Below are 144,179 nucleotides of genomic sequence, written 5' to 3' on the forward strand. Positions count from 1 at the left end.
TGTTTTGTATATTCAAAGGTTTCCAAGAGAATAGATCTTAAAAGTTCTCTTTAAGAGATGAAAACTAAAATTCAAAAAATGCACACATTCCAATGTTTATTTTGGTTCTATTTACATTAGCCAAAACATGGAAGCAACCTAAGTGTCCATCAGCAGATGAATAAAGAAGATGTCATATACAATGGAATATTACTCAGCCATAAAAGAAAGTGAAATAATGCCACTTGCAGCACCATGGATGTGCCTAGAGATTATCACACAAAGTGAAGTAAGTCAGACAGAGAAAGACAAATATATCACATGATATCACTTACATGTGGAATCAAAAAAGTGATACAGAGGGACTTAGTTACAATGCAGAAAGAGACTCACAGACATGGAAAACAAATTTATGGTTACCAAAGGGGAAAAGTATGAGAGGAATAAATTAGGAGTCTGAAACTTAACAGATACACACTACTATATATAAAATAAATAAACAACAAATATCCACTGCATAGCATAGGGAACTACATCTGATATCTTGTAATAATCTGTGATGGAAAGGAATCTGAAAAATAATATAAACAGTATGTATATACAAATATATATATATATATATATATATATATATATATATATATATATATAAAGAATCACTTTGCTATACACCTAAAACTAACACAATATTACAAATCAACCATCCTTCAATTAAAAAAAAAGTTCTCACCACAAGAAAACAATTTGAAACTACATGTGGTGATAAGCATTAGCTAAATTTATTGTGATAATTACTTTACAAATCAGTATACAACCTAAAACTAATATACTATCATATGTCAATTATATCTCAATTAAAAATAAATAAAACTGGAGAAAATCAACCTATCAAATTTCAGATAGCCTTTCTTATCTTAAAATGGGGGAATTTGTTTTCAAAGATTTGTAGATTACATATTATTTTAAAGCTTTGGAACATGAAAATACATCATAAAGTCAAAAGGTAATTAATAACCTGGAAAATTATTTCAGCACACATGACATAAAAAAGTCGATGTCTATGTTAATGTATAACATATAAAGATGTCTTATAAATCAATGTGAATAGACTAAATAGGCAATGGACATGGAGGGGAATTTTACCAAAGAAGAACTAAATAAATACTAGGTTATGATGTGGTACTTTATTAAGCCCCAAATCTCTGGCACTTAGCACAAGAAAATTGATTTCTCATTCTTCAGACAAGTTTATCACAGATTGGAGGGGAACTCTGTTTCACACCATCATTTAGGAATCTAGCCTGAGGAAGGTCCACCAATTTACAGCTGCTTCATTTGAAACCATGTCCTTCTTAGCTAATGAAGAAGTGTGAGAAAAGGGAAAAGAATCACATGGAACCTCTTCTCTGCCTTGAACACAGGTCACTTCTGCTCCCAACTTCCTTACCTGGTACAACTCATATAACTTTCCAATTCCTCTCAATTTGGCAGAAATTTTTAAAAGAAACAGAAGGAAGGAAGGAAGGAAGAAGGTAGGGAGGGAGGAAAGCAGGGAGGGAACAAAAAAGAAAGAAACAATCTGTGTTGATCAAGATATTTCTTGTCAAAAGAGCAGTGTGAGAAAACGGAGCCAGATATGGAAGTGTATGACATATATGGAATTCTGTAAGGTCTTTAGCTGAGAGAGAAAAGACACTAAGGGACAGATTGGGAGGTAAAGAGAGGCTGCCTAATAAAGGACCTTACCAAATTTAACTTCACTCTGAAGATAATTAGGATTACTGAAGATTTTTAAGCAGAAAGTGCTATGATCAAATACACATTTTGAAAAATTTCTCTGGTTGCTGCAAAAAAAAAAAAAATGAATGTGGAAAAACTGGAGACTGGGAGCAAGGAAGACATGCTAGCAGGACTAATAAAAGTATAAATTAAAAGTTAAGAACAGCCAGTATCTAACACATTTGAGGATGTCTATCAGCTTAACTCATGTTCCCACATCAATTTCATACAGAACCTAAGCATTATAAACCAACTTAAATAACCAAACTGCAGGATTTAAAGTTCATACTGCAGCTGGTACAAGAAGCTGCAAAGCCCTTTCCCCAACTATTCATACCACTGAGATCTTATCCTTGTGACATTTGTGGATCCTGGGCTCTCTTTCCAGTTGTGGAAATGAGATGGGTTCTAACAAGCTGCAGGCTCCAGTAAGCCAGCTACCTTCGACAGTATGCTTTTTCTCTTTCCAAAACCCAGAGGCTACATGCAAATCTTTTTTTTTTCTCTTCTAATTTCACAAAGGGAGGAAGATTTTCAGTGTCATCTTCTTGCAGTAAACTTTTTTGTCTCTTCTGTGTGACTTGTTCATTCTTTCTCTTTATTGAATTACTTCAAAGCCCCTTTGATATCTTTTGCCTTTCTTTCTCTATCATCTCTTCAGCTGATTCAATATTGTCACTCGGGAGAGTAAATCATAGGAGTGAAGGACACAGACTGAAGCCAGACAGCTGGAATTCAAATGCTAGTGCCACCATCTAATTAATCCATGACCTTGAGCTGGTTACTTAGTAGCTCAGTTTCTTTTAAAATGAAGATAATAATAATAATGCCTATTTGTGGGGGAAAGTTGCATGAATGGCTTGAGTTCTTTACTGGATTCATACACTTAGCACTTTTGTAGTTCTCATGAAGAGGCAGAGCTTGTCCCAACCTTTTGAGCCTGGACCAGTGTTTGATTTCCTTTATCAATAGAATGATAGAAAGCAACTGCATGAAGTGTAAGCTTAGGTTTCAGGAAAGACTAGGTGCTTTCACTCTTTCCCTTGAAATCTTGGTGTGACCATGGGATACTCCCAGGATAGCCTTTTGGTTCCTATAGTCAAAGTTATGGTTTCTCCAGTAGTCATGTACAGATGTGAGAGTTGGACCATAAAGCACCAAAGAATTGATGCTTTTGAACTGTGGTGTTGGAGAAGACTCTTGAGAGTCCCTTGAACAGCAAGGGGATCAAATCAGTCAATTCTAAAGGAAATCAATCCTGAATATTCACTGGAAGGACTGTTGCTGGAGCCAAAGCTCCAGTATGTTGGCTACCTGATGTGAAGAGCCAACTTATTGGAAAAGATCTTGATGCTGGGAAAGACTGAGGCAAAAGGAGAAGGGGGCAGCAGATGATGTGATGGTTAGATAACATCACTGACTCAATGGACATGAATTTGAGCAAACTCCAGTACATAGTGGAGGACAGGTAAGCCTGGCATGCCACAGTCCATGGGGTCAGAAAGAGTCAGACATGACTCAGTGACTGAACAACAACAGCTTTTTGAAAAATCAGTGACCACATAGAAAACACCAAGTTGTCTTATCCAAAGCCATCTTAGACCCACAACTCCATTCAACCTGACAGTTGACTGCAAACCAGTGAGCGGCCAAAGCCATGATCACTCCATGACAAATAGATGGGGAATCAGTGGAAACAGTGACAGACTTTATTTTTTGGTGCTCCAAAATCGCTGCAGATGGTGACTACAGCTATGAAATTAAAAGATGCTTGCTCCTTGGAAGAAAAGTTACGACCAACCTAGACAGCACATTAAAAAGCAGAGACATTACTTTGCCAACAAAGGTCAACACTAGTCAAAGCTATGGTTTTTTCAGTAGTCATATATGGATGTGAGAGTTGGACTATAATGAAAGCTGAGTGCTGAAGAATTGACGCTTTTGAACTATGGTGTTGGAGAAGACTCTTGAGAGTCCCTTGGACTGCAAAGAGATCCAACCAGTCCATCCTAAAGAAAGTCAGTCCTGAATATTCATTGGAACGGCTGATGCTGAAGCTGAAACACCAATACTTTGGCCACCTGATGCAAAAAACTGACTCATTTGAAAAGACCCTCATGCCGGGAAAGATTGAAGGCAGGAGGAGAAGGGGACGACAGAGGATGAGATGGTTGGATGGCATCACCAACTCAATGGACATGAGTTTGAGTGAACTCCAGGAGTTGGTGATGCCAATGCCAGGGAGGCCTGGCGTGCGCAGTCCATGGGGTTGCAAAGAGGTGGACACGACTGAGTGACTGAACTGAACTGACTGAAGATCAGCAGAAACAGAGACTTGTAAAAAACTATATGTGGCTATTGTTGTAAATTGTTTTACATTTTTTAAGGTTTTGAGTGGTTTTTCATTTTGTCATATAGCATTATTGTTGCAATAGATAACTGATACAGTATCATAGCATTGAGGTTTAAATGAGTTAAAACATGTCAAGTACCTAAAACAATGATTGACATTTAGTAAGTGTTTTGTAAATGTTGATTTTATTATTATTGTAGTAGTTTGGGCTTCCCTGGTGGCTCAGATGGTAAAGCATCTGCCCACAATGCAGGAGACTCGGGATCGATACTTGGGTTGGGAAGATACCCTGGAGAAGGGAATGGCAACCCATTCCAGTATTCTTGCCTAGAGAATCCCAGGGACAGAGGACCCTGGTAAGCTACAGTCCATGGGGTCACAAAGAATCAAACATGACTGAGCGACTTCACTTTCTTTCTTTCTTTAGTAATAGTGTAGTAGAGAATCGGGATTTGGATTGGAAATACAGAACTAAAAAAATAATAAAAGTGGCTATAGAAAACGTGACAACAGATGAGACTCACAGAAAGCATTTAAAAACCTAATTTAATTTGCTTTTTAAAACTTGGGCAGATTGAAAGGTACACTTATTTCTGCTATGTCTAGAAGCATTCTAAAAATTAAAATTAAAAAATTGTAAAATTCCATAAAGACAATGAGAACAAAAGGCTAGCAGTTGAAAAAAAGTTACATCAATTAGAAGAGAAGAGGTTCTCCTTAGCAAAAATCCATTCATCAGATTCTATGCATGGAAGGCAGTAGTAAGAAGTGTGACTGACAATTGAGGCATTGGAGCATCTAAGCAACTTAGCTTGATTCCAGTCCCACAGCTGTACCAAACAAAGAAAGGCTACTACTTCTTCTACCCACCCCCACAGCCCCTTCATAAGAGTCTGAAGATAATTTTCTTGGGAAACAGGACCAGAGGGACTAAACTTTGGAAGAGTAAGCAAAGGAGAAGGAGGAACTATGGTAAAGAGAAGAGATAAGGAGGTTAAGGAGAAATCTGCATGCTTAAGACCCCTCCTTTCTGCCCTGACATTGGTAAATAGTTTTATGCTAATTACCCTCTTCTTCACTTTCACTTTTCACTTTCATGCATTGGAGAAGGAAATGGCAACCCACTCCAGTGTTCTTGCCTGGAGAATCCCAGGGGTGGGGGAGCCTGGTGGGCTGCTGTCTATGGGGTCACACAGAGTCAGACACGACTGAAGTGACTTAGCAGCAGCAAGAGATAAAGAAGACTCTTCTCAGCTTTAGCAAGACACACAGTGAACAGAAAAAGAAAAAAGACAAGTGGAAATAAAGCAAGTGAAAAATGGACATGGAAATCTTTCTCTCTGTCTTGCAACATAAAAGAAAATATTGTAACCACAAATCAAAAATTGGCTTCTATACAAAAAAGGGAAGAATCAGAGAATAAGAACTCAAAACTGGGGGCTCTAATTAACCACTCACTGCTTTAAAATATGACACCAGATAGGGGTACCCTTATTGTAAATAGGCACTGTAAGTAATACAACATTTGATAGACTTAGACAAGCTTTCCATCATTTGGATGGTCTGAGAAATCTCAAACTTTGAACTCAGATTAAGATGATCGCAGACTGGAAGTGCCTTAAGTTACCTGACAAAAGAAAGCAAAAGTCCTTTCTAAAGGAAGACATTCATTATTCTAGACTTCAAATTATTCTTACAAATGAGGTTTCTAAAACAATGTCTAACACACAAGGTAATGTGCCATCACCAGGCACACAAAGAAACAAGACCCCGTGAGTGAAAACAAACAGAAAAATAGGAGATAGAAACATAGCCACAAATACTTGATATACTACCTTTATGATCAATAGCTGGAGGTATAAGAAGACTACAAGGCATACATGCTTACATTATTCAATAAAAAATAAAAGATCAAGCTTGATTATTTCAGCAGGCACTAAAAACTATAAAAAGTGACACAGCACATTAAAAAAAGAGCCAAAAAGAAAATCAAGAACAGAAGAACATAATGAAAAAAATTTCTATGGGATGTTTCACTTGTTTACACATAATTAAAGAAAGAATTAGTAACCTAGAAGAAAGATTTGAGGAAACTAAACATTTAAAGCACTGAAGGACAAAGGGATGAAAAATATGGAGGAAAGAGTAAGAGATTTTGTAAGTACAGTGATAAAATATTGCACCTCAGAAATAGAACATAAAGAATGTGGCAGAGAAAATATTTGAAGAAGAAATAGGTGAGATTTTCTAGAACTGATAAAAGATAGCAAACTACATTCAAGAAGCTCCAAAAATCTTAAACAGGATAAATAAAAAGGAATCCATATCTAGACACACCATAGTAAAACTTTATAAAAATTAATATCAATAGGAAAAATTTTTAAAGAGCCAGAGAGAAAGGGGTAGATAAATTTCAAAATAGCAACATATTCTATGACCTAGCAATTCTATGTGCCTGAATAAGTTTTACAATTATATCTTCAATAAGCAGATCTCTAAAACAGACCTTAATACCACCTGCGAGTTAGACCATTCCACTGTTGGATAGCTCTAAATGTTAAAAAGTGCTTTTTCTTGCTAAGCCATTATCTCGCAACTCATGCCAAATGGTGTACTGATAAGTGATACATTTAACATTTTTATCATTCTGTCTTCTGTGGCAGAAATGCTCTCACCATTTCAGGCAACCATTGGGATATCACTGAATGTCACTGAATGTCATCAACTTTCCCAGGCCAGTAGAGCCAATGCCAGCACATTCTTGATTGTACTCCTGATTATGTCTTTTCTTGTCAAGGTTAAATATCCCTAATTCTTTAGTTGTTTACAATTATCTGTAGAATATTCAGTGAATATATACTAAGAACCTACTATTTTCCAGAAATGTTCTAGGAACTAAGTATATGTCAGTAACCCAAAAAATAAACAAATAGAACCTTTATGAAGCTTATGTTACAGTGGAGAGAAAAAGGCAGTGAACAAACAAGTAAATATGCAATCTGTCAAATGTTGATAAATGACATGGAGAAAAATATATGGGGATAAGGGAGGGGAAATTGCTATTTTATAAGGGGGAAATCTTCATTGATAAAAGGTCTTTGCATATTTCTTCTCTGTACTCACTCTTTGCCATAGTATTATTGATTAATAAGACAGGTAAACGGTCAGCCTGAAGAAGGCTGAATTTATGAAAACTGTAAGATGAGCTTACATAGGATATACCAAAATTGCAAGTCAAGTTTTCAAAAGAATTGAGTCATAGTAGTAGTAGCAGTGTTAGTCGCTCAGTCGTGTCCGCCTCTGTGCGACCCCAGGGATGCAGCCCACCAGGCTCCTCTGTCCATGGGACTCTCCAGGCAAGAATACTGGAGTGGGTTGCCATGCCCTTCTCCAGAGGACCTTCCTGACCCAGGGATCAAACCTGGGTCATCTGCACAGCAGGCAGATTCTTTACCATCTGAGCCATAAGAAAGCTCAAGAAGAACTGAGCCAACACTTAAAAAACTGGGAGGGTCCAGCAAATATGCAAATTTTCAGCCTTGGCCACAAAACTAGAAAACTAGGCAATGCTGATCCTGCATTCTGGCCTCGTCTGGAAAAGGCCTGAGCTCTGCAATGAATCATCACCCTCCCCAGCAGGCTGTCTGCACATTACCTACCTGGCCTCTGTAGCCATGTAAACTTGTGATCTTGCCAAAATTAATAATTGCATTTTTAAGAATTCCATAATTCCTTAATTCCTTTTATGATTTATCTTTTCATTGTTTTTGAAAACAAAACCCATAATCACAACAGAAATATTTTTTAAAGAATATACTAGAGGCTCTGCAACATACACTAAGAGGGTTTCCCAAATACATCTTGAAGAATGACTGCAGGAATAAAATAAAATAGGTGAATAAATTCATAAGGTTGCCACTCTGAAGGGGAAAAAAATTAGGAAGTAAAACTTCCAGTGTTAAATGCTCATAATATCTTATATTAGTAATCAAGACACATAATATTATACAGACCCTCTTATTATTCAATATGTTAGTATTTCAACATAACTTGATTTTAGAACACAGTTTCTCCTTATGATCACTTTATCATACCTGAATAATATCATATCATTACTGAAACATAATGAAATTTAAGTGGCATTTCATACTTTGAAAGTATTTAATATATATTGGAAAATGCAGGAGGTTACACCAAATTCATTAAAAGTATGTTTTCATCAATGAATTTACTATTAAATGCTATCAAATTATTTCCCATCCAATTCAGATAGAATATCTTTTTCCAATTCACAATTCCAAAATGCAAATACATTTTAAAATCAACATGAAAACAAATATCTACACTAGTTTATAAATCATATTTCATGAACTTAGTTTTTGCAATATTAACTGTCATCTGCCAAGACACATATGAACTAAATCTATTTATAATGCTGCCTAGAAACCACCCTTAGTCATTATAATCATTGCTTTAATCAAATAATTCCCATAAACCAAACATCACAAATAAAAATAAGTGATTTGGAATAATTTTATTTTCAATTTAATAACATATGTAAATGGAATGTTTTAAATAAATATTTGATGTAAGAAACTATTTAACATTTATCTCAATTCTCCTTCTCTCCATTTTGCTATATCCTTATATCTATTTCTCAGTTATAGAATACACACAATAACACACAATTAATTAAACACATTAAACCCATCTGGAGGTCATTTTTTAATAAGAAAGGCTTATTTTATATTTATAATGCTGTTCTATCAAGATTATTCGAGGTTTGAGAACATTAAACTCCTTAGGGTAAGAATTGTTCTTTGCACTGCATTTTTAATATGCCAAATATGCTAGATAACATGGATGATATCAGATATGCATGATGAAATCATAACAGTGAATTTTTTGCTTGAATATATGACTAAGTTGAATGTATCTAAAAGGTGAAGTCTGTCTGTATCTAAAATTCTGAGCAGCAAGATATTCTAATTAATCTAAACCCTAATTATCAGCAAATAAGTAAATTGTTGTTTAGTCACTAAATCATGTCCAACTCTTTTGAGATCCCATGGACTGTAGCCTGCCAGGCTCCTCTGTCCATGTGATTTCCCAGGCAAGAATACTGGAGTGGGCTGCCATTTCCTTCTCCAAGGGATCTTCCTGACCCAGGGATTGAACCTGCATTTCCTGCATTGGCAGGCGGATTCTTTATCACTGTGCCACCAAGGAAGCCCCATTGAGTAAATATCTAGCATGATGGTTGGATGGCATCATCGACCCAATGGACATGAGTCTGACAAACTCTAGGAGATAGTGAAGGATAGGGGAGCCTGACATGCTGCAGTTCATGGGGTCACTAAGAGTCAGGCATGACTTAGTGACCGAACAACAATGATATATGCATTTAGGTCTAAGATGATATTGACTATATGTTTACTGAGTGTGATGGTCAGGGACTGTGCTAACATTGAGAATAGAATCACAAACAAGATAGATGTCTGTCTTCAGGAGATTGTAAGCCTAGAGTGTAATACAAGCACCAGTAGAATTAGTCATGCATTCATTCAACAAGCTTAAATCAAACACCTAATGCAAAACAGTCACTGTGATGGACGCAAAAGACACTGTAAGCAAAAGAGAAGGCTTTGCCTTCAAGGCTCTCACATGGTAGGGATAAAATTATTGAAACAAGTACAGTATAGCTGATGAACATCTGATAAACTAAGGACCTAGACCATACAAGTGACATTAAGTAGAACATCCCACTGGAAATAAAACCTGAGCTTTACTTAAAGAGTGGAGCAGGGAAGCACTTTAGGCTGAAGGACAGTTTGTGCAGAGGTTGGAGAGCCTGGAAGTCTGAATGATTTGAGGGTTCAAGATGCCAGGTGGGCATCAAAGTGATTGGATGACAAGAGGGTGGCACTAAATCAGAAAAGAGCTTGAGTTCTGTGCACAGTGTCCGTGAACACTGCTCTAAGGGAAAGGGAAGCCGCTGAAAACCTTTAGGCATGGATTGGCTGAAGCAATTTTGTCACAAACATCTTTCAAGGAGTTTTATAACTGAGGGGAGACAGAAAAAGAGCCTAAATAAAAGCAGCAGGAAAGGATGAAAGAGGACGGTTACAAGCAAGCATATAGCATCAAATAGGATTTAGCAATTAATTTTTATCAATCCTACATTTCCTCCAACATGGAGGATAAAAAGTACAATTAAAGTATAAATTCTAGAAGGATGTAGGGTGGGAGGAATCAAGTAGAAAATCAGTATGTGTTTGTATATGTTGAGTGTGAGCTATATTTGAGAAATTCAGAGATGCATCATAGCCTATTGGATAACAGGGTTGCATTTTAAAGCCATATAGAACCCACCTGCCAAAGCAGGAGACATAAGAGACTTGGGTTTCAATCTCTGGGGTGGAAAGATCCCCTGGAGGAGGACATGGCAACCCACTCCAGTATTCTTGCCTGGAGAATCCCATGGGCAGATGGAACCTGGCAGGCTACAGTCCATAGAGGCACAAAGAATTGGACATGACTGAAGCAGTTTAGCACACATGGACGCAGGACTAGGCTAGAGATGTAAAAGGTGAGCAAGGAGCATAAAACAGTGGTTAACACCATCCAAGAGGAGGAGGTGACTCTGGAAACGAGAGGAGAGGGGCCAAGAGCAAAGCCCTGAAGTAAGGAGATGTCAACAGACAAGCAGAAGAAGCAAATCCAAAGAATGAGAAGGGAAGACTGGAGGTCTCTAAGATGAGGATTAGGAGAATGATGTTAGTGGAAACACAGGAGGAGATAAAAACCCAAGAAAGAGTCATTAAGGGCCCAGTGCTTCTGAGATGTCAAGTAAACCAAGAGGTGAAAAGTTCCAGAAGTGCTTTTTTATGACTCTGTCCAAACCAAGGAGCCAGCAGCAGAGTACTGGTTGACAGAATTATGAATCATTTACATATAATGCATCTAATGAAAAGCAAAAAAAAAAAAAAAACAAACCTCTATTTCTGACATAGGAAAAATATTTACCCACTGGGTGAAGAAGACAAGCGGTAGAAGAGGAAAAAGAGGATTTGCCACTCTGTACTGCACTTTCTAAACCACTAAATTTTAGAATACCCTTGAAAACAACCTAAACTATCATAAGCTAAATTGATTAAAATAAACATAAAATAGACTGATTTAAATGACTTTGGAATACAGCATTTTGATGTTACATATGTTCTTAGAGGGATGCATTCAAGGAACAGAAAGAGCTTGAATATGGTCTCAAATTCCCTTAGGATTTATGTTACTTAATGTAATATTAGTATCAATATTTTGCAACTACATACTTTGTGTATATTGTTTAAAAATTAGCCATTAAGTTAATGATATTAAGAGTCAGTTTCTTCAGTAGAAGAGAAAAGTGATAAATTTAAAAGTTTATAAGTTTAAAAAGCTGAACTATTAAAGTTTCATTAGAAAGAGAATAACAATTTATAAATTTTCCAGCTATGACTACCAAAGAGGCCTAGAAGTAATGAGCACTTCCAGTGCCCAGATTGTAGTTTCTAATATAATCTACTGAAAGAAACAAGAACGCCAATGTAATGAATGTTTTTGGGTCAGTTTTAGAAATTTGAATATCTCGGTATTAGATTAAAAGTTACTGAAATATAAAGGTAGAAACAGATGACTGAAAACAAAGCATGTTGTAGAACAATATGTATGGCCTCATTCTGGTTAAGTGTACATATAAACAGCAGGATTGACACAAATGTGATGGTTAGATGGAGTTTTGATTTTCTAAAATGTTTCCTGTCTCCATTTAGGATGTGGAGAAAAGGGAATCCTCTTGCCCTGTTGATGGAAATGTAAATTGATACAGCCACCGTAGAGAACAGGCTTCCCTGATAACTCACTTAGTAAAATATCTGCCTGCAATGCATGAGACCCCAGCTGGACTCCTGGGTCAGGAAGATCCACTGGAGAAGGGATAGACTACCCACTCCAGCATTCTTGGACTTCCCTTGTGGCTCAGCTGGTAAAGAATCCAGTATTCTGGCCTGGAGAATTTCATGAACTGAAGAGTCCATGGGGTCTCAAAGAGTCAGACATGACTGAGCAACTTTCACTTTCTTTCACTATAGAGAACAGTATGAAGATTCCTTAAAAAGCTGGGGATAAATCTATCATACGAACCAGCAATCCCACTACTGGGCATATATGCTGAGAAAACCACAATTCAAAAAGGCACATGTAACATGTACCCCAGTGTTCACTGCAGCATTATTCACAATAGCAGGACATGGAAGCAGCCTAGATGTCCACTGACAGATGAATAGATTAAAAAGCTGTAGTATATACCTACAATGAAATATTACTCAGCCATAAAAAGGAACAAGTATGGATCAGTTGAACTGAGGTGGATGAACCTAGAACCAGTTATATACAGTGAAGTAAGAAAGAGAAAAATATCATTTAACATATAGATACAGAACTTAGAAAAATGGTACTGATGAACCTACTTTTAGGAAAGCAGTAAAGATGCAAACATAGAGGATGGACCTGCATGTACACACACACACACACACACACACACACACATATATTTATATTTAGTTATGACTGATTGGCATTGTTGTACATAAGAAACCAAGGGAACATTGTAAAGTATTTATCCTTCAATTAAATATAAATAATTTTAAAATGCTTATACTTTGCATGCTCTGTTTTTATAATTTTTTTAAAAGGCAATTTAAGAAGTAACACCATCAACAAGGACTAGCCAGCTAGTTCACTGATGACTGGGATGTGGTAGCCAGAAGTCAGGTTGCAGTAGTAGAAAATGAACTGGAGTGTAAGCTCTTCACAATGAGTCAGGTACACAAAAAAGGAAGGAGAAAGGAGAATAATTAGAAGCAGACATCTTGAAATCTCCAGGTATTCTCTCTGCCACAGGACTTTGCGTTGGCTTTCCTCTCTCCAGAAATTCTTCTTACAGTCATCCATGTGACTCACTCAATCACTGTTCAGTTTTTGTTCTAATGTCAGGTTCCCACTGAAGCCCATTTAAAATCATAGCACCCTTCCTGACTCACACTCCACTCCACATACACAAAGTCTCTGTCTTGATCCTACCCTTTTTCCATAGACCTTAATAAATTTCTAACATTTAATATAATTTTTATTTTTTTATTGTTTATCTCCTCCACTAGAATGTAAGCTCAACAGAAATTATTTTTGTCTGTTTTGTGCACTGATATATTCCAAGCATCAAGAATAGTGTATGGCATATTACTTGATAATTGTGTGTTGAATTTTTTTTAATCGGGTTATTTAGGGTTGAGAGAGATTTCAACACACTTATGTGCTGACCTTCACTATTTCTAGGAAGTCATAATGATACCTTCGAAAAATGCAGTGAAGTATTATGTATTCCTTGAGTAACATAGCCTATGAAATGGTAGATATAGGCTTTGATTTCCTTGTTTGTTTTACTATGTTACTAATTCTCTCTAATGTTTAACAGATTTTCTAACCATGTCTTCCTCATTAGATTTTTTCTGACCAAGACTTTTCACCCTGATTTGTCTTAAGACATTATTTTTATTACCAATGAAATGTGATACATTCTATTTCTTGCTATTTCCCTCCTTTAAAAAGGATATTCTGTCATTTTCACTCTCTGAGCTTTCTAAGCTTTTATTCAGATCAGAAAACTAAGGCTCCTTATATTCTAATTCCAAACTAACCCATTTCATAACTTTTTTATTCTAAAGTAAGTTTTATGAAATTAGGACTGTCTACCAAATACAAACATGTTCTTAATGTATTAAGCTATTTCAATTTATTTTTTAAGTTTTCAGTAGATATATTTTCACTTTGTAGGGCATGCTTTATGTGACTGGCCTACAATGAGGCCTAATTAAAAAATAGGACAAAAAAATGGATATTGTGTTTACTTGTACTAATAAACTGTTCATTTAAGAATCAACCTCTGAAACTAGCAGTGTTTGCAGGCATTCTCCAGTAACACCCAGATTTAAATCAATGACTTTAAAGCAAAATCCAAAAACAATCAAAACAAAACAAAACAGGATTTTCAATAGCCACAAAGATCACTATCAGAAGGGAAAAAAGAGTAGAGATTCAAAGAAATTTTGGGAAGTTGAATCTAGAAAAGTGCTAGGAGATAGGGAGTAGGTCAAATTCATATTTTGCTGGTGCTGTTATTGCTACAGTTGCTTTGTATTAATCTTGATTCACCATCTTATGCTTTTAGTTTTCTTCGGGTCTTTTGAGGTCCTTAAGAAATACTTGTTTCAAATTTGTCCTATATTTGATTTTATACAATTCCTTCTTTTCTTTCTCCTGCTAAGTATTTATCAAATATTAAACTGTGAAAGGGGCTTCCCAGGTGCCCACAGTGGTAAAACACCTGCCTGCTAATGCAGAAGATGTAAGCGACTCAGGTTCAGTCCCTGGATTGGGAAGATCCCCTGGAGGACGGCATAACAACACACTCCAGTATTGCTGCCTGGAGAATCCCATGACTAGAGTAACCTGGCAGGATAGAGTCCATAGGGTTGCAACGAGTCCAACACGTGACTTAGCACACACAGGCAAACTGTCAAAGGAAATCAATAAACCTTATGGCAAATCTGTTCTAGCAAGTAGATTTCTTTGGCAGTTCTCTTTAAGTGCCTTTCCCCTTGTATAGGTACAGCTACTTCAATATACCATATCAGTAAGCGGAAATAACTGGACTATTAGTGTACAAACAGATTGGTTAATGCAGACTACATATGCTACAGCTGCTCCTTCTGAAAGGTAGTTTGGCAGCATTTTTTTTATTGGAATATAATTGCTTTACAATCTTATGTTAGCGTCTGCTGTACAATGAAGTGAACCAGCTATAGTACACTTACATGCTGTCTCTTTGAGCCTCTCTCCCACTCCGCCCCCATCTCACCCACCTAGGTCACCAGAGTACTGAACTGAGCTTCCTGTGTTTTACATCAGGTTCCCACGAGCTATTTTACACATGGGAGCGTGTGTACGTCAATCCTAATCTCCAACTCATTTCAACCTCCCCTCCTCCTCTTCCCACCGTGTCCACACATCTGTTCTCTACATCTGCATCTCTGTTACTGCCTTGGAAATAGGTTTTGTACCATTTTTCTAGATTCCACAGACTAGCCAGTACTCAATCCAGAAGTAGACAAGTGAGTATCATAGGGAACATTTCAACAAGGAACATAAAATTAGGCATTGTGGATTATAGTAGATTCTAATTGTTTAGAATTACAGAATTTAGGGAATGAGATGAAAGAGGGAGGAGTGTAAGAAAAATATTAATCTGATATCTTGGGTTTCTTGGTTCCATCCTTTTTAACTTCTTCAGAAAAACCTAATTTTAACCATTAATATATAAATATGTTATAGTACCTCTCATACATGAAAACTAGAACTTCCATTATGCTTTACATGCCTTTCAAATCATTATCAGATTCCTTTTATCTTCACCAGACATCCTAAAAAATTGTCCCCTCTCACTTAATTTGCATTTTCCCTTACATCCCACAAACCAGAATATTGTATCTCGCTACACTGCTCTTCTCCAACTGTTGTCATGAGGACCACAGAAATCTCTTCTACTCTGTCCAATTCAGTGGACATGCTTTTCAATCCTCATTTTATTCAACCTCTTTGTGACATTTGGAAATACTGGCTAATTAATCTGTTTTGAAATTGTCTCTCTCTCTGACCTCTGGGATGCTAAGCTAACATCTCTCTGACTTCATGCTCTATCGTTTGTCAGTTTGTTGTTTGGCACCCAGTTCTCCACCTGCCCTGAATGCCCAGGTCTCAAGTTTCCTCCTGGCACTGACTGACTCTTTCCTTTCTCCGAAATTGCAGGTTGGGTGATTTCACTCATTTTCATGGTTCAAGCAATCATTTACATGCTGATATGCTTATTTCCAGCAGTTCCTGATACTTTGAAGTGGCCTTTTTGATTAAGCCTTCAAAAGAATCCTTTTTATTTTCATTCTTGCAATGCTTGAAACTGGTAGTCTCATCTTATCCCTAGGCTGCATCCCACACAATAAAATAGGTTTCATTATTGAGCTCAAATCAGTCATATAGTGCTTAAACATTACAGTTTCTAGAAAACAACAGAATTCCCAAATCCCTTTATGAAGCTAAGAAAATTGGACAAAAATAGCCCCGGCTCAGTTGAATATGAGATGAAGAACAAACACACACCAATTATGAATGTAATTGAAAAATTATAAGTAAAATGTTAGCAACTTGAATTTAGCACTATAGTAAATTTGTGGTTTATTCAGGAGCAACTGGAGAAGGAAATGGCAATCCAGTCCAGTGTTCTTGCCTAGAGAATCCTGTGGATAGAGGAGTCTGGTGGGCTGCTGTCCATAGGGTTGCACAGAGTTGGACACAAATGAAGCAACTTAGAATGCATGCATGCATTGCAGAAGGAAATGGCAACCCACTCCAGTATTCTTGCCTGGAGAATCCCAGGGACGGAGGAGCCTGGTGGGCTGCCGTCTATGGGGTCACACAGAGTCGGACACAACTGAAGTGACTTAGCAGTAGTAGCAGGAGCAACAAGAAAAAACATGACCGTGTAAATAAATTCTAAGTAGTCATTTGATAAAATTGAAAATTCACTGTCAAGCTCAGGTGTGAAAATCAAACAGATCTGCTTTAGAATTAAAGGTTATTCACTTATAGCCATTTTTCCATTGAATGGGTGTGTTGTTGTCACTCAGTCGTGTCCAACTCTTTGAAAGTCCATGGGATATAGCCCACCAGGCTCCTCCCTTTGTCCATGGGATTCTCCAGGCAAGAGTACTGGAGTGGGTAGCCATTCCCCTCTCCAGGGGATCTTCCTGACTCGGGGATTGAACCCAGGTATCCTACATTGCAGGCAGATTCTTTACCATATGAGCCACCAGGTAAATTAACCTATTTTGGATCTCAGTTCCACTAATTTTTAAAACAGGCCTAGACTTCCTTAAAACTCTAATTGAAATACATCTCAAATTTTCCTTTTCATAATACTTACTATCCTTGAAATTCTACATTTAATATCTGTTTTCTCCACTAAGCTGAAATCACCTTGATGACATGTGTTGTTTTCCTCAATGTGTAGCTTAATATGTGTGAGTATGCATGACCAGTTACAGAATTTGTGGGGCCCAATGCAAAGTGAAAATGAGAGTTCCTTTGTCCAAAAATAATTAATAATTTCAAGACAGTGACTGCAGACCATTAAACCAAATCTGTAGCCCTTCTAAGCATAGGTCCCATGTGTTCTACATGAACACATGCCCATAAATCTGTTTTGTGTGTTGTGTGAAATATGTTGAATATTATGCCTGGAAAATTAAGCTACAGGAACTTCAGAAAATACTGATAGAATGATAGCTAGCATTCAGATCTCAGACTACAAAAAAATGGTTATATTATGTTGGGTAAAAATAGTTCAGATAATTATCAAGAGAAGATTTTCAGATTACCAATAATGAACTATTTAGATTAAAGATTGTGGAACATTTAAAAAGCATTCATTAACCTCAAATGATTCTCTCTTTAAACTGACATTTATATTGTTTTATTTCCATTTTTTCAAGTACATTGTATTAATCATTTTGAGAATGTTGTTTTCTTTCTTAATATTTATTGGTTATAATTCATAAACTGTATATACTATTTTGTTTCCATATTGGCTTTTCTGCACCAATTGGGTCTATAAGTGAACTTGATGGTAACCACCCAGCTTTTCTAATCACAAAACACTAGCATATAAAAATTCATGACATTTCTTTTATCCTAATCTATCTGATGAAATATAATGCTCACTTTACCAAAATATCAACTACAAATTTAAGACTACATTTTGGAATTTTTTTCCAACTGGTATTAATTCTGCCATAGACAGAAAAATAATAACTTGAAGTTAGAAAGTGCCCATTTGCATATAATGATAAAAATACTCAATGCTTTATGAATATTTTCTGCAGAGATTCTTCACATTTAGGGTCAGAGTCTGGTGGGGAATTTACATCTCCTCTCCTGGAGCTCTGAATAATTTCCCCTCATGCTCCCCAAAAGTTCACTTATGCACAAGCTCTTGTTCAACCAGGTTTTACAGTGATTGCATGAAAAAGGAAGACGGATTTCCTGCTGAGCAAGTTATTGAAGGATGCTCTTTTATCTGTCCCTGAAAAGTTAAAAAAATAAAAAGGAAATTTGCAGGCTATATGCAGTTACATACCTCAATTCTGCTGTCAGGGATTTTAAATAAATCAATAGCCAACATAGTTGGGTTTAATTACACAATTCAATTTTACCTGTCACTCCGGCCTCCTGTTTCTCCACTCCCCACCTCCACCCTAAGTTCCAGTCAGATGGAAATACTTGACATCTGACCCACCCCCGCCACATTCTGCCTCCTGTTGTTCCTTTCCCTTGTTCTCTTCCCCTTTCCTCCTATTTTCCTCTTGCCTTCACATACTCTTCCACACATGTTCTCATTCATGCATCTTACTCAATTCTCCTCTCTCATTCTTCTACTTTCTGCATGGCTGTGTGCTAGACACTTTCTTTTTCTTTTCACATGGCATGTGGAGTCTCAGCTCCCGGACCAGGGATCGAACCCACGACCCCTGCGTTAGAAGGGAGGAGTCTTAACCAGTGGACCACCAGGGAAGTCCTAGATGCTCATCTAAGTGGAATTCAGCTTGGCTGGACACAGGGAGGAAAAAAGTCATGGGTATCAGAGAGCCAGGGAGGGCAGCAGGAGCCCAGATCACTCACAGGGCCGTGAAAGCCCCGTGTTCCCTGGGAAGTGGTCAGGGGGTGGTCACAGAAAATGGCACATGTAAATCAATATCCTGCTGCTATGAAGGGAATGAAGAGGCTGTGGGCAAGAGTGGAAAATGGAAGGTCCCTAGACAGCAGGGTTTTAATGGTTTAACCTTAGGCAATTCACAGAATAGATTCAGGATTTATTTTAGAGGTATTGCTGACAGGACTTGCCTATGGACTGGATGTGAGAAGTGAGGCTAAAAGAGGAATAGAAATCCAAGTTTCAGCCTTAAGCAACACTGCTTCACCCTCTATTCTTTTTTTTTTTCTCTCTCTTTCTCTCTGCTTTCTTTCCCTCTTTACTTTGTTCACGCTATCAAAGAATCTGAAATGCTCACATCCTCAAGTTAATTGACTTGCTTGAGTCTCAATTGAGAATTCACAAATTCGAGAAACCTGTCCTGAGGTCCCCACACAGGGGCAAAGTCATACCCACACAACACGTTTCTGTCCTGGCATCAATTTCTACATTGTTCATAGGACTTCTAACCCAGGGTTTCCGAGTGGGGACTCTAGAGCTGCTTTACAGTAGGTTTATGTCCCACATTTGTTACTAACCAGGGGAGTGAATTCAGGCAGATCCTTAAGGATGTCTTAGTTCCCACAAAATCATCTACCACAGAGAAAAGTTTGCCTGAGATGACATATATAAAAGGATTAGCACAATACTAGTACAGAACAAATGCTAGGTAAATAATAGCCATAATATTATCATCACTGTTATTTCTTTACATCACCCACCTTCATTTAAGCAGGGTTTCTGCAGAATATCAGAAACCGAACCAAGACAGAAAATGTCTAAATAATTCAGGTGTAGGAAAAAAAAAAAAGATCGCTTCTGTAACACACAGTCAAGATAGATAATTTGATTTATTAGCCAATTTAGAGGCAGCACAAGTGGGAGACATTATTAGGAGCTATTATCAGTCTCCACTTTCTCCGCCTAATTTGGGCTTTAATTTCTAGGTCCAAAGATAGCTCTCACCAGAGGAGACTGACCCACCGTTTTATTTTCCTTTGAGATCCCACCTGGGCAGGTGCATGTACAAAAGACAGAGCGGAAAGAGACCAAGAGAGATTAGAGAGGCCGAGGGAGTGGCCCATGGCCCTCTTAATCATTCATCATTCTTTACTTCCCTTTTTTTTTTTTTAACAAGAGGTCTTGGCATCGTCCACCACCACATCTGCGGCAAGAGCTGCTACGCCTGCTCCCTGGCTCCCGCTTGCAATAGCCCAGCTCTCGCCCCACACATTTGCGGCTTCTGTGGACTCATTAGCAACCGATGCTTTTCGATCCTAGTCGCCTAACTTTGCCAAGGCGGCTAGAGGTCATCTGGGAAATCTTTTGCCTCAAATCGCCCGGAATCAGAAGACCAAGTCATTGCTCCTGCGGTGCTTTGGGAATCCGCGCGCTCCTCTGGTCCAGGCGCACGGGAAGCGCTAGTGGAGGACGCAGGTGATCAGGAGAAAGGAGGCGGGGTGCTGTGAAGGCGCCCCAGTGATTAACTTGGAGATCGAACCTGCAGACCAAGCGCAAAGTAGAAACTGAAAGTACGCTGCCGGCTGATCCTACGGAAGTTATGGGAAAGGCAAAGCGCAGAGCCGGGCCCTGGTGTGTGCCGCCCCCCTTGGGATGGATGAAACAGCAGGCTCGGCGTGGGTAGGAGGAACCAGTGACAGAGACGGCCCTGCCCGGCACGGACTCCCGGTAGCTCCGCGGAAGACCAGGGTCCTGGGGGTGACTATGGGCGGTGAGAGCGTGCTCCTGCTGCAGTTGCGGTCATCATGACCAAGCCCGCCTCCCGCAGACCATGTTCCATGGTAAGCGCTCCTCTCTCGGGCGCAGAAATTCGCGCGCCCGGCACGCCCGGGGATTCTGGGACGCGCTGCGGGGCCCCGCGCCCAGGCGCGTCCGGGAACAGCCTGGCCTTGCACTTTGGACGTGCGGAGAGCCGGGCTCTGCCCCGGGGCAGCCGGCGGCCGCGCCCGAGTACCCTGGCCCATTGCCACTTGCACCTGGCAGGCTGCGTGGGAGCCTCGGTCCCCGACGCCGGCCCTCTGTCCCCGAGACCCGGCGCTGCAGCCTCGGGGCCATTCAGCGGTGGCAGCCCGCGCCCGGGTCCCGGGGTAGCAATGCGCCCCGTCCTTCTCCCCGAGCCAGCGCCGCCCGCTGTCAACCGAGAGCCCAACCCGCCCAACCCACCCACCCCGGGCTTCTGGCCGCGCCGGGATACTCACCGGCGCCCCGGGATCTGCGAGGATGTGGGCTCTTGCAGCTCCAAGTCCTTAGAGAAGTGAAAGCGAAGCTCCCACGGGACACGCTTTTAAACCCCAGAGGGACAGGTCTCCGGAAAACCCCGTTTTCACCCAGTGGGGCTGGGAGTTTCCGACTGGGGCTGTACCCAGTGTCTTTTGCTGGGAAACCAAGTGCGCCGGGCTGGGACGGAGAAGGGCCACTTTGGGCTTTGTTTTGTTTTGTTTTGTTTCTCTATGGGTGCTTCTTGACGGAGGCAGAATTAACAGGCATAATTCTACATTTTAGACCCTTGCTGAGATCGACTAGATTTTACTTGTGTGGAATACGAAGTTAAAATGGACAAGGACAGAGTTGAAGCGATGGCGTTAGTAACCATACGGCTAGTATAAAGAGCCCAAAAGTTGACTAGGAAAAATTAAAAAAAAAGGTGTGCTGGGGAGTTTGGGGGGAGGGGAGATGTGATTAGGGAGGGATCGGCCGAGGAAAATTCTGCTGTTTTACAGTAAATACTTCCTCTATCAAAAGTAGACGAATGGGAGAGGGGGCCAGAATAGACTGGAGGTTGTTCTCGTGTTTGATGCCTTTCCTGGCTGCACCTTTAGATTAGAATAGTTTTTTGCCCAGTTACATAGTTTTTTGCCCAATTGACATAGCCCAGAAGTACATCAGTAACTAAATAAAGGAGTAGGGTTTAGAGTATAGAGAATTCTTAATGGGCCTCCTCTAGAAGTTTAATATAGAATTAGGAATTAGGTATATTCCTGTTTTCCTTACAATGCCCACGGATCTCCTGCAACTGCTTCTTTCTGGATGGCTCCCAGTTCTGATCCTCCCATCACCTCTGATCTAGAGTGGAGAGGTAAAACAAGAGGAGGAAGCTTAGGTGTCCATTACCGACAAGGAGCCTCTATTTCCTGAATATCTACACTAATCATGTAGCATAAGTTATCAGCTACCAAAATATTAGAATTCCTAATAACAATCACTCTAAGTGGCTATCTGCAGTTTGTTCCAACAGATTTCATTAGAGGTTTCGTTACTTTTTATCCTTTCACTTGGACACTTCTTTTGGTAGCTGAAGTAGCTGAGGACCTCCTTTGTAGGCCTTGATGATTGTGCTCTCTAGTTTTGATAATTTAATTATTTGAGGACCCAAAAGTGGAATAAGTGGTACAAATGGAGAACTAAGGAAGATTAGAAAGCCTGAACAAGTTTAAAGAGAATTACACAGGGCATCATAACAATGCTGAAACACCTTAGACAAAAATGGAAGAGGTTACTTTGTAGGACCACCTTACATGTTGGTTTCACTGTGATGTGAGATTTGTTTTTTTTTTTTTTTCTGGCTGCACCTGTGACACATACCCTAATGTAATAAAACCAAGGAATCAATGTCTTTTTTCCCCTGAAATAGGAGCATGTGGTGCAATGTTTCAGAGCTTGGCCAAGGAAGCACCACAGTGAGTCTCATGTGGAGAAAGACGGGGGTTTTGTACATTTCCCTTGAGGATCCACATGCAGTTATTTTCATAGGAAGCGGTGTAGCCCAGTGGCAAAAAGCTTAGTTTCTAGACTTTTTGGACTTAGTTTCTAGACAGTCTTGGACTTGAATCCTGCCTCTTACAACACTCGTTTTATCTGGGGAAAAATTTGGGCCCCAGATTTTCCATCTGCCAAAATGTTTAGTAATTGATAGTGCTTACCTCAAGAAATGGTTATGGGATTAAATGAGATACTGTATATAGTATTATAGGGTGGCTTCAGAAATGTCTTTATCTGCTGTTTATCACAGGGCTTGTGGATAGAATTTATAATCCAATCAATATGTTTGTGGCAAATATTAGAATTCTTTGTGTGAACATAAAATTCATTTTAGAACCTTAAAAAGCTGATTTTCATATAGCATATGGTTATTTCCTACTGTTTATTAACTTTTTCTTTATTCACTCACTTGCTTATGCCAACTGCTCATACTAAAGCCAAATCTTATATATTCAGATAATGTCTTTCATTCCATCCTGAATATCTGTTGACTGTGTCTTAAAAATCCCAGTGAAAATAGATCTCTGTAATGTGTACAGTAGACAGTCAACAAACACTGATTGGTCTTAAACAGGAATTAAAGATTGGATTTGAAGGATTGAAGAAACTAATTTGTTTATGTTCACTTTGACCCCATAACTTAAGCATCTGAGGATTGAATGTATTATTTGGCTTAATTTAAAAACCAACAAGACTTTTTTAGACAGCCATCATTCTGGTTTAACCAAATTCCCTACTGAAAACAAATTCTCCAGTTTCAATCCCTTCAGGAAATCTAAAGAAAATTCCACAAGCCCAAGCTTGCCTTGCATTATTCTTTATGGTTTATCTTTTTTTGTAACCTAAGGGAAAGGTCAAGGTGGGGGGGGGGGGCGGGTGGTGGTGGATGGAGTTAATATTCTATGCATAATCTAAAAATAAAAGCAGAGTCCTTTCCTATTGTTACAACAATGTCAAAAGCAGGCTCAAACTAGGCAATGTTAATAAGTTATTCTCTATGTGGTATGGAGAAAAGACTTCAGTTTAAAGCAAGTCATTAATGAGAAATCTAGGAACCTCTAAGACATGGGTTTGAAACACTGGAATATATTTGCAACATTGTTCACCAGGGAATTTCAAGTTTAAAGAGTTACTGTGTTTGGATGGCTAGGTAGATTCTTAGAATTAAGGTGCTTATGAGTTGAAAGGGACATCAAGGGATCATTTAGTGTGAGGTTTTCATTTCACAAATTAGGCAAGTGAAGATTTTGAGATGCTCAGTCCTTAATTGGTCTCTTAACTCATTTCTGCACCAAGACAAACACCCAAGTCTCCCTCTGTGCTTTGTGTTACCCTAGGCTATCTGGAGCTGAGCTGCTGGTGGTGGTATAATTCATAAGTCATGTCTGACTCTTTTTCGGTCCTGTGGACTGTAGCCTGCCAGGATCCTCTGTCCGTGGGATTTCCCAGGCAAGCATACTGGAGTGAGTTGACATTTTCTTCTCCAGGGGCTCTTCCCAACCCAGGGATTGAACCCATGTCTCTTGCATTGCAGATGGATTTTTTACTGCCAAGCCACCAGGGAAGCCCAGGGCTGACCTATTTAACAACAATATTGACAACCAAAGACACTGTTTACAGATAAGGCAAATATTATTTTAGAATTGCACAAAAAAGACTTAATTTCCCACTAAGTCATCATTTGAAAGCATTGATAAAATACCATCCAATGACCAAATGGATCAATGTGAATTTTGGGAGCACTCATTACTGAAATTTGGAGTGAAGAGGGCACGATAACTAGTGCTCAGAAAAAATAAAACTGCCTCCTAAATCAAAGTGTAAAATGTGGACCTTTGAAATAACATTTATGTACAATAGTAAAAATGTCTCTTTTTCATTCTAATATTTAATTATGTTGTTAATATTCCTTTAAAGCTCCTTTCAAGTTATATGCTGTATAAACTTTCCTTATCCTCTATTTGTCCTGAAGTATCCCTGCCAGACACCTTTAAGATGACAGAGAAAAGAAAAAGTTTGGCTCTGCACTATCTATACAAATCTAATTACAAAGTTAGGATGCTAAATAATTAGCAGTTCTCATTGTTTGAGAATCTTAAGGTGGGAAAGACAATAATAGAAGAAAGAGAGGTGGAGATAGATAATAGAACATGGAGGTAGTTTTCATTTAGACCAAAATGATGACATGTTATCAAAAGATTATGGGTAGGCTTCTCTGGTGGCTCAATGGTAAAGAATCCACCTACTGATGCAGGAGTCATGAGTTCAATCCCTGATCTGGGAAGATCCCACGTGTCTCAGAGCAACTAAGCCCGTGCACTGCAGCTATTGAATCTGTGCTTCAGAGCCCGGGGAAGACACAACTACTAAACCCCGTGCACCCTAGAGCTGGTGCTCTTCAACAAGAGAAGTCATGGCAATGAGAAACCTGTTCTCCGCAACTAGGGAAAGCCCACACAACAAAGAAAACCCAGAACAGCCAAAAGTAAATAAATAGATAAAATTATTTTTTAGAAAGATTATGGGCATTTATGATCAAGTCCTGGTGAATCAATTGGCTCAGGATAGAATCCAGACCTGGCACCTCCTATTTATGTTTAACAAAAAGATTAACTACCTGGAGAACCCTTTGATCTTTATAGACAGTAAGTATAAGGCACTGATGGTAAATGACAGGTACTCAATTAAAGGTAACTAGCATCATCATCATTGTTAATGTCCTAAGTGAATTCTTGCTCATCATGCCTACAGAAACTTAGTGTCAGAGCTTTGAGTAGATTCTGCCTCTCATTTCATTTTTCTTACCTTTTTAAATGTCAGTGACATATGAAGATTCGATGTGAGATTCATGTTTGTTCCTCTATCTGCTACCCAGTCTACATTCTCTATTGTAAATATATGGGTCACTAACAGCACATAATTTAATGGGGAGAGCTACTCACTTTTGTATGACAGATAATGATGTAATAGATTATCAGGAAGTTTATGATATATTTGACAGTCTTTAGTTCCTTGGGTGCCAAGCAGCATTGTTGGTAATCTTAATCAGGAGTAGGCATACATGTGAAATGCCTTCCACTCAAGGAGAATAGTTAAAGTTCACTGGTGAAAGTCACAGGAAATACATTGTCATCAATACTCAATAGTTTACAGAAAGATGCAAACAAGACACTCTGGAAAGCTTGTGAAGAAATACAATAAGTCCCCATAAAACCAGATTTTAATGCCTCAGGGAATCACTGGCTTTCTATCAGTGTATTACTATTGCCAAAAATGATGTCATTTATAATTTTATCCCTTTTGATTAAAAAATGCCCCTAATTAAGAACACTTATTTAAAAACAGATATAAATAATTCATTAACAGGGTATGAATTTATTTACTGTTTTCCTAACATGTCAAGAAGCTAAACAGGGCTGTGTTTGAAAAGAATAGGGTCTCTGGGCATTTAGAAATAGAAGATATTGAAAAGATAAGGAGTCTTATAATATAAATGTCAACTTTGTGCCAGTTCTGGGAAAGGTAAGTCTTCTAAGGTCCGTTATTAAAAAGAAAAAATATAATCATAGTGTCATACCGTGGAGATAAACCTCCTGCAATGTTGCCTCCAGGAAACAGATGGACACTTGATCAGCCACCAAGTTTTACATAAATATACAGTCATGTGCTGTAGATCATAAACTTTTAAGAATTTCTAATTTTTAACCTATAGTTTACCTGTTTTTCTGTCGATGGAGCAAAGAGACTTTGCTGTCATCACACCTGTTCTGCACTATCCCAAAGAGTTATATCTGAATTAAAATGAAAGAAACCTGGACTCTAAAATATTGTCTTACTTGGCTGTTACATAATACTGAACTTTGGAGTTTTTTCCTACACTCTGCAGAAGCAAGATACATTTTAAAAATTCTTAGAAATTAGTGGTCAGGCCAGTTGAAACACTGCCATCAGATGATATAATATGACATAAAACATTTGGCTGATTCTTACTTACTGTTGAATTCAGTTTCTTTTAGGTATATCTTTGGAATTCCTCCCCTGATCCTTGTTCTGTTGCCAGTAGCATCATCTGATTGTGACATTAACGGTAAAGACGGTGGAGCATATCAGAATGTTCTAATGGTCAACATCGATGACTTGGTATGTGTTTCTTTTCCTCACATTTTAACTCATTAGCAAAATTTTATATGTACTGTTGGTATGCAGTTTTATATTTTTAGTATTTACTTATATTCCTTGAAAGACAGCGAAATAACTCAAGAATAAAAGTGAATGGGGGCTAACAGTATCTTTTTTTTTAGAGTTGGCATCATTATATCCTTTAAAAAGAATTCTTTCCTAGCCCTCAGGCTCATGAATCCTAGTTCCCTTCACTACCAAAATTTTTCTGAACTTAATTTAGCATAACTCTCTGCATTTCCTCACCTTCCATTGACAGTTCATATAAAAGCATTATATTAGAAGAAGGAAAATAGCAGAATATAATGTTTAAAATTTATCATGAAGGGATTTCCCTGGCAGTCCAGTGGTAAGACTTCATGCTTCCACTACAGGGGAATGTGTTTGATCCCTGGTCAGGGAACTAAGATTGAAAAATTACCATGAAGAGAAAGAGATGTATAGTTATTTTATCTGAATGTGTGTATGAGCATATACTTAAGTATTTTATACATACATACATATATATATATATATATATATATATATACATATAATTTGCTGTGGCATTTTTTACTTACTTTGGACATTTTTTGATAACAGCTATTATTCTTTAGGGTAGTTTTAGGTTTACAGAAAAGTTGAGGAGAATGTAGAGAATTCCCACATACCCACCCTCCCTCTGTACAATTTCCTCTGTAATTAACATCTTGCATTTGTGTGGTACATTAGTTAGAGTTGATGAACCAATATTGATATATTGTTATTAACTAAATCCCATAGTTGACATTAGGGTTTGCTTCTTGTGTTGCACAATTTTATGGGTTTTGACAGATGAGTAATGTCCTGTATCCACCATGACAGAATCATGCAAATAGTTTCACTATCCTTAAAAATTCCCTGTGCTCCACTGATTCATGCTTCCCTCCCTCCTCTGAACCCACGGCAACCACAGATCTGTTTATGGTCTCTGCGGTTAGCCTCTCAAAATGTCATATAGTTAGAATCATGCAGTTTGTAGCTTTTTTAGACTGGATTCTTTGATTTAGCAATGGGTATTTAAGTTCTTCCCTGACTTTGTGGCTTGATAGCTCATTTCATTTTATTGTTGAATAAAATTCCATCTAATGGAGGTACTACAGTTTGTGTCTCCATTCACTGATTGAAGGATATGTCTTGGTTGCTTCTAACTTTTCACAATTACGAATAAAACTTCTACAAACATTCGTGTACAGGGTTTTGTGTGGACATTCATTTTCAACTCATTTGGATAAATTCCTAGGAGAATGATTGCTGGATCATATGGTAAGACTATGTTTAGCTTTGCATTAAACTGCCATGCTGTCTTCCAAAGTGACTGTACCATTTTGCATTATCAACAGCAATGAATGAGAGCTCCTGTTGCCTTACATCCTTGCCAGCATTTGCTGTTGTCAGTGTTTTAAATTCTAGCCATTCTAATAGATGTTTCATTGTACCTCACTGTGCTTTTAATTAGCAATTCCCTAATGTCATATGATGTTGAACATCCTTCACATACTATCGCCATCCACATATCTTCATTGGGGAGGTATCAGAACTCACATCCTACCTGACATCCTAACTATATTGAATCTTACTATCCATGATCATGGGATATCCTTCTATTATTTCTTTTATCAGAGTTTTGTGCTTTTCCTCATATTGATTTGTTTATATTTTGTTAGAACTATACTTAAGTGCAGGATTTTGTATTTTGGGTAGTTTTGTAAATGGTGTGCTTTGAATTTCAAATTCCAATTATTCATTGCAGGTATATAGGAGAGCACTTTCATATATAATCTTGTATCCTCAAATCTTGCTAGAACTGCTTTTTAGTTCCAGGAGGTGGTATTGGTATTGTTGCTATTCTTTGGGATTTTCAACATAGACAAATAATTCATTGACCAAAATTATTTTGTTACAGTTTAAGAGCTATATTAATGTAATGGGATGTGTTGATTTAACAGTAATCAGTACTTGAAACCCCAAATGACAAAGCAATCTCTCTCACATGTTCATAAGATGGAAATAATTGTCTAATCTTTCCCTTCCTCCCACTCACTCTTTCTCTGCATACTCATATTGAAGGGGCACAACTCCTTGGGAAATCATTGTCTTACCTCTTTTGGGGGGGGGGGATACAGGAAACTCAAGATGCTATATAACTGCATGCTGTACCACTTCAATATATAGAACTGCTGATGAAAAATGCACACTACATGGTAATTGCCCAGTTTTTTATTTCATGAATTGAGGGCATTTTCTGCATTAAATTATGCTAGTAAATTAATATTTTGAGTCAAGAAATGGATTTTACTCTTTACTACCTTTTAAAAACATTGTTTATTTATTTAATTTTTGGTCGTGCTGGGTCTTCATTGCTGCCTGTAGGCTTTCTCTAGTTGCAATGAACAAAGGCTGCTCTCCAGTTGCAGTGCAAGGGCTTCTCATTACAACGACTTCTCTCATTGCTGAGCACAGGTTCTAGGGCATGGAGGTTTCAATAACTGCGGTGCAGGGACTTAGTGGAATCTTCCTGGATCATTGAGATCGAACCCGTGTCCCCTGCATTGGCGGGGGATTCTTAACCACTGGACACCCCAGAGAGTCCATTTACTTAATCACCTTCATTTCCCAAAGGACAATTCTGAGGCTCAGGGTCACCCTGTTACGTGGCAGAGCCAGGATCTGAGCTTCTGCTGTTCACCAGCACACTCTCCTGCCTTCCAGTAGCAATCAATCACTGTGTCATTATATGCATTCAACCAACATTTATGTGGAGCCTGTTCTGTGCCAGTTACTATAGAAAACCCTGTTGTGTGGTGGGGAGGTGGGGGTGTGGGGGTAGATGCAAAAATAGGCCAGATACAGACCTGTCTTTTAAGGAACTTACATTTGGCGATGGTTAAGTCTTGGTGTGAAGAATGCAAGTTGCAGCTTGAAAAGGAGTGGCTGTCATACTCTCATTTTAAACAAACTGGTTGTGAGTCAGATTTGGAAACAAAGAAATCTAAACTGTGTGCTAGGAGGACTTCAGTAGGTCAGTTTGACACCAGGAGAGAAACCATACTGTGGGTGAGTGTGCTGATCTCCAGACCTTTTAAACAGTACACCATTTAGTAAAACTGTCCTAAGCCTGCACTTCCAGTATACATTTACTTACACGTTATAGCATTTGCATAGCAATTCTATACATGGTAGTAATGATATATTCCAGACAATAAAAATTTACAAAAGATGAAGAAAAAATATAGACAGAATTCCTAAAACTTTTCCTTCCTTGCTTGCAGTGGGTTGTCCATTGTAGACTCTACTTTGAAAAGACCACTAACATAGTGGAAGACACAAGTGTATATATAACAAGATTGTGAGTTATCTTGATGTGATGTTATTTAGACATACCCAAAGTCAACAGTGATTTGGTCATAAAATAACATTTAATTTCAATGCAAATTTTGAAAATTTACTGTGTACACTGTAAGTCATTAGAAAATAAGATAGTCCTTGGTCCTCTATAATTTACGAGGATAGTGCATTACAAAGCAGTTTCATACACATTATTTGAGCTTCATAATATCTCTATGAGATGATAATAATAATAATCAGTTCAGTTCAGTTGCTCAGTCATCTCCAACTCTTTGTGACTCCATGGACTGCAGCATGCCAGGCTTCCCTGTCCATCACCAACTCCCAGAGCCTGCTCAAACTTATGTCCATTGAGTTGGTGATGCCACCCAATCATCTTACCCTCTGTTAGTTATAATAATAATAATAACAACAACACAAATTCAGGGTTTACTATGTGCCAGCACTGCTCTGACCACTTTTCATGTAATAATTATATAATTCTCATGATAATTCCATGTAATGAGGAAAGTGAGACCTGAACCACTTGGCTGGCAAGTGGCAAAGCTGGAATTCAAATCCAAACAGTCTAGTTCCAGAAAAAGTCCACATTATGATGAGGCAAAGCAGGCAATAGCCTGTTTTTTTTTTTGAGGGGGGAGGAGAACACATGATAGAGAGTTACGGTAATAACATAATGAAAGAAGGGCTCAGGAACACTAAGATGGTAACTGATCTGGTTGTATTGTAGGGAAAGATGAAGGGGAGCTGAACAAACATTTTGAATACATCTGGATGTTAAAATCATCCAGAGCACATCAATAAAGTAGAACTGAGTTGTGGAAGTAAGAAAACAGATGATGGAAACTATGACATAGAGTCCATATAAGGTTCAGGGTAAGGGCGAGACTCATTTTTCTACTTAGCTCAAAAGGAATGGAAAGTTCATAATAGATAATAAAGGTCCTTCTTCTATATGATCTAGTAAGTAAGGAATTTAGATTCCTAAAACTCAGATGTCTAAGTTAAATAGAATCAGCACTTTAGGCTTCTTAATACATATTTCCTAATTCTTTTCCAGAAAGGACCCACAAATTTACAGTTCTTACAGCAATATATGAGGTCATCATTTTTGTCAGCATTATTTTTATTTTTGATAATATCTAGCAGGGCAACAGAAAAACAACTTGCTTTGACTTACATTTATTTGACTGCTTGTGACATTGGTTTTTTACATGTATTCATCATTTATGTTTTTATTTTGCATTGAGATAAAATACAAACTACTGTTAAGTGTACAATTTAGTGACTTTAAGTATAGTCACAAGTTGTGCAATCCTCACCATTATCTACTTCCAGAACATTTCATCACCTCAAAGAATGATAAAACCATTAGCAATAGCTTTCCATTCCTCATCACTAGATTCTGGTAGCTACTAATTTACTTTCTGTTTCTATGGACTTGCCTTTTCTCCACGAGTCATACAAATGGAATCATACAATATGGAGCCTTTTGTATTGGACTTCTTTCACTTAGCGTGATGTTTTCAAGCTTAACCCATATTATAGCATGAATCAGTACTTCATTTCTTCTTATAGATTAATAATCTGTTGAATGGATATAATGTGTTTCTGTTTATCCATTCATCAGTTGAATGCATAATTTTTTTCCACTGTTTTGTTATTATGAGTAATGTTTCTTCAAATCTTGGTTATACAAGTTTTTGTGGAATACTATTTGATATACACCTAGAAATGGAATTTCTGGGTCATATGGTAACTCTGTCTAACTTTTTGAAGAAATGCCAAACTATTTCTCAAGTGACTGCACCATTTTACACTCACATCAGCAGTATTTGAGGATTCCAATTCTCCTTGCTGTCTGACTTTTTTACTATAGTCATCCTAGTGGTTGTGAAGTGGTATGTCGTTGTTCCTTTGATCTATATTTCACTGATTACTAATGATGTCAAGCATCTTTTCAGTATTGACCATGCTTCTTGGCCATTTGTGAATCTTCTTTGAAGAAATTTTTTTCAAATGTTTTGCTCACTTTTGATTGGGTTGTGTTTTGTTTGGTTGTGAGAGTTTTTGAAATATATTCTGGACACTAGATGTTATCAGATGTGCAATTTGCAAATATTTTCTCTCATTCTTTGCATTTATTTTCCTTTCTGGTGTCTTTTATAGCACAAAAGTTTATCTTGATGAAGTTCAACTTATGTATTCTTTCCTTTTTGGTAATGCCTTTGGTAGCATAGTTAAGAAACTATTACTTAATCTGAGATCACAAAGATTTACATTTACATTTTTTCTAAGAACTTTATAGTTTTAGTTCATATTTAGGTCTTTGATCTATTTTTAGATAATTTTTGTATATAACATGAGCTAGGGAGTCCAATTTTATTTTTTTCCAGTTGTTCTGCACCTTTTGTTGAAAAGACTACTTCCCCCCATTGAATTGTCTTAGCACCTTTATTGAAAATCAGTTGTACTAAAATGTATAGGTATATTTTAAATTTCTAATTCCATCTCATTGCTTATATGCCCATCTTTATGTCAATACCACACAGTCTTGATGACTGTAGCACAGTAGTTAGTTTTAAAATTGGAAGTGTGAGTCTCCAACTATGTTCCTTTTTAAGATTGTTTTGGCTTTTATGGATCCTCATCACTTATTTAAGTCTGTTGTTGATATTTATTCTACCTTTTTAGGGATTCTGTTGTTTAAAAGCTTTAGAATTTAAATGTAGTACAAATGTAGTACAAAACTCTGGTGATGCCATCCCTCTGTGCAATAATTATACAGTGTAACTCCACACACCTGTAATCATGGCCATGTCAGTGGTATGGGCAGAGGAGATGACAGTGGACAGGATGGAGACTGGTTTAAGAATATCTTCTTCCTTATAGTCCTCAGGATCCTTTGCCATTCTCCTATTGGCTATTATTCAGTAAGAGATTATATACGTATAACTTTATGACTATCACAGTTGTTGAAAACATTTGCCAGTTTACATTTACTTTTCACTTGTTTTCTTGATATACAGATTTTATGTAGCCACATCTATAAAAATAGGATTACCTATAAATTAGTATACAATATGAACACCAAAGTGGAAACTGCCATTTCACATTTAAGGAGAGAAGACAATCATGTCTTCATGGAACACATGACTTTTTTTCTCCTGTTTTTTTTTTTTTGTTTTTTTTTTTAAAGACAACTTTTTAGAGCAGCTTTAGGTTTACAACAAAATTGAGAGGAAGGTACATCTTTCTTACATACCCAATCCTCTCACCTATATATATAGCCTCCCTTATTATCAACACCATTCACTTTTTATGACATACAACTTTTATGAAGGATGCACCTACACTGACTCATCATAATTGCCCAAAGTCTACAATTTCTCTCAGGGTTCACACTTGTGTTCTACATTCTATGGATGTGGAAGAAGTATAATGGCACATATCCATTATTGTACAGATTGTTTTCACTTTTCTAAAAGTCCTTTATGCTCTATTTATCCTTCCTCCCCCACCAACCTCTGGCAACCACTCATCTTTACATTGTTTCCATTGCTTTGCCATTTTGAGCTTTATGCCTTCTTTACCAATATGTATACCTTTTATTTCCTTGCCTTATTGCATTAACAAGGACTTATTGCCTAAGCAAGAACTTTCAGTACAATTTTGAAAAGGAGTGGTATGACAGGCCATCCTTGTTTTTTACCTGATCTTTGTGGGAAAACTTCGAATTCCTCACTGCTAAGTAAGACATTATTATTGTTTAGTCGTTAAGTCATGTCTGACTCTTGCAACCCCATGGACTGTAGCCCACCAGATTCCTCTGTCCATGGGGTTTTCCAGGCAAGGATATTGGAGTGGGTTGCCATTTCCTTTTCCAGGGGATCTTCCCCATCCAGGGATCAAACCTGCATATCCTGCATTGCAGGTGGATTGTTTAATATACTAAGCCACCAGGGAAGCAAGGAAGCCATTAACTGTTGTATTTTTGCACAGTTTTTATCAAGGTGAGGAAGTTCCCGCTTTTCCTAGTATATTGAGAGGTTTTTTTTTTTCATGAATGGGTATTAGATTTTTGTCACATGCTTTTTTTGCATCAAATGATAAGATCATATGATTTAAAAAAACTGTATTGATGTGGTAGATTAAATTGGTTTTACACTGTTGAATCAGGCTTGTCTGCTTGAATAAACCCATCTTGGTTGTGGTGTATAATTCTTTTTGTATTTTACTGGATTTGATATGCTAATGTTTGTTGAGGATTTTTGCATCTGTGTTGATGGGAGAAACTGGTCTATAGTTTTCTTTTCTTTTTTCCCTCCACCCTTTTTCTTGTCGTTTTCTGGTTTTGGTGTTAAAGTAATGGTATTCTCATAGACTGACTTAGGACGTGTTCCCTCTACTCTGCCCTCTGAAAGAGATTGTAGAGAATTGGTCTAATTTCTTTCTTAAGTGTTTGCTAGAATTTATCAGTAAACCCATCTGGACCTGGTGCTTCCTGCCTTGGAATGTTATTAATTACTGATTCAGTTTTTTCAATAGATATAGGCCTATTCAGATCATCTATTTCTTCTTGTGGGTTTTGGCTATACATAATTCTTTTTCTGCTTTATATTTAGAACTTCTTATTTTGAATTGGGGTATAGTCAATTAATCATGTTGCAATAGTTTCAGGTGAAGAGCAAAGGGACTCAACCATACATATACATGTATCCATTCTCCCCCAAGCCCCTCCTCTCCCATCCAAGTCGGCACATAACATTGAGCAGAGTTTCGTGTGCTATACAATAGGTCCTTGTTGGTTATCCATTTTAAAAATAGCAGGGTCACACATAATTCTTGAATGTTAAAACACAGGTAGGTTTTACCAAAAGGAACAGAACAGGGTTGGGGGCTCCCCTAGGGAAGGGATGGATCACCTTGCAAATGAATATAATTAAGAAACCAATTGCATGGTGTGGTTGGGTCGCAAGACAAGAACCAAACCCTCAGAGAAAGCCTGGACCACTGAGTGCTGGGCTCATTATACAAAGGAGTTTGGACCTCTTTTCTACGCATCCTGAAGTCAATGGGGAATTTGGCGGGGAATAAAAGACATTGAATATAAGCACCACAAGAATAGAAATCTTTGTCCTTTGTATTCACGGCTATTCCCTGAAGGCCTAGAACTCTCAATAAATATTTGATGAATGAATGGAGAATGAAATAACATCATGAGATTTATATCATAATTTTTTTCTGGCAATGTAGATAATTTGTAGGTTAGCATGGAAAGAAAGGAGAGAGTGTGAAACAACTTCAGAGAGCTTTAGATACAATTACTGATGGCTGCAGAGCAACGCAGTGATTCATAACTTTAAGGTACTTGAGGTGAACTGAAAGGTTTGTTGAAACACAGATTACTGGGCCTACTCCCAGAGACTTTTTAAGGAATTTTGGTGATCTGGGAATTCCACTGGATAACTTCATGTATGTCCTTGCCTCATATGGAAAGAATTTATAAACTTAAAGGAAAAATTAGAATAGTACCCTGATGTTAGTCTGATACTTAAATCCTATTGCCTCAGATCTCGAAAGGCATATATTCGCTCTGTGGGTATCAGCTCCTATGAAGTTTGTTTCTTTTTCAGTGTTCAATTCAACCACAGTAACAAAAAAAAAATAAACAACAACACATCATAAATTCAATTAGCCATTATTTTAAGCTTCCCTGGTGGCTCAGATGGTAAAGAATCTGCCTGCAATGCAGGAGAAACATATTTGATCCCTGGGGTCAGGAAGATCCCCTGGAGAAGGAAATGGTAACCCACTCCAGCATTCTTGCCTGGAGAATCCCATGGACAGAAGAGCCTGGTGGGTGATAGTCCATGGGGTTGCAGAGAGTCAGACATGACTGAGCAACTAACACTTCCTTCCTCATTTTATTTTAGCATCCATGATTAAGCATCTATTTTATGGATAAATCAAGCAATCTTCTGCAGCAAGAAAAAATATCCTTTCATTGATAGCCTTGAGTAGATTGCTTTTCAGGGAAACAGTATTGCAGTGCAGTTCAAGGGACACTGAGTGAAGGATCAGAAGACCTAAATGTGTTACTGGCTTTATTATTAGCAAGCACCATGATCTTGGAGGGCTTCCCTGATAGCTCAGTACGTACAGAATCCACCTGCAATTCAGGAGACCCCAGTTCAATCTTGGATACCTCATTTAACCACTTTGGTACTTTCCAATCCCCTACAAACTGTGAACATTGAATTATCTTAGGGGTCCATCATAGTGCCCCAACTTTTTGAAACAGGGAACAAAAACCACATTTTATTTTCTTCTTTCTTTCCCTCCCTTTCTTTATTACTGGCCTGAACAATTGATTGTTTTCCTCCTTTTATAAACATGTATCAATCCTCTGCTATGTGGAATGCTCTGTGTCAAACATTATACCTCTAAATTAATAATATTAGTAGTAATTAATAAGCTATCTGTCTCTAATCTACATATAACCAAGGACTGGAGTGAAATGTATTCAGTAATTTATAAAGCAATAAATAAACCATATTGGAGAAGAAAAGATGATCCTTTCCCCATTGACTAGTCCTAGTACTCTTTTAAAAAAACAATCAGTTGATCCCATATGTGTGGCTTACATTTCATTCATAGATACATATTTATGCTGGGCCAGTATCAGACTTTTATTACTATTGCTTTGGAGTAAGTTTTGAAAGCAGAGTGTGAATCCTTCTGGTTCTAGACTGTTTTGGCTGTTCAGTCCCTTGCAATTCCATATGAATTTTAGAATGAGCTCATTAATTTCTGAGAAGTAGTCAGTTGGGATTCTACTAGGGACTTTGCTGCACCTATAAATCAATTTGATAGGTACTGTCTTTTTAACAATACATAATGATGCCCCTGACCCATGAATATGGGATGTTTTCCCATTTATTTAGATCTTTAATTTCTTTCAACAATGTTTTGTAGTTTTGAGGCTGTAAGTTTTAAACCTATTTTGTTAAAAATTATTCCTGAGTACTTTATGTGTCTTTGATACTATTGTAAATGAGATTGTTCTCTTAATTTTATTTAAAAATTGTCTGTGAGTCTTAATTCTGTGCTTCTTGTAAGTATAACTAAATTTTTGTCTTAGTTCCCCATACAACACTATAGGTATCAATATCTTAAGGACAGTTTAAGTTTGATTCATCTTTGCATTGCACAGAATGCCCAGCAAAGGGATCTTTCACATTGTAGTTTTTCATATAAATAATAATATGAATTGCAATAATATATTGGGTTGACCAAAAAGGTTGTTTGGATTTTTCATAAGATATTACAGAAAAACCCAAATGAATTTTTTGGCCAACCTAATATAATAAATAACTTATGAACTGTAAATCAACACCATAAGTTAATGGAAACTCAGAACTTGTTTCAAATATGCTCAGAAGTCTTTTTTCTTGACCACCTGTCTGTTGGAAAATTTCTTATGAATAAAATGTCAAGTACTTTTCTGATATCCAACATAAGCAATTTTTTTACATTATACAGCATTATTTTATCCATCAAAAAATTGTTTTGCCCAAACATGACTCATATGATTGAATGATGTGACTCTTAGTCACCAGAACAGTGTCTGGTTAAAAATATAAAGGCTGCTAAATATGGCCAAATACTTTCTAGGAATGATTCAGTCTAATTGCAGCCATATAAAGGATTGTCCTTTAAATTATTTAGTTATATAATCTAATGATTAATAATTGGCTTTTATCATTTCTAATATCTTTAACACTGTCTCTGTCTCTATTCCAGGGGCCCTCACAGATTTAAATTTCATGGATTACTCTCAAATCTACCCTTAAGTCTACACCTACTCATGAACTTTAGAACCGTTCAATTCAAACACCATAGAAATCTCCACCCAGATGTGTTGTGACACAATGGAAGGCTAATTATCATCACTTTTAGCCTGCTCCTCCTTCTACATTCTCTGTCTTAGAGAACAGCATGTGCCCAATTATTTAGTCATCAAAGCCTGAAATACTCTTAAGACCTTTGCTCCTTCATCTCATCCCTCACTAAATCCTAGAGAGTAGTAGATCTTCTTAACACCTGTAAAAGTCAAGTCAGTCACTCTGTGATTTCCACTATCTTAGTCTTAATTCAGGGCTTCCCTGGTGGCTCAGATGGTAAAGAATCCACCTGCAATACGGGAGACCTGGGTTCAGTCCCTGGGTTGGGAAGATCCTTGGGAGGAGGGCATGGCAGCCCACTCCAGTATTCTGGCCTGGAGAGTCCCCAGGGACAAAGGAACTGCAGTCCATGGAGCCGCAGAGAGTCAGACAGGACTGAATGACTAAGCGCAGCACAGTCTGAGTTCAGGCAACCATCCAACTTCCCTTACACTGCTTCTATTGCATTCGGGGAGGCCCTGGCTCATCTCACCACCTTTTGCGTGCATCCATCTTCTTCACTGCCACTTGAGTTATCTTTCCAAAATTCAAATCTCTCTCTCCTTTTCAAAAACCTTAATTCTTTATTATTTTTTTATTATTATTATTTTTTTTTATTAGTTGGAGGCTAATTACTTCACAACATTTCAGTGGGTTTTGTCATACATTGACATGAATCAGCCATAGAGTTACACGTATTCCCCATCCCGATCCCCCCTCTCACCTCCCTCTCCACCCGATCAAAAACCTTAATTCTTTAAAGTCTCGCTCCCCTAATACCTATCCTACAATTGATTGGTTTGCTAACAGAAGTAGCTAAGAAAATAAATGATCAAATTCTAGTCACATATTACTTTATAAATATTTCCAAATAGATTATGTTTGCTTGCATGCTAAATTGTTTCAGTTGTGTGTGACTCTCTGCAACCCCATGGACTCTAGCCCACCAGGCTCCTCTGTCCATGGGATTGCCCAGGCAAGAGTACTGGAGTGGGCTGCCATTTCCTTCTCCAGGGTATCTTCCAAGCCAGGGGTCAAACTCGCATATCTGGTGTCTCTTGCATTGGCAGTCGGGTTCTTTATCACTAGCACCACCTGGAAAGCCCAGATTATGCTTAAATAACTATAATTAACAGAGAAGCTATTTAAACTGAATAAAATAAAAATTAAAGTAGTTCTTTATTAATTGAGTTATTCTAGAAGATAAACAAAAAATTCCTGTGTATATAATTTAGCAACAGGACTGAATCTGTTACAATTTAACATGAAAAGTAACCTTTTAAGAGGTAAGTTTTTTGTTGTTGTTGTTTTATTAATGACTTTTTAAAGTTGTAAACATAAAATAAAAATACACCAATTAGGGAGGGGCAGTTAGAGGTTTGGGATCGACATGTATATATTGCTATATTTAAAATGAATAACCAGCAAGTACCTACAGCATAGCACAGGGAACTCTGCTCAATACCATGTAACAACCTAAATGGGAAGAGAATTTGAAAAACTATAGATACATGTGTATGTGTGTGTGTGTTAGTCATTTAGTTGTGTCTAACTCTGTGACTCCATGGACTGTAGCCCACCAGGCTCCTCTGTCCATGGAATTCTCCAGGCAAGAATACTGCCATTTCCTTCTCCAGGAGATCTTCCTGACCCAGGAATTGAACCCAGGTTTCCTGCATTGTAGGGAGATTCTTTAGCGCTGAGCAATAGGGAAGTGTCGATACATGTATAACTGAATCACTTTGCTGTACATGGGAAACTAACACAACATTGTTAATCAACTATACTCCAATATGAAATAAAAGTAAAATAAAATACATCAATTAAAAAACTCTCTGAGTGGATAGAAAAAAAAAAGAGACCCAACTATATATTGTCTACAAGAAACCCATTTAAATGGGTAAAGACACAGATTAAAAGTGAAAAGATGGAGAATGATATGTCAACACTAATCAAAAGAAAGCTGAAGCAGCTATATTCATTTCAGACAAAGCAGATTTCAGAGGAAGGAAGATTCTCAGGAATAAACAGGGCATTACATAATAATAAAGGTGACAGTTCTCCAAGATAACATATTGATTCTTAATGTGATTGTGCCTAACAGCTGCATTGAAATCTTGGGAGCAAAAACTGATAAAATGCAAGAAGAAATAGAAAATCCACCATTATAACTGGAGATTTCAACACCTCTCTAGCACTAGCTGACAGATTCAGCAGGCAGAAAGTCAGCAAGAATGTAATTGAACTAAAAGCACAATAAATTAACCAGACCTAATTGATGTTTGTAAAATATTAATAATTCATTCAACAGCAACACAATACACATTAAATGGAAGCTAACATGGGATTTTCAATAGGGTTGAAGACATTTTGAGTCAAAAAATATACCTTAACAAGTTTTTTTAAAAATAGAAATGATGGAAACTATGCTCTCAAACCAAAATGTAATTAAACCGAAAATAAATAACAGAAACAGAGATGGAAAGTCCCCAAGTATTCAGAGATTAAGAAATATACTTTTAGATAACACATGAATCAAAGAAGAGATCTCAAGAGAAATTTTTAAATATTTTGATCTTAATGAAAATACAGATTAACGAAATGTGCGGGACACAGTAAAACAATGCCTAGAGCACTGAATGCTAACATAGAAAGAAGAAAGATAGGAGATAATCCTCTAAGCTTTCATATTAGGGAAACGGAAAAGAGAGAACACGCACAAATAGCATATGATATCACATAGGTGGGATCTTAGAAAAGGGTACAAATGAACTCATTTACAAAACAGAAATAGAGTCATGGATGCAGAAAACAAACTATGGCTGTCAGGAGATGGGGTGGGGGGATAAACTGAGAGATTGGGACTGAAATATGCTCACTACTACATATAAAATAGATAACTAATAAGAACCTGCTGTATAGCACAGGGCTGCTGCTGCTACTGCTGCTAAGTCATGTCCGACTCTGTGCGACCCCATAGACGGCAGCCCACCAGGCTCCCCCGTCCCTGGGATTCTCCAGGCAAGAGCACTGGAGTGGGTTGCCATTTCCTTCTCCAGCGCATGAAAGTGAAAAGTGACGCTCAGTGGTGTCTGACTCTTGGCGACCCCATGGACTGCAGCCTATCAGGCTCCTCCGTCCATGGGATTTTCCAGGCAAGAGTACTGGAGTGGGGTGCCATTGCCTTCTCCGGTATAGCACAGGGAACTCTACTCAATACTCTGTAATGGCCTATATGAGAAAGGAATGTTAACAAAGAGCAATGTGTATATATATGTGTATATATACATATAATTGATTCAATTTGCTGTATACCTGAAGCTAACACAACACTGTAAATCAGCTACACTCCAAAAATTTATTTTTATTTTAAAAAAATAAATTAATCAGAAGAAAAGAATTAACAATTTAGAGAAAAAATGAAAATAAAAAATTAATAGAGAAAAAAATCAATGAAACTGATATCTGGCTCTTTGAAATGATGAATAAAATTAGTAAACCATTCTCTAGTCAGCCTAACTAAAAAAATAAGAAAGAAGATGTAAATTACTAATGTTAGAAATAAGAGGGATCATTACAACTAATTCCATAGATATTAAAAGAATAATAAAGGAACATTACTGTGCTGATTAATTTTATGGGTCAAATTGGCTAGGCTCTGGTACCCCAGCTGCTTGGTCAAACAGCAGTCCAGATGTTGCTGTGAAGGTATAGTTTAGATGATGTTAACATTTAAATCAATAGACTGTGAACAAAACAGGTTAAGTTACCTTCCTGGTGCAGATGATCTCATTTGTTATGGACCAAATACCTATATTATTCCCAAACTTCATATATTGAAGCCCTAAACTAAACTGTGATGGTACTAGGTGGGGACTTCAGGAGGTAATTTACGTGAGGTCATGAGAGTAGGCTACTCATGATGGGATTAGTTCCCTTATAAGAAGAAGCGGTCTTCTCAGTTGGCGCAGTGCTAAGAATCCGCCTGCCAATGCAGGAGACGCAAGAGACGTGGGTTCAATCCCTGAGTCAGGAAGATCCCCCTGGAGAAGGAAATGGCAACCCACTGCAGTATTCTTTCCTGGGAGACTCCCATGGACAAAGGAGCCTGGGGGGCTACAGTCCGTGGGGTTGCAGAAGAGTCAGGCACAACTGAGCTATGGAGCACACACACAAGAAAAGAAACACCAGAGCTTTCTCTCTCTAACATGTGATGACACAGTGAGAAGATTGTCCTCTGAAAGCCAGAAGGGTTCTTCTCACCAGGAACCAAATTTACTGACACCTTGATCTTAAGATGCTCCAGCCTCCAGAACTGTGAGAAATAAATATCTGTTGTTTAGGCCACCTATTCTGTGGTATTTTAATATAGCAACCTGAGCAGAGTAAGACATCATTCAGTCTCTTGAAAGCTGTAAGGGTAAAAACCGTGTTCTCCATGTAAGAAGGAATTCTGCTTTCAGGCTGCCTTCAGATTCAAGACTGAAACATCAGCTTCCCTAGACCACCAGCCTACTGACCTGTCCTGCAGATTTTGAATTTCCCAGTTCCCACAATCACATGAGCCCTTTACTTTTTCATATATATGTATATATATTTACATATGTATATCTATATATTATATATATAGTATATATATTTATATATGTATATCTGTATATACATGCATACACACTTATATATGCACATACAAATATATATTTAAATATCACATATAAGTATATATACATATATGTATGAATATGTGTAATATATGTATAATACATATAATAACATATGTGTGTGTATATATATATATATATATACACACACACACCCTATTGGTTCTCTTTTTCTGGAGAATATTGCATAATACAAATATGAACAATTTTATGTCCACAAATTTGATAATTTAAATGAATGAACCTTAAAAGACATAAGTAACTAAAACTCACACATGAAGAAATAGATGATATGGATAGGTCTATTTCTTCTATGAAAGTAATTGAATCAACAATTAACAACTTTCCAAAATAAAATTCCAGGTCCAGATGGTTTCACTGGTGAATTCTACCACATATTTAAGGAAGAAAGTATGTGAGTTCTGTACAAAGTCTTGCAAAATTAGAAATAGAGAGACTGTTTACTAACTCATTCTATGTGGCCAGCATCACCCTAAAACCAAAACCTGATGATGGCATAACATGATACCAAAGCTCCAGATGAATATTTCTGTGAACACAGGTGGGGAAAAAAACCTCAACAAAATTTTAGCAAATTAACTTCAACAATGCATTAATTATGCAGCATGATTAACTGGAATGTATTTCAACTATGTATGTAAGATTGGTTTAATATTTGAAAATCAATTAATTTTCATCAATAACATCAACAGGCTAAAAAAATCATATCAATAAATATAGAAAAAGGATTTCACAAAATCTTACAGGGATTCATTATAAACACTTTCAGCAGACTAGGAATAGAGAGGAATTTATACAACCAATAAAGTTTATTTACAAAAATCCTACAGCTAACACCACACTTATTTGTAAGAACCTAGGTGCTTTATTTTAAGTCTAAGAACCAGTTAATGTTCACCTCTCCTATTCAACATCATTTGAGAAGTCTACCTAATCCAATAAAAAGAGAAAAAAAGTAACATAAATACAGAAGGAAAAAAGGAGTTTTGTTTCTAGATGACATGACTGTATTAATAAAAAATTCACAGGAATCAACAAAAGAACTCAGGAAACTATTAAGCAATTATATGAAAGGTAAGGTTACAAGGTACAGGGGTAATTACAAAAGTCTATTGCTTTTTATATACTAGTAGTGAACTGGCATTTGAAATTAAAAACACACCACCACCTACATTAGCATGAAAATGAAGTAATCAGGTAAAAATAAGTACAATAATGAAATAGGTACTGTATATATATATATACATATAAATGTGTATATATATATATATATGAAAAACAATAAAACTCTGATGAAAGAAATAAAAAAATTAGATAGAGAGATATTCCATATTTATCAATAGGAAGACTTACTATTGTTAAGATATCAATCCTTCCAACTGTCATGCTAAAGTTCAAGAGGTTTTATTTATTCATAGTGCCAAAAATGAGCCAACCAAGGTGTCCTTTAACAGGTAAATGGATAAACAAATGTGGTATATTCATTCAGTGGAATATAATCAGTGATAAAAAGAAATGAACTATGAAGCCACAAAAGGATAGGAAGGAATTTAAAATGAATATTGTGCAAAAAAAAAAAAAATCCCGTGTTAAAGGACTACATACTAGTGATTCCAACTATATGACATTCTAGAAATGACGAAACTATGGAGATAATAAAAAGACAGGGATCGGGGAGGGAGGGAGAGAAGAAGGAATAGACGGTGCACAGGATAGTTTTAGAACAGAGAAACTTCAATATGATATTTCAATGGTAGATATATCATATACACTTTTGTGTTTTGGGTTTTGGCCCATAGAACTTTACCATACAAGAGTGAACCCAGGGATTTCCCTGGTGGTCCAGTGGCTAAGACTCCGTGCTCCTAATGAAGGGGACTGGGGTTTGACCCCTGGTCAGGGAACTAAGATCCCACATGCCACAACTCACTGTCCTGCGTGCCACAACTGAGACCCAGCACAGTCAAATAAATCAATAAAAATAAATAAATATTAAAAAAAAAAGAGTGAACCCAAGTGGAAATGATGAACTTAAGTCAATAATAATGTAAAAATATTGATTCATGAGCTGCCACTAATGCAAGACATCAATAATAAAGGAAATTGGATCAAGAGGAAGAGATATATGTGAACCTTGTCCTTTGTTTCTAGTTTTCTTGAAAACCTGAAACTGTTTTTAAAAGGAAAGTTTATTTTTAGATAAACAACAAGGTCCTATAGCACATGGAACTATATTGAATATCCTGTAATAAACCATAATGGAAAAGAATATGAAAAAATATAGATATATATTAATCACTTCACTGTACACCAGAAACTTACACAACATTATAAATCAACAACAATTTTTTAAAACAGTGGAGTTTATTTTTACAAAAGACGCAAAATAAAATAACTAAAAATAAGACTAGTAATACTTATTTTATGGTGACATAAATTCTAGAAATCCAATGTGTATTTTTATGCATGACTGGTTGCTAAAGAGGAAACAATTACATTTCCATAGATAGTTTCCTGGGAAGAATAAGATTAAGAATCCAACCTCTTATTTTTTTAAGGTTTCATGATATTCTTTATCAAAGAGTGAGGTTTTTCTTGACTGATATCCACTGACAGGGTGAATTCATCACAAGAAAAAGGAATACTAACTGGTCACCTGGGCTCAACATCAGGTTCAAGATGTTTGTTGGGGAAAGTTTACTTTGGAAAAGAATGTATGGATTGGCATCACTCACAGATCCAAGTACCCTGACATCACAGATCTCTTTGGAGATAATGCTGGGCATATAAATATGCATTAGATATTTACAAACTTGGGACCCAGGCTTGACAACTAGAGCTTATACAAATATCCAGACCAGCAAGAACATCAGACTATGTTGCACTGGTTTTCTCTGTTGATACCTCTGAACTGCAACAGAAATAAAAACAAACAGAAAAAAATGCACAGACCAAAATCTGTGGATGGTTCAGATAACCCTGGTTTTTTTTCTCTATATGGCATTTGAAAAGAAACCTAGTTTGTTCACACTGAATAAACTCTGTGTGTGTGTGTGTGTGTGTGTGTGTTACTCACTCAGTCGTGTCTGACTCTTTGCAATCCCAAGGACTGTAGCCCACCAAGGTCCTCTATGGAATTCTCCAGGCAAGAAAACTAGAGTGGGTAGCCATTCCCTTCTCTAGGGGATCTTTCCAATCCAGGGATCGAACCTGGCTCCTACATTGCAGGTAGATTCTTTACTGGCTGAGCCACCAGGGAAGCCTGAATAAACTGTATTCTCAGACAATTCAGTAGACTGAAAAGAGATTTCTAGAAATTTAGCAGGTAGAGATGAAACTACATTAACTGGAAAAATGGAAAAGATAGGAGATCATGAGTGCTGTCTATCTGCGGGAGTATGTCATACCTATTTTGATGGCATTTCACACTCTTTTTAAAACTACTGAGATCTCATTACGCAAAGAATAGTACACAACTAAGCGACTGAACAATGATCTCACGACAGCAAAGAAATGATATAACATAGATTCGGAACTTCATAGTGGACTTTACCATAATTTTAATAATTACACATGCTAAGTCGCTTCAGTTGTGTGCGACTCTATGGACTGCAGCCCGCCAGGCTCCTCTGTTCATGCGATTTCCCAGGCAAGAACACTGGAGTGGATTGCTGTGCCTTCCTTCAGGGGATCTTCCTGACTTAAGAACTGAACCCACGTCTCTTACATTTCCTGCACTGGCAGGTGAGTTCTTTACCACTAGCGCCACATGGCAAGCCCCACAATACAGTCTAAAGGTATCTGTATTGCTGTTATCCATAAATTAAAACATACTAGTAGGGTAAGATGACAGATGGAAGCACATTAAAACGAGCTAAAACTGGGTGCCTAAAACCTTACAAAAGTATAAAATAGAGAATCAAACTAAGTAAAAGGCACTTCTTTATGCAAAAAAGTCATTAAAAGCTGGCAGCCTGCAAATGAGAAAAAAACTTTCAAGGACCCACATGATGAATAAATCTTCTAAAACAACAGCCCCTCCCCCAAACAATAATATTGGCAGTATTGTGAATTTAGTGGTGGCACCCCACGTGCTATGTACAGCCAGGACCTGTGAATGTGACCTGATGTCGAGGACCTGTGAATGTGACTTGATGTCGAAAAAAGGCCTGTGCAGATGTATGTAACTAATTTAAGGCTCTCTAGATGAGATAGCCATGGACTAGGTGGGTCCTAAATCCAAAGCATCCTTGGAAGGGAATAAAGGGAGTAAGAGACAAAAAGGAAAATGGCATGTAAGAAAGAGGTAGGAATCAAAGTTAGACGGTTACAAACTAAGTAACACCAGCAGCCTCCAAAAGCTTGGAGAGAGGCATGGAACTCTCAACACTTTGATTTTGAACTTCAGCTTCCAGAACTGTGAAAGAATATGTTTCTCTTGTCTTAAGCCATCCAATTTATGGTCATTTGTTATGGCAGCCATAGAAAACTTCTACAGATGGTCACAAAAGTGGACAAAATTCTGAAAAAGATCTCAGTACTCCACGTTGCAGAGAGGCAGTGGACATGTCTGCTGGGGAAAGGCGAAGTAAAGTGGGCAAATTGCCCCTGAACATTATGGTCTCCATCAAAAGCAAAACACGTCACTCTGAATTGGAAAGAAGTCTTGAAGACCAAGTGGCCGTTCTCTCACTAAAAAAGGCAAATCATCAAACCCCACAGTGGACTCAAAAAATAGTTAATAAGGAGCACAGGCCTTGCTCACCAATACAACTGACCTTAATTCTGCCATCTCCCATTCCCGTCACGCTACCATCTCCACACACCCCTATAAATCCACCCTGGGTTCTCAGGCTTCATAAGAACAGATAAAACAGATGATATCACGTCTTCTCCCAATTAGAAGTGCTAAGAAAAGACAGTGTTCTCTGGTAGGTGAGAGGGCATCATGAGATATGGAGTTGAATAAATATCAGCACAGAGTTGGCTACTGTAAATTTCAGATGAAAACAACATGGCAACCATATAGAAATACCATAGACAGTAATAAAGCAATTTATGGATAAATGTTCTTAGATAAACTGCAAATGGAAAAGTAAAGTAACCTATGATAGAGGAAAGTTTTCCTCCAAGTGACTGAAAAAAATAGAATTTCATATACTAATAGAAACTGATATAAAATGATTTTCAGTACATTATATATTGGTAGTGGGATTGAACTTTAAGATAAAAGAAGAATTCAAGAGTTCAGGTACACTATGGCTGATTCATGTTTATATTTGGCAGAAACCAACAAAATTCTGTAAAGCAATTACCCTTAAATTAAAAAATAAATAAAAAATTTAAGTATAAATGGTACCTCATCCAGAAGAGGGATGGGAATCAGAGTGGCTTCAAATTTTACACATCTAAATGCAAAAGCTAATGGAATAATAGCTACAAAATTCTGAAGGAAATAAAATGTGACTTGAAGAATCCTATACCTAGCCAAGATATTTTTTTTACTCAATTTGATACACTCACATGTGTGCTTAGTCACTCAGGCATGTCCAACTCTTTGTAAACCATGGACTTTAGCCAGCCAGGCTCCTCTGTCCATGGGATTCTCCAGGCAAGAATACTGGAGTGGGTTGCCATTTCCTTCTCCAGGGATCTTCTCAACCCAGGGATCAAACCCATGTCTTTTGCATTGCAAATGGATTCCTTACCATCTGAGCTATAGATAGCATCGCTGACTCAATGGATAAACTCTGGGAGACAGTGAAGGACAGGGACGCCTGGAGTGCTGCAGTCATGGGGTTGCAAAGAGTCAGACATGACTTAGCGATTGAACAACAATGACAACAAAGATACTGTTTAAGTGTAAAGTGCACAGGTAGAAAACTATGCATCCTTGTCAAAATGAACAGGGCAGAGCACTCATGAACCTTTTCTTAAAAAAGAAGAAAATAATTACTAGCCACAAAATCCACCCAACCAAAATAACAGAAAGGTGAATTGATGAGCATAAAATCACTCCTTGCTAGAATTAGAGTAGCCTATCCTCTCCCAGCAATGCATTATATACTTTCATTATCTTCATGCCACTTTTATTAATGACTGTATTCCCAGGATCTATAGAATATTACCTAGCATAGAGTAGGCCCCTCAAAATGACTGAATAAATGAGTTTACATACTTTACTATATTTATATACAAAACCTGAAATGTCATTTTTAAATTTTAGGATAAAGATGTAAATTTACATGAGTGACATTGCAAAATTTATTATATGACTTATAGTTTTTTACCATATCGGCTATACTCATGGCTCCTTATCATTCTTGGTTCATGTGCTATCAATACAAGCACACGTAGCTTACCTAATGTCTTGTTTATTGTTGTTTGACTAGACAGTGTTTGCAGCAGTACTCTCAGAATAAAGTACTCCCCTGGTGATTCTGCACAATAATTTGGTCCACCATGCTTGGTTATATTGTTTTGCTGGACACTTTTCTTCAGTAAATCTCTATCTTGTTTTATTTGTGACCATCTCACTTCAGCTCACCAGAATCTTTAAATATATTTAGTCTAGTACTTGGCTCCTCATATTCTCTTATTCATAAAATCCTATGGGCCCTATAGTTGGACAACTATACATAAAGTTCAGGCAAATGGTAAGGCACTTAGACAGCAGGGTATATAAGCACTGGTAATTAGAATTTTATATTTGGCACATTTGCTAATTGCTGATTGCCATGCCTAGGAGATCCTATGTAACCATTACTGCATATTAACCTTAAGACTGATAATTAAAATCTCCTAAGATGATCATTGTGCATACGTTGGCAGATTAGCAATGAGGTTTTCTAGATCTCTGGAAAAATCTTAACTTCTGTTCCTTAATAGTTCAGTTAAATATTTATTAAGCATCTGCTTATTATATTCTGCCAACTCAAAGATGTATGATGTGCACTCTGAGAATTCTAGTGACTAGTAAAGGGAGAATTACAGTTTTAATAGAACTTTGAAAAATGGATAGGTCTTAAGGAAATAAGAATAGAGTCCAGGGTTTTAATACAATTTGATAGGAATCTATAAAATGTCTGCTGGTGATTATATGCAACCTGTTTTTTTTCAGTTATACATGTATGCACATTCCTTTTCAGATTCTTTTCCATTATAGGTTAGTACAAGATACTGAGTATAGTTCGCTGTGCTATACAGTCAGTCCTTGTTGGTTATCTATTTTGTATATAGTAGTGTGTATCTATTAATCCCAAACTCCTAATTTATCACTCCTCACCTCCCTCCTTACTCTTTGGTAACAGTAAGTTTGTTTTCTATGTCTGTGAATATATTTATGTTTTAAGATAAGTCCATTTGTATCATTTTTTAGATTCTACACATGAGCAATATCAATTATTTGTCTTTGACTTATTTCACTTCATGAGATGATCTCTAGGTCCATCCATGTTCCTGCAAATGACATTATTTCATTCTTTTTTTGACTCAGTGATATTCCATTGTATATATGTACCATATCTTCTTAATCCACTCATCTGTTGATGGACATTTGGGTTGCTTCCCTGTCCTAGAATAATGCTGCTATGAACACTAGCCTGCATATATCTTTTTGAATTAGTTTTCTCCAGATACATGCCCAGGAGTGGGATTGCTGGATCCTACTGCAACTCTAGAAGCCTTCATTCTGCTCTCCATAGTGACTATATCAGTTTACTTTTCCACCATAGTGTAAAAGTATTCATTTTTCTCCACACTCTCTTCAGCATTTATTATTTTTAGACTTTTTAAAGATGGCCATTCTGATTGGTGTGAGGTGATACCTCCTTATGGTTTTGACTTGCATGTTAATTAGTGAAATTGACCATCATTTCACATGCCTGTTGGCCATCTGTATGACTTCTTTAGAGAAAACGTTTATTTAGGTCTTCTACCCATTTTTTATTGTTTTTTTACATTAAGCTATATGAGCTGTTTGTATATTTTGGAAATTAATCTCTTGTTAATCTATTAGATATTGAACATGAGTATTAAAAAAAAAAAGTTCACAAGACTAAGTTCCAGTCTTATAAGAACAGTTTTGAAAGACAAACTCTTAAATAAAGAATTACAACACAACAGGATAGTGCTGATAATTTAAGATAAAATACATAGAGACAGTAACTTATTAAATATGGGGGCTAGGAAGTCACATTTAGCAGCCAACAGCCTATGTGGCTTGAGCATTGATTGAGATGTGTGTAATAAGGTTTGGAAGTTAGGCTGTGATCAGATCTTGGAAGGCCTTGCATGGCAACCTGAGGAATGTGAACCTGACTTTCTAGGAATAGGTAATAAGGAGCCACTGATGACTTTTTAAACTCCATAACAGTAGAATTGGGCTTCCCAGTTGGCGCTAGTGGTAAAGAACCTGCCTGCCAATGTAGGAGACATAAGAGATGCAGGTTCAATACCTGGGTCTGGAAGAACCCCTGGAGGGCATGGCAATCCACTCCAATATTCTTGCCTGGAGAATCCCCATGGACAGAGGAGCCTGGTGGGCTACAGTTCCTGGGTTGCAAATAGTTGGACATGACTGAAGCGACTTAACATGCACAACAGTAGAATTAGGTCTGGGATTTAGAAAGGTAACTCATATGGCTCATAAAATAAATTGGAGTTAAGAAGCATTCAGAAAGATGAGTTATTTCTGAATTCATAGTTTACATATGACTGATGTTCTCTGAAATTTTGGTAATGTGTGATAAGTGTAATTGTCATTCTTCAATCAGTAAATTTTGATTACATGAAGATACAATGGAAAACTTAAAGACTAGTTAAATGTAGCTCTCGCACTGGAAACAAGTAAACAAAAAGTAGTAAATACTAAAGTGAATGGAGTTCTTAGATGAAAATTTCCAAAAGGAGTAGTGGGACTGAAATGACTCCCAGCAGCTAGAGAGAAAAAGAGGAGGCTATAAATTACTTGATTTATGAGGGTGAAATTCTATTAAAATTTAAACATATACATGATGACTCTGCATTTATAGAACTTAAAAGTGAATCACCAGTAACTGTGTTTTTTCAAATTTCTAATTATCCATGAAACTTGTTTTTCAAATGAATTCTACATAAAACTCCATTGAGGCCCTGAGTCTTGACTATTATGCATCATCTCATGCTTATTTCCAAGTGGTCCTCAAGTCATCCTGTGGAACCCTAGGATTACATGGAATATGGTGTGTGAAAACCACTGCTCAGGTTCAACAAACTCATATTACAGATGAGGAAATTCAAGGAGAAGCTACCTTATGTTAGCACAGTGCTGTATTAATAGGCCCACTGGTCTGCAGTGAAAATGTTAGGGTCAGAGTCCCAGCTTTGCCACTTTGACTTTGAGACTTGGACAAGTCAGTTGACTGCTGTTTTGCCTCATTTTTCTATTATAATTCATAAGATTAGAAATTTGGCTTACATAATCTCTGTAAGTTTATAACTGCTGGAAAATTATTTAAGGCCAACAGTGGAAATACTAAGAAGTAGTTATCCACGTCTCAGTTGCAGTGTTCTTTCCATGGTACTGAGGTAGGACTGCAGTCTATTTAGAAGACACACAGAATGGATGCCCTGTATGAAACTTTTATATATGTCTCATAATAACATTTCCTACATATCCAGAGTGGATATGCACAACTTCTTGATCTACGGTACTGCACCAACTATAGATGAATATGACACCAGGTTTCAGTAACTATTACGTATTTCTATTTGACATGAACATTGATATTTACTGAAATCTGCCAACTGCTGAATCATACCATTCCTGGAACACTGTTTCTTATCCCCAAGCTTACAAAGCCACAACTTGATTAACACAACTGAATAAAACATCAAGTTATGTATCTAAGGTGTGTTTTAACACTGGAAAGGCATCCCATAAATAAAACATATATATTCACTTCCAGAAAAGGCATACCATGCATAGACAATTTTACACAAGATAAAGAATGGGTTTGAAACTAAGATTTACTTGTTACCCTTTTGTGGTATCCTCCTTTGTTCTGTATACATAACACTATAAGTGCTTCTAATGAATTCTGCTGGCTGATTGACTTTTAAATTTTTTCTATTGAAGTATAGTTGATTTACAGTGTTGTATTAGTTTCTGGCGTATAGCAAAGTGATTCTGTTATACATATATGTGTACGTGCATGCATGCGTGTGTGCTCAGTCATGTTTGACTCTTTTCTAGCTTTTCTGCATGAAAAGTGTATTGAGGGTAGTTTTATGATATTATTTTGACACTCTGTATTTGATAATATAGTCATTTTCAATATTGTTTTTGGACAGGTGTTTTTTGCTTTTATTCCTGGACCGTTCTCTACAGAATGACTGTCAATATTGTTAAAGCTTTTAACTCTGTATTTCTGCTTTTATGTACTATGCTAGTCACTCAGTCATGTCCAAACATTTGCAACCCCATGGACTAGAGCCCACCAGGCTCCTCTGTCCGTGGGGTTTCCCAGGAGAGAATACTGGAATGGGTTGCCATTTCCTTGTTCAGGAGATCTTCCAGACCCAGGGATTGAACCCAAGTGTCCTGCACTGCAGGCAGATTCTCTACTGTGTCAGCCACCAGGGAAGCTCTTGGAGACAAACAATATGAAACATTATTTCATGAATGTAAGTTAAATAAGAAGCAAAGTGACAATAAATTTCATTAGAATTGCTTTGCTTTGGCTATTCTTGGATTTTGGAAGGACTGGAATGAACATAATTATATTTTGGTAACCTCAGAGCTTTGATTAATTAACTTTTGGTTGTTAATTAGTAGCACTATATATTGACCTTAGAATTTTAGCATAAAATTTATTAGAAAACACTTTAGCTGTTAAATTACTATATTAAGTATCTTTCCTTTCTTGAATATCAGAGCTTAATTAGTTATAACAAAGAATAAATGCTAAAGCCAACAACATACCAAAATTACAAAACAGATGAAAAGGAGCATAAAATAGTAATAAGTATCTGTATTATTTTAATCTCTGAATTTTAAACTAATTGTATAAAAAGTATGTTATATGAGAGATGCACCTGAAACAAAACATAAAGTTTTTAAAAATTCCTAATGTAAAACGTAGAAACTGATCATTAAAAGACAAACAACTTACGAAAATGGCTAAGAGGCTGTTCATAGAAAAAGAGATGCAAATTGCCAATTAACATAAAATTATGTTCATCCTCTAGTAGTCATGTAGATGCAAATTTAAGCTATTATGAGGCACAAATTTTCACATATCAGGATGGGTAAAATTGTTAAAGGCTTATGACATCTGGTGCTGGCAAAGATGTGACAAAATGGACACATTTGCTGGTGGAAATGTGAATCATTTGTACTGAACATAACAACTTTTAAATGGATATACCATTCCCTTCAGCAAGTCTCAATTATGTAAAATAATTCTATAAAAATGCAAAAATTAATATAAAAGGAGATAACATATATATGGGCTTCCCTAGTGGCTTAGCGGTAAAGAATCTTCCTTCTAACGCAGGAGATGCAGGTTCGATCCCTGGGTTGGGAAGATCCCCTGGAGAAGGAAATGGCAACCCACTCCAGTATTCTTGCCTGGAGAATCCCATGGACAGAGGAGCCTGGCGGGCTGCCGTGCATGGGGTCACAAAAGAGCTGGACACAACTGTGCAACTAAATAACAATAATACACACATACAAATACACAGACAAAGATGTCTATTGTAGCAATGTTTGTTGAACAAATATTGACTTTTTTCATCAATGAGAGAAGTGTTGAATAAATCTCAGAATACACTTAATGTAGATTATGCAGTTATTTTAAAAAGATATATTTAACTTAGAATGATGATCATAAAGATCATAATATAAAGTGAAAATAATACATAACAGATTGAAGAGTAATATATATTTTATGATCCTATATTTTAAATGGTAGAGGAACATGCTTTCATAAACCCTATATACCATTTATATCTGTGAATTCTGAATGCATATTACATATATGCATAGCTTTTTTTTTTGAGCAAGAAGCATTGGAACATATATATTATCATATGTAAAATTAGATAGCCAGCAGAAACTGGCTGTATGACAGGCGGCTCAAATCCAGTGCCCTGTGACAACTTAGATGAGTGGGATGGGGTGGGAGGTGGGAGAGAGGTTCAGGAATGAGGGGGCATACATATGCCTATTGCCTATTCATGTTGATATATGGCAGAAAACAGCATAATATTGTAAAACAATTATCTTCCAATTAAAACCAATTTAAAAAAATATTCTTATCAAACTGCTAATATGAATCACCTTGGGGAGGTGATTCTAGTGGGGACAGTGGAGAAAAATTGGAAAGTTTTTCATTATACATTTTAGTATTGTTTGAATAATGACATGTAAGCAATATAGATGACATAAAAATATTTTTATGTTCAAAATAATTTAAAAAGTCAACAGATGGGAAAACTATATCATGCAAACCAAAATCAAAATGCCATAATACAAGTAGGGTGAGAAAATACTTTATTTCCCAAACTGGAAGACTTTTAAGAATGAAAGGGGGGAGATAACCAAGCAAGCTGTCATTATGGTATAAAGCAGAATGATCCCATAAAACTGGGAATTCAATCTTGGGAATATAATCTACAGCACAGTGCCTATATTATTAATACTGTATATATATTTTGAAAATTGCTAACAGAGTAAATCTCAAGAGTTCTCATAATAGGAGAAAACATTTTAACTATATGTAGTGGTGGATGTTAAACTTACTGAACTAGACTTATAGCGGTGATCATTTTGCAGTATACACAAATATCTAATTATTGAATGCTTAAACCTAATGTTATATGTCAGTTATGACTCAATTTTTTAAATGTCTGTGGTTTAATAGAGCTAAGGCAGGAATCTATGGTTTCAGTGTGTACTGGGCCACTTTATGGGATCCTAGGTGGCAAGAGAATGTTACACTCCTGTCTTGGTATTCACCTTGTCCGGCTAAAATAACCTCTGGCTGGAATGCTGATATTAAGTGATATTTTAAAACATTTAAATTCTTAAGAAATCAGATACTGTGCATGCAAGACTGATCACAGATGCAGCCATTAAATGACAGCATGTTAATTTTCTGTTGGTGCCCCATTGTCTATGTAAACAAGTCCCTATAAAAAGTTTATTTTGCCAATTTTGTTTTCAAAGAGAAGTGTTTGCATGTACATGTGTTTGTACTATATAAAAAGTATGTTATGGTATGGATATGCAAAATGTTGCTATCATGTATATTATTTATTTTGTTATGTTTTATATACTACATATATATAATATATACTTTATCACACACCTATCCATATATATGGATACAAATAATGCCACTATAATTATTGTAATCAGAGGAAGTATATATATGTATATATGTATGTATGTGTTTTGAAGTTTTAATTTTAGTGAAGTACAGTATCAGTTATATCCTTCAAGAATCATGCCTTTGGAATTTTATATAAGAAGTCAAAGCTTTACCCAAGATCACCTAGATTTTCCCCTATGTTATCATCTAGGCTTTACGGTTATGTATTTTAGATTTAGGACTGTGATCCATTTTGAGTTACTCTATGAAGAGTATAAGGTGTGGATAAATTGTTTTGCATGTGGATATCCAGTTCCAGCACTGCTGAAGGGGCTTTGTTCCATCGTATTCTCTTTACTCCTTTATCAAAGACCAGTTGACCGAGTCTGTGGGTTTATGTGGGCTCTCTGTTGTGTTGCAAACAGATCTATTTGTCTGTTCTTTGACCACTGTCACACAATCATGATTGTTGTAGTTTATCAGTTTTTTGCTATAGTTTGTAGTCAGTTCTATGACTTAATCTTCTCTTTCCAAATTGAATTGGCTATTCTAGATCTTTTGCCTCTCCATATAAGTTTTAGAATCAGTTTGTTGATATTCACATAACTTGCTGAGATTGAGTTTATGATAAATCCATAGGTCAAGTTGGGATAACAAACATCTTGACAAGGTTGAATCTCCCAATCCATCAACGTGGACGATCTTTCCATTTATTTAAGTCTCCTTTGATCTTTCGCCAGAGTTGTATAGTTTTCTTCATAAAGATCTTGTATATATTTTGTTAGATTTATACCTAAGTACTGTAAACACTGTTGTGTTTTTAAATTCAAATTACATTTGCTCATTGCTGGTATGGAGGAAAACTATTAACTTTTGTCTAACTTTGTATACTGCAACCTCACATGATCATTTATTAGTTCTAGGAGGGGTTTTTTTTTTTCTTCTGTTGATTCTTTAGGATTGTCTATGTAAATTGATGTCATATAGTTAAAAAGGACAGTTATATTTCATCCTTCCTAATTTGTAAATCTTTTATTTCCTTTTCATTTCTTATCAAATCACCTAAGATTTTTGATATACAGTTGATAAGCAATGATGAGAGGGACAATCTTTTCCTTGTTCCTAATGATAGGAAAGTTTTGAGTTTCTCACTATTAAGTATTATATTAGCAATAGGACTTTGTAGATGCTTTTTTTTATCAAGTTAAGGAAGTTTCCCCCTAGTCCTCGCTTACTGAGAGGTTTTTATAAATGAATGGGTGTTGAGTTTTTTTATTTTTTTTCCTGCTATTTATAATTTGATCATTTTTCTTTTTTACCCTGTTAAACGGATGGATTACATTCATTGATTTTTTGACTGTTGAACCAGTCTTGCATGTATGGGTAAATATCACTTGGTTATGGTGTATAATTATTTTATACATTGTTAAATTCAATTTCCTGTATTTTGTTGAGGATTTTTGCATCTCTTTTCATAAGATATATTGAAGTGTGATTTTCTATTCTTGTCTTATCTTCATTTGATTTTGGTATTACAGCAAGCCTGGTCTCATAGAACAAAATAAGAAGTATTCACTATGCTTCTGTCTTCTGGAAGATATTAGAGAATAGCTATGATTCCCTCCTTTAATGTTTGATAGAAATAATCAACAAGCCCATCGGGCCTGGTGCTTTAGTTCTGTAAGGTAATTGATGGTTGAACTGCTTTGTTATTGTTGTTCTGTCACTCAGCTGTGTCTAACTCTTTGTGACCGCATGGACTGCAGAATGCCAGGCTCCCCTGTTCTTCACTTTTTCCCAGAGTTTGCTCAAACTCATGTCTATTCAGTCAACTATGCCATCCAACCATCTCATCCTCTGCTGGCCCCTTCTCCTATTGCCCTCAATCTTTCCCAACATCAGGGTCTTTTCCAATGAGTCAGCTCTTTGCATCAGGTGGCCAAAGTATTGGAGCTTCAGCCTCAGCATCAGTCTTTCCAGTTAATATTCAGGGTTGATTTCCTTTAGGATTTGATCTCCTTGTAGTTCAAGGGACTCTCAAGTCTTCTCTAGAACCACAGTTCAAAAACATCAATTCTTAAAAAAAAAAAGAAAAGAAAAACCATCAATTCTTCAGTGCTCAGCCTTCTTTATGTCCAATTCTCACATCCATACAGGACTACTGGAAAAACAATATATAGACTTTTGTCAGCAAGGTGATGTCTGCTTTTTAATACATTGTCTAGGTTTGTCATAGCTTTTCTTCAAGAAGCAAGTATCTTTAAATTTCATGGCTGCAGTCACCATCTCTAGTGATTTTGGAGCCCAAGAAAGTAGTCTCTCAGTTTCCAATTTTCTCCCATCTATTTGTCATGAAGGATGGGACCAGATTCCAGGATCTTCATTCTTTGAATGTTTAGTTTCAAGTCAGCTTTAAAGTGGGGAGATGGGAAGCATTTTATAGTCTGTCAATTAAGTCTCAGTCCTTTGATATGTTTGTGCTCCTGGACTGTAAACTTTACTAGTGCTTCTAATGCCTACCAACTTATGTGAGAAAGGATGTGGAGCAAGGACTGATATTGAGTATTTTTCTTATCCCAGATAGGTTAGACTCTGATAAAATCATAGCAGGTTAGGTTTTGTTTTTCTAATTTTGTTTTGCTTTTTTTATGGGCATAGATTTTGTACAAGACAACTTACTTGACCTCTTGGTTGGCATTACACATTATGGATCACCACCTTCTTAAAACTATCTATTCGCCAGTTTTTCCAACTTTTTGCTCTTGGATCCTGAATGTCAACTTAATCTATTTAAAACCAAACATTTTATTCACACCATCTCCTCTACTATGCCCTATCTCAGTGAATGGCAACACAGTATATTGTGTCACACACACCAGAGACCAAGGAATCATCCTTGGCCTGTCAGTCTTCATTAATTCTCAAATCATGTTTTATTTGCTTTCTATATATTTCTTGAGTCAATTTAACTATCGCTACATTCTTTTCTACCACCAAATCCAATAAACTATTATTTCAAGCACTGAGTATATAATAGCCTCCTATTACATTCTTGAACCCTTTCGAACCATTTATCATGAGGGTATTAACATGATCCTTCAAAAAAGTATTTAGTCATTAATTAATTTGAGGATCAAGGCAAGGCTCCTTAACATGTTCATAAGCCCCTGCATAATCTGGCAGCCTCTAGATTGTCTGTTTCATATGGAACCAGTGATTTCTCTTGCTTTCTCAGCTGTATACTAGCTTTCCTACTCTCATCCAGCAGCATATTTGCCGTTGTTCTGTCTTATTTACCTGAAGCCATAAATGCTGTTTTCTGTATCTTTTCACCTCCTCTGTTTCCTTTTTCTCTAGTTTACTCATGCTACAGGTCTCAGTTGATGTGTTCCTTTCTCAGGGAAGTCGTTACTGAAGTTCCTAAATAAAATTCTTTATAAGCTTTCATGGTAGCATATACTTTTAGTTTATGACAATTATCAACTTGAGATTTGATTGCGGTTATTGGATTGATGTCTGTCTTTAACACCAGAGGTAAATTTCTTGAAGGAAGGAACCATCTGTAATCTTGATCACAGTTCTATCCCCAGTTACTATAAGGTACATGGTAGATGTTCAACAAGTAGTTGATTGAAGAATAAATGAATGATTTTTCATTTAAGCTAGGAATTAGCTACCAATTCTTACTATAATCTGATAAACTACCTGACTAACGGTAAAATCTGTAACATTTCAAATAGTATTCCAAGAACAATATAGACCTTTTCAAATTTCATACAGATTACAAATTTCATTAAAAAGAAGTTTCACTTTTCAAAGGGTCCTCCAAATGAATCTTTTTATGTCATAAGATTTTGGGCCATGAGTGGGTTGTAATAGGGATAATCAGAAATGGAAAAAAATTTTTGTAGGGACCAAGTTCATTTTCAAAGAGTAGTAAGCCATGAGACTAAATCTTTCTTTTCTATGTCCAAACCCCAATCCTTAATTCCAGATCTACAAAATAGAAGAACAGAAAGGAGGGAGCCATCAGTTATGTAGCTGCTGATGAGAATCATTTATAAGCTGTAAATAGACAGTAGTTCACTTAGACCACATGTGACTATGAGTGTCCAATTAGAACAGGCATATCAAAGGCATGTTGGCAAAAACCACACAAAAGTGAATCTTGAAAAAAAAAATCAAAGAAAATATATAAAAGAAAAAGTGAAATAGTAATCAATTTTGTATTAGTTAGTGTTTCTGAGGAAGGGACTGCTATGAATGCAATAGAAAAATTTCAAAGATAGAAGAAAACTATGCTGCAATGAAAGAATATGTAATTCTACAAATGGAAAGGACATTAGGTATTTAAGGAACAACATAGATAACATAATGTTTTTACTGGAGAATATTGAGTTCATAGTCAATGTGATCTTGAATTGTCTCTTATTTTTCATATTCATAATAAATATGAATATTCAAATATGTCAAGATTCCTTTAATAAACTACTAATAAAGTAATTGTGCTATCTTCTAAATCAAAAGATGGATGTATAAGCTTCTTTCCAACTCTATGATTCTATAAATCTTAGTCTGAACCATCTTTCTCATAGGGCTTAAATGAAAACAATTGCAGAAAGCAACTGTAGTTGTTACTCATTTGTTTATGTTAAATTTAGTCATAAAATGCAAACTAAAGTTAACTATTCATTTATAATTGTGACTTCTATAGGAGTCAGCCTTTTATGTCATTTAAGTAACAATTTTATCTACTGCTGCAAATATGTGACAAACAAATCACCTGGTACAACATTACCTTTCTGTATCTGCCAAAAATGAGTCTTGTTAAATGCCTGGAGCAGTGACTTAATTAATATGGATTTTCAAATATTCATGTCTCATGCAATTTATTAAAATGCTTCAAGAAATAGGTGCTATTCCATATTATAATTTTTGGTAAATTGAAAAATGTCATTCAGATTAGCTGCATATTTGTTAATCTTTTTTTTTTTTTTGGAGGCACTGTGTGGCAAAAACAGGGCTTTCCCAGGTGGTTCAGTGGTAAAGAATCCGCCTGCCAATGCGGGAGATGTAGGTTCAATCCCTAGGTCAGAAGATCCCCTGGAGAAGGAGATGGCAACCCACTCCAAGTATTCTTGCCTGGGAAATCCTATGGATAGAGACCCTGGCAGGTTGCAGTTCATGGGGTTGAAAAAGAGTTGGACGTGACTTAGCAACTAAACAACAATAATAACATGGCAAAAACAAAATGCATGTCTTATCAGAGAGAAATGTATGAATGATTTATTGTCCTTCTTGAGGCTAAATACAAGTCAATAGGAAAATGAGAGAACGTTCAGTTCAGTTCAGTTCAGTTCAGTTCAGTCGCTCAGTCGTGTCCAACTCTTTGTGACCCCATGAATCGCAGCATGCCAGGCCTCCCTGTCCATCACAAACTCCCAGAGTTTACTCAAACACATGTCCATCGAGTCGGTGATACCATCCAGCCATCTCATCCTCTGTCATCCCCTTCTCCTCCTGCCCCCAATTCCTCCCAGCATCAGGGTCTTTTCCAATGAGTCAACTCTTCGCATGAGGTGGCCAAAGTACTGCAGTTTCAGCTTCAGCATCAGTCCTTCCAATGAACACCTAGGACTGATCTGCTTTAGGATGGACTGGTTGGATCTCCTTGCAGAGAACATTAATTCTCCACTATCTTTTCAGGAATGTGTATTAATATAATGGCAACATGAGGATAGTTATAGAAAAATATATCAATTTGCACTTGAGATATTTGCAGTATGACTAGGATGGTTGGTGCTAACAAATCTTGTTTATATAAGCATACTTTCACAAACATAAGAAATGATGTACAAGTGTCAAAGGATGCAGCATCTGCCCTTTATATGAAATGGCACAAGAAAATGCAGCTTTTTTTTTATCTTTGTTTTCCCATTAAGCTTGGCAGAGAACCTTGCACACTGACCTGTAGGAAGTGTTGAATGGTTATATGAATGATTACATATTCAGGCTGTATAATTCTTACAGGTAAAACAGATAATATATACATTTAATGTCAGGATAAACCCAGAGACTATTTATGCTTTTCACAGGTGAGAAGACTAATGCATATCTTTCTGAGAAGCAGATGAATATTAGAAGCCCATGATTAAATCCTGCCCTTCTCCACTTTTTGTGTTTCTCTGATGACAACACATAGGCTAAGATTGCTTGACAGAAGCTTTGATATCATGGAATTGCTAGTTTGCTGGACAGAGCTAGTCCAATCCTATGCATAAAGAATCTGAATCCTTAGGAAATTCTAATATGCCAACTGCATTCTAAATCCCCACCTTCTAAAGATAAGAAATTCCTTAGATAAGATAATTTCTTAGATAAGAAAAATGAGAATGTGCCAGTCTGCCTTCCCACTCCTACATGACAATACACACATTCAGTCTCACTTTTTCACAGCAAAATTCTACCTCAAACATCCCCAACCGGTTTGTTTAAAATGCTGTAGAATGAATTTCAACTTTACTCTGTCAAGTAAATCATTCTTAATTCTTTGTCACTGTTTGATTGTGTCAGGAAACTGGGCCAAATAACTGCTTACATGAATCTCAACTTCATGATTTCTAAATTTATAGTATTTCCTATATAGTGAAAGGCTCCTTTCGACCCCGTGGACTGCAGCGTGCCAGGCTCCCCGTCCATGGAATTCTCCAGGCAAGAATACTGGAGTGGGTTGCCATGCCCTCCTCCCATATAGTACAACTCCTATATAGTACAACTACTGAAATAGATACTTTCATTACCCCCTCCCAAGAACCAGGTTTTCTCATTTCTTGAATTAAACTATGGAGTCTAGGAAAGCTCTTTTTAAGGGTTTGTGTATATACTTGTTTACTCTTCAATTATAGAAAACTATTCTTCCTGCCTAGTCAGCTGAGCCAGGCTGTTTTCCTAAAAATGCACATATAAATACCAAATATTATAACATTGTTATTTACAACATACTAGAAAGGTCCCCAGTTTAACCATATTATTTTATATTATTTATTACAGGACAACATGATAAACTTTGATAGCAATTGCCTGAATAACGAACCTAACTTTTTTAAAAAACATTCATGTGATGATAATAAGGTAATGATAATTATTTGGAATTTATATGTCATTTGGGCTTGATATCATAGAAGTTTATATTTCCTGTATCTGTTTATTATATTGATTATTAATGACATAGTCTTTTGGTTCTAACCTGACAATTCCCATTGATATATTGTTGTATTGTGGTCTTTTATACTTTTATTTTACAAATTTTCCTATGCTTATTTGATAAATATTCCTCTCAATTTTAGCATTTCATTTTTCACCTTGAAAACAGTAGAACTGCTGAATTCAAAGATATACATCTCCGTTCTGAAACATTTATTCAGGAAAATGCTTGTCAGAATGACTGCTTGCATATACAGACATAATTAATGGGCATAATTTAGTTGTAGGCATTTTTAAATTTTTTCTTTCAATATTTTCTTATCTTCAAATCATTACCTCCTCTATTTGGTGTAATGTTACAATTTACAGAATTTTGAATAAAAGTTTGTGTCATCTCTTTCTTCAGAAACTAGTGTGCTATTCAAGCCTTTTGGAAACTCACAATAACTGAGTTAACCTCATGGCATTTGAGTGTATTCATAAATTCCAAAAAAAAATTCCTATTTTTGAAACACTTGTTTTAGGCAAATAGGCCCTTTATTATTGCCAGTTATTCATCCATATCACCAAAGGGGCAAAAATAATAATAATAAAAATCACACATACCTTTTATTACTGCTGCTTTCAGAAGCGCTCTCCTTTAGTTACCTTGTTTAAAACTGAATAAACTTGCTATGTGCTTACTCATAAGCGATAAGATCATACATAACAACAAAAAAAAAGAGTTTAAAGTGTCACATAATCATTAAACTGAGTTCTAGGCACTTAAGGCTATCACCTGGGAGCTGAACAGTTTCAGTTTAGTTGCTCATCAGTCATGTGATTAACTGGAATAGAAGAAAAGTGGGGTGGAGGTGGGGCATTATTTAGCAATACAGTTCTGGCTCTAGGCTCTTTAGAAAAGCTTATTACTTCTTAATATTTTATTTGAACCACAGCCCTTCTGATGTTTTTTTCTATAATAGGAAGCTTCATTTTTGAATCGTGCTGCTCGAAAGTTGAAGCAATTCCTTAAAATGAATATCAGTGACGATTTCAAGCTTCACCTATCAACAGTTTCACAGGGCACATTGACACTGCTAAACTGCACCAGCAAGGTAAGCTGAGGACTATTTACTTTGAACCAAAATATAAACTCCTCCCGCGATAGGATCCTAGTATTCTCTGATGATCATAAGCATTAGCAGAGAAATCTAAGTGCTTATAAGAAAACTAAAATGCATTTACTCAATTCTAGAAGAGGAAAATTTCAACTTATAAAGTACCTATTCCTCTCTTGGCTAGGGCAAAGAAATAATTTATAAAAGGGAACTAAAAATAAAAAAGGGCAACACTGTAAATCAACCATATTTCAATTAAAAAAGGAAAACAAATACATGAAAGAAAATAATAAATAGTTTTGCCATGGGCTTCCCTCATAGTTCAGTTGGTAAAGAATCTGCCTTCAATTCAGGAGACCCCGGTTCGATTCTGGGCCAGGAAGAAGGAATCCCACAGGAGAAGGGATAGGCTACCCACTCCAGTATTCTGGCCTGGAGAATTCCATGGTCTGCATAATTCATGGGGTCGCAAAGAGTCAGACAGAGCTGAGCGGCTTTCACTTCACATTGCCATAGTAACTTTCAAGGAGGCTAGGGTGATAAGTTGGATGAGGATGGTAAATTTTTATTTCTAAAATATCTTAATTTTAATCCATTTATGTACACATTTGTAAGAACTCATAACCTATAAAAATTAATCAAATACTTAACAAATATTTTTTATACAAAATTTGAGTGTATTTATGTCCAACAATTTTCATTTTTTTGCCTCAATAATTTTGATAAGTACAGGGCTAATTTTTTCTATTTCTCTACTAGCAGTTATGAAATGTAAGGAACAAAACAAAATATGGAAGACATTACCTTGGGACTAGACAACAATTTCTTTCACCTGCGAAGTGGAGAAAAATATAGTATCTACACTATAGGATGTCGAAAAGGTTAAGTGTTAAATGATATAGTTCATATAGCATGAATGCATGCGAGCTCAGTCATGTCCAACTCTTTGCAACCCCACGCATTGTTGCCTGCCAGGGCGCCTCTATCCATGGGATTATCCCGTCAAGACACTGGAGTGGGTTGCCATTTCCTGCTCTAAGGGGGTCTTCCTGACCCAGGGATCAAACCCATACCCCCTGCATTGCAGGTGGATTCTTTACCACTGAGCCACCTGGGAAACCTGCTTAGTACTAAAAAGTTTCAACAAATTTTTATTATTACTATTATTACTTTGCTCTCTCTTTAGGAATTTTACTAGCTGCCATATAAAGTCAATATGCCAAAATATTTATTATATATTTTTAAAAGTTAACATTTTTATCATAGAAAAAGGATTGTTTAAAAAAAATTTTAATCCTAGTAGTTGCCCCCAGAAGGTAAAATGGCAAGATTGTCCTTGAGCCCTAGAGACAGTGATGAAAACACATGTTGGACCTTAATAAGTTGGACTGTTTCATTTATCGTTATGGCTATTTACTTCATGCAGGTCAGCCTCCTCCTGGTGGTGTGTTTTTGCCAAGCTTATTTCCAGTCTTGTCCCCTTATTCATGTTAACTTCTTATATAGAATTTCTTCTGTTTTCTATACATCTGATCTCTCTTGTTCTATCTATATATCCTTCAAGGCAAAGTTTAAGATTCATGAAGAGCTTATATTTCAGCTCCTAATCCTTATTTATAATGATTTAAATTACAGTCAGCGGGAGAAGGAGAGGGAAGGACTGAGAAAGTAGCATTGACATATATACGCTATCATGTGTAAAACTGGTAATTAGTGGAAAGCTTCGCTACAACACAGGGAGCCCAAGTCTGGCACTCTGTGATGACCTAAAAGGGTGGGATGGGAAGGGGTAGGGAGGCTTCTGAGGGAGGGGATATATATGTGTGTATATATATATAAATATAATTATGACTGATTCATGTTGTTTGGCAGAAACTGATACAACATTATAAAGCAATTATTCTACACTTAAAAAACAAAAAAAATGAGGAGGATGACATAAAAAAAAAGTCCAGTCAGCCTGTCATATCCATTGGTTCTGCATTCTCTTATTCAACCAACTGTGGATCAAAAATACTCAAAAAAAAAATTCCAGAAACTTACAAAAAGCCAAACTTAAATTTGTCGAGCCACATTTACAACTATTTATGCAACATCTACATTGTGTTTACAACTATTTACACAGCATTTACATTGTATTAGGTATTATAAGTAATCTAGAGATGATTTCAGGTCTACAGGAGAATGTGCCTGGTTATATGCAAATTCAATGCTACTTTATATAAGGAACTTGAGCATCTGTCCTTGGATTTTGGTATCCACCCAGGTCCCAGAACCAATCCCCCTACAAATACAGAAGGATTACTGTACTATCTTATGCAGGAATAGGAAGTTCATTTCATGTTGCTTACAAATCCAATTGCTTAGTAATGCCTTATGTTGAGTATAAGTTTCAAGTCAGAGCTTAACTGAAAAGACTTCAGAGCAAACTATCAATATCACCTCTTTGAATAGAAGGGTTAAAGGTCATAGGTATGCTATATGTTTGCAATTCTTTTTCTCATGTGAGGAACTGTGCATGGATCACCATGTTCCAAAATCAACTAATTTTAGAGAGAGAAATAACATGAAAATTAAAATCTTGATATTAAAACGATTACAAAATTAACTGATACAATCCAGCTTTTTCTTGTAATGAGAAGACAAGATGTTAAAGATGGTCAACTACATTGAATTTTCTTCATGAGTCAGGCATTCTACAAACTTTTTACTATTGTGCATTTCACCTTGCTTCTGATGGGTAAAGTTTAATAAAATTTATGGTTAGGATTTAACAACTTAGTGCAATATTATTTTCATGCTGATTGAAATTTTAGTTTTGTCTCTGTTAGTATACCCTTCCATGTTTGTTTTTCAGACCTCACAGCAATTAACACAGTGCAGGACACATCTGCAAAATTACGAGTCTAGGTTATTTGGAGGACTAACCTAACCTTTCTTGTTTCTCCCTTTTCCCTGATATTTGATAATATTTTGATAATTTTTGATAATTTCTAAATGAAATTAGTATTCTGCCATACTAACAATATATAATTTAGATTCTCACGTAGATTAGATGAGCTGAAGGTAATATGAAATTTAGCAGTCATAATAATGGAAGGAGTAATAAAGGACTAATAATCAATATTATGACTTTGTTTTTAAGGGTAAAGGAAGAAAACCCCCTTCCCTGGGTGAAGCCCAACCCACTAAGAATTTGGTAAGAGTTATTGCACCCTCCAGATGTTTGCCTTCAACAGCTTGAAATAACTCCAGCACCCTGATAAAGACCAGCCCTGTTAAGGAAACGACAAAGTAGAAGTCCTAATACACAACGAGCTCTCAAAATAAACGGATCAGAAGGGCTGGAAGGCCAGGCCTTTCCCCAAAGCTGCGCTCTGTAACCTTTGGGTGGTGGGCTGGAGCCAGTGTGCACCTCTCTTCCCAACTCCGTGTTCTATGCTGTCATTTTAGTGGTTTGGTACTGTCTACAGGCATGAGGGGGCTTCTTAGGTGATGTTAGTGGTAAAGAACCTGCGTGCCAACGCAGGAGACATGAGACTGCAGGTTCGATCCCTGGGTCAGGAAGATCCCCGGAAGAGGGCATGGCAGCCCACTCTAGTGTTCTTGCCTGAAGAATCCCACAGACAGAGGAGCCTGGCAAGCCACAGTCCCTGAGGTCGCAAGAGTCGGACACGACTTGAGTGACTGAGCACATACGCACGCATGGGCTGGAGACCACGCAAATCAGCAGAGGCTAACGTGAAGGCAGAGGGTGAAGGCAAACATCTTTTTTATCAGCTTTTTGCTCAACAATTTCTGAATGTTTCTCTTTGAACTGTTTCCTTTTATATGGTTGGTTTTGAAAACAGCCGTTATAATATTGGTAAAAGGAAAAGGGAGATACGACTTAGAAATTGGATCTCTTTAAACTGCATTTTTAAAAACCACTATTTTAAAATTAAAGAAGCTAGGGAAAATATCAGAGCATTGATTTTTTAACAAAGAAAATTAAAACCTCAATAGGTAATAGGCAAAGAAATGACCAAACTATATAGAAGAAAATAAACTAGAAAACAAGATACAAATAAAAAAAGCGACCTTAGTGAAGGAATACATATTAAAAATGAAGACCCTTTTTAAATCTATTTTACTCACATAGATTATACAATATATTAGTGCTGTTGTTTGGTTGCTAAGTCATGTCTGACTCTTTTGCAACCACATGGACTATATAGTCTGCCAGTCTCCTCTGTCCATGGGATTTCCCAGGCAAGAATACTGGAATGGGTTGCCATTTCTTTCTGCAGGGGATCTCCCTGCCTGACCCAGGAACTGAATTCATGTCTCCTGCATTGGCAGGCAGATTCTTTACCACTAAGCCACCAGGGAAGCCCATACACTATATACTGTATATGTGAAATAGTACATGCATACTCTATATGTACACACATTCTATTAGATTGTTGCATAAAATTATATAGCAATATGCAAAATATTTATGAATGAAAAGGCATATTTCACTAAATGTGACAATGATATATTAACTAGAATGAGGCATGGAAAAATGAACACACCTGGTTCATGACAGTGATAGATTCTTTTATCACATTTCCATTATTATGTTATTTGACCACTCTGTGTGTGTTAGTCATTCAGTCGTGTCTGACTCTGCAACTCCATGGACTGTAGCCCCACCAGGCTCCTCTGTCCATGGAATTTTCCAGGCAAGGATACTGGAGTGGGTTGCCACTCCCTTCTCCAGGAGATCTTCCCAGCCCAGGATAGGAGTATGGAAATCCCTTACTCCTCTTAGAGAAGCAGAGTGAGTCTGCACACCCTGGGACTCAGGAAACCTTAGGTATTCCAACCTGAAGTGGAATAGTTGAAATGAATACCTGAGTAGTATCAATATACTGAGTGCCTCTGGCTAAGGGAATTTGGAAAGAAAGTTTAGAAAAAGGAGGTAACACCTGTGTTCCTGAATTTACAGACATAAAATCATGTTTGTCTTTTTAATGAATGTTTAGTCTTGGTCTATGTAGAAAAGTCATGAAATGTTCATGTCTATGTATTTCAAGTCTGCTAGTTACATAAACTTCGGTTTATACTTTTTAAAGATGTTTTGGCATATGACTTTTTACTTTACTTCCTCACACCCCTCCCTCTTTGTTCTGTAAAGGAATCTGGCATCCAAACCCTGAGACATGAGTTAAATGAGACATTAATTCATTTCTCAGGCATCCAGAGTCCACATCTCAGGGACTCACAAAAATATAACTGAGGATACACAGAGCTACTCTCTTTTATGTCTATTACATCTGAGATGTCCCTTTCTCCACTTTCTGTAGGTTGTACAGGTAGCCCTTTTGAAGATGACAGAGCCATCTTCGTGGTCTTCTGACTTTCAAAATAAAGTCCTACTCCTTGCCTCAAAAACAAACAAACAAAAAAATGTTCTGGGATCCTCAATACAAAGAATATTAGAAATCCTGCTTCATATTTACCTTTGAAATCTGTCCTCTAATCTTGTAAATGAATTATTTTAAGAGTATGTGTTAGTGTTACTAAATATATAATTGAAAGAAATCTGAATATGACCAAACTAAAAATAGGACAAACAAGCTCAAGACCCAATCTATTATATTTACTTGATTATATGACCATGGCAGATTACTTATCCTCTTTGCATCTCAGTTTCCTCAAATGTGAAAGGTGAAATCACCAATCTTATAGTTACTAAGTAGATAAAATGAAATAATATATGTGTAGCACTGAGCACAGTACCTGACCTAGGAAACACCTAATAATCGGTTGTTACTGAAATGAAGAAATTATCCTGTAGTAATTCACTTCTCAGACATCCAGAGTCCACATCTCTGGGACTCATGAAAATATAACTGAGGATATGCACTGCTATTCTTTTCTATGTCTATTATATCCAAGGTGTCTCTTTCTCCACTTTCTGTAGGTTGTACAGGTAGCCCTTTTGAAGATTTTTGACAGAGTAGTAAAACTAGCTTATGAGGCAGACATCTTCCATTCTCTAGTGAAGACTAGGGAACAAACTTAATTGGGTATATTCTTATTAATTATCTTTGCCAAAATAAATATTTTCAGCATTAATTATTTCTTCCATAAAAATATTTCTCCATTGTAAAAAAAAAAAAAACTCAGTTGAATATTGTGCAGATCTTTCTCACAAAAGTTTAAACAGCACTCTTATGTCCGCTTGTGTTGCATTGCTAAAAATGGTGGCCACCTGACATGGCTCTTTAATCCTAAATTTTAAATCGTAACAACCTTGTATATCCTACACATCAATGATTGTAGCTAGGAACCATAATTTTTTTTAAATGTTATTCAACTTTCTCCTTTTTTAAATATTCTTTTGACATGGACCATTTTTTAAATTTGCTACAATAATGCTTCTGTTTTATGTTTTGGTTTTTTGGCCACAAGGCTGGTAGGATCTTAGCTCCCTAACCAGGGATCAAACGTGCACACCCTATATTAGAAGGCAAAGTCTTAATCACTGGGACTACCAGGGAAGTCCCAAAATTCTTCTTTTTAATTACCAAATTTTTAATATAACCTAGTATAGTGGAAACTAAGACTGAATGTTTTACAATGTGTATTTTTATTAAAATGTGCACTTAAAAACTTTTTTTATGTATTTCTCTAGGAAGAGAATAAATCTTTAAAGGAACAGAAAAAACAGAATGACCTGTGTTTCCTAAAGATACTACTACAAAAGATAAAAACTTGTTGGAATAAAATTTTGAGGGGCATTAAAGAACATTGAAAATATGGAGTAGCAATATAAAACCTTGAGCTTTATTTGTATCCTCCAAGAATCTATCTGCTCATGCGATTTTCGAGGGCAGAATGCCTCCTGGAAGTTACTGAATGCATCCTGGTTAAAACAGATTACAGCAACTGAGAAATCCTTACTGTAGTTCCAGAAGATGGACCTAAACAATGGAAACCAAATGCTGCAATCAACAAAACTGTTTCATATGTATGAGGACATATATAAATTGGTATTAATTCTGAACCTTTTTTTTAAGACAATCCATATAAGGTATTAGTTGCAATAATACTTTTTAAATGTGTTTAAAATTTTCAGAAGATATATAAATTCTGTGAAGTATATAAAGGTTATGAGGATTAAAAATTAACATTTCATTATTACCAAATATATAGTTTTATGCCCATTATGCTTCAGTATGCTGCAATGAGAGCAGAAATTTTTGTCGTCTGTGCTGGAAATGTTTCAGAGTTAACAGTGAGATATGGATAAGGCCCATGAGAATGAGTCATACACATAAGCAGTAGCATCAAGGAGTCCAAGGTAATTGAAAGATATTAAGAGATGTAATTAAACATGAATGTATAACACAGTGCCTTTGATAAATGATATTACAGATGTTTTAAAATTAAAATAACGAATAGTTTCACAAAACAGAAAGTCACCTGTCCTAAGGATGCTAAACCATAGCACTGGGTTACTTTTGTCATTTATGTGTAATAAAATTTGTCTACATGAGTTTGCAATTTGGGAAGTATATTTTTAAGAGAATAATATATGTTGGCCTTTTAATTAATGGAATGTGTATATTTAATTTTGACACAATATCTGTATATAAAAATATTTTCATACAGTATTACAATTGCTTACTTTGGATAACATTTCTCCTTTGATAATAAATGACCTATGTATTAACATTGTCAGATTCATTTAATTAATCCCAACAGGATTTTTTTTTTTGGTCATGCTATGTGGCTTATGGGATCTTAGTTCCCCCATGAGGAACTGAAGCTGGGCCCCCTGCAGTGGAAGTGCAGAGTCCGAACCCCTGGGTCGCCAAAAGAATTTTTTAAGCCCAAGATTTTTAATACAGCACCACTATTTGATTTTTCACTTCCATTGAAATATAGTCTTTAATCTCTTAACTATCAAGAATGTACATGAGACTGAGGCCCCCAAACTACGTAAGAATAGGAATACTACTTTACTGCCTGTTTTTGTCAGGGCCTGAAAACTAGCTTATAAGGCAGGCATCTTCCATTCTTATAAGTGAAGACTATTGGCAAATCCTTCTAAGCTTAGATTTGCCAACAGTCTTCACTTACAAAGGAAACTGAAAACACTATTCTAGGCGGGCCAAGTGTTCTAAAATAGCCACTGTGGTCTCATCATCACCTGGTTCAGAGCTGACTGACTTCTTTAATCCACAGACAATGCTCAGGTGCCATCCCCAATAAGACCTTCCCCTCAGTTCGCGTCTGTCTCAGCTTCTCTTTCTCGTGGGCCCCAACCCACACACGGTTTCCTCCTCACTGGAGCGACGGCTGGATCGAGCTGTACACACAGCTGTAGAGATTGATTATCCCGGTAACGAGGCAGTGAGCCAACGAGGTTTTCTCTTTGGTTTTTATTATTAATTCCAGAAAAGGGAGTTTACTAACACTTTTTGGGAGCAACTGATTCCCCACCAAGCTTTTCCTTCAGACAGACTTATCAAAGAAGGCTATGTTTCCATCCACCACAAAACAGGTCAACTATGTGGAAGACCTCCACCCTGACGAACCGGCGCTGTTGGTAAACCATCAGCTATGAAAAGGACATTTTAAGCTTCAAAAGGGAAACTTTTAAACGTGCTCTTGAAAGTGTTTCCATGAAGGCTGTCTATAATGTTCCTAACAGGGTTGAGATTGTGACAAAATAAGGAGTGATTATTTTAAAATACTTCATTAAAATTTTCCTCCTTTTTTAACTACTGACTTTCATTTTTATCATTTGTTTATGACAGAAATGAATTGTAGAGAAAACTCACACCCCAAAATTCTTATTCAGCATAGTGTGTCAAATTCATGGAAAAAACCACCAGGCTTTTATGATTGTATTTCTCGTGTTTCCTAGCTACTAGCAAGGTAAGTAAAGACATGGCAGGTTGGTTAGTAATGATCTTGGATACTACATTTTTTATTATTTCTATCCCCTAATTAGATTTGTTTTATTTCAATGGACACTGTCTTTCATATATGTATGTGGATGCCTTAAATCAGCACTTTTTAAAGACTGTCACAAGAAACCTTCTATAGATTCTTTAAAAAAAAAAACAAACAAACAAACCTGGGTTCTGAGATCAGATCATTTTCTCTTGGAGATTCACAATTCATATATTAAAAGCTCTGTAAATTCATAAAGTTTTTTAAAAAGTTTAACATCAAGATAGCATTTCCAAAACTGACTACAGAACACTTTTATGTAAAAACCACGAATCTAGCACACTTGGAGGAATATTACTTTATACAAAGAGACTCAGTTAAGAGTCTTTTAAAACAAGCTTTAAAGGAATTTGCTGAAGTAAGAGATATTCCTTTCAGGATTAAGATAGTTCTATCACAACTAGAAGTGTTTCATTCTTTTAGCCATCCTTTCATTTACAGTCAGTTTAAGAAGGACATTTCATCAAATCTACTGTAAATTTTTCTGTGGAAACACACATCCTCTATTATAATTTGGATGGTCTTTATGGTACTCTATCCGTGAAATCTTCAAGCTATCGGTCATTATGGTCTTACTCCTTATGAAGTTCTTCCAAATTCTATCAGCTGTAAATAAAAATCACATTTTCCATGAAGGTAAAAATTTCTAAGATCTCACTTTTTAAAATTCTTCATTTACCTTCAGCACAGTCCCAGTAGCTAAAATTCCATCAGGCTTTACTTTTTGAGGTATTATTAAAAAAACAGGTATAATGTATTTGCTTTTGTAAACTATCTATTGCTCTACTTCCATCATCACAAAATTTGGACACAAATTTCCAAGAGGTTTGTCTCTCTACTGTCACTTAGAATCTTTGCACTAGATTAATACTAATAGCTATCAACAAATATCTACATAAAACATTTCACTTCAGTTTTTCAAATTTGCTACTTTGAAGGCTATACAATGGAATATTTCTCAGTCATAAAAAGCAACAATTTTGAGTCAGTTGAACTGAGGTGGACAAACCTAGACCCTGTTACATAGAGTAAAGTTAAGTCCAAAAGAGAAAAACAAGTATCATGGATTAAGGCATATATATGGAATCTAGAAAAATGGTACTGATGAACCCATTCGTAGGGCAGGAATAGTGTCGCAGACGTAGAGACTGGACTTGAGGACACAGAGGGGAAAGGAGAGGGTGGGATGGATTGAGAAAACAGCATTGAAATTTATATATTAACATACGTAAAGTGGGCTTTCCTTGTGGCTGGGCTTCCCTTGTGGCTCAGCTGGTAAAGTATCCACCTGCAATGTGGGAGACCTGGGTTCAATCCCTAGGTAGGGAAGATCCCCTGAAGAAGGGAAAGGATACCTATTCAAGTATTCTGGCCTGGAGAATTCCATGGACTGTATATTCCATGGGGTCGCAAAGGTTGGATTCGACTGAGCAACTTCCACTTTCACCTTCATATGTCAAATAGCGAGCTAGTGGGAAGTTACTGTGTAACGCAGGGAGCTCAGCCTGGTGCTCTCTGACAGTTTAGAGGGGGTGTGCTGGGGGTGGGTCGGGAAGGAGGCTTAAGAGGGAGGGGACATATGTATACTTATGACTGATTCACATTGTTATACAACAGAAACCTACACAAAGCAATTATCCTCCAATTAAAAAAAAATGTTTTAAATGAAGGCTATTATAATCAAATACTTTTTCTAAATATGTCAGCCATTCCCGGACACATCCACACCTGCTTTAAGGAAGTCTGTACCAGCCATGACTTCTGCTAAGTATTCTTAGCCGTGTGAAGTCATGCCTCTCAACCCACCCAATGGGGCCCTCTAGGGCATCTGCCCGAAGTACAATTAATTGAGAGACTAACAATCTGCGATAAATGTCACACAGCTTGAGAAAATGAACTAGTTCAGGTGCCCTGTTCCAGATCTCTGAGCCACAATCTCAAATAAATTAACCCAAAGTAAAACTGAAATAGAATGTTTTTAAGGTTTTATTAAGTTGAGCACTGGCAAATTTAAAGAATGGGGGAACAGGTAGTGAGTGAAGAAGATACACAATTAGAGAATGGGCAGATGAGTAAGAGAAGCATACAGCCTGGCAGAGGGACCAACCCTGACAGCTTCCTTAGGACCTAAAGCCATTCCAGTTCTAATCCACATGCATCTTTTATTAATCCTCCATCCTTCCTTTCATGGTGTCTTAGAAGGATCTCTTGTCCGTTATACTTGAAGGTTATACTGAGATGATTTTACATTGATGAATGAGAAAATAAGAATGAAAGGTAAGTTTATGAATATCAGGTACTACATTAGGAAGGGACACCTAATGACTAGACCATCCAGGTATGACCTAAATCAAATCCCTTATGATTATACAGTGGAAGTGACAGAGTCAAGGGATTAGATCTGATAGAGTGCCTGGAGAACTATGGACAGAGGTTCATGACATTGCATAGGAGGCAGTGATCAAGATTATCCCCAAGAAAAAGAAATGCAAAAGGGCAAAATGGTTGTCAGAGGAGACCTTACAAATAGCTGAGAAAAGAACAGAAACAAAAGGCAAAAGCGAAAAGGAAAGATATACCCCTTTGAATGCAGAATTCCAAAGAATAGCAAGGAGAGATAAGAAAGCCTTCCTCAGTGATCAGTGCAAAGAAATAGAGGAAAACAATAGAATGGAAAAGACTAGAGATCTCTTCAAGAAAATTAGAGATACCAAGGGAAGGAACATTTCATGCAAAGATGGGCTCAATAAAGGACAGAACTGGTAGGGACCTGACAGAAGCAGAATATACTAAGAAGAGGTGGCAAGAATACACAGAAGAACTATACAAAAAAGATTTTCATGAGTCAGATAACCATGATGGTGTGATCACTCATCTAGAGCTAGACATCTTGGAATGTGAAATCAAGTGGGCCTTAGGAAGCATCACTACGAACAAAGCTAGTGGAGGTGATAGAATTCCAGTTGAGCTATTTCAAATCTTAAATGATGATGCTGTGAACGTGCTACACTCAATATGTCAGCACATCTGGAAAACTTAGCAGTGGCCACTGGACTAGAAAAGGTCAGTTTTCATTCCAATCCCAAAGAAAGGCAATACCAAAGAATGCTCAAACTACCACACAATTGCACTCATCTCACATACTAGCAAAGTAATGCTCAAAATTCTCCAAGCTAGACTTCAACACTACGTGAACTGTGAACTTCCAGATTTCAAGCTGGATTTAGAAAAGGCAGATTAACCAGAGATCAAATTGCCAACATCTGCTGGATCATTAAAAAAGTCAAAGAGTTCCAGAAAATCATCTACTTCTGCTCTATTGATCACACAAAAACCTTTGACTGTAAGGATCACAACAAATTGTGGAAAATTCTTAAAGAGATGGGAATACCAGACCACCTGACCTGCCTCCTCAGAAATCTGTTTGCAGGTCAAGAAGCAACAGTTAGAACTGGACATGGAACAACAGACTGGTTCTAAGTAGGAAAAGGAGTACATCAAGTACATCTAAGTACAAAAAGGAATACAAGCATATTGTCACCCTGTTTATATAACTTAAATGCAGAGTACATCATGAGAAATGCCAAGCTAGATGAAGCACAACCTGGAATCAAGATTGCCAGGAGAAATATGCAGATGACACCACCCTTATGGCAGAAAGTAGAGAAGAACTAAAGAGCCTCTTGGTGAAAGTGAAGGGGGAGAGTGAAAAAGTTGGCTTAAAACTCAACATTCAGAAACTAAGATCATGGTATTCAGTCCCATCACTTCATGGCAAACAGATGAGGAAAAAATGGAAACAGTGACAGATTTTATTTTGGGGGCTCCAAAATCAGTGCAGATGGTGACTGCAGCCATGAAATTAAAAGACACTTGCTCCTTGGAAGAAAAGCTATGATCAATCTAGACAGCATATGAAAAAGAAGAGACATTACTTTGATAACAAAGATTCATCTAGTCAAGCTATGGTTTTTTCAGTAGTCATTTATTGATGTGAGAGTTGTATTATAAAGAAAGCTGAGTGCCAAAGAATTGATACTTTTGAACTGTGGTGTTGGAGAAGAATCTTGAGAGTCCCTTGGACTGCAAGGAGATCCAACTAGTTTATCCTAAAGGAAATCAGTCCTGAATATTCATTGGAACGACTGATGCTGAAGCTGAAACTCCAATACTTTGGCCAGCTGATGCAAAGAACTGACTCACTAGAAAAGACCCTGATGCTGGGAAAGATTGAAGGCAGGGTGAGAAGGGGACGACAGAGGATGATATGGTTGGATGGCATCATCAACTCAATGGACATGAATGAGTTTGAGTGAGCTCGGTGAGTTGGTGATGGACAAGGAAGCCTGGCGTGCTGCAGTCCGTGGGGTCACAAAGAGTCTAACATGACTGAGTGACTGAACTGCACTGAAACTTAATGACTAAACTTTGCCTCCCCAAGTAGGAGAAAATAGCTGAGTCAATAAGGAAATCAGGCTTCAACTTTAATGAACAGAGATTAGAGAACTGTACGGAAGTCTTGCAAAATGAGGAAACTGCTCCTTCTGTGTTATACTCAGGTGGGGTTGGAAAGTTTCTGTTTGTTTCAACAGTATCAGGTAATTCTTTCCGGAAAGTCAAATGTTAAGCTCAGGTAAAAAATAAGTTTATGTGACATTTTAGGGTAAAATGCGTAACAACTTTACTTTCTATTTCTCATTAACTTAAGGGCTATGTGTGCGGTACTGTTGTTTCAGTCGTGTCTGACTCTTTGCAACCCTATGTACTATAGCCCACCAGGCTCCTCTGTCCTTGGGATTCTCCAGGCAAGAGTACTGGAGTGGACTGCCATGCACTTCTCCAGGGGATCTTCCCGACCCAGGGATCGAACTCCCATCTGCCTGTGTCTCCTGCACTGCAGGTAGATTCTTTACCCACTGAGCCACGGGGAAAACACACAGAATACATATTCAGGGCCAAAGAATACACATTCAGATTATACGTTTAAACCAGATCACATAACTCCCTATTCCTGTAAGTAAGTCAAAACCATTTTAGTGGCCTCCACAGCATGAACAATCTGGGAACTTTAAGTTTCTAATCTTTTGTTCTTGGCTCACACCATTCCATGGTTACAGGGGTCCTACCTTAGAGTCTTCGTCTTTTTTTATCTTCTGCATGAAATGTCTTTCCTCTGCTGTCCACTTACATGCTTCAAGATATTAAATGCTCATAACACAGAGCACTTAAACCCAGTAAACAATTTCAACAAAGTAAACAAAAAGAATAACCAATAAGGGCTCAGCCCTCTGTATGTTGTATGCTCAAATGTCACTTTCTCATGCCATCATCCCTCAAACCCTACTTAAAACTGCGACCTACTTCCACTCTCCAACCAGTCTCATTCTAACCACCTCTTCCCCACTTCTTCTCCATAACACTCATCACACTCTAATGTAAAATATATTGATTTTTCCTCTTTATTGTCAATCTTCATCCACTGGAATGTGAACCTCAAAAGGGCAGGGGCTTTTGACTGGTTGGTTCACTGACCCTAGATCAGTGCCTGGCACATCAATAGCAGCTAAATATTTGAGGAATATATAAAATGTACATATATCTAAAATTATGTAAAAACTTCAGTGCCAGACATTTGTGGCAAAGATTTTACATACATTACTGATAAGCCTCAAATTGGGCCTGGCAGATGAATATAATTATATTAACTTAAAGTATATTTCTTAAAATTCAGTTTGTAATTATCTCACACCAATGAGTGGGATGAGGAAAGGTGTCTTAACTCAATGTACTGAAGATTTCCTGTTGTAGAACATGGCTTTAAGCACTTTTCTCAATAGTATTGGCATTGTGAAGGGGAAGCACAAAATCATACTAAATTTTACCACTGAAAACATTTTGAGTTCAAATAATAGATCCCAGCCTACTTAGTTTAAGCAAAAAGGAATTTATTAAAAGTTACTGGATAATTCACAGAAATCTCTGGAAGAGCCAGCTAATCAAGTTAGGCAGTTGTTCAGCCAGAAACAATGCCCAAATTATAATGAAAGACTACTTCAGTGGAGGAGAGTCAGTTAAAGGGCCACCATGGGGACATGTGACTTTAAAATTAAAAGTAAAACAACTTTAAATCATTTAGCATTTGGACTTAGATTGGAAGCTCTGGGCTCTAGGGCTGCTGTCACAGATACTGTATATACAAACATAAAAAGTAAGAAGGAATCCCAGTTTCCTTTGAAAAAGCATCATTCAACACTGATATTTTAATAACCCATTACCTTTAATCCATTTGATGTCATTTGACTTCTTCACATAAATCAGTGTGCTCTTCCTGCTTTTTCCCTTGGTGTAGTCAATGGTTCAGAGTTAACGAGCAACAGGTCGCATCTTGCAAAACGGGTGTCACTTCTTGATGCTGTCACAGTTCCCTTCAAAGCCCAGTGTCTCACCACCATCCTCAAGAGAAAACAGATGCATACTACAGTGTCTGCTTTCTCACATTATTTGTTTCAGAATCGCAATCTGTTCCATAGTTCCAAGGTTACATATCTACTTCGTAGCTGCAAGAAAGGGTGGAAAACTACATTCTGACTAAGATTTTGAGGTAGTAGAATTCAGAAGAGAAAATTCACCAAACAGGGTTTTCAAAAGATGCTAGCCACAAACATGACAAATGATCCTTAGAGATTGTAAGAAAACTCAGGTTTAAAATAGATCAAGACAATTTTTCACTACTAGATATGTTTTAAGCAGTTTAACGTCTAATATTGTTCAAAGTTTAGTTAAATAAAGTACCTAAGGCAGTAAGTGATAAGCCCCTCCACACATAACAGCTTTTTGGTAACTGCATCAGTGACAAACAGGGAGAACCATAACACTGTTCATCAAAAACAAAGACCGTGAGAATACAGAGCCTCACCAAGAATACAGAGCTGATCTAGAACACATGTTGCTCATTCAAATGGTGCTTTGCTTTTGTCTATAGTAAGACAAACTTTTAGGTTTAAACTTTCAAATTGTAATAGTTAACTGGATAGCAAGTTTTTAAAGGGAAATCACCCTTGAAGAATTAGTGTTCAAAATGAAGAATTTCTGATGCTTCCTGTGTGGTCCATATGAGCTTTTTTCCTTATTAGGACTCCTAAGTTTGGGAAGATTAGCAAAAATGGAAATATATTATTGAAACTTCTTGGTTCTTAAAGTATTCCTCTTGAATAAAATAACAAGAGGGAGAAATAAGATAACTTTGAAAAATCTTTAAAGTTTTACAGTATAATAAGTAAACGTATATATAGTTGCCCCTCAAAGATCAAAAGCAGAAAGAAAAAAAAAAACTCTAAAACATTTAGAACAAGTTTAATTCTTGTTTTAGCTCTATAAATCAAAAATTCACTTGCATTTCTCATACTTGCCAAAATTCTTCAAATCATAGGTGGTAAAACAGTTGAGGGAGGGCTATATCAAAATATGAGTATACAATAAAATTCAAGAAAAATTATCTTATTAAAATTACACAGAGTTGACAGAAACCACTTTTAACAAAAGTATCACAGAAACTAGCTTAAATATATTATTAATACTTACTATTAATATAGGGCTATCAACTACATTTGTGAATATCAGAAAACGAAGAGGAGGTAGTGACTTTCCATAAGTTATCATCAAATGCGAGTGGTTCTGAAAAACATAAACCTCTTCATTTTTTAAAGATTAAAAAGTATTAAAGTATTATATATTCATTTAAAAACTGATAATACAAAAATATAAAGAATATGTAACATCATAACCACTTAAGAGTAGAAATAAACATAATATAAAGAGGAATATAAATACTTTAAAAGCCTTTTTATCTGTCTCATCTTCTATACAACTGGAATTGTATTTTACACACATTCACTATTTTAGGCTAGCTTTTTGTTCTAATAACAAAACATAACCTCACCATGCCATTAAAAATTATTTGAAAAATGCTTTATTAACTTACTAAATTAATTTTTATCACTACAAATAATAGTACTATTAAATGTGTTCTGCATAAATATTTTTCTTCAGATTACTTCTTCAAGAAGAAACACATTTTAGGAATAAAATTACTGGATTATGAGGCATGTGTATTTTAAAATCTTTTAAAGAAAATTTAGTCAACTTCTTCAAAAAGTATCATAAATTTATATCTCCACCATCAGTGGGTAAGGGCATTCATCTTAATGCCCCAGGCAGTCTTCAAGTGTATTATAATTTAAGATTTTAAGACTGGTGATTCAATGAATGAAAATCAGTATTTCATTGTCAAGTATACTCACCACTACTGGCAGCCTCCTATCCATAGTTGCGAATTCAAAACAGACATAGAAATGGAGGCTTTGAGTAGAGAGGTGAAAAAAAAAAAATGACAGCGAAAGTGAAGAGTTCTGTGAGATAAGATTGAACAGTTGCAACTGTCAGTAACTTTTACTCAGTGATGATTTGTCCTCAGTCCTCAGGACAATCCAAGCAGTTCACTTCTCACACCTCTGACAGTTCCCATTTTATAGACCCCACCATACTCATATTCATTAGGACTGATGCTGAAGCTCCAATACTTTGGCCACCTGAAGCGAAGAGTTGACTCATTAGAACAGATCCTGATGCTGGGAAAGATTGAAGGCAGGAGAAGGGGACAACAGAGGACGAGATGGCTGGATGGCATCACTGACTCAATGGACATAAGTTTGAGCAAGCTCCGGGAGATGGTGAAGGACAGGGAAGCCTGGCATGCTACAGTCCATGGGGTCGCAAAGAGTCAGACACAACTGAGCAACTGAACAACAACCATACACATAGGGCTTCCCAGGCGGCCCTAGTGGTAAAGAAGCTGCCTGCCAATGCAGGAGACGTAAGAGACTCAGCTGTGATCCCTGGATCAAGATCCCCTGGAGGAGGAAACGGCAACCCACTCTAGTATTCTTGTCGGGATAATCCCATGGACAGAGAAGCCTGGCAGGCTACAAGGGGGTCACCGTCAGACACAACTGAAATGACTTAGCGTGCACACTCATCATACACATATCCTCTTTACCACTTCTACCCACTGAAAGGTACTGCAGCTCTTTATATTCCAGCAAGTTCTCCCCTAAGCACTGAGACAAGGTAAGGAGAAAAAAAAATAGGAAATGGTGAACTGTATGACTTGTGATAAGAAGTTTCAACACTTACAAAGCATTTTGCTGGTATTTTTATAATTAAGTTTTGTTAAATTCTTTCACAATGTTGTGAGTCAACTATACTTCAATTAAAAATCCTTTGTTTTGTCCTAAACTGTATGTTTATATAATAACTTCTCCAAATAAATTATCAACTATAGGACAGGGACTAAATCACACCTTACGTATAACTCTTGATTCCCAGCATTTCATAGAATGAAGAACAAAAAAAAAATTCTTTAAAATGTTTATAAAGTTTTAGCTTTGTGCATCTAATATTTGGTCTAAGCATTTATTTAGCTCCTATATAAAATGATCTCACTTACATTCATTAGATAAGGTTAGCTGATCAAAGGAAAAAAAACCACCTTAAAGATTATAACTTTAAGCTTTCCTGTCCTAAGATGAAATGCTAAAGTAACAGCATAAGAATTATATGGTAATGTGCATGAGTAATATGCTTGAGAAGCATAATTTTTGCTAACAAAATTATGTGAGGTGTTAATATGAAAGATTTTTTAATCAAATATCACCTGGCTGGTGCCCCAAAGGAGCTAAACTATGTTTCTTAAAAACAAACAAAAAACACATGGGCTATTAAAATCAGAGCAAAATATATAACAAAAAACTACATCTTATAAATCTGTCATTTCATGTAATAAAAAAAATACTTATTACTGTTATTCTTGTCGTTCAGTCGCTAAGTCTGTCTAACTCTCTGTGATCCCATGGACAGCATCACACCTGACTTCCCCGTCCTTCACCAAATCCCGGAGTTTGCTCAAACTCATGTCCACTGAGTCGGTGATGCCATCCAACCATCTCATTCTCTGTCATCCCCTTCTCCTCCTGCCTTCAATATTTCTCGGCACCTTATTCCTGAGAGGCCATTACTAGAGGATAGCAATCTTAAATTATCCAAAAGCACCCTCTAGTGGCAAAAACATAATTCACACATAAAAGAAAAGTATAGAAATATTGTGACAATATTTAACTAAAGCTTTTCTAAATGAAAATAAAAATGAATATGGCTATTATAAACTTTGTTTCAATGATTCTCCATTACTATATTCAACAGCACAATCAGTTGGACAAATCAATCTATTTTTAGTACTAAAAATACACTTAACCATTTTAAAACTAAAAATACACTTAACGTATAAAATACATATATGTGCAACGCTAATAAAGACATAAGAGCCCTGCTGACTTTCTGTAGCTATGTATGTATTCCATTATTTTTCATTCCCTGAGCTTCTACTCATGGTAGAAAGTATCCACCTCGAGCCTAAGGAAAATTGAGTACAAATTAAACATGTCTAATATTTTCACTACAGACAGCTATAGTTTAAAGCTTTAAATATGATATCTAATCAAGTATTCATCACAAATACTTTTTGCCACTGAACTGTATATTACCTAATTAGAAATGCTCATAGTGTTTCCTTATTAACCTCATTTCTCTAATGTTTTCAACTGCTAAATTTTATTGCCTAAAAAGAGAATTTCTATGCCTTAAAAATCTTGTGAAGAAACAGATTTATAATGCTTTGAAGTTATAAAACACTTCAAAATAAAACAGTAGTAACTCCTCTTAAAAGCTGACAGCAAAAAAAAAAAAGCTGACAGCACATAAAAAAACTGCCAGTGAAAACTCTTTTCTCATTTAAAAAGTCTGTATTTTGACTCTGAATATATTCTTATTATTTCAGTAGATTCCTGTATTTCTACCTGTGTCTGGAAAAAAGATACTACAGCAATGAAAACCAATTGGCATTTTTTTGCTTCATGTCTTTATTGAATAGGTTCAAAAATGAAGACATTGTTTGTAATTTAAAAAAACAGAGTGAACAAGAGACAACAGCAGCCATACTACTCTTACTTTTCCAAGCTAATAACTTTCAGAATATTATATAAGCAATTTTTACAGTTTTAAGTTTAAATCATCTTTTCGTTCTACCACACTGGAAAATACTTCTGAAAATAAATAAAAATAAAATAAATGATGCATAGATCTAGGAAAATTTCTTAAAAACTGAACTATTGCACAACAAATCAACATGAAAATAATATATGCAAGTAATATAAAAATGCACTTAAATACACTGAATCAATATGTTTCATAATTCATTAATATATTTCACCTACTTACTGTTTATAACAATCTCTGGGTTTTGGAATTAGATGATTTCTTACCAACTCATTTCCATATAGTACATTATAACATTTACTTGCTACAGTAAAATTCAGTGAGAAACAAACATATGCCACTTTGTTTAAGATCATTTGCCTATCCCTTCCTTGGGCAGACAAAAATTATGTGATCTTTTTTTTTTATGTGATCTTTAAAAACATACTTGGAAGAACATAGTGCTCAATTCTAGATAAAGTAAGAGTTTAAAGTTCTTTCTTTATATGGTTTCTAATAATTAGAACAGAAGAACATAAACAATTGAAATGGAACTCTAATATGTACATTATTCTCCTAAATTTATTAGAGCTTATTCTACTTGATGGAATAAGCTGTAGTATAGTTTTTTTGACCTCTGACCATTCCTTTTGGCCAATATGACTAAATAAAGGCAACCAGAAAAAAAATTATTGACAGTCAGGAAAGGAACTATTAAGTCCTAAATTTCCATTACCACTAAGTTATCCTCTGCCCAAATGAAAAACACAAACAAAACAAAACAAAACAACTAATGAATAAAATTATAAAGTTAAGTATAAATGAATTTCAGAGAAAGCTGTAAGTCACAAATTTCTACCCTGATCCTCACAGTTGATCAGAATCATAAACAAGAAGTTAGAAATTGCCTATAAATGATTTGCCTGTACCTTTATAATAAGATCAAGGTTTGTTAGGTTTGATTCAACAGAAATAACTACTGAATTACTGAATTTGGCTGCACAAGCAATCAAAGGCATTTACTACTAAATACAATGTTACACTGAAAGTGACAATGATTAAAAGCTGTATTTTAGTCAAAATAAAGGTGAAAGTATAATTACATTTTTGTGAATGTTTAATTACATAATAAAGCAGCTATCCATTAAGCAATGCATTTTCAGAGGCTTTTTATTGTGAAGTAAATGGTGCTTCAGCACTAAACACTGGAAGAAAAACATGAGTAGGGAAAATTAAATATTAACATTCTCTTAACCTACCCATGAATACATATAACTGTACTTCAAGTGATTAAAATTCAATCCTTTTTACCTTCATGCCCTGCACTAACGATTAATTATTGAAGTTAATTGTTTATTAGGTGAGATGATCTGTCTTAAAATCCATTAATTTCTTCTAAATTCAAATACATAGATATAAATGCAAGATTTTGCAAGGAACTTTGTGCATCTTCTATTAAATAATTAACTTGCAAACTCTGTAAAAATGAAGTAGCAAACTACTCTTCAGACATGAGATAATGGGAAAAAAGGACAAAAGTGAAATCTGAAGACAATTAGAAGTAGAAAGAATGTATGTTCAACTAATACACACTGAGCAAAAAAAAATAATCATTCAGTTATACCTAGAAAAAGAAACATATGTATTTTCAGCTTTGTGTCTCTGAAAAGGGAACTACATAATTACATTTTAAAGAAATGAGTAAAAATTTCTATAGAATTAATAATACACTGAGTAAAGAGCAACATAGGCAATAGGGGTTTTCCCTCTCTTTTTAAAAAATATTTATAAATTATTAAAGAGCTCTACAGGAAAACGACACAACCAATTGTAACTAAAATATTCTCTCAGTTTCAAAAGTTCAAGCATTCCATCCCACAATGATACTATCTGAAAATAGGTCAATAATAAAAAATGTTTATTCTTATGTTCTGCTCAAAGTAATGATCATCTGAAAGCTTAAGAGTGCTAAGCACTGATGCTGGATTGTTTGTGGAAGTATACTTAATGTACTTTAACAACAGAAAAGGAACACCTAAGTTAAATGATTCCACTTAAAAGTTATTTTCTGACTGATAAGTAGGTATGTCCTTGAATGGCACAGCTTAGGTTACCAGGTATTTATTATATACAGTATATGTACACACACATATATGCACGCACATTACACGGCCAAAGAATTATGCTCCAAAAACTGTTGGAAAAAAAGTATTTTGAGTAACTTTAGCACGAAATCACTAGAGGAAGTGCTCTAGATGTCCAAGCAGCAATAATCATAATATTCAGGACTAAGCTTTTTCTTTTTTTTTTGGATTCTGTTCACAGAACCATTCTTCGAACACCACATTCACAGCAGAACTTTGCCCATTCTACAGGGTATTTAGTCCCACATTCATGGCAGAATTTTGGTAAGTGTCCCGCTGAATTTCCTTCAATGCCTTTAGTGTTTCCACCATTAAATGAAGAGATGTAGTCTCCATCTGGCCTGGAGAGGTACAGAGAGAAAGTAGAAACACAGAGTTCATGACAGTAATTTTCAATCTGTAGGCCTTGGGAAACAGAAAATAGTATTATTAAGTATAACTAAAAGGTTCTTAATCTCATCATTAATGCTCTTGAAGAACTGATGCCAAAGAACTGATGCTTTCGAACTGTGGTGCTAGAGAAGCCTATTGAGAGTCTGTTGGGCAGTAAGGAGATCAAACCAGTCAATCCTAAAGGAAATCAACCCTAAATATTCATTTGAAGGACTGATGCTAAAGCTCCAATACTTTGGCCACCTGATGAGAAGAGTTGACTCACTGGAAAAGACCATGATGCTAGGAAAGACTGAGGGCAGAAGGAGAAAGGGGCAAAAGAGGATGAGATGTTTGGATGGCATCACCAACTCAACGGACATGAGTTTGAGCAAACTCCAGGAGAAACTGAAGGACAGGGAAGTCTGGTGAGCTGCAGTGACTGGGGTCGCAAAGAGTCGGACACAACTGAGCGATTGAACTGAACTGAACTTTTTCCCTCTTGTATTGAGTTGTTTGGTTCTTCTGTAAAGATCTCTAATCTTTCTGTGATATTATACTGTCACTGTTAATGACTTCAATTCCCTGTCTTATTCCTTTATATACTTCAAACTGACTTATTTTATAAGTAATGTCTGAAGAATTTAAGTATCTTATGTCTTGGGCATATGTGTTTGTTTTCTGTTGTCACTCATGACTGATTCCCTGTTTCCCTGTATGGCTTGAAATATGTTTGTTTTGTAGTTCAGAATTGCAAGCTCATGTGTGTTCACCTGTGAGAATCAGGAGGCCTGGCTTAACAGCATTTCACAAGATGGCTCTTTCTGCTTTTGCTTTTCTAAGCTCCAAGGAAGCTCTTAAACCAAGAGTATCCAAGTTATTTTTTCAGATAAGAATTTATTAGAATATGCAGATGATTTACTTTCAAACCTTAAACTCATATGAAGGGCCACCTATAGTTAGGAATTATCAGTGGGAATTCACATCCCTCTGAGCCATGGCTAGGACAGACAAGTATCCTTGGAATCTCATTCCTGATTGTTTTTTTTTCCCCCCTAGTCCAGCTTTCACTCAAGAGATAACGCTCTGAATACTGTGAGAGAAGGGATAACACAATCTTTCTCCTCTTCTGTGGACACATTTGACCTTGGGATAACTTCTCAGCTCTGTTTAATGAAAACCCAGCAGAGGTGAAATGCCAGCTATGTTTCTAGGCAACAGGGTTTGCAAGCAGTTCACTGAAACCGGACATATCCCTCAGGTTATCCAGGAAGCTATGTCTATGAAACTGTTATTATGAGACGCCAATTCCCTTTGGGAAAAAGGACTTCTTAAACTGACCCTATACCCACCTATGAGATCTTATTCTCTTATACCTAAGCTGTCAGTTGGATAGCTGAGGAAGACAAGCTTCAGGAATGCTGCAAAGCCTCCCATGAAAGAGAAAACACCTGACGCTGCCCTGCTCTCACTTCCTATTTCTGAAAACAGTCCCAGTGACGAATGTAATATATAGTCATATAAGTGTCTCTGGCTGAGTCTAAGAAGAATCTTTGCTGAACCTCTCAAGAATCCTGGCTTAGAGCAAGAGGCATGGTGGGAAGGATGAGGAAAATTTGTTTTTAACACTATCTTGTACAAGTCCCAGAAGTCAATTCCTCTCTCCCCAAATTACCTTAAAACCCAAGTCTCTATGTAGTGAAGACACTGAAAACCTCAAAAGTAGCTGCAGTGTCACAGTTAATTTACCAAATTGATCTCTAACTTTCTTCATATTTTTTTCTTTACAAATTTCCTTTCTTTTCTGAAAGCTAAACTATACACTCAGAAATATATATATTTCCCTTTTATTCAGTATTTCTAGGTGTTCTATTTGGAAAGGGTTGTCCAGGAAATGTAATCTATCAGACTTCCAGAAAAATAAATCTCTGAAAACTCTCCTTCTGTTTCGGTTACAAGTATTTTTGTCCAGGATGGAGGCTGAGTTTAACTCAGGTGAGTAAGGCTCAGGGCTTCCTATCAGATAAAAAGGTCTGAAAAGGAAAAAAAAAAAAAGAATATCCCAAACATTTTTTAATGTGACTTTTGCTCCTGCCTGTTAACACTTTGTCTACCTCTTTGGAAAGATAACATTATTCATTTATTCAAGCATATGTATTTATTAAGTTTTCCATTTTATAGCAGAATGTTAATCTTAAACTCAGCACTGATTCAAAGCACATGGTTCCACACATATAGAACACAGTACAGCCATAATTCAGGACTCTAAGAAACAGAAGTTCACGTCCTTATATGAATCAAAAATACGTATCAAAGCCTCAGGTGAGACAAACAATACTTATTAAACAATCTAGCTGAAAAGACAGCAACTTATCAATTCCTCTATAGTTCTCATCTTAGGCATAAGCATCACCCTTAAAACTTTCTAAATGGCAGACGGCTAGACCCCTCTCCATCTGGGAGAGACCTCCACATGTTTGGTTTTGGAAATCTCCATAGATGCTTCCTCTAGTGGGCAAAACCAAGAGGGAGAGCTAGCATCTTAGATACTTAAAAATCTATTCCCAGATTAAATATGAATAATGAATGTGTGTACATATTACATACTTATAACAAAAGTAGACAATATGTATACTTTTCTATAACACAACAACATCACAACTGGTTTTGGTGTATCACAGGATGGTCATGTTACAGGCGTGCACTATAGGCATCTTAAAAAAAAACCCTATGAAATCCACTGCCCTATTTAGTATGGATTCAGCAGGATGTTAATTATTAAGTTAAGCACTAAATTACACAGTGCTTCTGTATGAGAAATCACAGCAGAACTTTTAAGGTCTCAGGACTAGTTGTACTTTCTCAGAAAAAGTGATTTATTTTTCTGTTTCAGACAACAAGAGTCATGTAACTACTCTTCTATTCTCCTGTACTCTGGCTACTACAACGAAGTTCATACGCCACTTTGCGGCCCAGGACTGGCCTATCTACAGGTCTCATGACAAAAACTTTGTGAACTAACCACACTCGTTTTTCCACTTTATCTTTTAATTGTCACCTTTCCTTTACCTATTTTTCTTTCATTTGAAAAATGATGTTGTATTTCACTATACATTTCTGTACCTTTCCCTAAAACTTTATGAAATAAGTTGGGACACATATGAAAAATAAAATGTTTATAACTGGAATGATTTCATTATAGGTTGAAAAACAGAGTCAATGTCAAAGCCGTGCAAATATTGTGACATATTAGAAAGGGACGTACATGGATAGTCACGATCTCATCAGAGGAATTTAAATGTACTAAAATGCTGCTGAAAATGATAATAGCAGTAGTGTAAAAAGTCTATTATTCAATTTGAAGAGGTAAAAATCCAGTGATACTGAACAAACTGTATCTGAGTATTTACCATAAAAATTACATCTACAAGGTATAAGAAAATACTATTTACACTCAAAACTAGGTCTTTATTGTATAACATTAAAGTCAAGTTAAATCACACAGGAAAAATTACATTTTCTATTAATAACCTGATAGAAATTTTGTACATGGTCTTTGGAAAACAATGAATAGTTATTTTTATTTTAGTTATTACAATATCAGAGCTAAACATACCTGGCCATGTAGCTATCACTATATGTTTTTCTTTTGCTTGTAAGCACACCTGAGGCAGGATTTCGGGCCAAACTAGGTGGTGTGGAATTTCGAGGTTTGATGTTAGTCCTAGAAGACAGAAAGAGATGGCATAATGAAAAAAAACTACTGAATAGTAAGCATTTCTTTCACAAATTGCTTATTAGAATGATTAGAAAAATAATTAGAAGCTATGAAGGGGTAAGCTCAAAAGATTAAAATCCGTAATTATTTCATATCTGAAATCCTTAATACGAAGTAAAAGTCAAAGCATTTTGCATTGACTAACACTCATTATCTTGATGGTACATAAAATCATTTAAAAATATGTCTATATATTCTTGACATGAAATTTATGTTAGTCATTCTAAAACACTTCAAAATTTTTTAAAGTTTAAATCTACAGTCCCCTCAAACTAGAGATAAGTCTTGTTGAGTGCCTACAGTTAAATAATAATGTTAGATGTATGAGATGTGGTTAAAAATTTTGCTAACCATTTTTAAAGAATAATATTCCATTTATGAAAGCTTGTTCTTAGAAAAATCAACTAGAATGAATCGGTTAATAATATACTCTTGCCTCTAAAGATTTTAATTTCACCAACTATACAACCTGGGCTATCTGTTATCAGTAAAGGGGTTGATCATACCTTTCTGAATTCACTTTCTGAAAATTCCAGAATCAAAGAACACTTATGTATGAGGTAAAAATGGTAAAATGTATAGGCTTTGGAATTCAGATGAATCTGGATTCAAATCCCAACTGCCACTGAACATCTCTGGGTCTGGCAATCTGAGTCCAAATTCCCTTGTGTATAACATGTGACCATCATCACTTATAGGAAGTCAGATATACAAAATGTAACTGATAACTACATTTAGCATAGCTAAGGGTGATGATGGTATTACTACTATTAGTATTGCTACTACAAGTTAACACTTACATTAACAGTGCTTACTACATTTGATGTAGATGCAGTTTTTTTTCCTGGCCACACCTCACAGCATAAGGGATCTTAGTTCTCCAACCAGGGATCGAATCCATGCCCCCTGCAGTGGAAGTGTAGGGTACTAACCACTGGACCACAAGGGAATTCCTATAGCTAGATTTCTAATCGTCTTCATATAAAATTTATTTAATGCTCATAATAATGCTATGAAGCAGTAAAGATTACTAATTCTATCTTGCAAAGGAGGCAACTGAGGCAAAGAGTAGTTAAGTAATTTCCCCAAGGTGACAGATAAGTCATTGCAGAACTAGGTGTAAGATGTTCTATAGTGTTAGTTTCCTCCCTCTCTTTAGAAATTTAGTCAAATCTTTTCATTTCGGAGATAAGCAATATTGTGTTACATGATCAAGCAGAATTCTCTTTAAAAAAAACACCTTATAAGTTCTCAAACTCTGGCTGAAATTCTTCCTTCTCTACTTATATAGCAAAGCTGGAGAGAGTCTCCCCAAATTTTAAACAGTTGTCTCCAAAATACATGAAATTTTCCAAATGCCCATTACATGCCACATATGATACCAGGTACTACATATACTTCGCTTTCTTTAATCTCCACAAAAATCTCTGAAGATATTATTCCCATTTTAAAGTTGAAAAAACTCATAGTCAGAGAGATTAAGTGCAAAGCTATTACATGGCCGGGCTTCCCTAATAGCTCAGTTGGTCAAGAATCTGCCTGCAAAGCAGGAGATCCCAGTTCGATTCCTGGGTCGGAAACATCCACTTAAGAAGGGATAGGCTACCCACTCCAGTATTATTGGGGGCTTCCCGTATGGCTCAACTGGTAAAGAATCCTCCTGCAATGTGGGAGACCTGGGTTCGATCCCTGCGTTGGAAAGATCCTCTGGAGAAGGGAAAGGCAACCCACTTCAGTATTCTGGCCTGGAGAATTCCATGGACTACAGTCCATGGGGTCGCAAAGAGTCAGACTTGACTGAGCAACTTTCACTCATGTTACATGGCCAGAGTGTTTGAGTTTGGATTTATGTGGGTCTCATTCCAAATCTTATATTCAATATACAATGATGTCATTCAAAGGGAGGCAACTTTGAATACTTAAACTATTCCTAAACTTTGACAAGAATCACCCTGGTGCATGGATGGGTTACCCTGAACCTCTTCAAATGGCCTTCAAATACTCACTGCAAGTCCACCCATGAGGTGTATGCTACTCTACTTTCACATGGCCCCTCTAGGGATGTTGCAGAACTATCACATGCCTTTTTAGAAATTCAGTCTCTGAAAACTCCCTGCCAAATGGTGGCAATTCCTCCAAGTGAGAGTCATAGAGGAACAGGATGAACAGGATTTTTGGTTTTTTGGCTCAAGAACGAAAACTTGTTAGAAATACTATCGCCCCCATATATATTATATTATATATAAGACAGTACAAACATACCAATGCATATACACATACAACTTCATATTGATAGTTATTCAAATTAGAAAATAATTAAAAAATACATAAAATATAAGTTATCAACAACAGGTGTCATTATTCAATGCCTATTGTGTATTTTTAGTAACATCTATAAGGTAGAACTGGAATGCCAAAAACCATTTTGATCAGTACTTAAAACATGTTACTCCAGGTCTCACACCATCAACACATTTTTCTTCCTGGTCAGAGTCTGAAAGTGCTACCTTATTATGTGTCCATTAATACAATCTGCCTGCTAGAGTTAAAGCCAATAATAAAAGAAGGTCTAACTGTGCAACGACACTTCCTCTACCCCACTGCTAAACACTGTTTCTTTGAGATTTGCCTTGGAGGGTACAGACAGCAGGAACAGTACAAAGAAAAAAAGCTCAGCGCACAAATTCTTCCTTCTAGGATTTATCACTATCTACTTAAAGACAACACATGATGGCTGCTAAAGACTCAGACTTTTCCCGTCTTTGTTTTACTGTGTATCTAGCTAAATGTATTATTATTTATGGAAAAAAGAATGCTGTGGTAGACTTTGGTTTAAAAGTTAATTAGGTGAGCTCTATTAAGTAATTTAACTTATGAGACCCTCAATTCATCATTTGAAGATGAGAGGGCAAGACTTGCTTTGGGGGCACAAATTTGTAAGCTTGGAAGACTCGTGCGGAGAGTCCCAAGACTGCCACTGCCACTCCTGCTTTTCTTAGTCTGCGGGGCCAGTACAAAGAAGGGAATGAGATTACTGCCCTGTGTTATGTGGAATTTGTAACTACCTAACACAAAGACTAAGGATCCCTGGATTGAATGTGTTCTAAGAACTTTTTCCTGCTTTTTTATAATAATTTATCATCTACTTAGCTAAGAGATACTCTAGCAATATTGTATTTATGTAATATATGATGTAATATTCCCTATACTCTTTTAAAAATTTTACTCCTAAAAAAGTTTCATAAAAATAACAATTATTAAGGTAACTCATTTCAACCCTCTGAAAATTAAAATTTAATTCAAAATTAAAATGTAAATTTTGTTCTATGAATGCTCTAAAAATAGACAGGATAATAAAAATGCTCTTCAAAAATCAAAGTGGTATAAATCTTAGAAGATTATTCAACACTTCTTGGCTTAAAAATGATTAAATAAAAAATTTTAAGTATAGGAATATACAGATTTATAGTATTTCATTATATAAAAGCCTTTAAAGAAATATCTGAAAAACATTAACCAAACTGAGTTACAAATACTTACTTGTAAATGGGTAATAACTCATGTCTTTTGATGGCACTGTCTGATTTTGTATCACTCTCATACAACCTTTGCACATGTCTTCCAGTTCGAAGTGGAGGGCCTAACTTGTCCATCTTACTATTAAAATATATAAAGGTGTACCCATAAGGAGAATGCTACTGTTTCTTTACATTCAAAAAAAATTTAAGACATTATTCTGATTCATCAGAAATCTACCCCCCAAGCTCTTTCAGAATTATCTGACTGCCAGGGTAAGGACTAATGTCAAAAAGAATGCTCAGATAGTTCATACAACTGCCATTATTAAATATGAAAATCTGACTACACAGACCACCCTGCCAGTTTTGACAAACATACTAACATAATCCACACTTACACATATCAGGGCAATGGAATCAATAAAAAAAAAAAAAAAGAAGGACAACTGTTTAAAATTTCTGAAGCTAGCAGTGAACTGGAAGTTATTATTCTGATAAATAAATACACATATGATGCTTTTTCCTATGGAGCTCACAAATAATCTAACTGTCCCCTTCCCTGAATTCACAGAATTTTCCTATTTCTGAAATTTATCCAAAGAAACATTAAGTATGATTCTATGAAAAAACTTATGGCAATTCTAAAAACTACATGGAAAAATTGTAAGTGGCCATGCTGTCTGAAGCTAATATTTTTAACCAAAATTAGAAAGGATTGCCAGCTACTGAATAACAGAAAACTGCAGGTTTGCAGAGATTTCATTATTTTACATCAAACAAATGACATTATCATCAATCAATAGCCATTCATAGTAGGGAGCAGAGAAAATTAAATTAGAAAACTAGGAGTACTACCTTCAATGACTATTGAATGACACATCACTGCTTGATAACAAAGAGTTTTTTTAAGGGATTTTTGTTTACTCATTTAAATCCTGAGCACCTACTATGTATCAGGCACTGTGCTAAATTCTGGGGACACTGTGGTAAATAAGACAGACCTGAAGCTTTGTTCTTATTACAGAGTTTAGTGTCTCAAAAGAATCTGGTCATCCCTCTAGATAATAAGGATCTCTACAGAGGGACTCATTTTATCCAGTCTCTGTTCCTTCAAGATCCTATAAGCAGCAGGCATTCTGCTGTAAAAGTTGATATCAATCCTTTGCAGGCGGTGCTGCTTTACATTAGGTGTTTACATCACACTCATTAAAACATTTTAAAGAATTTTTTTAAATGCCTCCAATAAATATATTGCACATTTATTACATATAAAATAACAAAACTTCTAAAATTTGTGAGATTAACATTTTATGTACTTTACTTGTGAGCAATTAGTAGAAAATTAACCTATTTAGAATTTCAATTAATAAATCAGATTTTTCTTTAAGTTATGTAATAACAGTCAAAGCACTACTGTTCCAAACAGTAGTTTCCTTACAAACGGTACCTGTGGATTTGGAAAAAGAAAAGATTTTACTTTCTTCCTCAGAAAAAAAGCTACTGAAATTACAACTCAAAATTAAAATTTAGAAACATTTAAAACATGGATTCCTCTCACGTGATAAGAACTACTAAAATCTAACAAATGATAAAACAAAGGAGACGAGTAGAATCTAATAAAAATGTAAAGGCAATTCTCTATTGGGAATATTACATATTTTCTATATATGAGAGGATTGCTAGTATTTTCAGATTTTAAAAATGTAATTTTTTTAAAAGGCAGATTTCAATGATGATTTTACTACCACATACCTGTGTTATGAAATTCAACTCAATTGGTTTGTGTACCATGTATATGAATGTGTGCATACACACACACAATTCAAATGTTACTTAGGCTGGTCTTCCCTGGTGGCTCAGATGGTAGAGTATCTGCCTGCAATGCAGGAGACCCAGGTCTAGGTCTACCTGTGTATATGTATGTATATCACAGTTCAAATGCTACCTAGGCTAAATGTTAGTAAATGTTGTTATTAAGTTCAAATCACTTCATTCCACTGTAGATTTCTATTGTTATGCTATGTTATTTTCAAGGTCTAACTAAATAAAAATAAATTTTAAATTCCCAATGTAATCAAGGTTATATAATATGTAAGTTTACACATAAATGCATTTTACATAATTTTAATAAATATAATCTTTGTATAAATTAATATCTATTTAGGTGCTTTTCATATAAAATTTTGCTAACATACATATTTGAAAAACCTTGAAATGATAGGCAATGTTAAGGTTTTAAATAAATTTAAAAATTATCCTGGGACCTAATCAAAATGAAAGTAAACCATTTGGACATCAAAGTAAACCATGGACAAGACAACCAAATGAATGTGAGAAAATATCTACATATGGTATGACCAATAAGGGGTTAATATCCAAAATATATAAACAGATCATACAACTCAACATCAAAAAAGCAAAAGACCTCACTAGACATTTTTCCAAACTTGATATTTTCCAAAGCCAAAAGGCATAGGAAAAGATGCTCATTGTAGTTAATCATCAGAGAAATACAAATTAAAACCACAATGAGCTACCAACTCACAACTGTCAGAAGGCTATCATCAAAAAGACACAAATAACAAATGTTGGTGAGGATGTGGAGAAAAGGGAACCCTCTCACACTATTGGTGAAAATATAAATTGGTGCAATCATTGTGGAAAACTATATCGAGATTTCTCAAAAAACTAAAAATAAAATTACCACATGGCCCAGTAATTCCACTCCTGGGTATACATCTGAAAAAACACTAACTCAAAAAGATACACACATCCCAACATTTACAGCAGCATTATTTACAAGTGCCATGATAACAGAAGCAACCTAAGTGTCCATCAACAGATGAATGGATAAAGATGACGAGGTTTATACATATATATGTACATACATACACACACACACAAACAAATGGAAAATGGAATACTACACAGCCATAAAAAGGGACGAAATTTTGCCATCTGCAATAACATGGATAGACATGGAGGGTAATATGCTAAGTGAAGTACATCACTTAGAGAAAGACAAATACTATTACTAATAGTATTTGTATATAAATTACAAATATATAAAGTATATACATTACAAATACTAATACTATTACATCACATATGTGGAATCTAACAAATAGTGAATGTAACAAAAAAAAGAAACTGACTCAAAGATAGTGGTTACCAGTGTGAAGAGGGAAGGAGGGAGAGGCAATTTGGGGTGGGGGACACAGAGGTTAAACTACTATGTATAAAATAATTAGGCTATAATGATATATTGTATGACACAAGGAATATACCCAAATATTCTAAGAATTTTAAATGTATTATAACCTTTAAAAATTGTGAATACTGTACATCAACTATATACCAATAAAAAATTTAAAAAGCTAAAATTATCAGTTTACAACAAAAGATCTTTCAAATACTTAAATATTTTCCTAAACTGACTTGGATCCAGACCAGCTCTCATGTACCATTTTCACATTTATTTTAGTGAACAAGAATGCTTCTTTATCCACATTTCCTTCTCTATTAAACCATTTCTTTTCTGTCCCTCTTCCTTCAGTAGCATTAAAAATAAGTCAAAGTAGCAACAAGATAAAGGGATATTTGGAAAGAAATTGAATTCTTTGCAAAAGTGGCGACATATTTTCAAAAGGAATTTTAAGTTTTAAACCCAACTGATTGCTCTTTGGTCGAAGTTTCTTCTCGATGTGTTTCTTGGTCTTGCAAACCACCGATAACTGACTTAAGGAAGTGAATAAAACAAGTAAAGGAAGCAGGAATTCTCTATTATATGTTTTGTCCTGCCCTCAGGGGTCTTTGATGTTTCAAGTTATGAAAAACATCACCACTGGTGATTTTAATACTTAGTTTATACATCTATCTACATCTGGGGTTACTCTGATAATAAATTTTGGAGAAAAACAATGAAAAATCTACTGCATTATGTATTTTTACCTTATTTACAAAGTTTGAGAACTGTAATTTCAGTATGATAGTAATCATTACAGAACTATCAACATCAATGTTTTCAGAGTGCCTCTATGCTATTTTTCTTTTAAAGGGTCCAATTCAGTAATGACAATGCTACATGAAAGGTCTAAAAGATATTAAGGCAGGAATAAAGAAGTTCATTTAACAGTCTTGCTGTTGTTAAAGAAAAGAAGGAACATATTTTAAGCCAACCAAGCACATCTACACAGCATAAATTTGGTGTAGACTAAGCAATTTGATATACAAAACAGAATTCCCATCTGATATACAAAACACAGAATTCCCGTATGAAGTTCAAGGATATATCCTTACATTGGTACTTAGATTTGGTCAGAGTCAACATGGACGTATACTTTTAGTCTGTTACTATTCTTTTAATTCAATCACAGAAATGTGTTTGAATGGATTAATGAAAGTTAAAAAAAAAATACCCTTTGGTTCACTGGAACACTAATATGTGGTCTAACTTCTTAGATAGTCCATATGACTTTAAAAATAGTTCCATCTTTGGGAATAAATGAAGAATCCTTAAAATCCCTACCTTCGATTTATCCATTCTAAAACGGAGTGGCAAACTTTTCCTATAAAAAGCCAAAAAGTAAATATTTCAGGCTTTGTAGGCTATACTGTCTCTGTCGCACTCGACTCTGAAACTACAGCATGAACGCAGCCATAGACAATTCACCACTGGCCATGTGCGGCCACGTTCCAATAAAAACAATTGTTGGGCAGGATTTGGCCCTCAGACCATAGTTCAAAAAGATTACCTACTCTAAAACATCAAAATTCCATACTAGAGAGGATGCCAGTATTTTAAATTTTTGAAAATCTAAATGAAAGGCCCATTTCAATGATGATCTAAAATTTTACCATAAAGAGTTATGATCAAAATCACTATCTTATAGTCCAAGACAAAAATACGTAACAATTTATCAAGCTGATACATTTATATAAATGATAGACCCAGGTTTTTTAAAAGGACTATCTCTAGCTGTATGTAACTGCCATGATATGAATAGTATATCTAGAAAGGATTTGCAGGCTTTGCAAATATTCATTGCTAAATGAGCGTTTTTGGCAATGCGGCAAGTATTTGGCAACATATCCATCTATTTCTGAGTTGAGATAAACTTTAACCTAGGAAAGGTCCCTGTTTATTGTTGACACCATGAGAGTGAATTCCTAGGAAATAAGCCACTCAGTCCTGTACACTATAACAGAGCAGAAGAGATAAAACAAAAAGACGACTTCTGAAATAATTTGGGGATAAATTTTACCAAGAGGTATTTTGTATCTTTGTGGACATCTATAGCTATGATGTTTCGAGGCACTCAAAGTTTCAAAGCCTTCCATACTTCTACTTTTGATCCTAAACTCATTGATTAAGTTCTATACAGATAACGTAGTAACTCAATTCCATGCAAAGTGAGCTTCCTTAGTCTAATAGTTGAAATAATTGTTATCCACATAGGAAGCCAAACTGTGCAATTCTAGGTTGAGGCATTTCCAGACTAATAATGAAAGTCAGAGAAGTTCATAAAAATCTAAATAATGGTACACACAAACCACACACATCAAAAGATTGGCTTATAAGAAAAGCCTGTTTCCACTCATACAAACATATACTCAAAACCTAGACATTCATTCCTCACTCCTGTTAATATAAAGCATGAGAAACCAATTTCTTTTTTCATCCAAAAAAAAAAAAAAAAAAAAAATGCTCCTTACCTGCACTGTTTCTCTACTTTTAAACACACCTACTATATCCTATCTCCAAAGTAAACTTCTAGTTCTCAGAGTAATTGAACAGAAGTAAATCTCTGCAATTTGATACTTTAACTATTGAAAATTATCAGCTGAAATACCCATTTAAGTTAGTAATTAACCATTAAGAAAACATAATTCTAAAGGTACAACTGTGTAAACTATCTGACACAATTCAAGTACAGCAATATTTATTTAAAACTCTGGGTTTCATCATACTTCTAATATCTCTAGGAATAAAGAAAACTATTTTTGGCACAAGAAAAAAAATTTCTATTAAGGTGTATTTTGCTTTAAAAAATTCTGTTAAAATCAGCTGACCCACAGGTTGTCTAGAATTATCAAACATATGAGAATTTTTTCAAGTAAAAAGATAAATTTTTCTGTGGTGTGATTTCAATATATGCTAAATATTATAGATCACTGATATGTATGATTACAGGCTAACACAATAAAGATTATACACACCAGGCTTTAAATAATTTCAAACCATTAAAATGACTCATTTTACTAATCTCAAAAGATGCTCAACTTTTTGAACCAGATGTCTTAATCCTAGATGTCTTATTTCTGTCTTTACTCAATTCTGATTTATCTGTGTCAATAAAAATCATGATAATCATTTTTGTTGTTGTTCAGTCACTAAGTTATGTCTGACTCTTTGCGACCCCATAGACTGCAGCACACCAGGCTTCCCTGTCTTTCACTGTCTTCTGGAGTTTGCTCAAATTCAGACCCACGGAGTCGGTGATGCCGTCTAGCCATCTCATCCTCTGCCATCGCCTTCTCTTTTTGCCTTCAATTTTTCAGTATGAAAAGACAAAAGAACAGTCATACAAACCTCAAGTAATTACAAGTACCAGAATCATGATTCTGTGATGTTGCAAAAAGTTAACAAATCAGGAACTGAATTTATTGACTCACTATTAATTTCATATATTCACAAAAAATTCATGTGTCTGTATGCCAAGCATTATACTACATTTTGTAGTTACATCTGTAAGCAAAGCAGAAACAGAGCTTTGCCATCACAGATTTTATAATCTAGTAAGGAAAAGAGACAAACCACTACCTCAGTAATTCTAAAAAAGGAATGAGCTCTGACAGCTATGAATGATTCTATTCAGTATTCTAATCATATTCTAATCATATTACTATCAGTTAATACAGTAATTATATTAACTCATAGTAATACATTGGTCAGAAGCATACATCGCCACTCTCTTTCCAGCAGTTAGAAACAGTCCTTTAACACATAAGCATCATATATAGTACAGACAAATGAGATTTAAACAGTCATGCCTGACAGCTTAATAAGGGACAAATGAAAATTTTTAAATCTTTATAGCACTATAGCAGTGCACAACTTTTAAAATTCTTGTGTCTAAAGTTTTTTCTCATTAGTAAAAAAAATTTCCTCCTAAAGATTAATAAATGTTCATCAGCTGTCAAGGTGTAAGCAGACTTAAAGTTGTCAGAGCAAGATAGAGAAAACAGATAAGAACAAAGTCAGGTAGCTACTAGTTAGGGGTAAAGTAGGATCTAGAAATCTAGTATTCTAATCCAAAATCCAGTAACCCTTTTCATTTTACCAGCCAGCTTCACATGCCCCCTTAAAAAGAGTGTCAGTGTAACTTAATAGTGCCAACTGGTTAAGATTACCAGTATGATAGGAAAGGTACTAAAAAAAATTACCAGCCTATAATTCACAGTCAACCATAAACGTAAACCCCCATTTATAAACTTAAAACATTGATATTTCTATATTTATGTATCTAATGAGTCAAAGCTATAAAAAGAAAATCAGATCAGTTTTTCTTTTAGCACTGGAAGATGAGAACCTTTTACCTTCAACCAGCTGTTCTACTGATAACCTGTCTCTTTCTTAAGGATAGCCTGTCTCTTTTTTTTGGAAGCATGACAAAAAGAAAAGCATTTAACTACTCAGATCTTGTTAGTTGATCTTGTTCTTTTCCTACAATGCTAATTACAATAAACTATCTTTAGATCTTAAACACTTTATATGTAATCCAAATTAGGAAACAAAAGGCAATTACTCTCTATTGATAGATACCATCCTTACAATATTGTAAAGTAATTAGCCTCCAACTAATAAAAATAAATGGAAAAAAAAAAAGATAGATACCATCCTATATATTTCCTATATAAAAGCCAAACTGAGACTCTAGATCTGAAAATAATGTGTCAGGCTTCCTATACCAACTTTATAAACAGTATATGTAAATATAAAGAATAAGGCTACATTCTAATAATCATATGGCCATCCCTTAGTTTTCTTGTTTATCAAAATGAAAAGTGAGTTTCTACTAGAATAGAAAGATTTCTATTAAAAACTCTAGTGTTATCAATGAATTTTCCCACATTAAAATAATTGCTGAAGGCTTAATTATGCTACTTTACTAAAAAGCATATACATAAAACTATAGAAACATAAATAGTATTAAATTGTTATAGTTTCTATTGAAGTATACACAGAGTTTATAGCCAACCTACTTCTCCAATAACAGTAGACTCATCTTTTTAAAATTTATATATATTTTATGATTGTATAGTATCACTTTGTAGATTTTCACAATTTGATATTCAAACATAGCTACACATTTTTTTTTACATTATAATAAAACCATATGTAAAGAGACTGATGCTTATCACCAAAGAGAGTCAATTCGTATCATGCTACCAACTCTTTGACAGCTGTGTGGCTTTGAGCAAAATTACTTTGCTTCTCTGATCCCCTCCTCCTATGGCAGCGGGGTGGTTTTAATAAAAATAATGTTAAATGTCTAGCACAGTGCCTGTTACTCGCTTAAAAAAATTGTTAGTGTAAAAGGTCTACTGTATTTTAATTAATTTCATTAGACTAGATTCTCGGAAGTAAAATTATGAAATGGAAAATGTGAATGTTTAAGGCTCTTGAGAAATGCCACCAGAACTTCTTCCAAACTGGTTATACTAATTTAGACTCTCAAAAGCAGTGTGTGAGCTCCTGATCAGCAATATATTAAAAGACAAACTTAGAAAATTGAGATTAATGAAAAAGCCAACTGTGTGTGTGCTTGTGTGTGCTAAGTCACTCCAGTCGTGTCTGACTCTGTGCGACCCCATGTTACCTAAATAGAACAAAACCTTAGTACCAGGCATGTATGAATATACACATCACTAAGAGATTAAGTTCTGTGTAGACTTACCCTACATGAGGGACTGCTATCCCTTTATGGGAGGGAGACAAGGTCTGAAGTTTGTTTCCCGAAGAGCTGCCAACTGAAGACACTTTACCTGAGGGAGCACCTTTTAATAAAAAAGGCATTAGTTTTAACAACACTCTGAAAAAGAAAAGTCACATTAACCAGAGCATCTGAAAAAACAATGCTTTCATGGCAATAAATCTTCATGGCAAAAAATCAAAATGAATGATCAAATCCAAAATTAAGTAAAATTTTTATGGAACAACACACAGCATCCTTCATTTCTAATTTCTGTACTTCTTTCTTACAATTTACATACAAATGAAGGTACACTTCAGTAATCAAGATCTTCTTTAAACCATTAAATATTTGCCTATGAAGGATAATTATCAAGTTTAGACAGGTATAGACAGAAACAAGGGGAAAAATACTCTGGTCAAAGAATCAAGAAGAGGACTTTGTTGACTACTCTGAAGAGATGATATATCGGTAACTACATCAAGGACAGACATTTACATCTAAAGTATAAGCTACTGAAAGTTACTTTATTTTTACCCAAAATAATTACTTATCTTCCACATCAACTCCTAATAAACCTAGTTTTAAATAATCCAAAACAGAATACTGTCTTCATTTCCTTCTCTACCGATTCTGATATTTAAAAAAAAAAAAAATCAAGTTATTTTACAGATCTCATTACCTACAACAGTTTTGCTAGTGCCACTTGGCTGTGGTAATCGTGATGATCCTGATGAGGTGGTCCCAGGAGAATTTAACTTTTTAAGTGCAGGCGGCTTATACTAAAACAATGAAAACACAATGTTTTATCAATATCACATTTTGATTATGGATTACAAACCAGTATTTCAAAAGCACAAATTCCCTTAAATGTGTCAGATGTTTTACCACCTACTCAAATTATCCAAATTTAGAAACAGTAGGTTAAAACATATCACCTTAGAGAGAAGTTACCCAAGAATGTTCCTTCTCCTAATTGGCATACTAAAATTCTGGCTCAGATGTTCTGCTGCTAAAATAGAGAGTAACTTTTCCCAGTTGAAAGAAAACAAAATGGATCAAATGGAAAAAATTCCCTCAATGTTAAGATTTTAAATGCCAACTATATTATTAGAAAAACTTAAAACCACCCAAAGATGCTCACCCGGTGGTGTGGTTTTAAAGGTCAAGATTTTTGTATGTTCCTTGGTATGGTTTTATATTTCATATATATAATCCAGGCACATATCTTACTGATGGAAATTCCTAAGAGCACATATAAGCCTGAAAAAGTTTTAAATAGCTGTCTAACGGATTGTTGCCCCAATGTGAAAACAAAGACCTAATTCTTCATTAACCTCACCAGAGCATGCTACATGAATGGGATATGGGTTGAGAAAAGATACGGTATTTCAGCTTATCTCATTTATTCTCATTTTTTTCTCTACAGAGAAATATCACCATCAAGTTTGTTTTACTGTCTCTTATTTAAACAAAATTCTTCTCTTTTACTGAATATAAAGCATCTTATTGATCACCCACCCCAATATAAAGAAGTAAACTTGCCCAGGGTTACACCCACTTAACAGAACAGGAATTAAGACTCACACTGTCTCAGTCCTCGCCCTGTACGCCAACTGTAAGGTGATTATTGTGCTTGCCTGTGTACTTGAGCCGTATTCTTAGGACTTTATGAGAGAAACTGGTTTTAAGTCAAACTTTTAAAAATCAGATCATATTTATAACCTATTATCAGTATAAAATTTAAGATGCTTTGCTATTAAAAACTGCTGGCTAAGCACAAACATTAAAATCACACATTGTAACTCTTCAAAATTCAGTATTTGACCTTTTACAAAAATAAATCTTATAAACGGGTCTCACACACACACACATACACACACATAAACAAGCACATTTGACACTATAATTCCAGAAACTTCCATTTCTTAACCACTTGGCATCTAGAAAACCTTCAATAACTGCCCGCCAAATGAACAAAATGACTAGGAGACTTTGGAAATGTATATGGAGCCATATAAATGTACTGTTTCTTGGAAAACCTAAGAGATATTTCCGGTAGTATCAGTCTTTCCCATGAAAATATCAATACTCTTGAATATATTAGGAAGATTTTAAAACTAACACTATGGAAAACAAGACCTAACACCAACTTGTCAAAATATTAGAGGCATGCCTACTAAAAATACGGTCAATAAAACTGGATTAAGAAACAGGTTTGATGACTCTTTCACATTTTGCTAATTATCAAAACAGAACAATATACACTGAGAGGTCAAGTTTTAGACAGGAAGAGTCCTCGCAGCATTATAAACTGGGAATAAAGATTTCTATGTATATATTAGGAATTTCTATATTAATTTAATGGCTTATAAAGAAAAAGACAGAATATTTCTTTCAAAAAGTGCTTTGTTTTTCTGCTCTGTACTGGACCTCCTATTATTTTACTCAGTCTTTTGGTCAGGTTTTCTGAGATGATGAGAACCTAGCCCAACTGTATCTATCTATCTTCTACAGTATTTCCTATTACTTTCTGTCAGAACAAGTCAGGTTAGTTTCCTTACTGACTTCTCATACTACTCTGAATGCCTCTAGTTTAAAACATACTCATATATCTCTCAGTAACTGGCTGTTCCCCTGACCTAGATAATATGACTCCTTCCTTACTGAGCTGTATTTTATCTGTTCTACACATCAAGCTGAAATTCTACTACTAGGCATTCAGGATGATTCTAGCTAGCAACGATTTTGCATAAATTCATTTTAATGATCAGAAGAACAGTCTATTTTTACAGTTATACTCAATACATGTTTCATTTACCATGTATTAGGGAGGTGATTATTTCATGTGTTTTTATACAGATCACAAACCTAATACATTTCCTTGGTAAAATATTTATGTTCACAAAGACTTTTCATTTCTGATAAAATGGGAGAAGGTATTTATTTATTTGGACCAAGGTAGCATTCAGCCCAAAGATGGGCACAATAAAGGATAGAAATGGTAAAGACCTAGCAGACGCTGAAGAGATCAAGAAGAGACAGAAAGAATACATGGAAGAACTGTATAAAAAGACCTTAATGAACTGGATTACTACGGTTAGTCACCCAGAGCCAGACATTTTGGAGTGTGAAGTCAAGTGGGCCTTAAGAACTGCTGTTAATAAAGCTAGTGGATATGATGAAATTCCAGCAGAACTATTCAAAACCATAAAGGATGATGCCATCAAGGTGTTGCATTCATCATGTCAGCAAATCTGGAAGACCCAGCAGTGGCGACAGATCTGGAAAAGGTTAATACTCATCCCAGTTCCAAAGGGTAGTACCAAAGAATGTGCTAACCACTGGACAATTGCACTCATCTCCCATGCTAGTAAGGTCATGCTTAAAATCTTGCATGCTAGGCTTCAGCATTATATGAACTAAGAATTTCCAGATGTCCAGGATAGGTTCAAGAAAGAAAGAGGAACTAGAGACCAAACTGCCAAGATTCACTGGATTATCAAGAAAGCAAGGGAATTTCAGAAAAACATCTATCTCTGTTCCATTGACTAAGCTAAAGCCTTTGATTGTTTGAATCATGACAAATTGTGGAAAGCTCTTACAGATGGGAATACCAAACCACCTTATCTGTCTCCTGAGAAACCTGTTTGCGGGTCAAGAAGCAACAGTTAGTACCCTGTATGAATTGGTTCAAGATCGAGAAAGTACAACAGAGCTATCTGCTGTCACCCTGTTTGTTTAACCTACATCATGAGAAATGAGCACATCATGAGAAATCCCGGGCTGGATGAGCTACAAGCTGAAAACCAACTATACTTTAAGAAAAGTATTTATAAAGCTATCATAGATAAAAATATCATCATGGTCTGGAGACTATAAATAAAGGCAAAAATTGATTGTATGTAAAATCAAAGTAATGACTACTTCAAGATGCTTGGGGCTGAGAGTGGGAGAACATTACATACTGGGACTGAAACAGTGCAGTGAGGCTTCTGTAACACTAAGAATAGTCTATTTCTCAATGTTCCTGTGGTTACACTTGAATTTATGTGCTGTGCATTTTTTTCTGCATATAATTTACCAAAAAAAAAAATAACTGGGGAAAACTATAAGAAAAAAGTCAGAGTACAAGTACTGTAAAAACTAAGAGCTTAGTGATAAATATTTAAAATATTAACTATGGTGATAACTTTAAAAATATATACATGTATACTTAATTTTCCACAGAGAATAGAAAGCCCTTTAATAATCAGAAAACACTATTAACAATTGAATGGCACATTTTCAGACTTAAAAGTTCACTACTTTAGAATAAGTAGGGTAAGTAAGAATCAATCAGAATACTGAAAATTCCTAAACACAAAATACTTACTGTGTTGCTTGAAACGCATAAGGTAACTCAGCCTAACCTAATCTGATGCAGGATCTAAATTATGCATGGGTTATTTAATTTGTTCTTTTAAAATAACAATACATAACTTAGCATATATTACATGACATTTTTTGGTCTGCTATGCCATGGCATTTCATGGGTCTACTTTAATACAACCATGCTTGAACTTGATAAAATTCCTAATGAAGAATTATGAAAGCTTAACTGAATGGTAGAACTTTTTTTTAACTACAAAAACCTGATCTTTACTGTATTTGTAGTGGGCTGCAATAAGACCAGATTATAGTCGCTAAATATGATAAGGGGAGCATAAGCTTTTCCTAAGCATCTTTAGGAAAAGTATTCTACTTAGTTTACTAATATAGATCCAGTACTTGCTACAGTATTACTCAAAAACGAATGAACACAATGAGAAATTATGGAATTAGACTGAAATAAATATACATCACTGGGCATGGAATCAGAACTGAAAATTTAAGGTGGGAACTAAAAACTAGCTGGATTTTACATTTATGAATCATTTGGCACCACACTGTTGAAATATACACATCCTATTTTATTTCCTTTGCTCTATTATTTTATTCTTAAAAATCTTTTTGGGTGTTCTTAAATTGTTTAAAACATAAGCTTTGTTTGCCATCTGTTTTGGAAATTCTTCAAAATGAGTTTTCTTTGCTGTTCTTTCTCCACAATGATGATGATAATCATATGCTCTATTTCCAATAATATTTACAGAAATTCAATAGCAGGATTCTCTCAAGGAGGTCTCAATTGCAATGGGATCTTTTAATCCAATATTTTATTCATAAGTAACAAGTGAATTTGATTATTACCACTTGCTAAATTTACAGTCCAAAAAAAAAAGTTAACAAACGAAAGCTTTGTGAAAAATAAAATTTGCTTAGAAGTATAATACTGTCAAAGTTTTTACATAACAATATACTTAAAGAAAAACAACAGTAGTGCAAAAATAAAGTACACATTACAAAATTCTCTTATGATTTATGGTTCTCTAACTGCTTTCACATACATCATTTCATTTGTTTCTCACAATAGTTATCCAGATTACTTCACAGGTGAAGAAATAAAGGTTTACACATATTAACATCACTTTTGCCTAAAAGTTCAAAAGTAGAGGTCTGGATGTGCACCTATGCTTTCATTTCCTGAAATGTGTTACTCATTTCACATGAAATATTACTCATATCACATGAAAATATTCATTATTCACATGATTTTCAAACATGAATTTTTATTGCCAATTTCTCACTCATCTAACCCCTCTAGTTTCCTCTGAATCTACTATACCAATTTTTAACCCTTTCTTTTTCCCTAATACCTCTTTTAATCTGTATGTTTTTCAAGTCTTTACTAACCCAAGTCTACTTCAAATTTTGTTCTCACATAGCCATTCAAATTTCTTACTAAATCCTTGAACATTAATATATAAATTTTAGCAGGTGAGAAAACTGTAGTTAAAAGTTCTGTAAAGAACAAACACAAAACCATGAACTTAAATCACCTCATTATTTATTTGCAGGACTGATTACAATGATTACCTGTGTCCGAGAAGTTGATTTTCCTTTGGTATCAGTAGAAAATTTGCCTTTATTACTAATACGTGCTGCCTGTTCTTTACAGAAATTTATATGTCTATCAGCTGCATTTTCGTTAAATCTTCTCTGGCAATATGGACACTGAATATAGTCTAAAACAGAAAAAAGAAACAGATTAGTAATAAAATACTTGAAATGAGACATAAAGAATTATAAGTTTTATAAACAGTAACTTAAGACATATAAACAATGTTTGCGAAGCAAAAACTCGTTTCTTTATAACCACACAACCTGACTTATAGGAAGTTAGTAAAGACATTTAAGAAAAAAAGTCTGCTAGCATATGCTAAATCACAATATTCTTCCAGCTTAGAATCAAATTTGAGGGCTGAAAAACAATAAAACCTCACTATAAAAAAATAAGGAAAAATGTTCATTCATTTTTGCCTCTATAATACCATATCTTTTCATCAAACAGATATTTTTTTATATGGTAGACTAGGTTAATTATTAATAACACATTACATTAAACATATACTTTAAAAACTGGGCTCATCTGTTAAAATCTTTAATTTTGGTTAGATAAAAGCTGTCAAGAAATAGTGTAAAAGACTTTATAGAGTTTTATTTTCTTTAGAGGTCCCAACAGATGGAAGAAGTGATAAAAATATATCTCATTAACATAATTAATTCAAGTTTAAGAAACTGCAAATGCTTCAAAGATTAAATATGCTTCCCAAATGTGAAAGTGAAATTGAAGTCGCTCAGTTGTGTCCAACTCTTTGCGACCCCATGGACTGTAGCCTACCAGGCTCCTTCATCCATGGAATTTTGCAGGCAAGAATACTGGAGTGGGTTGCCATTTCCTTCTCCAGGGGATATTCCCAACCCAGGGATCAAACCCTGGTCTCCCGCATTGCCGGCAAACGCTTTACCCTCTGAGCCACCAGGGATTCCCAAATGTAATGCACACTATAAACAAAATTTTTTATAAAATTAAATAAAGTTATCCCAGAAAAAATCAAATTTTGTAACACTGCAAAAGATTTCAAATCTATGAGATATCAAGAAGAAATAAACATAACAACTTAGCAAGGTCACAAAAAAATCAATTTATTTCAACAGGTTTACTTTTTGAGATGAAGTTTGCCTTTTAGAATTTACAATTATCTAAAGCTCAGAAATGTGTCCTGCTAACTAGTGAAATACATCTAAAACCTCTAATAACAAAGAAGTTGTTTTGTTAGGGCTAAGAGATAAAAAAATTCTCTAAAGTTCAACATATCCTGAAGAACTGTCTCTCTCTCTCTCTCTCTGACTTATGCAAACATGAGAAATATACCTATGTTGAATCAGATACAATATACAAACACCTCTAAAACAAAGAGAGAATTCAACTTCATGGAGAAAATTAAGGTAGAAATAGAAGAGACTCATACCCAGATGGAACATTCCAGAGATATTCAAAGCATTAAAGTTAATTACTAAGGCTCAGACAGAATTGGCAAACGAGGACCCATGGCCCAAATCCAGCTTGCCTGCAACATGTTTTCATAAAATTTTATTGAAACACAGCCATTTACATATTTTCTGTGGCTGACTTCTAGAAACGGTGGCAGAAAGGAAGAGCTGCAACAGAGACCTAATGGCTGTGGTAACCTAAGAGATTAACTATTGGCCCTTTATACAAATGATTTATCAACCTCCCTTCTACAATAAATTGTTATAAAGGATCATTCTAACTTTCCCTTTGCTAACAAACTAATCCCAATCTAGAATACTAACACAATTTTAAAGCAGCTAACTTGCTATATTAAAATAACTACTTCTTGAGGCTACTCTGTACCCAATGGCAAAATGTCAATGGTGCTATTTTAAATCTTTCAGTATCTCAATTATCTCATAGCATCTTGCCAGCATCTTGCCTTGCTTTTGGTAAGGATAAACAAGCAACTTTTACCCACCAAATGAAGGAAATATAAAAATACATGAATTTAGGGCAAATTCAGTAATATCTGTTTATATGGTGGTTATCCCACTAGAATAATACATTTTTAGAAGCAAAATTATTATTTAATTCCCCTTTCTAGATGAGATGATACCAAAGAACTAAGCAACGTAACTATCTGAATCTTACTGAATCACCACATTTCAATTGACAATATGCATGATTAAAATGTTTTCCTGGAACATATAATAGTTACTACAATGATTTTTAAATTATATTAAATACTAAATGGCCACCCACTCCAGCATTCTTGCCTGAAGAATCCCATGGACAGAGGAGCCTGGTGGGCTCCAGTTCTTGTGGCTGGAAAGAGTCGGACACGACTAAGCGACTAACACTACACTACTACAATAATTCTTAAATTATATTAAATGCCTTACAAAAGTACTGAGAGAAAAAGTTTAAATAAAAGTACTGACATAAAAATATGATGCATTTCTATGTTCAACACTGCCGTGTCTTTATAAGCCTAAATGCCTGGACTGTCACCATTATTTTACAGGAAACTTACCAAGATTATGCTTCATCAAGTTCAATTATTATAAACTAAGTTTAGTAATATCTTAAAATTTATAATAACTCTATCAATACGATCAGTATTTTATCCCCATATGAACACTTTCCGTCAAAATACGCCATATACCAGGATCATAAGACGGTGGAGGAGGTGGGGGAAGTTTGCCACCCTCTTTCAGCACTTGACCAAGGCCTTTAGCCGCTCTTATTGTGGCAATGAACTCTTCATGCTTTCTTCTCCAATTAGATGGTTTCTTTGGTGGTTCAGGCTGTAAACAAATTAAAAAAACAAAACAAAACAAAAACTAGCTTTCAGAAACAGTTTTTAATATATTAAAACAAAACTCAAGGAAATATTTTAAGTGTTCTCTTATCAGGATCCTTAAATGATCTTCTTCCCAAAGTTATAATTTCAAAAAGAAACTTTAGGCAACTGTATTTACATGCAATTTTTAAATACAACTGTAAATTGTGTCAGACACCGCTAAACTGCCTGTCAGTTAGAAACATTTAACCCACCACTAAGGGTGTACTTCCCTATTCTCCCATACTTTCTCCAACACTGTATGATGCTGAAACTTCGTGTTTTTTTTAACTGATAAGAGAGGTGAAAAACAGTTCTTTCTGTAGTTTTTATCTGGCTTTTTCCCTATAATGAGTGAAAACGAACATCTTCTTGTATCATCAAGAATCATTTGTATTGCCTTTTCTGTGGTGTGTTTATAAAGCCTGGTCAACACATCTATTGGGTTATTGGCCTTTTTTCTGTTTTTAACAACTTCAAGTAATTTTTTTTTATAGACTAGCCTCACCCATCCCCCACAATATATCTCTTTTAACCTTGTCTAAGTGTCCTCTGATATGCAGAATTATTTTTTAAATGCAGTTGAACTTGCTTTTTCTTTTATTGTCTCCATATTTGTAGTCACTTAGCAAGGTCAAACCTCACACCAAGGTAAAATAAAAATTTCCCATGTTTCTACCTAGTCCTCTCATGGATTCATTTTTAAGATTTGTAATCTTTTATTCATTTGGAATTTATCCTCATGTATGGAGTGACATATGGACTCAACTTTATTTTTCGTTTTCTAACATAGCCATGCAGCTGCCTCACCATCCTTTATTGACTTTCTGCCTACTGAACTGAGACAACACCTTTATCATAGTCTCTTTGGCATTTGGGTCTGTTTCTGAACTCTGTGTTCCACTTTCGACTACATGTGTCAATACTCATGTTTTAAATATTGAGATTTTATAATATTTTAATATTCAGTAAAGACTTCCTTGGTGGCTCAGTGGTAAAGAACTCGCTTGCCAATGCAGGAGACATAGGAGACGAAGTTCAATCCCTGGATCGGGAAGAGCCCCTAGAGAAGGAACAGCAACCCACTCCAGTATTCTTGCCTGGGAAATCCCATGGACAGAGAAGCCTGGCAGGCTACAGTCCATGACACTTGGAAGAGTTGCAAGAGTTGGACACAACTGAGCGACTAAACAACAAAGGTTAACTCTACTTTATTCTGCTTCTCTTTCAATATTTTCTGGTTATTCTTATATGTGTATTTTTCCAGTTGAAATTTAGAGTCAGCATGTTTTTTAAAACTGCATTTTAACTGGAAAAATTAAACATTCCATTCATACACAACTTAAAATCTCTATTTAGCTGAGATTTACTTATCTAAGAATGTGATATATTTCCATTACAAAACATGTTTGTTTGGGTCTTTCAGTAGTTTTTTAACGTATTCTTTGTGAAAGTTTTCCACCTTTGTTACTATAAGGTTTATTCCTAAACTGGAGAAGGGAACGGCAATCCACTCCAGTATTCTTGCCTGGAGGATTCTGTGGACACAGGAGCCTGGTGAGCCCCAGTCCTTGGGGTCACAAAGAGCCAGACACAGCTGAGTGACTAATTCCTAAATATATTTTGTGCTTTTCTTTTGTAAGAATCTTTTAATCATTTTTATATTTCAATGAGTTGTTTGTTGAAATATGAAACCTTTCTGCATATTAACATTACATCCCATTACAACAATGATAGCCTTTTATTTCTTTTTAATGAATCTATTATTAAAAGAACCAGAAAGGAAACTCCTGGCCTAGATGGCTGCCTTTACTGTTAAATACATGAGGACATTTAAGGAAGAAAAAGCACCAATCTTTTAAAAATTCTTTCAAAAAACAGAAAACAAGAAAACAACTTTCCAACTAGTCATTACAAAAGCAACAAAAATGATTACACAGACATTCCTCTTCTGCTTCTCTAAAACAACACATGTCCAGGAGGCCCCTCAATTCTTACACTAATCACTTCAAAAACAGGACACTTTAAAGTGGCCCCGTCACCTTCAGAAAGGGTATTATCTTTTCCATTAGTTCTTTCTGAGAGCCTCTGCTCTGGACCTCTTCAAATCTCGGTGCCTCTTCCCACTTCCTCCCTCCTGGCTTTTGTCCAATTTCAGACAGGCTCATTCCACTTTCAGCTCATTCCAAGTTCCTGCAGCTCACCCCAGTTCCTGCCTCTGCTGTGATAAACAAGGGATATGAACTTTCAGATAAGAACCCTCATCTTTAAGGAGTCGCCTTTAAGGGTGAGGAGACCGCTCATCTGTAAGGCGGCAGGTCCTCAGATTCCAGGCCACGGGTGCCCCAGCAACTTCCTGCTCTCCTACTGTGGGAGCTTCTCCTGCATCTCGGTTTCTTTGGGCAGCTCTGACATATCCTTGGGGCTCAGTCAAGAAACTGCCTACAATGTGGGAGACCCGGGTTTGATCCCTGGGCTGCAAAGATCCCCCAGAGAAAGAATGGCTACAGACACGACAAAGCGACTTTGAGAGGAGGAAGAGACATATTTAGTTTGTAGTCCCTGGAGTACGCCTGAATTTCTCCAAAAATGGGAGTTTGTATTCGCTTTGCTCCACTCTGCTTGTGATTTTTGTATTGAGAACCTCACCATGACATTTGTGTGTGCTCAGCTGCATCTGACTCTTGACCTCATGGACTGTTGCATGCCAAGCTGCTGTGTTCATGGGATTCTCCAGGCAAAAATACTGGAGTGGGTTGCCACTTACTCCTCCAGGAGATCTTCCCGACCGGGATGGAACCTACATCTCCTGCATCTATTGCACTGACAGGAGGATTCTTTATCACTGTGCCTGGGAAGCCCACACTACAATGTTTAAAATCTTCTAATATACCGTTTCTCCAATTAATATGCATATGACTCATTCAAATATTTTGTTAACAAGCAGACTCAAATTTAGTATGTCTGGGAGGAAACTGAGACTCTGCATTTTTAACAAATTTCCAAAACAGTGCTGCTATTACTGCTCTATGGACCACATTTTAAGGAGCAAGAAAATAAAACTACTTATTGTAAAGTAAGTTTTTACTTGGCTTTTTCTTAAAGATTAAGTTTTTTAAAGTATACAAACTTTCTCTTTAAAGAAATAACCTGATGTCCATCTATAGATGAATGGATAAAGAAGCTGTGGTATATACATACAATGAAATACTACTCAGCCCCCCAAAAAAGAATGAATGTGAGTCAGCTGAACTGAGGTGGATGAACCTAAAGTCTGTTTTACATGGAGTCAAGTCAGAAAGAGAAAAACAAACATCCCATATTAACACACACATGGAATCTAGAAAAATGGTATTGATGAACCAATTTGCAGGGCAGGAATAGACCACAGACTTGTGGACACAGTAGGGGAAAGAGGATGGGACGAACTGAGAGAGTAGCACTGACGTATATAGACTACCATGTTAAAGCAGATAGCTAGTGGGAAGCTGCTTTATAACACAGAGAGCCCAGCCTGTGGGGAGGGGAGACTCCGGAGTGAGGGGATATACACACACACACACTATGGCTGATTTGTGTTGCTGTATGGCAGAAACCAACACAACACTGTAAAAAAACTGCCTTCTAATAAAAAAAAAAAAATTACTGAGAGATCACCATGGATAAACTTAATGTAATTCCCCTAATAATTCCAGAAGACAGATAATTACTATCACCATTTTACAGAAAACAGAAGTATAGATTAAGTAACTCGCCCATTACAACAGAGTAGCAGAGCCAGGGGTAAATCCAGGCAGTCTGACTGCTGAGCCAGCTTTCAAACTCACTACTTTATACTGCCTCCAAAGATTTGGTTAGTTTATGTAGGCTAATTAAAGTTAACATAATCACATATCTGACAGGTTACCAGGGAAAACTAAATAATGTATGCACCTTGTCCAAGCGTCTCCATCCTCCCCTTAAATATTCATAGACTGAAAAACAAAGATGAACTGACTTCTTTTTTATTATCAAAGGACTTTACTAGTACGATTAACTGTCCCATAGAGAAATGCTTTCCTGTACCACTGGGAAAAGCTATTACTACTGAAAACAGTTTGTTTAAAAAACATATAAATCAGGCACTCAAATTTTGACTACTGCACTAAAATGCCTCTTTAAAAACATGTCTAAGTATTTATGTGATTTATTCTTAGCAAATAAAATATCATGACAGGTGGTATTAAGGAGAGATTAGCTAGCATAGGAGATTCCTTGCTTTGTTACAAAGAAGAAAGTAAGCTGACAGTGGTCAATTTGTGAACAGTTGAGCAATGGATAAAACTTCTCCCCGGAAGGCATACTAAGATCACAAATGCTAAAAAATCAATCAAGATAATACTTATTAGGCTAAAGCATTTGTAACTAATAGCTTTCCTTTTATATACTACATGGATTACACTACTAGGAACAGAGACACAAACTAAAGCCAAGTAATGAACAATGAGTTACAAAGAACATGTGAAGACTTTTCAGTTATTTCCAGCCTATAGCTCAGGAACTGACTCTCCAGTGCTACAAAAACCTCACTGTAGTTGGAGAGTACTTCGGTCCCCCTTTTGCTGAAATTCAAAGTAAACAAGTTTATGATAACTTCTAAACTGAGAACATGACATAGAATTCTGCTTACTCTTCAATCTTAGCATAACAGATAATTAATTTATTTCATTACACATAGCAGCAAGGTTTATACTATTCAAAAGGTCATAGAATTACCCTAGGTTTAAGAGGTTTTACTGTTGGAATATCAGTTCCTTCAGCTCTTTGTCTGCTTGAATCAAAAGTCTTCCGTTTTTTAGTGGCAGTTTTCTGGCAAATAGGTCCATGTTTTTTCTGTTCAAATAAAGAAATACAACATATCATTTTCTTTTCTACAAAAAGACTATAAAATTTTAATTGTCATTAGAGACCACTTTAAAACCTGAAGATAAATAATCAGTTCACTTCAGTCGCTCAGTTGTGCCTGACTCTTTGCAACCCCATGAATCGCAGCACGCCAGGCCTCCCTGTCCATCACCAACTCCCAGAGTACACCCAAACTCATGTCCATTGAGTCAGTGATGCCATCCAGCCATCTCATCCTCTGTCGTCCCCTTCTCCTCCTGCCCCCAATCCCTCCCAGCATCAGGGTCTTTTCCAGTGAGTCAACTCTTCAATAATAATAAGGCATAAATAAGACATTGCTTGCTTTAACTAAATAGCTAAACATATATATATAAACAAGCTATAAGTTATCTTTCTCACAACAAGAAAATATAAATATTCTCCCAAAATTTTATTGCAAGTTATTTAACATTCTCCTGGTTTTCACACTGCTAAGAATAAGGAAGCCAATGCATGTAAGACACAGCTATTTAAGTGGGGGCAAAAAAGTTATATCTTTATTACTAAATACCTGAAAATAGATACTAGAAAAAGGAATGTAAATGGAAAACGTTTTAGCCTTAGGATTACAAAATCTAACGTAATAACACCACTTTGGATCACTCTACTCAGCTCATGTGACAGCAGTTTGTTAACACAGCCCAAGACCAGGTGGTCATGTTTCTGTCTTTACCCACAGCCATCTTCTCCCCGTTTCTGGAACTGAAATTTTCTACCTTATTTTTACCAAGGATTTTTCTTGTGCTATCTCGTGTTTCATTCCTACAGTTCTTTGTATGTGCAATTTTATAAAAATATGGTTTCCAACTTATTCACAGCCATTACAATGGAAGCTCTCTTAACTGATCTCAAATTAACTGGATAAATAATAATACTTCCCCTAAATAAAACATGTTGACTAACAACACAGAGGATACTCAAGGCACTGTTTTCTTTTCTATTTTGATAAACAATGAACAAGTTGGAAATACTAAGCTTTATCTAGGAGAACCAGAAAAAGAACTATCTGATTCCATGTTACAGAACTGCTAATATTTTCAATACAAAATCAATATTCAATTGTTTTACATACTTGTAAAACATACTTGTTTTCAGATTTCATTCTGACAAATGCAAAAATTATAACTATTAAAATAAAATTTCTTAAATATTAAAAAAAAAAAAGCATGGTTAACAGGCAACTTTCTAGAAATGGCTGTCCTCATACTGAGTAGTATATATCAAAAGAATGTAGCACCTACTCCAAAAACTGATATATTATACAAACTGACAGTGATTAAATATTAAACAAATGAGCACCAAAAAAGATATATCCCCCTGTGAAAACTCAGCTTAAAGCTTTGAAAATGGTTTGAAAAACAGTGGCTCAATGACAATAAACGTTACTTAAGTTACAACAAAAGTTACTTAAGTAAGTATGGGCAAGAAAGGATTAAAAAGCTGTTAATACTTAAGAGAAGGCTGTAGTCAGGTGGCCATTTTGGATCATTAATTCCTTCTCACTTCTTTAAAGAAAAACTGGAAACAGTAAGGATGTAAAATAAAATGTGACAGAAATCTAAACAGCAGATTTATACACAAAGAAAAATCTTTATTTTAAATGAAAATATTCATAAATACCTATTTATACTTGAACTTAAAACAGAATATATAAGATATACTGTTTTCTTCTTATTCGCTATTTAGCTAGATATTTTATTTTAATGTAAGGTGTGCTTCTATTTGTATTTGCATACAAATGTATTTGCATTCTAAAGAATGCATAATATATTTTAGGAACAGTTTTAATTAAAATACTTTTTCTGAGAAAAGAAAAGAAAAAAAAAAAGAAAAAATACTTTTTCTTTGGAATATTTCAAGCATACATAAGAACTGATAAAATGGTATAATTGGGAACGCAAACTAGTACAGCCACTATGGAAAACAGTGTAGAGATTTCTTAAAAAACTGGAAATAGAACTGCCATATGACCCAGCAATCCCACTTCTGGGCATACACACTGAGGACACCAGATCTGAAAGAGACACGTGCACCCCAATGTTCATCGCAGCACTGTTTATAATAGCCAGGACATGGAAGCAACCTAGATGCCCATCAGCAGATGAATGGATAAGGAAGCTGTGGTACATATACACCATGGAATATTACTCAGCCGTTAAAAAGAATTCATTTGAATCAGTTCTAATGAGATGGATGAAACTAGAGTCCATTAAACAGGGTGAAGTAAGCCAGAAAGATAAAGAACATTATAGCATATTAACGCATATATATGGAATTTAGAAAAATGGTAACAATAACCCTATATGCAAAACAGAAAAAGAGACACAGAAGTACTCTAGAACAGACTTTTGAACTCTGTGGGAGAAGGTGAGGGTGGGATGTTTTGAAAGAACAGCATGTATATTATCTACGGTGAAACAGATCACCAGCCCAGGTGGGATGCATGGTCAAATGCTCGGGCCAGGTGCACTGGGAAGACCCAGAGGAATCGGGTGGAGAGGGAGGTGGGAGGGGGGATCGAGATGGGGAATACATGTAACTCCATGGCTGATTCATGTCAATGTATGACAAAACCCACTGAAATGCTGTGAAGTAATTAGCCTCCAACTAATAAAAAAAAATAAAAAATAAATTAAAAAAATAAAATGGTATAATTAGCTCCATTTACTGATCCCCTGCCTCAATAATTACCAACATTTTAACAATCTTATTTCATCTATCTCAAGCCCCACCTTTTTTCCTGAGGTTTAAAGCAAATCCAAAACATCATATCCTTCTGCTTCTTTAAATATGTTATTTTTAAGAGTATTACTAAAAGTTTTTTGTTTTGGTTTCATTAGCAGTCCCACAAGGGAAGGAATACTTTAATACCCTAACAGAGGAGTTTTGAAGACCAATCAATCTCTGAAGCAAAGAGAATACTCTGCAAGAATGAATAGATGGAACTGGTACTCTTGAGCAAAGAACATTAGCCAGTATCTCTTTATATATCTTGCCACTGTTCTGAAGTATTAAACCACTAAAGCTCTATCAAACAACAAAGGAAAAAGGTACTCACCAATGCCACTGGAAAGAATGTTCTTCCACAAATCTTGCAAGGTAACAATTCTCCAACTTGGACACTTCCATTTTCTAGAACAGAAAAGAATGTAGTCAAAATATTCAGTGGCTCTTATTGTGAAATGTCTACATTTTAGTCTTTACTTAATTTCATATATAAGTGGTCTGTTGCTGCTGCTGCTAAGTCACTTCCGACTTAGCACTTGTGTCCAACTCTGTGTGACCCCATGGACAGCAGCCCACCAGGCTCCTCTGTCCCTGGGATTCTCCAGGCAAGAACACTGGAGTGGGTTGCCATTTCCTTCTCCTCCAATGCATGCATGCATGCTAAGTCGCTTCAGTCGTATCCGACTCTGTGCGACCCTATCGACAGCAGCCCTCCAGGCTCCTCTGTCCACAGGATTCTCTAGGCAAGAATACTGGAGTGGGTTGCCATTTCCTTCTCCAATATAAGTGGTCAGTTCTTGTGAAAATCTCTTGTATTACTTTGAGATAAGCAACTTTACCAATTAAAATGCACAAGACTTAAAGTTATCAGTGGTCAAAAGGCAAATACCGAACACAGAATTTATAATTTAAAAAGAAACAAACTAATACTGCTGAAACTGGTTTTGTTCTATTTTAACCAAATTAATTTGCCATAGTTTCTTAATTAAATACAGGCTGTCTCTATTGTAAATTACTAAAGTTTAAAAATAAAATTTATCTGAAGATTAATATATATTACTTATCATCAAAGCATTAAAAAATAACATTGGTGGCTACAGTGGGCTAGAGAAGATGAGTAGGAAAATCCTGAGTTTACCTCCTTCCATGACCACAACAAAATTACAACTATTTACGGAGCAGGTATCATGAAAACCTGAAGACTAGTAGCAACAATCTTCCACAACTAAAGATAAAAGAAGGAACTATAATGAGACAGGCAGGAGAGGTGGGGACACGGTGCAGTCCAGACCCATACCCTCAGGTAGGCTACCCACCACACAAGAATAATCACAACTGCAGAGGTTCTCCCCAAGGAGCAAGGAGTCCAAGCCCCACACTGGACTCCTCAACCCAGACAGTCCTGCAACGGGAAGATGAGACCCAAGAATGTTTAGCTTTGAAGGCTGGGGGCTAACTTTCAAGGGACCGAGAGGGCTGCAGGAAACAGAGACTCCATTGTTAAAGAACTCACACAAAATCTGCATTCTCCAAAACATAGGGCAGAAGCAGTCATTTTAAACTGTCTTGGGCAGGCGCACATGCTCATCTTGGAGAGCCTCCCAGAGAGAAGCAGGCAATCGGGACTCAGTGGCAACCATATCTTAGAGCTCCCTCTACCACGAGGAATGCTAAAGCCAGCAAAAAACGTGATGGAGTCCCAACTCTAGCTTATTAGTGCCAGGACTCAGCCCTGCCCACCTGTTACAGTCTGTTACAGTCCCAGGGACCCACCGGCTAGCAGCTAGCTGCAGGGACACAGCTTCACCCAACAGCAGGCCGACAGAGACCGCCGGCTGCCCTGATTCCCCCTGCCTACCACGCACCCAGCCCTCCCACCACAGAACCCAAGACCCAGCTCCACCCACCAGAGGGCTGGCACCAACTCCAGGACCTGGCCTGACCCACCAGCCAGGTGGACAGCCAGGCATCGGCCACTGGATGCCCCTGGCCCCAGAGCTACAGATCTGTGGGCTGACACCATCTGGGAAACCGCTTCAGGCAGCCACATCAGATTCACCCAGCTCTGCCCACCAGGGGACCAGCACTAGCCTTGTAAGCCCAGGGTACAGCCACCTCATAACCTGGGCCTACCACCAGCGCAGTCAGCATCCACAGAGGCCAAGCCTAGCAAGCAACTGGACCAGGGACCATCAGTGCCAGCTAGACCCCTCATAGCAGTCAGCCCACCATGTCAGAAGGGCCTATGAGGCCACATAGGGGCACTTCCGAAACATAAGGTTCTGGTGACCAGAGGAGTGAGCTGCTGGGAGGCACAGAACTTTTCCTACAAAAGAACACTCCAACAAGATCAAGAAATGTAACCAGCCTACCAAATAAACAGAAATAAAAACAGCAAGTTAGGCAAAATGAGGAGACATAGGAGTGTGTTTCAAACAAACGAGGAAGATAAAAGACCAGAAGAACTAAGGGAAGTGGAGCTAAGGAACTTACCCAGTAAAGAGTTTAACATAACAATCACAAAAATGCTCAAAGAACTTGGGAGAAGAATGGCAAAACACAGCAAGAAGTTTCACAAAGAGAAAACACAAAGAAGAATGAAACAGAGCTGAAGACTGCAATTAAGTGAAATAAAAAACACACTGGAAGGAATCGACAGTAGATTAAGACGATATAGAGGACTGGAACAGCAAGATGAGAGAGTAGAAGAAATCACTCAGGCTGAACAGAAAGAATTTTAAAAATCAGGCCAGTCTGAGAGACCTTTGAGACAACATCAGAATTACTAACATTTGCACTATGGGAGTTCAAAAAGAAGTGAGGTGCACAGAACATATCAGAAGACAAACGGCTGAAAACTTTCCTAACCTGGGAAGGGAAACAGTCGTCCAGGTTCAGGAGACACAGAGAGTAGCCCCAAACAGAATCTACCCAAATGGATCACACCAAAAAACAGTGTAATTATAATGGTTAAAATTAAAGACAGAGTGTTAACAGCAGCAAGGGAAAAGTAAATAGTTACATACATGGGAACTTACATAAGATCATAAATTGACTTTTCAGTAGAAATCCTGCACAACAGAAGGGAATGTCATGATACATTTAAAATGATGAAAGGAAAAAAAAAAATCTACAACCAAAAATACTCTACTCAGCAAAGCTATCATTCAGGCTTGAAGAAAGATAAAAAGTTTTCCAGACAAGCAAAGTTAAAATGTTCAGTACCACAAAACTAGCTCTACAAGAAATGAAAATGAACTTCTCTAACCAAAAAGCCTCACCTAGAAATATGAAAGTTAGGGAAGGAAAAATCTCACTGGTAAAAGCAAATACACAGTAAAGGTGGCAGACCAACCACTAATAAAGCCAGTAGAAAGATTAAAGGACAGAATTAGTAATATCTTCCATAGACAGAGTAAGTAGTTAATATAAAAATCAAATGATCTAGAATATGATGTCAAAAACATTTAACATAGAAGAGGAATAAAAATGCAGGATTGTTAAAATACACTCAAACTAAAGAGGACATCACATCAGCTTAAAATAACCATAGACAGATTGCTATTGAAACCACAAACTAAAAAATCTATAACAGACACAAAAACAAAACACTGAAAGGAATCCACTACTGCTGCTGCTGCTGCTGCTAAGTCGCTTCAGTCCTGTTGGACCCTGTATCTAAACATAATACTAGAAATAAGTTATCAAATCACAAGGAAAGAGAGCCAAACAAGAAAACAAGAACAACAACAAAAGCAAAACTACAAAATAAACCTGAAAACAATCTCAAAAATGTCAGTGAATACTACCTATCAACAATTAAATGTATACAGACATAGAGTGCTATAATCAAAAGACACGGGGCAGCTCAATGGAAACAAAAACAAGACCTTATATGTGCTGCTCAAGAGACTCAATCAAGATCTAAAGGAAAAGAGACTGAAAGGGAAGGGATGGACAAAGGGATTCCACACAAACAGAAATTTAGAAAAAAACCTAAGTAGCAGACTTATATCAGACAAAACAGACTTTAAACCACTGCCTGTAACAAAAGACAAAGTAGGACTCTACCTAATAAAGAGATCAATCTAAGAAGCTATAACAATTGTAAATATATACGCACTCAACAGATACACCTAAATGCATAAAGTAAATATTAACAAACAAATAAAAAAGAAACGGACAATAACACAATAACAGTAGGGGACTTTAACACCCCACCTACATCAATGAACATATCATTCAGAGAGAAAATTCATAAGGAAACACTGGCCTTAAACCAAATGATCTTAACATATATAGAATATTATATCCAAAAGCATCAGAATACACCTCTTTTCAAGTGCACATGGAACATTCTCCAGGACAAGCCACATAACGAGTGGCTGTTCTGTGGTAGGCCACAAAACAAGTCTCCATGAATTTATGACTGAAATCATACCAAGAAACTTCATGAGACCAGGAATCAACTACAAGGGAAAAAAGCTGTCAAAAAAACACACAAATATATAGAACTAAACAACTAATGGGTCACTGAAAAAATCCCAAAGCAAAAATATCTAGAGACAAATGAAAACAAAAAACACAATGATCCAAAATTTATAGTTGCAGCAAAAGCAGTTCTACAAGGGAACTTTATAGCAATACAAACCTATCTCAGGAAATAGGAAAAATCTCAAATAAACAACCTAATCTTGCACCTAAAGGAACTAGAGAAAGAAAAACAAAACTCAAAAATTAGCAGAAAAGAAATCATAAAAAAATAGGAGAAGTAATTAAATAGAGACTAAAAATGATTTTAAAAATCAATTAAAATACAAGCTGGTTCTTTGAAAAGATAAAAAAAACTGACAAAACTTCAGCAAGTCTCAGCAAGAAAAAAAGAGGGCTCAAACTAAAAAATCAGAAATGGAAGTGGAGATGTTATACTTAACACCATGGAAATACAAAGAATAAGAGATTACCCTGAACAATTAAATGCCAATAAAATGGATATATGGACAAATACAATATCCCAAGACTGAATCAGTATTCATACTGAAATCTTGTCACCTGTGACAAAATGGATGAGTCTAGAGGGTACTATGCTAAGTAAAATAAGACAAATTCTGTATACTTTCACTTACACACAGAATCTAAAAAACAAAACAAATGAACAAACTTATAAAACAGGCATAGTCATAGACACAAAGAACAAACAGATGGTTTCTGGGGTGGGGGCAGGCGGGGAAGGGTGGGAAATAGGTGAGAGAAATTAAAGGATACAAACTTTCAGTTACAAAATAAATGAGTCACAGGTATGAAAGGTACAGCATGGGAAATACAGTCAGCAATAATATAATATCTTGCATGACGACAGACAGTAACTAAACTTATTATGGTGATCATTTTGAAATGTAGAGAAGCATCAAATCACTATACTCTGCACCAGGAACATTAATAGTTTTATAGTCTTTATACTTCCCAATACTTTATACTTCCCAATAATTTTATACTTCCCAAAGAAACTCATAGAAAAAGAGATCAAATGCGTGGTTACCAGAATTGGGGATGAAGGAAGATGGGAAACTGGATGAAGGTCATCAGAAAGTACAAATTTCCAGTTATAAATAAGTACTAGGGATGTAATGGACAATATGATAAAGATAATTAACAGTTCTATATTGTATATGAAAGTTAAGATATTGGATCCTGAGAGTGTCTCACCAGAAGGGAAAAAAAAAAAAATGTTCTTTTCCTGTTATTTTGTATCTATGTAAGATGAGAGATGTTCACTAAATTTACTGTGGTAATCATTTTATGATAAATGTAAGTCAAATCATTATCCTGTATCCCTTACACAGTGCTGTATGTCAATTACATATACAAAACTGGAAGGAAAATAAGAAAACAGATGCTACTATTTGGATGATGAGGCCATTCTGGGGATGGACAGTAATGATGGCTGCACAGCAATGCAGATGTACTTAATACAACTGAGTCGTACACTTAAAAATGGTTAAAACTGTAAATTTTATGTTATGTCTATTTTTCCACAATATAATAGTTTTAAACTAAAAAAAAAAGGCAGAAACAATACTGGAGATTAGTGAGGTGGCTTCCTAATATGATTAGGGAGTCTAAAATAAAAAGAATGTTGTCCCCACCAAACTCAGAAGTATTATGCTTTAAGGAAAAGATCATCTAGTTACTATGCATTATGTGAACTGTTCATTTGTTCATACACACAATATTAAGATTCACTGGACCACCAAATTGAGATAATCGGACATTAATGAATCTTACACAATTCATTAAACAAAGAAATTTCTTCAACTTTCACAAAATCAAGTTATCATAATGCATCTTTCATGTACTTTCACATAACAAATTTCATCATACACACACACACACACACACACACTGCACTGGGATCTACATAACTAAGTCAATTTGTCATTTTATTTTCTAGCCAAACACCACACCTAAATTTATTTCTATATCTGTAATTTTCATTAAAATGTAATTTTCATTTCATTAAAATAGTATCCTTACCATATTTTCTACTGAATTGGGAAAGCAATATGTCAAGGCTATATATTGTCACCGTGCTTATTTAACTTATATGCAGAGTACATCATGCGAAAGACCGGGCTAGATGAAGCATAAGCTGGAATGAAGATTGCTGGGAGAAATATCAATAACCACAAATACACAGATGACACCACCCTTATGGCAGGAAGCAAAGAAAACTAAAGAGCCTCTTGATGAAAATGAAAGAGGAGAGTGAAAAAGCTGGGTTAAAACTCAACATTCAAAAAACTAAGATCATGGCATCTGGTCCCATCACTTCATGGCAAACAGATGGGGAAACAATGGAAACAGTGACAGACTTTATTTCGGGGGGATCCAAAAACACTGCAGATGGTGACTACAGCCATGAAATTAAAAGACACTTGCTCCTTGGAAGAAAAGCTATGACCAACCTAGACAGCATATTAAAAAGTAGAGACATTACTTTGCCAACAAAGGTCCATCTAGTCAAAACTATGGTTTTTTCCAGTAGTCGTGTATGGATGTGAGAGTTGGACCATAAAGAAAGCTGAGTGCTAAAGAACTGATGCTTTTGAACTGTGGTGTTGGAGAAGACTCTTGAGATCCCCTTGGACAGCAAGGAAATCAAACCAGTCCATCCTAAAGGAGATCAGTCCTGAATATTCTTTGGAAGGACTGATGCTGAAGCTGAAACTCCAATACTCTGGCCACCTGATGCAAAGAACTGACTCACTGGAAAAAAAAAAAAAAAAAAAAAACCCTGATGCTGGGAAAGACTGAAGGCGGGAAGAGAAGGGGACGACAGAGGATAAGACAGTTGGATGGCATCACCAAGTCGATGGATGTGAGTTTGAGCAAGCTCCAAGAGCTGGTGATGGACAGGGAGGCCTGGCGTGCTGCAGTCCATGGGGTCGCAAAGAGTCAGACATGACTGAGAGACTGAACTGAACTGATTTTACTGATGGTTAAATTTTTTTTTTTATCAGAGAATCATTATCTTTTAGAAGTGACAAATAAACTCATGAAAAAAGTACAGTTATTGACTTCATATATATGTTGTTGCAAGGCACTTATTGAGTCCACACAAAACTTATCGGGAGAATCAAAACAGACATTGGTGGGAAGACAATCAAACAGTAACAGAAGAACGCTTTGTTCTTGCATACTTCAGGTGTTCCTCTGCCCTATTTCAGTGGCAGAGAGTGACTATTTGTCATTTCAGATGGAAGTCAATGCCTGTACGGTGGCAGTTACGCTGTGAACAGTACAAAAGCTTAGCTAAGCTTTGCCTGATTTGTCCTTTCTAGTACCAAAGCCTAGGTTATTTAGGGAGATCAAAGCAACTTCATTTATCTGGATCACTTAATTCCATTAATTATCCAGAAAGCTGAGGCAGTTGCTGGCAGCTGAATCCATTAGTTACATGAAGATTAGAATGTCTTCATAAGGACTGTCAGAGTGATACCACATACTGCTTGCCTATTTATAGTTTTCATGTCTTCCTTTAAATTCCAAACAATGATTTAAAAATGTATCAATATAAAATGCTGAACAGTACCACATGCTACTTGCTACAAAGTTTATTTTAGTATTTCCTTGTTAAATAGATAACAAAGAAAAATCTGTTGAAAATTAACTGTTGAGAAAAGTCAGTTAACACATGGAAATAATGTGAGTGCCTGCTTGAGTCCCTACTACTTACCAAGCATGTACCACGCAATAGTGACACAGGGTAGAGATACACAATCACTGCTTGATAAAGCCAACAGTCCACATGATTTACTTCTTTGGTTCTATATCTAAGAACCAAATCCTCTTCCATTTTTTTAATACAAAAGCTTAAAACTTAATATAGCGGCAACAAGAATACTACCATAAAATCAACCCCTGGGATTAATTCCTACAAGTCATCAAACAAGTTCAAATTGTATTTAAAGAAAAAGAAAATTATTATCACCAAAGGCATAAAAAAGAGGAAATAGCATTAAAGAGAAAACATTTTAAATTATTTCAAAAAATGAAAAGTCATTACATTATTCAAAATAAATATATATATATAAATTTAGTTTTCTCTTTTAGAGCACAGCCCTATAATCCACAAAATATGTCCTGTGCGTTGGCGCCAACATCCCCTGGAAAGAAGGTCTACCAAGAGGTCATGATAAGCAGCTCAGGCGTTAGAGTCTCGAAGCCACAGCTTGTCCTAACGGCAGTGTTCTACTATTCTCTACAATAGAAAAGGCACTAGCATTTGTCTCATATTATCTAAGTCAAGTCTCAGCTCTGTCACCTTGAACTATGACTTGCTGGGCAAGATATTAAACCTCTCTAAAGCTCACATTCCTCTTATATAAAATAAGGATGTTAAGATTAAATGACTTAGGAGCACCCCTTCTAACTCTAATACACCATAATAAATATAGCATATTTATTTAATAAAATCTCCCTTAAAAGTCTATGGATAATAAGACACCTCCCCTTACTGGCATTATATTTAAAAAAGAAAGTTGGTCATAAATAAGAATGATTAAATTGACTGACCAACTGCAAGATGTTGAGGAAGTGACTTCCACTTGTCTTTACACAGAATTGAGAATCTGCGAGGACCTTGAGCAAAGAACATGATGTCTCTCTCCTTGATGGAAAAGTTCTCACTAAATGAACTATAAGAAAATATATGAGTAGTCACATAAGAAACCTCAAGTTTAACATCTGTTAAATGAAAATAACATCTGCTCAATCTACCTTAAAATTCAAGAGGATCAACTGAGATGTTATACATGAAAATGCTTCACAAGCAATAAAATAAAAAGTACTACTCTCCAGGGCATGAGGCAAACTCTGCTACTCTCTCCTGAGTGGCAAAAGCTAGAGAACTGTGTGACTTACAAAAATACAGCAGAGAGAGATGATAACTCACCGATGAAAGAAGCAGTCAAACTGAAGGACGGAACCAAGTGAATAAGTACTTAATATTCTAAAGCAGCCACCCTCTCCTTACAAAATTTATCCTAAACACACTGCTGATTCTGTAATGACTTACTATATCGAACAATTTCAAAATCTGCTCTGCATGATAATAAGGCTTGAAATGACATCTTTATATAATACTATTATATAGATGATATGAAAGAATATGCTTTTATCTAAAATAGTTATAACATTCTAAAATGTATGCATTTAAGAAATAGTAGGGAACATTTCTAAAACAAGACTCTCATAAATTAAGAACAGTTCTGGCTTCTGTGTAACATGCCTGTCCCCTCACCACTGGTCACTTGCTTATCTGAAACCAACCTTTGGGACTGACATGTACACAGGAAACTCAGGTCAATGTTATTCAGCAGCATGGATGGGAGGGCAGTGTGCAGATACATGCATACGTATGGTTGAGGCCGTTTGCTATCCTGAAACTATCATAACATGGTTAATCAGCGATACTCCAATATAAACGATAAAAATAAAGATCTCAATAAACCTCTCTTTTGAAGTACATGGCAGCTGCTTTACTACTTTCCCCCACAACCCTTTTTTAAAATCAAGTTACTTCCAGGTCAATGATCTCTAAAACCTTGTAAGCTATTCCTCTTTCAGCTCATCCTAGATTTCAGTATTTCACAGTCACCCTTAACCTACTCAGCACACAGCCTTCACCCTTCGTCCACTTTAGTGACCTGCACTCCAGCAAAAACAACCATTGCTAAAACAACTTAGAAAGCTCCACCTCTGGACTCTGAAAATACACAAGTGCTCTAACTACAGGCTTCTACAATCTACCTCTCGGTCACTTTCTTGATCTCAGAGTGACTTGCATTTTTCTGATAACCCATTCCTGGCTGTACTTCCATTCCTATCCAGTCTGAACTTGACTAGTCATTTCCACTACCTCTACCAATCACGCTCAAATCCTTTGCTTATCGTTAAATGTTTGGAAAGTGCTAGATTAAACAAACAGGTTTTCTTAGAGTAGAACTTCCTCAGTCTTAAGAGAGAGAGAGAGATTTAGTATGCTGTTATTTCCCTAACAGAAATCCTTTCTGTGCCTAAAAGTTATTTAGGACCAATACCCTGCGTAACATATTTTTTGAAACACTGGCTTACATTTACTGACTAACTCCTCTCTACGTTTCATTCACTCCCAATCTGAAATACAGGCAAGCTTTATCAGGACTAAACACTGTATTCAAATAGACACATATGTTGATTCAACAAGTACTTATTGAGCACCTTCGATGAGACAGGAACTGTTCTAGGAATTAGGCAAACAGGAATGAAATTAGATATGAAATGAATGAAAACAGGATGAAATATGAAAATAGGATGCAAACAGGGATGAAATTAGGCAAACAAGATGAAATCAAAGACCCTGATCTTACCAAGCTTCTACTCTTTTGGGGGGAAAAAAAATCACTTTTTTTCACTACCTGACATTTTATATATTTACCTGTGGATATGGGCTTCTTTAGTTGTTCAGATGGTAAAAAATCGCCTGCAGTGTGGGAGACTCAGGTTTCATTCCTGGGTCAGGAAGATCCCCTGGAGAAGGGAATGGTTACCCACTCCAGTATTCTTGCCTGGAGAATCCCAAGAACAGAGGAGTCTGGCAGGCTACAGTTCATGAGGTCACAAAGAGTCAGACACGACTGAGCTACTAACACTGTTTATAAAATGTTTTGTAGTGAAAAGCACAGTGCAATGACAGAAAAACAGAACAGAGTAAGCAGAGAGAAGACAATCATAATACTATGCATGTGTCTGGGAAGTAGATACGATCAGGTAAAGTTTCTTCAATAAGGAGACAAAGACCTCAGGAAAGAGAAGCAACTGATTACCATTAATCTATTAATTGTCAAATTGACATGCATCTTGAATCCTCACCTTACTGGACCTTCCTATATCATGAGGCACTGCTGACCAATCCCTTCTACCTTTAAAGCCCTTTCTCTCTCAGCTTCAGTGATCTTTCTCCTAAGCCCAAGTGTTTCACATTTCACAAGCCAGCAGGGTTGCACCTGGTTAGTACCTAGGTCTCTAAGAATACAAAGTGTGACAGGCTTTTTCCAGCATACTCAGTAAATATTCATTCTCCCCCACTTCCCTTTCTTGACAATTTTTAAGACTTTTTAAAGACTGCCTGCCCCCTACTCTTAGTTTCCTTTCCTGCTCAACCTTAAAGCATCAGTCCCCCCAAGTTTTTTTTTCTTCTTCATCTTGTTAAATATAGCTTCGATGAGCAAACATACCTATTTTCTGTCACTAATAAGCTGATGACTACTAAACTAAAAACTCCAGATAGGTATTTACAGGCAGCTATAAAACTTTTCTACCAGATATGCCCCAAGTACCACACAGATACAACATTTTTAAAGCCAAAATCATTACCTCATCTTCCAAACTTGTCCTTCTCTTGGTTAAAGATAGTATTACGTCTTAGTCCAAGCTACACAACTGCTTTATCCTTCCTTGATTCCTCTTCCCTCCCACATCCAGCAGTTCTATCTCATCTCTCCATCACAGAAATGTCTTCTATACCTATCTCCCCTTAATTTCCGCTGCTTTTGCCTTAGTTCAAATCTTTATCACATATACACATTTCCAGCTTCTCCCTTCTCCAACCTTTTCTGCTGCCACAATTATCTAGTGAGACTGCCCAGGATCCCTTCCGAGTCTGCAATGTTCTACCTATACTGAACCACTCTTAAGGTTCTAACACACTTCCTGGGATTTTTATCCATCCAATAAACAAGCACTAAAGGGGGCCTCCTATGTACTAGGCAGTTTGCCAAATGCATAATATATGTTACATCATTTAATACTTAATATAGTTCAGGTAGATTGGAGTCTATTAGCGCCAAAGCTAAAAAGAAACAAAGCAAGGATCCAAGCACAGATCTGTCCAATACACTGGTTATTAAAATAATATGGTATTAAAGTCAGTACCAAAAAAAAAAAAATGAATCAAGATAAATTAGTAAAGATGATGAGTTATCAGTTAAGCCAGTGCTTAGATTAGGGAAAAACAAACTAAAACCCCTAAAGGGACAGCATGGCTTTCTTCAACTACATCAAGCGCTACATTAGAAAAGGGCAATCAAACTTTAATCAAGTTTTAGAGGGCAGTACCCTAAGCCCTACTAATTTTAGCAGTCCAAAAAAGGAGTAGGCAGGAAGATCTGTCACAATTGTTAATAATGACTTATCAACACATGAAAGGAATGACAATACATATGGATAAAACCTGCTTAGGGTTTGTCCTCTCTCCATTTCACAGATGAAAAGCTTAAAAGAGATTGAACTTTCCCAGGTCTAGAATGACTTTTATTGCCTTTAGACATACCTATAGCGCATGGTGGTGATTTAGTCGCTAAAGTTGTGTCCAACTCTCGCAACCCCATGGACTGTAGCCTGCCAGGTTCCTCTGTCCGTGTAATTCTCCAAGCATGAATACTGGAGTGAGTAGCCATTCCCTTCCCCATGGGATCTTCCCAACCCAGGGATCGAACCCAGGTCTCCCTCATTGCACTTGAATTCTTTACCATTTGAACCACCCAGGAAGCCCAAGAAAACTGGAGTGTGTAGCCTATACCTTCTCCAGAGGATCTTCCCAACCCAGAGATAGGACTGGGGTCTTCTGCATTGCCAGGTGGATTCTTTAATAGCTGAGTTACCAGGGAAGCCCCAAGAGTATGATAATCTTCAATAAAATTTTTCAGGAGTACATATATTTTCTGATTTTACAACCAAGTTTAGTTTGCTGCTGCTGCTGCTAAGTCGCTTCAGTCATGCTAACTGGCTTCAATTAAAAACATGGGTTTAATTCCTTTTAATTTAATGCCAAGCAGTACTATATTTGCTCAATTATTATGGTAAAGAATCCTTCCGCAATACAGGAGACAGGTTTGATCCCTGGGTCGGGAAGATCCCCTGGAGAAGGGAATGGCAATCCACTCCATTATTCTTGCTGAAGAATTTCTTAGACAGAGGTGCCTGGCAGGTGACAGTCCTTGGGGTCGCAAAGAATCGGACATGTCTGAGCAACTAACCACACAAGCACACATGGTATGTATTAAGCAAATTTTCAAAGATTTTCTAATGAATACTGCAATATGAGGTTCATTAGGCACCTTTGATATGCTGGATTTTAATTTCCAATAAGGGAAAACTCTATCTATCACTGTACCAATGTACCACTGTTTATTAAACGAAGTCACAGAGGAATGAATTAATGAATTCCTCATTAAGACTCAAAATAAAGTGAGACCTAACAAGGGCTAATTTTTTAAAATGAGGAGGAGAAAAAGAAAGGCACTAATTTCAACAAAACTCTCTGAGAGCTTTTATTTTATTAAAATAAAAAAATTCATTACCATTTGAAATTACCAATATTCAACTGTTTTGCTCTAGAAAAAGAATAATTTCATATATTATAACCTAATTCATTACAATTAAATAACATTGTTAATGGTAGCAACTTAATTTTGTTTAAAAAAAAATTAAACGCATAAAGAATAAGTACTGTTTAACATAAAATGTCACAAGTTGGGCCCCTAAAACATACCCATGATAACATAACATATTACAGCAGAATTCATGTTTTTCTTCACCCATGTAATTGAGTATTATAATAGGTTTTCATTGTATTTTAAAAGCATTAATGGTAAGATTTCAAAAGTAATGTCAGCACTGCTAAAACATAAGATTCACTAAAATATAGGCTCAATGAGAAGAGCACTTTGACTTTTTATTTTTTCCTGCATCCCCAGGACCTCTCATGGACAAAGTCATTTATCTAACAAATATTTATTGAATACCTACTTTGTATCAGACATTGTTTTATATGCTTAGCATAAATAAATGAAAAGTCAGATGAAGATCTTTGCCTCAATTACAAATGCTAAATAAAATAATAGAAAAATAAAGCTTCAGAAAAACCGTTCTAAAGCACTGTATGTGTATTAAAATAACTTCATAAGAAATCCAGGACCCAAGATCCTATGCTAGAATACCACTTAAAAATAATAATAATAAGCTGTCTCTAGCAATTCTCTAAACAAAAACACCTAGAGTAAGGAATACCATTACAATCCCTACTTCATGGAAACTTTGAGTGATCTGCCTAAAATAAATTAAATAAGTAAAGAACAAGAACTTCATTTGTTATAGTACACTGCAGCTGCACACAAATAGAAAATCATCACAGGTCTCGATTATCTATCATCCTCAAGGTGGTTAGTATGACAACGTCACCTAGGAGCAAAAGCATGAAATAATATCATACTCATTACTGTATTTGCTTTTTGGTGAGACTAGGTCACTGCAGAAAGTTATCAGTTATTACTTTTCTTTTCATAACACAACCTAAAATAATTTACTCTCCAGCATGCAACAATACACAGGGCTCAATGACTCTGTTTATTAATTCCACCTGAATCTATGTAAATTAAGAGGAGGAAAAAAAGCTAAATCATTGCAACAGGATTCCTCAGTTCTGTTAGGGTTATTCTTCATCAGAAGGATTAAACACAATTTGAAAAAGAATCTTGAAACCGCTATTGCTAATGCTGTTTTCTTCTTTTCCTTTGTTGTCTTTAAGCAAATGCTGTATCACACAGGATAACATAGGTAAGGAGAACTGAGAAGTGAAAGAAAAGGGAACAAAGCAAAATGTGGAGTCCTGGTACAGCACAAAGATAAACTCAAAAGATAAAGAATCAATGTCGGCTTTTCCTTACAGAGTCCTCGAGAATAAACTCTTAAACCCTTCTGTTAACCTATTGTCCCGGCTCTAAAACTGGCCGGTGACATTTCCTCGGGAGATGCTCTCGGCACCCCTCCCATAAAAGATGCTGCAGAAATGGAAAAACGGTTACCTAGGGAAACCAAGGAAAGTGGCCAAGGAAAGTATCAACCGCTCAAGGCGGGAGACACACCCCGGGGCTCCAGCAAAAGCTGGCGGTGGGGAGGCGGCAGACATGGAGAGTCCACTTCGCAAGGAAAATAAAATTTCGCCAGAGACTGTTATTACCAATAGGACACTCAAGGAGTCAGGCAGACCAGAAAATGGTTAAGAAGGAATTTGCAGGCGTTTACCAGAGGGCAGATCAGGCTTGTGGGGTAGGGCGGGGGAGCGCATCAGGTATAAACCGTCTGAGGAGGGGTAGCCTAAGGATCATCAGCTCGACCGCGTCGGGGGCTGCAGAGAGCGGTATCATCCCGGCCTCCGAAGGAGCGGCGGGGTCCACCACTATGGAACCTGCCCTCGCCTACCCGGTACCGAGGTCCAGGGCAGACCCTTCCCCCAGCCACCCTACCGCCAGGCGCCCCGCCCACATCCTTTCATCTCCTCACCTTCCAGTCCCTCCATTGCGCCAACGCTTCTGGATCCGCCGGACTCCTTGAGCTGCACCCGCCACCGCCGCCACCGCCCAGCTCCGGCTGTAGCAACCCGGCCGCGCCTCCCACCTGCTAATATTCCGAGCTCTCATTGGTCCGGCGCGGGAGGGGCGGGGGTTACGAGGGGGCGGGGCCTCTAGGTGGCCCGCCTCCTGCAGCCGCGGCAAGGGGGCCGCCCAGCTCCGTGCTTCAGTGGCGGCTCTCCGGGTGAGCCTGCACCGTGTTGGATTGCATCTTGCCGCCCAACGGCGGCCTTTGTTCGACTCTCGCCTTGTTTTTCTCACGCCTTAGCCTTTTGTTTAGAATATCTCAGCCCCTCAGGGTTCCCGTCAGCAGTCCCTCAATGAAGTGCAGTTCTGAATTGCCGTCTGTCCCTCTCTGAGGACTTGAAGCAAACACGCAAACAGACCCCACGTCCTACACACTCTTGAGCAGCACCCTCTCCATTCCCCGCTATGTAGTCACACTTCACCGGAGTGTATTTCCTAGACTTTCTCTTCACACATGGATATGTGAGTCTTAGGACTGTTTTCCTACAGAAATAGTACTTTCTATCTGGAATTGTGGAACTGAGATTTCTCTCGGCCCTCAGAAACAATTTCCTCCGCAGAAAAGCTTGGGCCGAAAATGAAAGGGAAAACCCAGAGCTACCTTCCTCTTAGGCTACTTTTGGCCTTCCCGGGCCCCAGACTTGGAAATAAAGTAGTCGGTCGGCGCCCCAACTGAGGAGGTGACATAAAACTAGGTTTTTGATCAGGGAGTTTAAGGGGGGAAACTATATATGACAGATGGAAACCTGTTTCTGTCAAAACCTCTTAGGATAAAGGTAACTGCAAAACTAGCTAAAACCTCTACTTAACAGTCTAACACATTTCCCCAGAACTAAATGTCTTTGAAAATTTGATTTAGAAGTAATAAGCCATCTCATTGGCTAACTCTAGTATCAGCTCAGTTCAGTCGCTCAGTCGTGTCCGACTCTTTGCGACCCCATGAATCGCAGCACGCCAGGCCTCCCTGTCCATCACCAACTCCCGGAGTTTACTCAAACTCATGCCCATCAAGTCGGTGATGCCATCCAGCCATCTCATCCTCTGTCATCCCCTTCTCCTCCTGCCCCCAATCCCTCCCAGCATCAGGGTCTTTTCCAATGAGTCAACTCTTCGCATGAGGTGGCCAAAGTATTGGAGTTTCAGCAATTTGTTCAGTATTAGTGTAATTTCCGTAACAAATCTTATAGAATTCTCTTATTACTCTGTTCAGTTGGAAAATGTTGACATCATATCTAAGTTTGTCTGCTTATAAAAGTACGTAACTTACAAACCAGAAGACTTTATGAAGCAATAGTTCTATTCTCCATCCTAGAATGCCTTATAAATGAGTAATCTGAGCACTTGGGGCTTCCCAGGTGGTGCTAGTGGTAAAGAACCCAGCTGCCAAGCAGGAGACATAAAAAACACTGATTCGATCCCTGGGTCTGGAAGATCTCTTGAAGGAGGGCCCAGCAACCCACTCCAGTATTCATGCCTGGAGAATCCCATGGACAGAGGAGCCTGGCGGGCTACAGTCCATAGGGTGGTGTGGGGAAATTAACAAGATGGTGTCAGTTAGGCTCTTTCTCCCCATGTTCTCAGAGCCTTCTCACCCATGTTCTATAAACAATGACTTTGCATGATTATGTAACAGCCGAAATCACATATAGCACTGCACATTTGCATCAGGAGGTACTCACTTGGTCACGAGCTACTTTGTATGGTGGGCCAATGCGGGCCACCATGAAAGCCCTGGCTGCTGCTGCATTAGGGATACATTGGAGAAACGTCATGGTTATGTTACATGAGGTTATGTTATGTTATGGCTTCATTATGGTTATGTTGTGGCTGTCGCTATGGCTGCTGCGGCAGCCAGGAGAGAGACTGCGATATGGCTACTGTGCCAGACAGGAGAGAATAAACCTGTCTGCAGTTCCCATGGCTCCTCCAGTCTCCTTCCAGCCTCAGCTGGCGCCTTGCCTACCCTGGGTTCAGCAAACAGTGCAAACAGTGTGAACAGAGAGAGAACTGGTGTCAGGTACAGGATCAGCATTACAGGTGGCAGAGTTGGGCCACAACTGAAGCAACTTAGCATGCAGGCACAAACAAGCACCTGAGGACTACGCCATCTCTTATTGGGAAGGTGATTTTACTGTGTTTGAATGTGGTGCAGTCTGTCTCTGATAGGATCTCTTGAGACATGCCTGTCTCAACTTCTCCCCTCCCCCTAGTTCTGCTCTGGTTCTTTGATTCCTCGGAGACTTGAGATCCTAGGTCTAAATGGCCAGCCCACAGCCTTGCCTGCCACTTAGCCAGCCTGGAGTGAGTGGGGAAAGTTCCTTTGGTGCTGTTAAGACTAAAGTTAGAATCGGGGAGGGGAGCGGGGTGGGAGTGCTTTAAACAAGCACTGAAAAGGAAAAACCACCATTGGGGAAAAAAACCCAAAATAGAGAAAAAACTTACTAACTCACTTTACAAATCCCAAGTTCTTGAGCTGAAGTCAAGTCACAAATGGAATTGCCTGATACATACTCTTTTGGGTATAACTGCTACAGTAACAACGATACAGTAACAACAACTGCTACAGTAAAAACAATAATAATGATATAGTAATGATTTTGAAAAAATTATATCAGGCACGTTTTAAGTCCTTTTCGTATAGTCACTTATCTAATCTTCAAAACAACTCTACAAAGTAGATATAATTTTCATCTTTTAGAATTAAAGTCTTGGATTTCTAGAAGTCTCAGAGATTAATTTTTTGCTAATATTTATGCTCTTAGTGAATGGTGAAAGTGAAAGTTGCTCAGTTGTGTTCAACTCTTTGTGACCCCATGGAATTCTCCAGACCAGAATACTGGAATGGGTAGCCATTGCCTTCTCCACCAGATCCTTCCAACCCAGAAATCAAACCAGGTTCTCCTGCATTGCAGGCAGATTCTTTACCAGCTGAGCTACATTAACTTGGGTTTAAACTCTAGTCTGTCTGCTTCCACCTGTAATGGATGATTTCATGTGACTCCTCACTTCCTCCTCATCTTGCTTTCTAATTACCTTAAATGTAAATTCAGATAATTCAGATTGGTTGTTCAAGGTATGTTTGTGTAGGCATAGCTACTGTGAATCTTAACTCTCTAAAACGTGCCTGCCAATCTTTAGGAGTAATCTTCTCTCAACACTCTTATCTACCCTGGCTTCTTCAGCTTTCCCTGGTCCTGACCCCTGGATGAAGAAGACAATTTCTTATCTGCCTTCCCTCCTCTGCCCTCTATGTGCCTGGCCCAAAAATCTCTTTGGTCTTAATGCACTCTCCGGGCTTTTCTTTTCCTTGATCTATTCCATTTTTCTGTGACATATTCATTTAACAAATATTTGTTGAGTACCTACTATGTTTCAGGCCCATTTCATTTCAAGCCAGTCATTAAAATGAACAAAGCTCAGTTTCTCCTCTATGTTCCAAAGCTTTTATCATTTATAATTTTTTTTATCTCGCCAGTGATCTTTTTAGCTAATGATAACATTCTTAGAGGAGTGTGAATTAAAAGTCTTCCCATATCCCTATCATAAAAAAAAGAAAACAAAGGTCCAGAGATGTTTTCTGACTCTATCCAGATTACAAAACTACTAAGTAGCTGAAATAGATACTGCACCCTTGTCTGATTACATCATATCCCTGATTCTTTCCACTTCGCATTACTTTCCCTTCAACCACCATTCCCTGGAGTCCATCCACATCTCATTTGCACCTTCCAAAGAGCTGAGCAAGCTACATATATCTTCTTGTTTCAAAGCTCCAACTTCCTGCTGGATCTTACACAAAGAGCAATTTCCCTTTCAGAGACATCCTTTGTCTCTCATTCAAATCATTTTTAGAAAGAGATTCGGAATCTCAGATTATATACCCACTATGTATACCCTCCACAGTCTCCAAGGAAATGACCCACCACAATTTAATATATAAAAATTCATTTATACATTTGGCAGCCATAACGAAAATGATAATTTTCATCAAAAACAAAAGGGACATATTTTTTCTTAAATCTGGGGAGAAAGGACTGGACAGTATTATAGATTGAAGAACCATATTCTGAGTTAGTTCGTATTAGTTTTATTTTTAAACTGAAGTAAAACAAAAAGTTGTATGTGTTCAGGGACATAGTATAGTACTGAACAAGAAAACATTAATAAAAGGAGAAAAGAAGATCCTAAGGTAGGCTTAATTGCCTTCACTGATTGGAGGATTACTCCATTCACAGTGTGAAAGTGATTATTCTACTTCGTTCTCCTCTAGTTCCATAAAGAACTCCATTTCTTTCAGGATTCTCTGCTCTCCTCCACTTTCAAAACTAATTCCTAGCTGCAAAAGGATGAATTTTTTTAAACCTTCAATTATGATCACTTCTCTCCGTCTCTGACCACCACAATTTCAAATCTGAAATTAAAATGTATTAATTCAAATACTTATTGAGATACTCCTACATATGTAACACTATTCTAGGCACAACAGGGAGCTCTGAAGAAGTCTCTTTGGTTTCCAGGAAGATAACATCTAGTAGAGGAAGCTGAGGAAGACATGATACAGAGCAATAGAGGACAATATATTCAATGGGCTATTAAGTCTTAGATGTTGAGGCCCAGCTTGTAAAAGTAATTGGTCCTAAATAAACATTTATTTAGAGATTCACCTATTCTACTGTATAAAACACTAGTTTATTGCTTGCAAGTGCTGAAATGTATTTTACCGAATACATATACCACATTTTATTTACTCCTTCCTGCAGTGATAGGCGCCCAGCTTCCTCTAACTTGCAGTTACAATGAACATCTTTGTGACTGACTGTCCCCTTATGACCCTGGGCTCAGGTTTCTCTGGGATACATCCCTGGAATGGATTACTGGCTCACCTTCATCTCCAGTAAGCATGCCCAGATTGTTCTCTGCAATGTCTGTACCAGTGTATCCTGCCACTAACACTGTTTAAGAGTGTCCATCTTTCTGTATCTATTTAATACTGGCTTAGCGCTAAATTTTGCCAGTCTACTGAGAATCAAGAGTTGGGAATCTCGTCATGTATTTGCTAATTCATATTTGACTTTCAAGGAATTGTCTAATTTAATCACTGTTTTATGGGGTTTCCCTGGTGGCTCAGTGGTAAAGAATCCACCTGCCAATGCAGGAGACAAGGGTTCAAATCCTGGTCAGGAAGATCCCCTGGAATGGGAAATGGCAACCCACTCCAGTATTCTTGCCTAGGAAATCCCATGGACAAAGGAGCCCGGCAGGTTACTGTGCATGGGATCACAAAGAGTTGGACATGACTTATTCACTGAGCATGTACACATGTGTCCCTGTTTTATGTTGTGATTCTCATCTTTTTGGTATGGATTTGTAAGTTTCTTTGTATATTTTAGATTTTAAGCCTTGCTGGTTTTGATTAGTTCAAAAATATTTTTCTAGGTTGTCAAATATTGGATATCTTTGTCTATGATGCCTGTCATTGAACAGAAATCCTTAACTTTAATTTTGTCAAAAGTTCATCAATATATTTTCTTTATGACATGTGCCCTTGAGTTTTCATGAAAGTTCTCGTCATCTCTAGATTATGAGGGTATGTGTTTACATGCTTTTGTGAGTGTAGCCAAACCTAATTCTAAGAAAATGGAGACAATTTAAATTCAGAATAGAGAGGACAACAACAACATTTTTTTCTAGTGTCTTTTAAGTTATGAGGTAACTCTAAAAATTCAAATAGGAACCAATGCCCAGAACATTTTGAGACTTTATGAATTTTAGCTTTATCCAGCTTTTCCCTTTGTTGCCAGGAAAACAAAGTATTTTTAAATGCTCCTTTTCCCACCTGGAGGAAGAAAAACAGAAGAAAAAGAAAAATATTGAGTCCTTTTCCCCTTGCTTTATTATTAATCATAATCATAGCAGCGTCTCACAACCTTTAAAACAGTTTCCTTTAAGTGTTGTAAAGTATTACAAATAAATATTATATAATGATGATGATGATGTCAGGGTATTTATACTAAGAACAAAGAAGAAACATTTTTAAATCACCTAAATGAGTACCTTGGCACTTCTTCATGATTTTAAAAGCTTTATGGCTCTGTTTCTTAAAAAAATTAGATCTTCTAGTTTCTGCAGCTACCTTTTAATGGAAACAACTATGAATTCACCCTATAAACACATGCTAACTATTAATATAGTTGATCACTTGGTTTTGCCTTAAGAATTAACAGGCAAAAGTAAAAAACTAAAGCTCTAATTTTCATTGTGGATACACATGTTATTAGAATTATCTGCCTTTAACTATCTATAAAAACTCCCACTTGTGCAAACCTATCTTTCTAGAAAAGCTGCTTTTTACAGTTTTATAATGAAAGTACATTATTCTGTTTATTTACTTTTTACTTAGAATACATTTCAAAAGTGTAAGTTGAGTATATTGTTGACCTAATTTTATCATATAAATCCAACAATTGTTTGCTTGCGGTTTCCAAGAAACAAAATTGCTTAAGCCTATTCACATTTATGTTTCTTAGCAGCTGACAGATAATCAACAAAACAGAAATAAGAATCTCTCTGGTTCTGTTTTCAAAACATAATAAAACTTATATAAGAAAGAGAAATTCCATATAACAAGATATTAGTATTCATAGAAATTTAATTTTTAAATATTAAGGAGAAGCAGTTTTCAGAGCATTTGAATTCTGCAAAAGACTATGTGGATGTTAGTAAGTCTGACTTGAGGAGTCAGAAAGTCGTGAACACCTTTGCAGTGCTTCTGTTATTTTTATGAACATCGCTGGCACTTTATACTAAAGGTTATTGTTGCCCTGTTCTCAGATTCCGTTTATACTGGAAGGTGCACCCAGCCCCACTTGTTAATTATGTTGGCTGGTAACCCATGGCTACTTTCTTCCCCTGAGAGGTTATGGTCTCACCATCAGGGAGGCAGTCCACAGCCAGTGACTGACTGACTCTGGGGTACCACAAATTAACCTTTGACTCAAGGTAGTCTTCAGGTAAGACTATATCCTTGCTTACCTCTCTTCTTCCCTATTGCCTCACCTGCTTCCTTCACTCAAGAAGAGTCTCCTAACAAATCACTGCTGCAAGACTTTCCCTCTTAGTCCTTGCTTGTAGGGAACCTGACCAAAGACTCCTTTATAGATAGATAGCAGTGCCAATTTAATGAACAAATGCTGTTATCAAAAGTTATCCCAGCCCATGTCCAGTAGTACCTGAGTTGATAACAACTATACAGAATGCCAGCTATTTATTCAGTGCTTTTGATAATTCTCCACATTTTTGTAGGACACTGTTGTTTTAGAAAAACTTGGTTTAATATTTCAATAGATGGTTTTTTATATTTAATAAATATTTATTTTAAAATATTTAATAAATATTTGCTAAATGAGTGAATAGATGTGAATGAATGATATAATTTTCAAAATAGTTCTTTTAGGTAGGCAGAGAGTATTTATTTAATACACAATGGTTATAGTTAATATAAAGGCCATTTAATATATAACATGAATACCATTTATAATATGAAAACCATTTCCCATATAATTTCATGTGATCCTCATAAGCTGCCTTATCCTTTTCATTTTCATTTCAAAGAAACGGAGAGTCAACGAGAGTAAGTGACTTTTTAAAATTTATAGTGAGTAAGTGGCAGGTCCTGGTGGTGGTTGTTGTTTAGTCGCCGTCATGTCCGACTGTTTGAGACCCCACGGACTGCAGCCTACCAGATTGCTCTATCCATAGGATTTTCCAGGCAAGAATATTGGAGTGGGTTGCCATTTCCTTCTCCAGGGGATCTCCTTGACCCATGGATTGAACCTGCATCTCCTGCATTGCAGGCAGATTCTTTACCACTGAGCCACCTAGGAAGTAGCAGGATTAGAATATGTAAATAGATTCTCTAATTTGAGATACATGACTGTAGCATAACTGCTTTTTCTAAGTAAGGACACTAAGTCTGATGAGAATGACAAAAGGGAATGCACTAGATTTATGTTCTCTCTCAGATCACGAAAGAGAGGACTGATAAACTATCGATGGAATGAAATCAGTGGAAGCCATCTGAGTTATTCTTTATTTTCTTCAATGACAGAATCTATGTGTGATGGTTAGTTTAATATGTCGATTTTGTGAGGTCAAATATTATTCTAGATATACTGCAAAGGTGTTTTCTAGATGAAATTAACATTTAAATTGGTGATTTTTGAGTAAAACTAATTGCCCTCCATAATTGCCCTCTGACTCAAAGAACATGTTTGAGCAGACTCTGG

At 36.4% G+C, this 144,179-nt stretch overlaps 2 protein-coding genes across 4 annotated transcripts; one reads left to right on the forward strand and one right to left on the reverse strand.

Annotated features, from left to right (window-relative positions):
• The first annotated feature begins 20,505 nt into the window (after positions 1 to 20,505).
• IL7 (interleukin 7) lies at positions 20,506 to 72,307 on the forward strand. Of its 3 annotated transcripts, XM_065902826.1 has the most exons (6): positions 20,506 to 20,809; positions 26,794 to 26,927; positions 63,366 to 63,446; positions 64,484 to 64,615; positions 67,764 to 67,817; positions 71,283 to 72,307. In XM_065902826.1, exons 1-6 carry the CDS (start codon positions 20,800 to 20,802, stop codon positions 71,400 to 71,402), a joined length of 531 nt encoding a protein of 176 aa, XP_065758898.1. In that variant the 5' UTR covers positions 20,506 to 20,799; the 3' UTR covers positions 71,403 to 72,307. The 3 variants fall into 3 exon arrangements, with proteins under 3 accessions (XP_065758898.1, XP_065758899.1, XP_065758900.1); XM_065902827.1 differs by lacking the exon at positions 67,764 to 67,817; XM_065902828.1 differs by lacking the exon at positions 63,366 to 63,446.
• Positions 72,308 to 84,567: 12,260 nt separating this feature from the next.
• Positions 84,568 to 135,904, reverse strand: ZC2HC1A (zinc finger C2HC-type containing 1A). The gene is made up of 9 exons (XM_065903192.1): positions 135,800 to 135,904; positions 120,249 to 120,322; positions 117,023 to 117,139; positions 112,091 to 112,232; positions 109,443 to 109,591; positions 104,170 to 104,269; positions 103,473 to 103,572; positions 90,833 to 90,940; positions 84,568 to 87,185 (listed from the first exon to the last, which is right to left on the reverse strand). The coding sequence occupies exons 1-9, from the start codon at positions 135,813 to 135,815 to the stop codon at positions 87,020 to 87,022; spliced, it is 972 nt and encodes a 323-aa protein (XP_065759264.1). The 5' UTR covers positions 135,816 to 135,904; the 3' UTR covers positions 84,568 to 87,019.
• Positions 135,905 to 144,179: the final 8,275 nt, after the last annotated feature.

This window comes from Muntiacus reevesi, chromosome 12, assembly GCF_963930625.1.
Source record: "Muntiacus reevesi chromosome 12, mMunRee1.1, whole genome shotgun sequence".
Lineage (NCBI taxonomy): Eukaryota > Metazoa > Chordata > Mammalia > Artiodactyla > Cervidae > Muntiacus > Muntiacus reevesi.

Coding starts and splice junctions, on each gene's coding strand:
- ZC2HC1A (XM_065903192.1), bottom strand. Junction 112,233..117,022: donor TAAAACCTCTTAAACCTAGG/GTAATTCTATGA, acceptor ATTTGTTTACAG/CCTGAACCACCAAAGAAACC. Junction 109,592..112,090: donor TCCACCGTCTTATGATCCTG/GTATATGGCGTA, acceptor TTTCTGTTTTAG/ACTATATTCAGTGTCCATAT.
- IL7 (XM_065902826.1), top strand. Junction 26,928..63,365: donor TGGTCAACATCGATGACTTG/GTATGTGTTTCT, acceptor TATTTATTACAG/GACAACATGATAAACTTTGA. Junction 63,447..64,483: donor ATTCATGTGATGATAATAAG/GTAATGATAATT, acceptor TTTCTATAATAG/GAAGCTTCATTTTTGAATCG.